Source organism: Halichoerus grypus, chromosome 6 (assembly GCF_964656455.1).
Source record: "Halichoerus grypus chromosome 6, mHalGry1.hap1.1, whole genome shotgun sequence".
Classification (NCBI taxonomy): domain Eukaryota; kingdom Metazoa; phylum Chordata; class Mammalia; order Carnivora; family Phocidae; genus Halichoerus; species Halichoerus grypus.
In genome coordinates, this window is record NC_135717.1 from 26,706,529 (window position 1) to 26,850,707 (window position 144,179).

Here is a 144,179-nt window from a genome sequence, read left to right on the forward strand (position 1 = left end):
ACAGTTGTGGGGGTCTGAAGTCTAAAGTGGGTCTGCAGGGCTGTGTTCCTTCTGGTGGCTCCAAGGGAGAATCCATTTCCTTGCCTTGTCCAGCTTGTAAAGGCTACTCGCATTCCTTGGTTGCTGGCTGTGCATCACTTCAACCTCTGCTTCCTTGTCATGTCTCCTTCTCTGTCCCTGGCTACTCTGCCTCCCTCTAAAAGTACCCTTGTGATGCGATTTGGCTCACGCAGACAATCTCCTCATCTCAAAATCCTTATTTAATCACATCTGCAACATTTGCAACCTCCCTTTTGCTATGAAAGGTAATATATTCACCGGTTCCAGGGATCAGGATGTGGACATCTTTGAAGGAGGGCATTATTCTGTCTACCACAGGGGCTGAAATTTGAGATAAGATGACCAGGGAAGGACTCATTGAGATGACATTTGAGTAAAGGCCTGAGGGAGTAAGGGAGTATACAGATACCTGGTGAAAGAGCCTTCTGGACAGAGGAAAAAGCATGTGCAAAGGTCCTGAGGTGGAAGTATGGCTGGTATGTTTGAAGATGAGCAGAGAAGCCAGCATGTCTGGAGCAGAGAGATCTAGGGGCAGAATGGTAGGAAATGACATCAGAGAGGTAATATGGAGTGGGCATGGGAGGGGAGAGGTAGATCATGAAGGGCCTTGTAGATGATTTTAAGAAATGTATCTTATAGGGTCACCTGGGTGGCTCAGTTGGTTAAGCACCTAACTCTTGATTTCGGCTCAGGTCATGATCTCGGGGTCCTGGGATGGAGCCCCACGGGGGCTCTGCGCTTAGTTGGGAGTCTGCTTGAGATTCTCTCTCTCCCTCCTCTGCCCGCCCCCGCTGTGTGCATGCTCTCTCTCTCAAATAAATAAATAAATAAATCTTTAAAAAAAATGTATCTTATATTCTGAATGAGATGGGAAGACTTTAGAGGCTTCTTCTAAGTATATATTCAATAATTAACTGTGCAAAAAATCTAAAACCGAGTGAAAAGAAAAATGCAAAGTGGGGTATAAACATGTAAAAGGGCATATGGAAATATGGAGGGATATAACTGAGTGCAGGGATCAACATAGGCAAAGAATTAAGCCTTTAATGTATGAGGGGAAACGGGTTAATGTCTATTTTACAGAGAACTCAAACAAATCAATAAGACAAGCCCCGAAAGTGGGTAGAAAGACAAGCAAAGAGGTGTGAACAGACAACTCGAAAAAAGATGAAAAGCAATTAGCTGGGCACATGGGAAAATGATCAGCCTAACCAGTAATCAAAGAAATGCAAATTAGAACCACAAACGGGCTACATTTCCATCTTGTGAGGATTTTAAGGACGATAATGCCGGCTTTGGCCATCCTGGCGTGAGGTAGACTCAGGAATGCTGGCTGCAGGGAGTCTGACCCTTTTGGGCAACCCTTTGACGCTGGCTCTCAAGACCTTAAACATGGGTATTCTGGTTGGCAGAAGGAAACCAAGGCTTGTAATCTAGCCCAAGGACATAATTCTAAATCTGGAGACAACTTTGTTCATGGCAGCCAAACAACAGAGACAACCAAACTGTAAGCAATAGATTAAATAGGCCACGGGGTTCATTCCTTTGATATTTTTGTCAAGTAATATTAATTAAATGCTAGCCATGTGCCAAGCAATTTCTAGGTGCTAGGAATACAGCCACGAAAAAAACACCCCAACTCCCTGGACCCCATGGGACTCATTCTAGCGAAGGAGAAAGAACATTAAAAAGCAAAGATGTGAACGTGTTACATGCCGAGGAAGAACAAAGCAGGGTTATGTGGCAGGGAGTGATGGAGATTTGTAGGGTGAATAACTGTCCCAGTTTGCTGGGGATGGGCCCGGGGTTGGGGGGAGGTTCCCAGCATACGGGATTTTCAGTTTTATTTATTTATTTATTTATTTATTTATTTATTTATTTAATATTTATTAAGTAGGCTCCACGCCCGGCCTGGAGCCCAGTGCAGGGGCTGGAACTCACGACCCTGAGATCAAGACCTGAGCTGAGATCAAGAGTCAGACGCTCAACCAGCTGAGCCATCCAGGTGCCCCAGGATTTTCAGTTTTAAAACTGGGACGGTCCTCGGGCAACTAGGATAAGTTGGTCAACTGAAGAAGGGCAACCTTCTGATGGGCTGGTCAGGGCCTTTCTGAGGAGGTGGCATTTGACTCAGGACCAAATGAAGCAAGGGAGGGAACTATGGGCATGCTAGCAAAGTAGCTTTCTAGGCAGAGAGAACAGTATGTACAAAGGCCCTGAGGCAGGAGTGTTCTTGGGGACGTTTGAAGGACTAAAAGAAGGTCAGGGTGTCTGAAGCATAGCGCCAGGGAAGAGAGTGGTAGGAGATAGGTTGCAGAGGAGGAGGGAGGGGCTGGCTTCTGACCCTTGTAGGAAAGGGAAAGAACTTTGGATTTTATTTTAAGCCCAGTCAGGGAAATGAAATGGTATAATTTATGATTTTAGAAAGATCCCTTTGGCGGTTGTGTGGACAAAGGAATGTTGGTGAGTGCGGGGTGGGGGGCAGGGTGGACTCAGGTAGACCTGATGGGAGGTGGTTATAATCAAGGGCAGTGGTCTTGAACTCAAGCATGCATCAGAATCACCTTCAGGGCTTGTTAAACACAACTCCTGGCCCTGCCCGTGGAGACGGCATTTCTTACAAGACGCTGAGGTTGCTGGCCCGGATCACTCCGAGTAGCTACCACTTCGAGTGGCAAAGAGCCAGGAGAGAGTTGATGGTGACTTGCACTAAGGTGGTATCAGTGCTGAAGTCAAGTCTTGTCTGAGATGTGTTTTTTATTTTTATTTTTTAAAAGATTTTATTTATTTATTTGACAGACAGCAAGAGAGCATGAGAGAGTGAGCACGAGCAGGGCAGGATGCCGCAGAGGGAGAGAGAGAAGCAGACTCCCCACTGAGCCAGGACCCCGATGCGGGGCTCGATCCCAGGACCCCAGGATCATGACCTGGGCTGAAGGCAGACGCTTAATCGACTGAGCCAGCCAGGCGCTCCTGGGATGTGTTTTGGGAAGTGAAACTGTGAGTCCCATTTTGGTTCTCTTGTAACCTGATTCCACTAAGGAGAATGTCTTGGTTTGATACCAGTATGTCTCTCACGCTGTTCTGCCCCCTCCCTTCTATTTTAGGAAAGAGAGAGCAGGCCTCCCGGCACAGAGTTCTCAGTAGAGAACTCTACTTAAAATTTGATTTGGGGGGAGGTCTTTATTGTATTTTTTTATGGTTGCCCACAACTTATGACAAACGATATTGGTTTTCTTTTTACAAGAATGTTACAAAGCTTCCATTTTCAATAAATGTATTCAGTTTTTTTTAGAAGCGAGAGTTGCTTCTTTATAAATCTGTGAAGTAAGTAATAGTGTAGGTAAAACTCAGACATGGTGCTGGTGCAACTATAGTTGGTGGCCCTTGAGGGACTGAAGTTGGGGAAATGCTGTCCTAAGCCTTAATTCCCTTGGGTTGTGCAAGCTCAGCACTTGATGTCATTGCGCCCTTCATAAACCCATGAATTCCCCACTGTCTCTAGGCCACAATCTAGTAGCCCACTGTACCCCACCATCTCCCTTTTTCTGCTGTTAATGCCTTTATTTATTCAACCCACATTTATTGAGTACCTACTAGCTTCTCCGTCCAAGTCTCAACCTCAGTTTGCGACATCCCCTGGGGAAGCATTTTATGAGTGATTTTGGTTCCTGGAAAGAACTTTCCCAACAATTTGTTAAATAAAACTATAAAACAAATGTGTACATATGTCCCTGATAAAGTTTCTCTCTTGTACTTGCGTATGTGCTTCTCTGGAGGGAGAGAAAGTAAGAGATGGGTTTAGCATGCTGGGAATTACACTCCCCCCTCTACTGACACCCAAAGAGGGTGAATGTCACCTGTCATGTGTGTCCTGGGGAAAACAAACTTTGAAAACAGGCATAGGTTATGGCACATCACCAGAAGATTTTATTTTTTTTAGATTTTTAAAAAAAATTTATTTATTTGACAGAGAGACAGCGAGAGAGGGAACACAAGCAGGGGGAGTGGGAGAGGGAGAAGCAAGCTCCCCCTGAGCAGGGAGCCCGATGTGGGGCTCGATCCCAGGACCCTGGGATCATGACCTGAGCCGAAGGCAGATACTTAACAACTGAGCCACCCAGGCACCCCAATTTTATTTTTTTTTTAAGGATTTTATTTATTTATTTGAGAGAGAGAGAGAGAGTTTACGAGCTGGGGGAGGGACAGAGGGAGAGGGACAAGCAGATTCCCTGCCGAACAGGGAGCCCAATGCGGGGCTCCATCCCAGGACCCTGGGATCATGACCTGAGCCAAAGGCAGATGCTTAACCAACTGAGCCACCCAGGCGCCCCCATCAGAAGATTTTAAACCAAAGATTGTAAAATCGGATTTGGGTGTCAGAATGTTTTGGCAGTTGAGGGAATGGAGAGAAGACTCTGGGTAGAGGGTTAGGAGTTCTCTTTGGGCAGGTTGTGTAAACATTCTGGGCCTAAATGTCTCTTGGTTCAAGAAGGTAGATTATATTTTCTCTTGCAACATGCAAGAATTCATAAAATAAAGTGACACCAAATCACAGGAATGTAGGTGGATGGATTCTCACCAAATGGAAAGCGTGTGTCTGAGAGCGGTCTGAGCTAGGACATAGACCCTGAGGCAGGTGTGGAGGACCTTGGGGGACACTCGAGGCTGAAGGCAGTCGCTCTCCCAGGCTGCTGATCTGGAGGAGCGAGGAGAGGACGTGTGACTGCTGGGGAAGATACAGTCTGGCCAGAGCCGTCAAAGAATCACGTTAAGGATGACCCCACAGTTAAGACTGTAAGGACCCTCCCAGCAAACTGATGTAAAATCAAGCTGTGCTGGGTGGAGTGGCTGTAGGGATTTATTTAGTGATGATTAATAAGGTGAATTTCACCTTGGTTCGCAAGGGTGCAATTAAACATGCAAATGCTATAACAAAGTTAAAAGTTCTTACACATGTAACGATTCTATCTAAGGATCAAATATGACGATGGTAGACGTGAAAATACTTCATGGGCTACGGAGCCCTTCGTTACAACCCCTGCTTGCTGGTGCATCTCTGTAGGGTAGCCTGGGTACCCCCCCCTCCAGACTCTCAGTCCAGTGCTCGCTCTTCTACTGCATGGCCTTGTTTCCCACCAGCCCCAGGCAAGGGGCTGACTGTCCTGCAGGGCAGTGCGAAAAGAGCATCATAGACATATGTCCCTTTTCCAGTCACCTGTGCTTCCTTCCTGGGCCTTCCTTTCCTGGTCACCATGGCAACTGTTAGGCATCCAGGTATGAGTATCAGCCTGGCTCTGGGGTCTGAAACTCTCCCACTTGCCCCTAGCTCACTTCTGGGTCCAGATCATGATTTCTGGCTGCTCTGAACCAAGGAGTTTGAGAAAATAAGAGTCCATGGCAAAAAACGGTCTGACGTCATGGTTCAGAACGCTGGCTTGTGTCATTGGGGGGACCTGGTTCAAATCCTGGCTCTGTCACTTGCTAGTTGTGGGATCTTAGGAAAGCCCCTGTGTCAGTCTGGGTTCTCCAAGGGGCAGACATGGCTCTGGGAAGCAACGTGCAAGGACCTGATTAGGCGAAACACTTGGTCGAAGAAGTCCCAAGTCTGACTCTGAGCTAAGGGGAGAAGGTTGGGTGGCGTGTCTGGGCAGTGCAGCTTAAAAAAGGTTAAGGGGTCCCACGTCAGAGGAGTCCTGTGTTTTCTAGGACTGGGCCTGCCTTAGTTTCCCTGCTGCCCTCTATCCCTGATGGATTTCAGTTCCAGCAGGTGCACTGTCATGGTTCCCGTACCCCTAACCTCTCACAAGACTGGCTACCATCAAATGAGACAAAGCATGAGAAGCACCTCCTAGGAGATCCAGCATAGAGTGAGCACTCAACACATTGTAGCTCTTATTATTACAAGTTTCCTTTTTCTTTTGTTACCAAGCGTTCCCTAGATCAGAGGCTGCTAATTCAGATTCCCTGTAAATGAGTAGGCCAGATCTAACACTGTAGGGAGTGGTGGGGACTATGGTAAATTAAGGAGTACATGCCCCACTTAAAACATTTTGAAAAGTGACCTGATCCAGCCAAAGCAGACACATCTGTGGGCTGAATTTGGTCTCTGGCCAATTTAAATTTAAAACCTCTGCCTTATACACACAACGTCGTCTGTAACAATTTCTGAGATTCTGCGTTTGCAAAAGCCAGGATGTCAATTTAATTAAAAGAAAACAAAAATAGTTGGGTTGTTTTTGTTTTTTTCTCCCCCCTGTTACTGACTAATTTACAGTGTATTTGACCAAATGGAGAAATCCGACTGGTTGATTATGGTTTTCTTTTCTTTTCTCTCTTTTTTTTAAAGGTTTTATTTATTTGACAGAGAGAGAGGGAACACAAGGAGGGGGAGTTGGAGAGGGAGAAGCAGGCTTCCCACGGAGCAGGGAGCCTGATGTGGGGCTCAGTCCCAGGGCCCTGGGATCACGACCCAAGCCGAAGGCAGATGCTTAATGACTGAGCCACCCAGGCGCCCCTGATTGTGGTTTTCTACAGAGCATCGGTGTTGGCTTGTCTGAGAGGTTTAGAACATGGATGTGGGATATGAATGGCATGAGTTGGGGTCTTGGCTCTCCCAGTTTCTGGCTATGGGATCTTGGGCAATTTGTGCCATCTCTCTGAAGCTTAGTCTGTCTACCTGTAAAATGGGGATAATTATGATATTCCCCCATGGGGTTTCTATGAGGATTAGTACCTGGAAGCTTAGAACGGTGCCCGGACCAAGTAAGGCTGAAGAAGTGTTGATATTATTCTGGGGTTGGGTGAGGGAAAGAGAACGTGGCTTTTCTTCATCGTTTTATTTCACACAAGACTAAAACTTAATGGTCAGGATAACACCCAAATAGGAATGAGTTTCTCCTACCCTGGTGATGTGATCATATATAATAATGTCACTTACATAAGCTTCTCTACCTCCCTGGTAAAGCCACCCACACTGCTCCGCTGTATGCCATGGAAGAAATTTTCTCCCACAGGGAAAGAGACACCCAACTTCATACTAATTATCCCCGGAAAGCTGGGACCAATAGGGGGTGCTGGAAAAGGTGGATTTGTCGGTGAGCTGAGGGAGAAAGCCTTGAGAAGCAGTGAGTCAGGCCTGGAGACCTCAGAGGGGCCGGTGGGATCATGGAGTCAGAGGTGAACTGTGGCCTTCCCCAGATGAGGCAGGCTCAGCCTAGCCTCAGAGGAAAATCGTGCGTGAGCCAGCAGCCCTCGGCAGATAAACGCTGATCTGCCATTTCCTTTCTTGGTGCTTTCAAATCTGAAACATGTTCTGCATGTGACTCAGGCTCGTTGTGGGAAAATGTAGAAAATAGAGGGGAGCAAAATAGAAGTGTTAAAGTCAGAGCTTGTTCCACCCTAAGTGTGGGAAATCAATCTCAAACTGGTGCAGGTGATTCAAGAGAACGTACTGGTCCCTAGGACAGGGATGTTCCAGGGACGAACCAGGCAGGGCTCTAACCAGGGCTCAAGGACCTCAGAAAGGATGCTGTCTTGCAGAAGAGGTCTAAAAGTAAACACAATTAACCCCAGACTAATTCCTAGCATTTGAACCACCCTACTAGAAAGGAAAAGTCTCAGGGATGGATGCATGGATTTCACATGTGCCAATCTCTGGGGCTACAAATAAATGGTCAGATTGGACGGGTTCATGAGCCAATGGCCTGAGGAGGTGGAACCAAGGCAAGTCTCCCTTGAAATACAGGAAGAGGTTTCCCACAGGAAGGAGGGTTTCTGTTCCAGAAGGAAGAGGAGAAGGGGATGAGTTGATGAAAACAATGGGAGTTATTGTAAGAAGCAAGTACACATTTCTTTCTTTTTTATTTTTTTAAGGTTTTATTTATTTATTTGAGAAAGAGAGAGAGGGAGAGTGCACGCATGAGTGGGGGGGAGGGGCAGAGGGAGAGAGAGAAGCAATCTCCCCACTGAGCAGGGAGCCCAACATGGGGCTCGATCCCAGGATCCCGAGATCATGACTGGAGCCGAAGGCAGACGCTTAACCAACTGAGCTACCCACGTGCCCCAGCAAGTACAAATTTCTAATACTCCCACCAGAAATAAGGGCTGCTAACTTCTTTATGTAGATCCTTCCAGAGTTCCCTACTTACTTTCTTATGTGTCTATACTTAAAAGTATATATTAGACATCTAGAACATTGGAATATCCTATGCAAACTTTTATAAACTGATTTTGACTGCCTCCTTCAAAAATACCAATTACATATCTCAAAATCCAAAGGGTTTATTTCCTTTGTCAGAAAATTAAAGAATATAGACAAGCAAAAATGAAGTATAATTTATGACTGGTTGCAGCTGACAGTAGGACTTTCAAGAAGGCAAGTTAAAGGCAAGGTTGAAATACAGGAACTTGTTACGTCTCATGACAGCCTCTAGTCCTTCTTTGTAGTGCTTTCCACGTTTATAATTATTTATTAATTACTTGTAGTGGCTTATGTAAAATCATTTCATTATGAAATATTTCAAGTACACACATACAAAACTATAGACTGATATAGTGAACAACCATTTACACATCACTCAGCTTGAGAATCATAACCTAACAGGGGCGCCTGGGTGGCTCAGTGGGTTAAGCCTCTGACTCTTGATTTCGGCTCAGGTCATGCTCTCAGGGTCGTGAGACCGAGCTCCATACAGGGCTCCACACTGACACGGAGCCTGCTTGGGATTCTCTCTCTCCCTCTCCATCTGCCCCACCCCCACCCCCTGCAAGCGTGCTCTCTCTCAAAAAACAAAAAGAAACGTAACATAACAAATACAATCTCAGCCTGCTGGACCCATCTCAGTCTTGTGTCCCTTCACCTCTCTCTCTCTTCCCGGTGATGAATTTTATCCTCCAGTTGTGTTTTTTATTCCATGCATGTTTAACAAAACATTTTTTTTTAAGTTTATATATTTATTTTTAGTAACCTCTATACCCAAGGTGGGGCTCAAACTCATGACCTGAGATCATGAATCACATGTTCCACTGACTGAGACAGCCAGGCACCCCTCCATGCAGATTTTTATGCTTTGATTGTGTATATATATTCTGTAACCAACATATAGTATTCTGTTGCATAATTTAAAACTTTAATTTTTTATTTACTTTTTATTTTATTTTCTATTTTTATTTTTTATTATGTTAGTCACCATATAGTACTTCATTAGTTTTTAATATAGTGTTCCACGATTGATTGTTTACATATAAAACCCAGTGCTCCATGCAATATGTGCCCTCCTTAATACCCATCACCAGACTAACCCATCCCTCCACCCCTCAGTTCGTTTCCTGGCGTCCATAGTCTCTCATGGTTCAGTCTCCCCCTCTGATTTCCCCCCCTTTCATGCCACATGTAAGTGAAACCCTATGATAATTGTCTTTCTCTGCTTGACTTATTTCACTTAGCATAATCCCCTCCAGTTCCATCCATGTCGATGCAAATCATGGGTATTCATCCTTTCTGATGGCTGAGTAATATTCCATTGTATATATGGATCACATCTTCTTTATCCATTCATCTGTTCTCTTACACCATACAGAAAGATAAACTCCAAATAGATGAAAGACCTCAATGCGAGACAGGAATCCATCAAAATCCTAGAGGAGAACATAGGCATTAACCTCTTCGACATCGGCCACAGCAACTTCTTTCAAGACACGTCTCCAAAGGCAAGGGAAACAAAAGTGAAAATGAACTTTTGGGACTTCATCAAGATAAAAAGTTTCTGCACAGCAAAGCAAACAGTCAACAAAACAAAGAGGCAACCCACGGAATGGGAGAAGATATTTGCAAATGACACTACAGATAAAGGGCTGGTATCCAAGATCTATAAAGAACTTCTCAAACTCAACACCCAAAAAAACAAATAATCAAGTCAAAAAATGGGCAGAAGACATGAACAGACACTTCTCCAAAGAAGACATACAAATGGCTAACAGACACATGAAAAAATGTTCAACATCATTAGCCATCACGTAAGACTTTAAATAGAATCCCGCTTTACAAATCATTTCATGACAGCCTTTTTTTCACTATTATGATTTTTTTCAATTTATCAAAATTGTGTTTCACTTATTCCACTATTCATTTATTTTGCTACTACTATTAGTGTTAATTTGTTATGATTGCATTCACTGTACAACTATATCACAATTTATTTATCCATTCTCCTGTAAGTGGGCATTCAGGTTGTTTGTTTGTCTCCTTCTTCTTTCTCTTCTTAAATTTTAAGTAGGCTCCACATCTGATGTGGGGTTGAACTCACGACCCTGAGATCAAGAGTCGCTTGCTGTACTGACTGAGCCAGCCAGGCGCCCCTCTGTCCTGAGCATTTCTCCTTGTGAAAACTGATGGAGCTTCTCCAGGTGCACGGTATATACCCAGGAATGGAACTGAGGGGCTGTAAAATCTACACATCTCCAACTTGACTAGATCTCACTAAACTGCTCTGCTGAGCAGTTGTACCAATCTTCGCTCTTACCAGCCTTCTGTGAGACTTCCTGTTTCTCTAGCACTTGCTTTTGTTAGATTCTCACTCTTTGCCAGTGTGATGTGTATGAATTGCAGGTTCAGTCCTGGAGAGCTGGAATCATATTGTCTTGTTTGCCATGGTTTTCCTGGCACTCAGCACAGCTCCCGGCACGTGGTAGGTGCTCAGTATTTGGGGTTGACTGAGCAACAGAGTTTTCTGGTTCCCCCCATTTGCTGGAGAGGATGCCTGTTCTCCAGGGAGCCTGCTTCCTCCTACCCCTCTCACTTGAAGATCAGAGACCTCTCGTGCACGAAACGGAGAGGACAGTCTGGCTACCCTGTTTGCCTTTCATTTGAGCACTGATTCTCAAAACCCTATGCAGGTGCATCAGAATCACCTGGAGGGCTTGTGGAAACACAGATGGTGGGGTACCACCCCCCCAAAACTTCCTGTGCGGGAGGTCCAGGGTGATCCAAGAATTCACGTTTCTAACGAGTGCCTAGGTGGTGTTGATGCTGCTGGTTTGGGAAGCACACCTTGAGAACCATTATATTGGAGAGACATCCAATCCAGACATTTTGGATGTGTTCTGTGTGGAATGTCCTTAAAGAGACCAAACGCAAAACTTCAAATGTCATTCCAAAAGTGGATAGCAGAGGAATAAAACTCACATCTAGCTCCAGTTGGCTGGGATAGGGAAAGGAGGAGCCTGAATTCTGGGTCCATAGGATGTTCAAGACAGGTGGCAGCCCTTACAAAGACTGATGTAATTCAGTAAGAATGTAGAGGGCAACCCCTGGCACGTTTTCCTATCTTCCACAAGATTTCAAGCCAGGATCTTTTTTTTCTACCGATACTCCTGAGATCATCCTGATCTTCTCTTCTTTCCCCTCCTCCTCCTTGGTCTTCTTCAGCTTCGTCAGACATTCATTTTTTTAAAAAAGATTTTATTTATTTATTTGACAGAGAGAGACACAGCGAGAGAGGGAACACAAGCAGGGGGAGTGGGAGAGGGAGAAGCAGGCTTCCCGCGGAGCAGGGAGCCCGATGCGGGGCTCGATCCCAGGACCCTGGGATCATGACCCGAGCTGAAGGCAGACACTTAACGACTGAGCCGTCCAGGAGCCCAACGTCAAACATTCATTTAATTCAAGTGTAGACTTGATCGTCATGATACCACAATAAAGATAGCTGCCCTTTATGGGGGGCTTGGTTATAAGTGCTTTATAATCTCATCTCATCAGCACCATTGCATCTAATCCTTAGGTCTCTCCAACTCCAATGTCGTGTTCTTTATTATTCCTGTACACTGTATTTCTGTGAGCATTGGTCCCTTCATTCATTCCTTCATTCCTTCATTCGTACCTTCACCAAATATTTACTGAGCACCTGCTATTCGAGAGGCACTCTGCGGCCGATGTGGGCAAACAAGACAGACAAAATCCTTATTAGAGTGCTTACAATCTCTTATTATTCCAGTCTGTAAAAAGAGGTGATACTGTTCCTCCCTCAGAGTTTCTGTAGGGATTAGGGAAATGTGTGTCTGGCACATAGTAAGTGCTCAATTAATGTTGGCTCCTGACCTTCTTTACCCCCAAGAGCTGGTAGCTTTCTATTCACATATGTGGGGGAGAATGGTTGGAACCAATTCTAAGAGACTGACTATGTTCTTCTAGAAGGACGCATTTCACATTTCACTGTTGTTTCTTTTTTTGTTTTTTAAAGATTTTATTTATTTAGAGAGAGGGTGAGTGGGGGGAGGGGCAGAGGGAGCGGGAGGAAGAGAATCTCAAGCAGACTCTGTGCTGAGCTGGGAACCCGATCCCCCTGAGATCATAACCTGAGCCAAAATCAACAGTCGGACAACTGACGGAGCCGCCTGCACTGTTTTTAAAATTCATGCAGCCTACACCCTATTAACCCACCTGAGCAAATGCTTATTTTCCTGGTCTCTGTGGGCAAGACTCAGGCTTTTGCTCCTCTCTGCCTCCTTGTTCCCCTCATCTTCCTCCCATTCCAGCCAGGATCTCAGACTATACATGAGTTTCGACAGACCAATGCTTTGGGAAAGCTTTGTGCAATTTTGAGAGACGAAAAATGGAGGAATATGGGCTCCAGGCAACTGGTGTGATGGAGAATAGAGGAAAAAGATAAGAGAAATGTGAAGTTTGGGAGGATGTTTGCACGGGCAACGAGAGAAAAATAAGTAACAAATGTCTACTTAGAGCTATTTTCCTTCAAGCCTCTGGAGCCTTTGAAGAACTGGGATAGGAGAAATCTACATTTTAGGAATCCAGGCTGCTGTTTATGTAATTTCCACCTTCGGGGGCTTCAGCTCCGTCTTCGCTGAGTGCTAGTCATTTCTTTGTCAGGCTCAGTTTTAGTGATTTTCACCCCCTCCCCCCACCCAGGACGAGGGTTTAACTGTACAACATAATCGATGCACTGAAGCCCAAACTGGAGGTCTTTCTCTCACGACAGATGAGATAGTTCAGAAGGGAAATGTCACATGAAAATTGTACATTTCTTTCCACAGGCCTGGCAGAAAGCTACACCTGGATTCTTGCAGCTGAACCCATGTAACTGGCATCTGGACTTCTCTACCCAGTTATCCCCTTGTGGTGAGTGGAACACTCGGGGGTCATTCCTCCTCAACCTTGTGACCTTGGGCAAGGGCCCTGATCTATCAGATCCTCAGTTTTTTTCATCTGCGGAAAGATAACCACGACAAAATACATACCTTGAGGTGGTTTCAGTGGGGATGGTTAAATGAGATACAGTTTAGAAATTCTCATCATAGTATCTGGAGCATGTTTACATTCTATAAATAAGAGCAAAAACTTCTTATTGTTCAAACTTGTCTCGTGGAAAGGTCTGAAGCTTATATAGCAGTGTAGGGAAAGTGGAATTCTATGGACCTGGCTCCATCTGTTTGTCCTGCCACCTCTGGGACTTTGGGAAAGTCATTTCCCTCTCCGAGACTCTGTTTTGTCCCAGTTTGGCTGGGTGGAGAAACTAGGGGGAAGGTTGGGGGCTTTTAAGGCCCAAGGAAACAGTAAAGAATAACCTATATGTAATGTGCTATATGTATAATATATTATGTAATATATACTATTTTATATATTTTATATGCACTGTATAATACGTAAATATATAAGAAACTCTCAACTACACTATATTATGTGTAGCACGTTATATAGAATATACACACTGTTTAGTAGATATAATATATACTACATGGTATATAGCATCTAGTAAATTATATGTATATAAAATATACCATAGCATGCTACATATTATACATTGCATAATGTATATAATATACACTATAGATATAAGCACCAACATGTATGATACATGCTCTATCATGTATACCACATAACATGAATAACACATATATACCATATATTGTTTATATTCTGTGATATATACTACATGTAATGTAGTATATAATATATGTGATATATATACACCATCTAACATACTATAATAAGATACTATATGGTATATTCAGCATAATGTATTATTCGTATAATATATAATATACTATATATTACATGGATTTATATAATATAGATGCCACACTATTATAATATTATATACTATATAATATATATACTTTATATAATACGGTATACTATGTAATATATACTGTATTTAAGCAACGTTAATCTATATAGTATACCATATTCATGATATATGCTATTTACTATGCAATACACCATGTATAATATGGCAAAAGTGAAAGTTTCTTGTGAACTGAAAAGCCTTAATTAATAGGAGATGCTATTAGTCCCACAGAGATGTAAATGACTGCTATAGTTTATTTTATTTTTATTTATTTATATTTTTTCAATGACCGACATAGTTTGAAGTGTGACCGAGACTCGCTCATAATAGTTTACATTTTACCCCTTGCTCCCCACTCCCTCTACCCCAGATATTTCTCTTGTGTCTTTACTGCTCAAAGAATGGCACCAGCCTCCTCCCGGGTACTTGTCAAAGAGCCGGGGGTCACATTGCCCCTCTTCTTTTCCTCCCACTCCCACACCCTGCTGTCTAGTCCTTTGGCTGCCCCGTTGGTTCTGTCTGTTCTACCTCCAAAGCTGGGCCCAGATCTGCCCCACTGTTGCCCAGGCCCAGCCACATCATCACCTGCCGAGACAACTATAGGAGCCCCTTAGCTGTTTTCCCTCCTCCCTCCCTTGCCTCTTTATAAGCCACCCTTCACGCAGTAGCCTCCATCTCTTAAGGGAGTAAATCCGATCACGTTACTTCTCAGTTGAAACGTGATGGGCTTTTCCATCACGTTTAGGATAAAACCCGAACTCCTTGCTTTGGCCTGGGAGGCCCTTTTGGCCCTGGCTCCTGACATCTGATTTTGTCTGGTATTACTGCCCTGACCCACTTGGCTCGGTCCACTCCCACACATTGGTGACGGTTCAACTCTCGGGTATGTTGTATCTGATGCACCGCAGGGCTTTTGCACCTGCTGTTCCCATGACCTGGGATGCCCTTCTCCCCGATATCCACATGGCCCACTCCCTCACTTCACTCAGGACTCTACTCAAATGTCACTTTATCAGGGAGGACTTTCCTGACCACCCTATAGTGTATCATGTCTGTCCCGTCACTGTGTACTGTCTGGCTATATATATATATAGAGAGAGAGAGAGAGAGAGTGCGCAGCTACGTCCACATAGCAGATATACATCAGAAACTCTCAACTATACTGTATTATATGTAGCACATTATGTAGAATATGCACACTATTTAGTATATGCAATATGTGCTACATAATATATAACATCTAGTATATATGGTATGTATACTTTCTAGCATGTGTGTGTATATCTAGTGTATATATCCAGCACATTCTACATCCTCCACATGAAAGAAGAGCTCCATAACACTGCTGTGTGAGTTTTAAGTCTTTCCATAAAAAAAGGGTTTAGATAGTGAGAAATCCCGTAGCTGCAGTTTATGGAGGATTACCATGTGCCAGGCACGTGCCGAGGTTTCTTTCTTTCTTTTTAATTCTATCTCATGTAACCCTCACCATCGTAGCAATGACTTGAAGTGTGTGTTACTTCAGGAGGGGAAGTCAGCTCAGAACCAATGTTGTTGCTGTCAGCAATAATAGGAGTAAGGGTCCTTAAATGAGTGAGTGGATGTACAACAGGTGGCCTGTTCTGAAAGCTATTTCACATTGTATGTGAACACAAAGCACTTGGTTTCAGGAGTGGCTTGAGTGGTGGACAGTAAGACAGTCTGGTCTTACTGTCTCATTCCCACAAGAGTCCTTATCCCGGGTCAACGTGGCAGCCCCAGGATTTATTAGGGAAGGCAACCTTTCCTTACCCCCACTGCCCACAGATCCACGGCCCGAGGCATCTGAGAAATGGCTCCCCTAGTCCTCGGGGACAAGCATTCCTGGCGTCCAGGGGCTGTACCTTTCACTGCGTCGGTGATAAACCTTGAGCCAAATCCGAGTTACTGGCCTTGTGTTCTGTCATCTGGGAGACCTCCTGACTTCGTGTGGTGCACTCACAGCCACATGCACTTTTATTTATGACTTTTATGGAGTCTTCTGTGCAGTCGTAAATTGACCAACCGTCTAGTCGGTTCGAACCCTCATCAGGAAGCTGTCATCAAAGTGAATCACATTCTCAGTGGCTGTTCCTTCCCCAAAGGTTCATTGCAGAGGCTGGGATGTTTCCTGCAACTTGCTTAGAGTATCTGTCAGCTCCTGGCAGCCCAGACCCGCTAAGCCCAGATGATTTTTTTTCCATTGGGAAAAAAAAAAGTGAAGTAAAAAGAGAAGAGGAGATGCGTGTATTTGGTAAGGGGGGACTTCGGTGGCAGTATAGCATTCTGGAACAGGTTCGATTTCTGGAGCTGTGAAGTAGGTGAAGTTGACATACTTTCATTTCTGGCCCAGAAATATTCTGAATAATTCTCATACCAGGGATTTGGGACAAGGCAGAGATCGACCTTTTCCCAGGGGTATCTGAGAACCAGCAACTTAAGTAGAAATGGAGATTGGACCTTGGACTTGGGATGGACTTGAGTGGAAGTGATTTCCCTAAAAGCAGAAGGTACTAGAGAGTTCATAACAGCTGCACAGACATCTGTCAGGCCCTGTGTTGAGAGCACAACATGCAGTATCTCCCTCATCTCTCAACACTCCTCTGTTGAGTCCCCATTTTACAGAGAGGGAGGCTCACAGAGCTTATATGGCTATACAGCTTCTTCCAGGTCACGTGGATACTAAGTGGTAGGGCCAGCACTTGAACCCAGATCATATGGTGATTTTATCAAAATTCATCCATTTTAATGTACAGTCCACTGATTTTTAGTAAACTTTAAAATATGTGCAACCGTCACTTCGATCCAGTTTTAGAAATTTCCATTTGCCCTCCAAAAGATCCCTCGTGTTCATTTGAATTCAATCTGCATTCGCATCTGTAGCTCCAGGCAACCCACTAATCTTCTATACGTCTCTGTGAATTTGCTTTTCTCTGGACATTTTATATAAATGGAATCCTATAATATGTGGTCTTTTCATCTGGCTTCTTTAATTTATCCAGAGGTACATCTGTGTTGTTGCAAGTGACAGTAGTTCATTCATTTTCATACTGTTCTACGGTATGGGTGTACCACATTTCATGTATCCATTGACCAGTTGATAGACACTTGGATTATTCCCATTTCCTAGCTGTTATGAATAATTCTGCTATGACCATTCATGTGCACAGCTTTGTGTAGATGTACGCTTTCATTCTTTTAGGTAGATTCCTAGGAGTAGAATTGCTGGATTTAATGGCAAGTTTGTGTTTAACTTTACAGAAAACTACCAAAGTGTTTTTAAAGTCACTGTTCCATTTTACATTGAACTCAGGTCCTGTGACACTGAAGTTCATATTCTTTTTTTTTTTTTTTAAGATTTTATTTATTTATTTGACAGAGACACAGCGAGAGAGGGAACACAAGCAGGGGGAGTGGCAGAGGGAGAAGCAGGCTCCCCGCGGAGCAGGGAGCCCAATGGGGGGCTCGATCCCAGGACCCTGGGACCATGACCTGAGCCGAAGGCAGACGCTTAACGACTGAGCCACCGAGGCACCCTAAATTTCATATTCTTAATCACTGTGTTATATATATGTCTCATGTTGCTCCATGCCCTAATTATCAATTAATGTTGAGTCATCCTTATATACATGTCTCGCATTACTCCATGCTGTTAATAATTTATTAATTTCAACAATCATTGCATGATGTCTGTTCTGTGCTGGTCCTGGTCCTGGAAGGTAGGAATAGAGAGGTCAAAGATAAGATTTTTTTCTGCCTTCTGCGGTAGATCGGATTATTAATCACAATTCCTCTGCCATATGACCTTGCAGTGCACTAGATGAGTGGAATGGATTTCCCCTCCAAGGACTCGGGCTGTTGGAAAAGGCAGTCTCCTGCGTGCGGTCATTTGACCCCAGCTTGGCCTTATAAGAATGGGTCTGAGCCTGGAATATTTCTTTCCTGGGAGATTCAGTACTCTGTCTGTGCTGGGCTTATGGCCTTGTGAGGGAATATCTTTCTCTGTTCCCAGCTTAATGTGTACTCCTTTGTTCTCCTTGAAGCACATGAGCCAATGACTCTCATGCACACCCCCAGCTTTCTGTATTTCAGAACCCAGTGGGAGGGGTCGGGTTCCTTCAGCAGCATGAAATGGCTGTGGGATGGATCCACTGGCCATGGGGTACTGACGCATCGCACAGGGCTGGCTCTTGTGTACTCTCTCTCTCTTCTTGCTGTATGTAAGTGCTGGACCATACTGAGCCTGGTGTCCATGCGGTCTGTTTTCAGCAAATCATGCGCTGGTCTCTCCCTTGGGTGCACTTATCTGCCTTTGAACTTTGGCTGCGCTCATGTTATCTTCTATCCTGTAGCACAGTCTGACCACCCAGTGAAATGGTGAAATACTGGGCTTGGCTATGTGACTTGTGGGCGGCCAAGGGAGCATTAGTGGGTATGATGCAAACAGGCACCTCAAATGTGCTTGTGTGTTTTTGCTCACCTTCTTGAACTCTTACAACCCACCATAGAAAAGCATACCCTACTTAGCTGCCGCTCCTTCGGCCTGAGGCTGGGAACAAACATGTGGAGCAGCCCTGATCTAACTCACACTTTAAAGCTAAGTGCAGATCACCTGTCTCTCCTTTTACTTGAGAAAGAAGAAAAGTGAGTGGGTCATGTTGATTCCAGTGCTGGCCATTGGGTGGCGCAGTCAACTTGGGACAGCTTGGTTGCTGTGTTGGTTGTAAATACCTGCCCTTCCATAATCTGTACATAATCTGTATTTCTGGGGCCAGGAGTTTGCACACTGTATTTTCTGTGCTCCTCTGACAGCTGGCTTCCTGTTGGGGGAGCACTGGCTGGAAATCAGAAGGTGGGAAAAGGGGAATTTCTGTAGTTGTAATGGCAGCAGACATGGGGTGATTCCAGACTCCATCATCCCAGGCAGAGGCAGCACCCTTTGTGCAGTACCAGCCCCAGAGGAGGTGGCCCCTCTTTGGAAACTCAAGAGACTGTAGCAGGATCTCCAACAGTACACTGGGTGCAGCTCATGGATCCAGCCCAGAAGCATTTGCAGCTTCTGATCTCTGGTTATCACCCTTCTGCTTTCCACTTTTCAGACCCCCCTTTTTATTTTATTTTATTTTAATTTTAGGTAGTTAACATACAGTGCAGTATTGGTTTCTGGAGTAGAACTCAGTAATTCATCACTTACATACAACACTCAGTGCTTATCACAACAAGTGCCCTGCTTAATGCCCATCCCCCATCTAGCCCATCCCCCACCAACCTCCCTCCATCGACCCTCAGTTTGTTCTCTATCATGAAGAGTCTCTTATGGCTTGTTTCCCTCTCTCCTTTTTTTCTTCCCCCTCTTCCCATATGTTCATCTGTTTTCTTTCTTAAATTCCACTTATTTCACTTAGCATGATACACTCTAGCTCCATGCACATTGTTGCAAATGGTAAGATTTCATTTTGTTGATGACTGAGTAATATTCCATTGTATATACATACCACATCTTCTTTATCCATTCATCAGCTGATGGACATTTGGGCTCTCCCTATAGTTTGGCTATTGTTGATAATGCTGCTATAAACATCAGGGTACATGTACCCCTTCGAATCTGTATTTTTGTACTCTTTGGGTACCTAGTAGCACAATTCCTGGATTGTAGGGTAGTTCTGTTTTTTACTTTTTGAGAAACCTCCACATTTTTATCCAGAGTGGCTGTACCAGTTTGCACTCCCACCAACAGTGCATGAGGGTTCTTTTTTCTCCACATCCTCACCAGCATCTGTTGTTTCCTGGTTTGTTAGTTTTAGCCATTCTGACAGGTGTGAGGTGATATCTCATCACGGTTTTGATTTGTATTTCCCTGATGATGAGTGATGTTGAGCATCTTTTCATGTGTCTGTTAGCCATCTGGATCAGAGCCCCCTTAATAATTGTTCTTCCATCCTCCCCCAAATCCTTATAATTGATTCCTTTGGAACACCTAGAGTGGTTTCTGCTTTGCTGATATTGTTTTTTTAAAAAAGATTTTATTAATTTGTTTGTCAGGGAGAGAGAGAGAGACAGAGAGAGCACAAGCAGGGGGAGCGGCAGGCAGAGGGCGAGGGAGAGGCAGACTCCCCGCTAAGCAGGGAACCTGATGATGGACTCGATCCTAGGACCCCGGGACCATGACCTGAGCCGAAGGCAGACGCTTAACCAACTGAGCCACCCAGGCATCCCGGCTTTGCTGATATTATTGCTTTCTGAAGCACGAGCATAGGAAACCACTGATCTTGGGGTGGGTGGGAGGAGGGGAATGATGAGAAATTATCCACTTTTGTGTATGAGAAAAACACTGGCCAACCTTAATTCTAGAGGTTCAGGAGGGCTTCCAAATTATATCTATATCTATACCTATATCATCCATATCATCTATATCTATATAATTATCTATCTATATACATATAGATAGATAACTTTTTTTTTTTTTAAGTAGGCTCAATGCCCATCATGGAGCCCAATGCAGGGCTTGAACTCACAACCCTGAGATCAAGACCTGAGCTGAGATCAAGAGCTAGACATTTAACTGACTGAGCCACCCAGGCGCCCCTTCAAAATTATATTTGTGAATTCTTTTTCTTCTTATTTTTTTTGTATCATGATGCATTGAACATAGATAGTCAATGATTGGATGCTAGCTAATCAATGCTGCGACTTCTCTTGGGACTTTTTTTTTTTAAGATTTTATTTATTTATTTATTTGACAGAGAGAGAGAGAGCACAAGTAGGCAGAATGGCAGGCAGAGGGAGAGGGAGAAGCAGGCTCCCCACTGAGCAGGGAGCCTGATGTGGGGCTTGATCCCAGGACCCTGGGATCATGACCTGAGCTGAAGGCAGTTGCTTAGCTGACTGAGCCACCCAGGCGCCCCTCTCTTGGGACTTTTGATTTCTTGTTTGTCCTGAAGATCAGCTGAACTGAACCAGTGATACACTGAGTTAGTTTAATTGGACATCATTCCTGGAACTCTGATTCTTTCTCTCCTACCTTGGCCTCCCACATGAAGTTAGTGACTCCAGGAGGCAGGCCAGCTAAGCGCTAAGCGACACGGCTCACAAAATGGTGATCTTCCTACTCTTAGCTCTCCAGCCTGCCTCAGCTTACCTCTTTCTCAGAATCCACGTGGCCCCTTTTACCGAAGCCCATCAAGATCCAGTTTTATAGACGACCTCAGGAGGAGTGATTAGGACTGGAGAAACAGGCCCCAGGCACAGTTGCTAAAATGTCTCCTGAGGTCTGCAACAGAACCCAAGGTCTCTGTTGATTACTTTAAGCAAAGCTCTTCAGTTTCTCTGCGGGGAACTTCTCTCTAAGTGACTACAATCAGGTTAGGCAGGTGGCCGAAGAAACAAGGCTGAACAATGGGCTTACCGTTTAAGTTAGTTCATAGCAGCAAAAAGCCCTAAATCTGGGTGTTTTTTTTTTTTTTTTTAGCCTCACTTGGAGATGAAGGAAAGAGTTTGGTCACCCTGCTGTGGGAAAAATAGGCCATTATTGTCAAAAGAAGGCACCTGTCCTAGATTTGAGGGATGCATGGTGTCCTGGATGGTTTCTAGGTCTCAGTGGGCTGGCCTGTTGACATCAGCTCACCCTCGTGTACCTAAGAAGGATATGAACATGAAGGAGAATTCTTTGTGGAGCCAGACACCTGGGATCTGATATCTGAAGCTGCCAGCATCATGTTAGCTTATCTCCTTTTCCTAACTCCCCACTGGAGAAATCCTGTTTCCTTTCAAGCGTACATCACACTGATTTCATTTCAGCCACACAACCAGCCTGATCCTTATCACATGGGCTCAGAAGCCACTGTAGAAGGACTTCTTCCTGGAGCCAGGTGCTCAGCATTCAAGTGCCAGCTGGACCTCACCAGAGTCACGTGCCTTTGGGAAAGTCACCCAACCTCTGAGAACCTCAGTTTCTCCACCTGTAAAATGGGGCTGTCACTAGAACCTGTACTGCTTACCTCACAAGACTGTGGTGACCACCCTCATGGATGATATAAGTGCGGGGCAAAATGTCGTTCTCACCATCAGAAATTGTGGCAGCACACGAGAACAGGTTATATTTTATCTGCCACTGTTCAATTTTATCGATGAACCATTTGGTTGACCCTTGAATGTCAGTTGGCTTGGTTATGCCTTGACCGAAGTCTCATGCATTCAGATGAGGAAGGTCTTCCGTGTTCCAAGCTACTGCTTCTCAAACTTTTCCATACACACGAATCACCAGGGATATTGTTAAAATGCAGTTTCTGATTCGGTAGGCCTGAGATGGGGCTGGAAAGTCTGCATTTCTCACAGACTCCCAGGTCCCACCCTTGCTGGTGGGGTGAAGATCCCATTCTGAGTAGCAAGAATCTGAGAAATATCTTCCCTTGGCGCTCTCTTGATGTCATGCTACACTTGTATTTACTTGCTTCAAGCTCAAATCCACCTTCTACAGTCTTGAATAACCTATTCAGCTCAACAGAAATCATACAGAAATTACTGTAAGTACCCCAGCTGTAGGAAGAAAAACAATAATGTTTGCATAAGGACCAAAACTTGGCAGTCGACTGTGAAGGGTTTGTAGCCCACCATTGGCTGTAAGCTTTGCCCAACACAAAGGGAACCTGTCACACTGGTCAGGGCAGAGATGACCATTTCCCTTGTTCCTTTATCAGCAAAAACTTGAGTGCCTGCTCATTTTTGCCTTCCCGGATAGTGCTGACCCCCAATAAATGTTCCATGAGCTGAAAGTGCTTTAAGTGAGTAGGACATTGAGCAATCTCCCCCTCCCCCTGTTGGAAGCCTGTCTATTGCTCCAAACTTCAGAAAAACTGGTGATACCTTCATCAGAACCTCTGCTCCCCCACACTGTTTCATTTCTTTCCACGTACAGCTGAACCGGCTACCCAGCAGTGAACCCCCACCCCTCTTGTCCTGTAAGTTCAGGTTTGTAAGGGCAGGGCAGGGCAGGGAGAGAAGCCTCAGGCTCTAGCAGTTGGTATTTCCAGTAGCCCTGAAATAACCACTCTTATCCTCATGACTCATATTGAAAAACAAATCTCCAGTTACTCATTTAGAGGAGACAAGTGGCACCCATTAGCTTAGCACCCTTGCAACCTTGCTTCCCCATTGTCCTCCAGAGTAAAGGTCTTGCACGACGGCCAAGTCCTTTTGATATGAAAAGTCCAGTGTCAAAACATGGAGTGACTGACAAAACCCATGCGCCGAAAGATAGCAAATATTTTCTTGTGTTTTTACATTATTTGAAGCCCTGGGGAGTGCAAGGGTTTTCCTTCCTTTGATATTTTTCTCACTTTCCTCTCCTCTTTTCTTCCTCCCCCACTTTCTTCTTTTCACCATTTTGTGTAACACCCATGTGTTTGAGATTAGAAGAGTAACAAGGCAGAGAGAGGGGGAAAAGGATTCAAATAAAGGAAAATGGAAGGTAAATAGATTTCATAATTTTTGAAGGTGTATCAGGATTTCAGGCTTTTCTTTTGCTCCCCACCAAACAAGCAAGCAGGCAAATAAAGAAACCCTGCAGGGACTGACACAAGATGAACAAAGTTTTAGAAGCTTTTCCTCAGAAAAAAAGCCATGCTGATTTACAAGCAGGGTATCTATTGTGAGGATTTGGAAGGGTATGAAAATGTATCACTAGCCATCTAGACATTTGTCAAAACAACTGAATTCTATGAAGTGGAAAGAATGTACGAAAGAACCAATATGAGGGAAAGAAGTTCGAAATGGGCTCTATTGTGTCAGAATTTGTCTGCAAAGACAGGGGCGCTTTCAACTGTGTGGGATAAAGGCTCTCACTAAATGAGAAACCAACAGACCTTGGAGAGGGGCGTTTAATTTCACCTTGGAGGTCATTTGGCTTTGTCAACTCTGGATGTGTGGTCAAACCCTCTTATGCTCATACCTGTCTCAGGATTTTTCTTCAGCGTCTGTCCTGGGTCCAGGGGCACCTGTCTGCTTTAGGGATTTAATGCCACCTCTTGGATATGAGAAGGGGTTCCAAACACCTTGATTTACAGTCCTACCATGATGATTCACAGAGGGGATGGATGATTCCCCCAAAGGACAAAGGGGTGCTGTTACCAGATGAATGTGGACTGGATGCTAGTCAACTGAAAACAATAAATATTTCCTGTACTTAGAAGATGATACTTGGTTCCAATTTTGAATTCAGCCTCTGTTGATGTCATAGCTCCCTGGAGGACTCTGGGCCCAACTTCCCATGTGGTGCATTTGTCCTATGGAAGCATGACGTCCCAGTAGCAATGAGCACTCCTCATGTTCAGATCTTGGTTCCTAAAAAGCATTATCCACTAAAAGTTACCAGAGCTCTTTGAGGAAATGGCTGATTGCAGGGCTGGGGCAAGAAAGGTACAAGGTATACCTGAAGTATCTTTTTTTATCAGAAAATATGGAGTACTAAAAAAAATGATGGAAGCATGGCACAAAGATACAGAAGCCAGCCCCAAACCAGTTCCCACTGCCAGATTATCTGGGATAATCTGAGTATCAAAACCAATAATGATAGGTATGGGGTATAGCACATGGGATTAAAGAAGAATCCATGAGTCTGTGTTGATATTAAGAAGGAAAAAGACAAGAGAGAGAAGGGTAAGTGCTAGAGAATATCAACTAATAAATGTAAAAGAAATGGTGAGCTTAGAAACTCACATTTTGCAACCACCATGGAACTACTCGATTCCTGCAGGAATCAGCCATGTAGGCTGAAACCATTAGGTGAAATATTCTGGGGAAGAGTGTGATACCAGTCTCAAGGTATCTCCCCACAGAATCATTGATCAATTCACAGTAAAGGCACCTTGGGAATGGAGCAGTGTGAGGGCACCACCTTAGCTGAGTAATCAGACTTATCACCACGTGCCTCCTTGTATGAGCACTGAGCATGTCACAGAAATACCTATGCAGCATTCTTGCCAAAAACATAACCATGAGGAGGCAAGCCGATACATCCAAATTGAGGGGCATTATGCAAAACAGCTGGCCTGGACTTTTCAAAAACATCAATGTCCTAAAAACAAGCAAGCAAACAAACATGTTTCAGAGCTGTTCTAGATGAAAGGAGAATAAAGACGAAAGGACAATTAAATGTGATATGTGATTTTTGATTGGGTCCCGCCCCCCCCCCAAAAAAAATCCAGCTCTAAAGGACATTATAGGGACAACTGGGAAAATTTGAATATGGGCTGATTATTAGATAATAGTATTAGATTGATAGTAAATCTCCAGAGTGTGGTAATTAAACTATAATTTTATTGCTCAGCATCCTTATTCTTAGGAAATACATGACAAGCTCTATAGGATTGAAGTATCTGCAACTTACGTTCCGATGGCTCAGCACTATATAAATATGGCAAAATGTTAATGACTAGGCACATCTAAATGTTGGGTGTATGTTTTTTTGTTGCATCGTTCTTACGAGTTCTCCATAAATGTGAAGGTTTTCAAAATTAAAAGTCGGGTAACAGTACATCTGTAGGGTCCCAGTCTGGACAAGGAGGTTGGGTTCACTCTCAGCCTTTCTGGGCCCTCCTCTTCCTCAGCAAAGGGCAGCACTGGTGATGGTCACTTTTTCAGATTTTCATGGTAAAAGGTGTTGGCGTCCTCAGCCATTGACCAAACTGCCTTCAGAGGATGTGTCTCCAAGTCCAACTGGAGAGAGAAATGGACTTATCAGGAAGGTGGGTCCTGAAGTGGCTGGTGGAAAATTTATGGGCTCGTGCCCTAAGGGCTGCCTTCAGGACTTGCCAAGTGAGCTCCCTGAGTGGTGAAGATTCGTCTCAGAATTGCAAGTCAACTTATGTCAGTTAGATGGGGACGCCAGAAACCTCAAAGGAAAAAACTCACAGATCTGACCATATATCAGTTAAAATTGCTGAGGCATAAGATGGGGTGAACTCTAAATAATGAGAACTCACAGCAGACTTACTATCCCTAATAGTTACTACAAGTCGATTTATTTTTATTTTTTTCCCAAAGGTTTTATTTATTTATTTGAGAGAGAGCGAGAGAGTGTGCGTGGGGGTAGGGGCAGAGGGTAGGGCAGAGGAAGAGGGACAAGCAGACTCTGCGATGAACCCAGAGCCCTCCAGGAGCTCCATCTCACAACCCTGAGCTTATGACCTGAGCCGAAATCACTTACCCACAGAGCCACCCAGGCGCCCCTACAAGCTGATTTAAAACAAAAACAACCCAGTAAGAAATGGGAGATCATTAGGCAATTTACAATGCAGGACATGCAAATGACCAATAAAATCTGAAACTATGCAACTTGCCTAGCGTTTGAAGATTTTTAATTTTAATTTGAAATGAAATACAATTATATATTCCTCAGATTGGAAAAAATGATGGAAACAGTTGATGTTATCTAGAGTAGGAAAGGCATTTCCTGTTAAAATTTTAAAAAGGGCACATGCTTTGATACAGAAATTACACTTTGAGGGATCCATACTGGAGGAAGGAAGGCACCAGTAGCCAAGGATATGTTAGTAGCTAAGGATATGTTGTATATAAGAGTGCTCCTAATAGCTCTTGGAGGCAAAAACAAGAGGACCAACCTGAACTGGAGACCATCTGAATGTCTATTAACAAGGGGATGGTTGATGAATGAATGGCTCGTTCATTCACTTGCTGTATATTTTTTGAGCATCTACCATATGCCAGTCATGATTCTAGGTAGTGGGGCTAGGGCAGTGAATAATACAGACTTTGTCCCTTTATCTTGAAGCTTATATTCGTGTGTGTGTGTGTGTGTGTGTGTGTGTGTGTAGCAAGGGAAAGACAATAAATAAGAGAAAAACATAAGGAAGATAATCTCAAGTAGTGACACATGCTACAAAGAAAATAAGAGGATGATAATGGATAATGAACTAGAGAGTGGTTGGATGGGGGGTTGCATTTGAATAAGGTGGTCAGGGATGCCTCTCTGAGGAGGTGACATTGGAACAGAGACCTGAGTGATGACAGGGAGCCAGCTTTGAGAAGATCTTGGTGGAAAGTGTTCCAGGCAGAGGGAATAACAAGTGTAAGTGGGCAGGAGTGAGTGCTTGAGGAGTAAAAAGACGAGTGTGGCTGGAGCCTCCTGGGAGAGGAGGAGAGTGATACAATGTGAGATCAGAGAGGTGGTGGGGGCAAATGACGTAGGGCTTTGAGGCCATGGAAGGAGTTGTTTTATATTTGGTATATGTAGTAATAATTATAAAATATTGACTACGTTTTGAAATAATGTTTTGGATATGTTGACTTACTCCATTCCTTTTTACTGTGGAATAATATTATATTACATACTACAGTTTGTTGATGGACATTTGGTTTGTTTTCACTTTTGGACTCTAGTAAATGATGCTGATAGGAACATTTGTGTACAGGTTTTTGTGTGGACCATGTTTTGATTTCTCTTGGGTGTATATGGAGGAGGGGAATTGCTGAGTCCTGTGGTTTTTGCTTTTTTAAATGTGGCTACTAGAATTTAAAATTATACTTGTGGCTTGCATTGTTTCTTTTGCACAGTGCTGGTCTAACCAAATCACATTTCCTCAGGAGTTCCCATTCTGCTGAGTAAAGGGAAAATACTTAAATTGGCCGATTAGAAGTGTTTTCTCTTCCAGTTTCAAGTAGTCTTTTTTTTTTTTTTTTTTTTTCCCTATGTAAAGCAATCTTTTTCAGGTAAGGTTTCAGCTTGTTTAAAAATCCATTTCCCTTTTGGGACCATTTCTTTTTCTTTTCTTACCTGCTTCCAAAGATGGTGTTCCAGAGAGAGCTTAGGGAGAGGCCAGTGGTTCCCACTTTCTCCGTGGGGTCTTCCTTGGTCCTAGGAAGTGTGGTTGGTTTGGTCTTGGCCCTGGGGATCTGGCGGGCTTGCTCATGAGGAGTGGTGGAAGAAGCCTCCAGGAGGAGAAGTCTCTGGCCACCACTTAACTCAGCATGCCTCTCAGCCATTTATCCTCAGCTCTGGTGCCTCCATGTTGGATCAGGAACCCCAGAGTTTGCCCCAGCCAACTCTCCACCTAGGTGCCTCCCTTACACCTTTCCAAACTCATGCAACTCTAGCACCATGCACAACATGGAGAACTATTCTAGGGGATGAAAATGTTCTCAAAATACTACACCTGAGAGGCGAGGAGCAAGTCGTCCTGCACTGGTGATTCCCCAGAGTTATCTGGACATTTCCATCTCTTCTTGCCTTCCACTCCAAGGATGGAGCCAGGTGATTTCACTGGATTTGGCGAGATTCTTGCAGACCTTGATTTTTAAAATTATAAATGATGTGGGGGTGGTTACCCATGTGTATACATTGTTGCATACGTAATAATTGTACTCACCAAACCGTACACTTAATATGGGTGCATTTTATTCCATATAAATTGTATCTCAGTAAAATTGAGTTAAGGAGAGAACAAGTCAGATTTATATACATTATCCTAGGACGATATTTATGATACAGCTTTAAGATATATTTTGGCATGAAAAAAAGCAAGTTGCAGAGCAATGAGTAAAGATAGTATTTTTGTAGTTAAAAAAGGAAAAAAAAAAGCCACATATATATTTTGTATTTCTAATATAAACACAGAGAGATCATGGAAAAGAACACAAACTGCTTCCTCAGGAAGGGACTGGCTGGAGCGTGGAGGTGGGAGAGAGGATTATATTTTACTTTGTGCTTTTCTCTATTATTTGGCTGGTCCTAATGAGCATATAGGATAAATATTATTTTTATTAAAAAACACAATAGAGAGAAAATAATAATCATAATGACAGCAACAACAAGAAAAGAAGTCAGTTAACCTTGCTAATTGTTGCTTGGTTCTGGAGGCGGATACCATGGGGTTTTTCATTGAAAAAATCCCGTCCAGATTTTTATTCTGCTTTGAAATCTTTGTGTTTTGACTAGTTACTCCTGGCATGTCCTCTCATTGCACCTTGAACATTTTTAAATAGCATTTATCCAACTTTATGTTTTTAAAGGAAACTTCAGACTTTATCCGGATTTCCCCAGTTTTTCCACTAATGTCCACTTTCTGTTCCAGGATCCCATGCGGGATGCCACATTGCATTTATTTTATTTTTTTCCCCAGGTTTATTGAGATATAATTGATATATAATATTATAAAAGTGTAAGGTGTGCAATGGGATGATTTGAAATGCGTGTATATTGTGAAATGTCTGCCACAGTAAGGTTAGTTAACAGCTCCCTCACCTCACGTAATTACCATTTTGTTGTTATGGCGAGAACATTGTACATTATAACTCTCATTATACAATTATACAACACAGTGTTGGCAACTTAGTAACTTAGATCCCCACAACTCATTCCTCTTGTAACTGAAAGTTTATGTCCTTTGACCAATACCTCCCCCGCTCTCCCCTCCCCCAGCTCCGGGCAACTGCCATTCTGCTCTCTGTTTTTATGAGTTCAGTGTTTTCAGATTCCACGTGTAAGTGAGATCATACAGTATTTGTCTTTGTCTGACTTATTTCACTTAGCGTAACACCCTCCAGGTCCTTCCATGTCACAAATGGCAGGATTTCCTCCTTTTTTAATGGCTGAATACTATTCCACTGCATTGCGTTTTCTATATCCACTCATCCATTGATGGGCACTTAGATTATTTCTACAACATTGCATTCAGTCCTCATACGTCCTTGGTTTCCTCTGGCCTGTGACAGTTTCTCCTTCATTCCTTGGTTTTTATGATGGTTTTGAGGAGGACGGATCAGGTGTTTTGTCTAATGTCTTTCAATTTGGGCTTGTCTGAAACTTTTTCACACATTGTAGGCTGGGGAATGGATTTTGGGGAGGAATAGCACGGAGGTACGTGCCACCAACGTGACTTATCGATAGAGATGCCGATCTTGATGGTGAAGTTAAGTGGTGTCAGCCCCGCTTCTCCACTGCGTGGTTACTAGTTTTCCTCTTCATACTCAAGCTATTCCCTATGATTGTGAGAAGTCACTTAACTAAGTCCAGCCCACACCCAAGGGAGGGAAATTGCAATCCTTCTGTACAGAAGATGTGTGGCTTTTCGCTCAATGTGTTTATTTATTCAACCATTTTATTTACACAAGCATGGACTCATATCCATTTCTACTTTGGGTTATAAGCTGATACTACATTATTTATTTTGTTGCTCACATTGTTCCAGCTTTGGCTACTGGGGGCCACTGATCGGCTCCCCTTGAACTGTCCCCCTCCTTTTTTCAAGCACTTCCTTCCTTTTTGTCACTATAAGATGCTCCAGGCTCATCTCCTATTGTCCCTGCCCTAGATCTAGAATCATCCATTTTTCTGAGGAGCCCCGGTTCCTTTATAGGGGTATATGGTATTAAGAAACCAAGCCTGGCAGCTGGGTGACACACTTTATTTTTATTGCTCTACTTGTCCATGTTCCCCATTAGTCTTATAAGCCTCACAATGGGGGGGCAGTTTAGCTGTCTTTCTCACCATATTATCTCCTATACCTAATATCTATTCCTTGTTGAATGAATGAAGTTTATTGGAATACATTTTCACTCCTTTCATTTTTTCAATATTGTCACTAAACTTATTTCCATGGAATGCTGTCATATAGCTAGATCAAGAAAACATGTAATGTCTTCACTTTCTGTCACGGATTGACTGATATCTCATATAATAAAGACATGTGTAATGCATTCATTGGGTATGGACCACCATGCATACATTTCTCCAGCAGTCACCCACCGTCAATGCAGATTTGCAATTCAAGGTCACTTGCTTTTATTCCTGGCCAGGGATTTGAAAAGGAAAGATACATTGTTTCTCCCTTCTGCAGTTCTTTGCCTTCCACTCATTTCCATATGTCAAAATTGGATCCAGTGCCTCACATTGCCTTTCTGTCTTCCTGTCTAAACCAAGCTCTCCCTGTCTCTGAGCCCCATGAGTGCTGCATTTATACTTATGTCGTGCCTACACCGTGCTATTAACATTTTATTAATTGTACTTATCTGTATATGTCATGATGCTCCTGTAAGACTAGAAGTCGATTGCAGGCAAGGTCCATATCATATTCAACTTCTTGCCTGCAAATAACAACAAGCAATCAGCTATTCAGAGGGAATTGGAAATTAAAAAAAAAAAAAATCAATGTACTTTTTAATCTGTGTTATCTATCATAATGTGTAATCAGAGCTAAATTCCAGGAAGAAGAAAAAAAGCAAATAAGTCAGTTGATTAAAAAGAATAGGAAACTGTAAAAATTAAATTCTAGCTATAAAATTACAAGTGATCTGTATGTGGAAGGTAGGTAAAAAAAAAAAAATCTAACGTTACAATGAAATTCCCTTTTCATTCTTAACCCCTCAGATTTTGTCACCCCAAAAAAACAGCAACGGCCATAATCAATAACCTCTGGCACTGAAGAGGGTATGGTGAAAAAGTCAAAAGATATATGTCTATAAAATCTGACCTAGAATTACAGAAGCTATACGTACAAGAAAATTTATGACCGTGTTGTTTGTAACAAGGAAAAATAAAACAAGTTGGAAATAACCTGAATGTCCACCAACAGCAAATGACCGGGTAGAGTTTGGTCTGTCTGTACTATGGAATGTTGTATAGCCGTTAAAAACAGATGAACTCTCTAGCTGTTTTCCTGGAGAGATGTCTGTGGTGGGCTGTAAAGTGAGAACAGGAAGGCATGGCGTGCTGATGGGTCGAGCTCTTGGAAGAACACCACCCCCTGCGAGTCAGGACGGTCAAGGAGAGAAGGGTGCTGGAAGGGACCTGCCAGCTGGGTGGGGGCAGAGGTTCCAGCTGCCCCACAGGGAGGCCAGGTCAGCCTCTCATTCAGGAAAGGACACATTCACCTTGCATCTTAGTCTATGCAGGCTGCAAGGAGAGAATGCTGTAAACTCGGTAGCTTATAGACCACAGAAATTTATTTCTCGCAGTTCTGGAGGCTGGGCAGTCCAAGCTCAAAGTGCTGGCAGATTTGGGGTCTGGTGAGCCTGCTTCCTGGTTCATGTGTGGTCTTCCTTTTGCTCTGTCCTCCCAGTGGTAGGAGGGGGAAAGGAGCTCCCTGGGGGCTCTTTTATAAGGGCACTAATCCTATTTATGAGGGCTCCACTTTCATTTCCAGTCCCACTTCCAAATACCATCACCCTTGGGGATTATGATCTCAACATATGAATTTTGGGGGGATGTCATCATTCAGTCCTTTGCACCTTGCTTTGGCCATGATCTGCTAGTCTCATCAGTTCCCACAGGAAGGTAACATTTCTGCCTGGTGTTTCAGGGGTCTTGGGTGTCATGTGGGGATTTCCCTGGGGGTTGCTCATGTCATCATGGCGTCTGGAATTTTGATGAGAAAGAACCAATTTATGTTGATTAATTTTTTGTTCCTGGTATTTGAAAATTCTGAGCTTTATCTTTTAGAGAGGGGAGATTAAGAGGGCTGAGCATCAGCCTTCCCCTTTTTACTTAATGAGAAAGGGTTTTTAGACCATTTAAAATGCCATTTCTATCCATTCAAATGGAGGACTCACGTCAGAAAAGGTGCTCAAACTCACCAGTGTCAAAGAAATGTAAATTAAAGTCACAATGAGATGAATCTCTCTCACTCAAAGGGTTGCTGTCTTATATCCTTGATAAAGACAAGAATTCCTTCCGCTGTTTTGGCCACATTTGCTCAAATTAAAATATGCAGATTATTTAAACACATTATATAATATTTGATACACCTAAAATAGTAAAGATAATAACACACATGCAAATTATGAAAAAAAGATAAAACAAGCATTTGTGAACCTAAGAATCAGATCATCACCAACACCACCGAAGCCCCCCGCAAGCTCCTCCCCCATATAACCACAATCTTATTCTCTTGCTTTGTTCTATTAAAAGCAGTTAAAAAGAAATACATAGACTCTTTGATCCAGCAATCTCTCTCCTGGGACTTCACCTCATAGAAATAAAAAGCCCTGGTGCATAAGGACATTTGTAGAGAGGATATTTATTGCAGCATTGTTTGTAGTTGGAAAAGAGAGGACACATGCGAATGCTCGTTAATGATTGAATAAATTACAGGACATCCACACCATAGAATTTTGTGCAGCCATTAAAAAGCGATGAATTAGGGTAATACCAGATGCCTTGGAGGGATTTCCACGGCATATTGTAGAATGAGAAAACAGGAACCAGGAAAGTGTGTATAAAATGACAAATGCCTGTGAATTGTATAGAGTGTGTAAATAGACGTATTTGCATGCGACTCTATGAAAATAGAGACAAATTTGGAAGAATATGCTAGGTTGTCAAAAGGGATTACCAGAGAGAGGGAGAACAGACTGGGCAGGGGAGCAAAAGGGAAAGAAAGAAAGGAAGGAAGGAAGGAAGGAAGGAAGGGAGGGAGGAAGGAAGGAAGAAAAAAGAAAGAAAGAAAGAAAAAGAAAGAAAGAAAGAGAGAGAAAGAAAGAAAGAAAGAAAGAAAGAAAGAAAGAAAGAAAGAAAGAAAGAAAGAAAAACTTCTCTGGTGGCCTTCAGTTGCTTTATCAGAGAAACAGGGATAAAAAGTCCCATCTTATTTTTGTTCCAGAGTTTACGTGAGGGTTTCCTGGGATGATGCAGAAGTTTTGTCTTGGAAAATGTTCAAGGCTCTGCTTAAATGTGTGATGGTGGGGTTTATTAGAAAGAGCAGATGATACTGGTGATGGGATTTTGAAGTTTTCTTGTTCTAGGCTTAGTCTGGTTTCATCTAGCAGACAGGGGTAATAATAACCAACCTAACTAATGGCTGGTGTCCTTCCATGTGAACTGTTAAAATCACGCCGCTTGGATGCCTTTACTTGTGTATATTCGTGCATTCACAGTCATCAACCACGATTAAGTTTGCAGTATGATTGCTAAATCATTCCCCTCTTTTGCATTTCACCCACACCATCTTCAAAACAGTGTTGTTGGGTCTGCCAACATTGGAGATGTATACTCTCTTAGGGCCACGCCACCCTTGGATTCTTTCCATCCCAATGAAATGGAGGTCCCCAGGCTGCATGGGATAGACACACTGATTTGTTTGCTAGGGCTGCGGTCACAAACTACTATGGACTGCTGGCCTAAAACAAGAGAAACTTACTCTCTCCTAGTTCTGGAGGCCAGTAGTCTAAAATCAAGGTGTTGTCAGGGCCATGCTCCCTCTGAAGGTTTTAGGGGAGGATCCTACCTCTTAGCTTCTGGTGGTTTCTGACAACCCTTGGCTTGTATGCATCACTCCAATCTCTACCTCCACTGTCACATGGACTTTCCCCCCTGTGTCTCTGTGTCCAAATCTCTTATTTATTTATTTATATTTTTTTATTTTTATTTTTATTTATTTATTTTTTTTAAAGATTTATTTGACAGAGACACAGTGAGAGAGGGAACACAAGCAGGGGGAGCGGGAGAGGGAGAAGCAGGCTTTCCGTGGAGCAGGGAGCCCAATGCGGGGCTCGATCCCAGGACCCTGGGACCATGACCTGAGCCGAAGGCAGACGCTTAACGACTGAGCCACCAGGCGCCCCTATTTATTTATTTTTAAAGATTTTATTTTATTTTATTTTACAGAGAGAGATAGCGAGAGCAGGAACACAAGCAGGGGGAGCGGGAGAGGGAGAAGCAGGCTTCCGCTGAGCAGGGAGCCCAATGCGGGGCTCGATCCCAGGACCCTGGGATCATGATGTGAGCCGAAGGCAGACGCTTAACAACTGAGCCACTCAGGCACCCCCCAAATCTCTTTTTTATAAAAGGACACCAACCACTGGAGTTAGGGCCTACCCTCCTCCAAAATGACCTCATCTTAATTTAACTAATCACATCTGCAAAGACCCTAGTTCCAAACAGGGTCACGTTGTCAGTTTCTGGGTGGAGATGAATTTTGGGGGACCCTACTCAACCCAGTACAGACACAGATGGGGTTTCATTCTCTCTTTATTCCCTGCTTCCAGTCTTCTGCCTGAAGGTGAGCTTCTCGAAGAGCCCTACAGATGTCATGGCCTACTCTGAGACGTATCTCAGTGGGTTCTACCAGAGATCTGTAGCTGAGCCCTTCGGACATGACCAAACCCCCATTGTCAGGAGGGATGCGGGGTGAGGGGGGAATGCTCTGGGAACCTTTATGTTGCCTTTGGGTGGAAATTATAAACCTTTGGCAACCTCCAGTCACCCTTTTTCTTGACCTTATTTGGTATCTGATGAGTAAGATTTTCACTTTTTACAGAAATGTGAAAGAAACAGGCATGAATTTCAAAACTATGAGAGACGTTGGGCACAAAGAACCTTTAGGTATAGCATAGTCATTAAGCATATTCAACTTTTCAGCCAATGACCTACAGACAGTGCATGTCCCTTGCTCACGACAGATGAGCCAATCGTTCCATCAAGTGGTTCACACACTGCTGTCCTGGCCCAGAGCCAGTGTCTGTGAGGCTCGCTTCCTTCCCACCAGACAGAGGACAGCCACCTGTTGCTACCTTTGGAGATGTGCTCAAGGCTCTCCTCTGACAAAAGTGAGGCTTCACAATGAAAAGCTCAATGAAAGGTCTTTAAAATTGTGCCAATCATGTCAATAATCATGACTGGTCTATTTTTTATTTATTTTTGTGGTAGAATGCACGTAACATAAAATTTACCACTTGAACAGTTTTTTTTTTTTTAATTTTTTTTATTGTTATGTTAATCCCCATACATTACATCATTAGTTTTAGATATAGTGTTCCATGATTCATTGTTACCACTTGAACAGTTTTAAAGTGTGTTATTCAGTGACATTAATACCTTCACAATGTTGTGTGACGATCACCTCTATCTTGTTCCAAAAGGTTCTCATCACCCCAAAAAGAAACCCAGTGCCCATCAAGCAGTCCTTCCCCATTTTCCTCTCCCCCTGCCCCTGGCGACCACTGACCTTCTCTGTGTCTCTATGGCTTTGTTTATTGTGGGTATTTCATATAAATGGAATTGTGCAATATGTGGCCTTTTGTGTCTGGCTTCTTTTTCTTAGCATAATGTTTTCAAGGTTCATCCACATTGTAGTATGTGTCAGCACATCATTCCTTTTTATGGCTGAATAATATTCCATTGTATGAGTATACTACATTGTATTTATCCATTCAGTTGGACAAACCTGTTTTTGAGCTTCTCTTATCCAATAGGTAAGCAGTATTTAGCACAGTTTTATTTTGGAATAATTTTCGATTGACAGAAACTTACAAAGATAGTACAGTGAGTTCCCATATACTGTTCACCCCATACCCTGCCCTGGGTCCTCTGTTGCTGATACCTGACATCACCAGAATATATTTGTTAAAACTCAGAAACAGACACCGGCACATTGCTGTTAACTAAACTCCAGACTTGATTTGGATTTCACCAATTTTTCCATTAACGCTCTCTTTCTGTCCAGGATCTGATCCAGGGGACCACGTTGCATTTAACTGTCATGAATCTTGTCACCAATGGTCTGGGACAGGTTTTCACTCTTTCTTTATTTTTTTGACCTTGACAGTCTTGGGTCTGCAGGCCAGGTATCCTGTAGAAAGTTCCCCAACCTGAGTTTGCCAGATGCTTTCTTCATGATTACACTGGAGGGGATTGTTTTTTGTGCACGTTATCCAGACATCCCTGGGAATACTTTTGCCTCTAAAGATGTCATCCCATAGGACTTGAAAGAGAGCATTCACTTGTCTTTTTCTTCTTTATTTAAATAATTGCAAATGCTATCCAATCTACTCCCATAGACTCTGCAGGGAGTTAGGTTCCCATTTTATAGGTGAGGCAGTAGGAGTCTTGTGAGTGGCAGAGAAGAGATTCCAATCCAGATGCCAATGTCATGATCTGTCCAGAACTCCATGTTGCACATTGCTGATGGGCTGCTAACTAATTGGTTTGTTCAAGGGCATGTTCAACTGTGCCCTCAGTTCCCCTTTGGAAGAATTTCAATATCACCTAATTAGGTAACATGGTAACTGGGCAACCATTACTTATAGTAGACACGGAGTTGTAAATTATTCTATTTAATTAAGAACTGCACGTTTCCTATTAAAGAAAAGCTTATCATAGGTTAGTAAATTTATTGGAAACACTTAACTTTAGCTAATTAAGCTGTTTGAACTCAAGGCAAGGGCATTCATTAATAATCAAGCCCAAGCAGTTAAGGGCAATTAGTGAAACAGCTGGTCTTTATCTCACTGATAAAGGATGGTTAATAGAGATCTTTACAGCTGTTATAAACTTCCCCAAAGCAATATCCTCTTCAAAAGTTTGCATTAGTAAAGAATACAGAAGAGAAAACTCAATTTAAAAGAACTGAGTTGGTAGCAATCTCGATCTCTAGCCCCACGCTGAGGGCTGAGGGAAAGTGAAATCTACCAACCCTGGCCTCATTCCCAGCCTCTCCATTTTCAGGGGATAGTCTGACCCCTAAGTCAGCATCAGTGTTCTAGTTCCCACTGAAATTGTGGCTGCTGAGGAGCAAAGAGCACGGATTGGTCACCTATAGATGCAGGGATTATATTTTCTGACAGAAAATGGAGGAATGTTGTCTGACAAAGTGTTTTTTTCTGATCCGTGGTGTCTTTATATAGAAGGTCTCGCAGAGTTCCCTCTTTACAATGATATTGGCTTAAAATTCTTTTGAAATTGAAGTATAAAGCATCGACTTTTTGAAAAATCTTGGCCAGGTGTCTTGTAGAATGTTCCACATCAGGATTTCTCTGACATTTCCTCTTGGTGTTGTTTGACTTGTTCCTCTGCCCCTGTATCTCCCCGGACACTGGAAATTCACTTCAGAGCCTTGATTAGATTGAGGTGACACATTTTGGAAAGAATCCTTCAAGGTGATGCCATGTATTTCACATGGCATTATGCCAGGAGGCACATAAACATCTTTGACCTCCTCTTGGTGATGCCAAGCTTGAGCCCTGGGTTAAAGAGGTAACACTGGTTCTCCCCACGGTAAAGGTCCATTTCCCCGCTCTAGAATTGGTACATGATGTGTGGGCTGCTCCATTTATCTGCAGTGAAGCCTTCCTGTACTTGGCTCTTTCTCATTATTCTGGCCCATACTTAAGTGTCACCTTCTCTCGTTAGACATGAGGCACCTGCTCTAAGGTGGCCTGTAAGGTCCTATGTGCTCTGGCCTTGACTGGCTCCTGGAATCACCTTGAACAATGTCCCCTTTCCCATTGCAGCCCAGTCACATGGGCCATTTCAATGCCTGGAGTGCACTATGCTCCCTTCTGTCAAAGCCGTGCCTGGAACACACCACTGTCCTCCTCATCCACTTATCCCTACTCAGCCTTCTGCGGTGAACCAGGGTCAGTTCCCGAGGGACGTCTCCCTGGCCTGCACACCCCACCCCAGTCTGGGTAAAATCCCACTGTTGAATGTTCTCAAAGCACCATGGAAGTAAGTCTCCATTGTAGTGCTCACCACACTTGGAATTTTCCGTTTTATTTATGTGATTATTGTACTAATTTCTGTCTTCCCCCAGAAACTAAGCTCCAAAGGGGCAGGGGGACCTGCCTAATTTTGTTTATCCTTGTAAACCCAAAACACCTAGCACAGAGCCTGGCACACAGTAGGTGCTCAATAAGTATTTGTTGAATGAATGAATTCATGGTCACCAGTAGTTGAATGGCCCTAAGGGGACCCTATGTGAATGACTTCTTGAAGGATCCTGGTCCCGTTTGGTACTGCGAAGTTTCTAGGCTAAGGGTTGGCAGACCTCTTCTGGAAAGGACAAGATAGTATTTTCAGCTCTGTGGGCCAGACGGCTGACCGGGTTGGAGGCTGGGGGCTTACTTTCCCCTTCTGTGAAAAGGGATAATAATAGTGGGGTGCCTGGGTGGCTCAGCTGGGCGACTGCCTTCGGCTCAGGTCATGATCCTGGAGTCCCGGGATCGAGTCCCGCATCGGGCTCCCTGCTTAGCAGGGAGTCTGCTTCTCCCTCTGACCCTCCCCCTCTTGTGCTCTCTCTCTCATTCTCTGTCTCAAATAAATAAATAAAATCTTTAAAAAAAAGGGATAATAATAGCTTCTAATTCATAGGATTATCGAGAAGGTTCAGTAAGCTGATATATATGAAGTGCTAAACGTCCTAAGTCTTGCTTGGGTTTTAGCTATTATTGCTGGGCTTGTGTAGGGTGGGGACTCAGGCAACACACGTTAGTATCAGCTAGAAGGAAGCATGGCAAATAAAAACCCTACTGGATTTCCACGTGTGTGTCAGTGACAGGCAGCCTGGATTAAAGAGCCGAGATGTCACAGCGGGGAGAGATGCCTTGTTCCCAGAGGGAAACAACAACCTACAGAAAGAAGGAGCACAAACTTTGGGGGGGATGGGGGACAGACAGTGGCTTGAGGAACGAGAGGAGCAGCAGAGGAGGCTGTGAATCACTGTAATGTTTTCCCTCGGAAAGTCCCAGGGGTTCTGGCAGGGGCCTTAATCGCCTATTCTAGGCGTCAGAAGCCTAGCTCCTTGCTCTTTGAGAGCTGTGCTCCCTCTTGCCTCTCCCTGTCTCCGTTAGAGTCTAATCATATTTGAAAGTAGTTTTTATCTGTGGTTATTCATCCGGATGTGAGGAGCTTACGGGTCTAAGCCGCCACTTCCAGCAGATCCAGGCACGTGGCCCCGTTAATACACACAGTCCTAGAGCTGGCAAGGAGATTGAGCCCCAGCCCCATGCATCCACGCTGGGAGATTTTAGGAAATTAGAGGGAAGCTGCTTTGAGGGTGGGGTGGGCGAGGCAGACGGTGCTGGCACCGAGACTGGGAGTGAAACAAACATGAGAACTAATAGCAGGACGTCCAGCCAGGGCCCTAAATCCATGAGATGGGCTCATCCTAAAGGCACAGCTCCTCAAACTGTAATAAGATGGTGTCTGTGAGGATTACACATTAGTTTAGAGAACAATATTTCATTCTCGCAGGCTGTTCCTTTTTTTTTTTTTTTTTGTAAGATTTTATTTATTTATTTGACAGAGAGAGAGACAGCGAGAGAGGGAACACAAGCAGGGGGAGTGGGAGAGGGAGAAGCAGGCTTCCCACGGAGCAGGGAGCCCGACGCGGGGCTCGATCCCAGGACCCTGGGATCACGACCTGAGCCAAAGGCAGACGCCTAACGACTGAGCCACCCAGGCGCCCCTCGCAGGCTGTTCCTAATCTGCAGGAGATGATGTGCAGGGCTAGGTTTAATGCCCACACACACAGGTCAGGTTAATCCTCCATTAAATTGTGGTGAGGGTCAGAGGGAGATTTTACCACTCTTTCTAGAGTGGTGGGGTGCAGACATGAAGGTGGGGAGCCAGCCATGGGGCAGGCCAGGGACAAAGTTGGAGGGCACTCGGCAGGTTATAACAAAGACAAAGCCGTTGGATTGCCCTTGTTTCTCATCCTGATGTTTCTCTTTTTGTGTTGCTTTACAGTGTTGTGATATAGTTCACATACCATATGTGTACAATCCAGTGGCTTTAGTATATTCACAGAGTTGTGCAACCATCACTACAGTCAGTTTTAGAACAGTTTCATCCCCCAAAAGAAACCCCATACCTATTAGCAGGTACTCCCCATTTCTCACCAATCTCCCAGCCCTGGGCAACCAACCACTAATCTGATTTCTGTCTCTGTAGATTCTGTCTCTATAGATTCAATTACATGTAATTGAAATTGTACAATATATGGTCTTTTGTGACTGGTTTCTTTCACTTAGCATAATATTTCCAAGATTCATCCATGTTGGAACATGCATCAATACTTCATTCCTTTTTATTGCCAAATAATATTCCACTGTATGGACATACCACATTTTATTCATCCATTCATCTATTGATGGACACTTGGTTTTTTTTTTTTTTTTAAAGAGTTTATTTATTTATTCATGAGAGACAGAGAGAGAGAGAGAGAGAGAAGCAGAGGGAGAAGCAGGCTCCCAAGGAGCAGGGAGCCCGATGCGGGAGTCGATCCCAGGACCCTGGGATCATGACCTGAGCCGAAGGCAGACGCTCAACCGTCTGAGCCACCCAGGTGCCCGGACACTTGGTTTTTTAAAATTTAAACATTTATTTCTTTATTTTAGAGAGACAGTGTGCACGAGCGGGGGAAGGGCAGAGAGAAAGAGAGACAAGCATACTCCCTGCTGAGCAGGGAGCCCAATATGGGGCTTGATCTCAGGACCCTGAGACCAAGAGTCAGCCGCTCAACTGACTGAGCCACCCAGGTGCCCTTGTTGATGGACATTTGAATTGTTTTCTTTTTCTTTTTTTTTTTTTTTTTTTTTAAAGATTTTATTTATTTTTGACAGAGAGAGAGAGCACAAGCAGGGGGAACAGCAGAGAAAGAGGGAGAAGCAGACTCCCTGCTGAGCAAGGAGCCCGATGCGGGGCTCGATCCCAGGACCCTGAGATCATGAAGGCAGACGCTTAACCATCTGAGCCACCCAGGCGCCCCTGAATTGTTTTCACTTTTTGGTTGCTATGAACATTCATGTACAAGGTTTTGTGTGGACATATGTTTTAATTTCTCTTGGGTATGTGCCTAGGAGCAGAATTGCTGGGTCATATGATATCTCTCTGTTTAACTTTTTGAGGAACCACCAGACTGTTTTTCAAGGAGGCTGCACCATTTTACATTCCCACCAGCACTGTATTTCTCTACATTCTCACCAACATTTAATATTATCTCTCTCTCTCTTTTAGTATGGCCATCCTAGTGGGTGTGAAGTGGTATCTCATTGTGGTTTTGACTGGCATTTCCTTAATGGCTGTTGATGTTGAGCATCTTTTCATGTGCTTTTTGGCCATTTTGTGTCTTCTATGGAGAAATGTCTGTTAATATTCTTAGCTCATTTTGTAATTAAGCTGTCTTTTTATTATTGAGTTATAAGAATTCTTTGTTCTGGATGCACATCTCTTATAAGGTACAAGAGGTTTGTGAATATTTTTTCCCATTCTGTGGGTGATCTTCACTTTCTTGATGGTATCATTTGCAGCACAGAGGTTTTCCATTTTGATGAAGTCCAGCACATCTGTTTTTTTCTTTTGTGCTTCTGGGGTCATATCTAGTAAGATGTTGCCTAACAAAGATGTACTCCTATACTTTTTTCTAAGAGTTTTCATAGGTTAGCTCATTTATGTCTATGGCCCTTTTGAGTTAATTTAAAAAATATGTATTTTAGAGAGAAAGGGGAGGGGAGAGGCGGAGGAAGATAGAGTCCAAAGCAGACTCCATGCTGAGTACAGAGCCAGATGTGGGGCTCGATCCTATGACCCTGAGATCATCACCTGAGTCGAAACCAAGAGTCGAATGCTTAACCAACTGTGCCACCCAGGTGCCCCCTTTTGAGTTAATTTTTACGGATAGTTTGAGATAGGGGTCAAAGTTTACTCTTCTGCCTGTAGAATTCCACTTAGTGCATCATTTGTTGGAAGTGATATGTCAGTCTTTTGTGACTATCTCAGTGAATGGCCAGTCCATCGTCCAATTGTTCAGGCCCAAATCCATTCTTGATTCTTTCCTCTCCTATTCCAAGATCTCATAGAATCCATCTTCAAAACAGATGCGGAATCTGACTGCTTCCTACTACCCCCACTGCTACCCTCTGGCTTTAGTAATCATCAGCTTTGTCTGGATGATTGTAGAGATCTCCTCATTGGTCTGTCTGCCTCTGCCCTGATGTCCCTACAGTCTCTTCACACACATCAGCTAGAGAGTAGTGTGCTTACAGTTTTAAAGCTGGTCATGCCATTGCTGTGCTCAAACCTTTCAGTGGCTTCCCCTCCCACTCAGAGTAAATCCAAAGTCCTTTCTATGACCTTTAGACCCCATGGAATACACCGTCTCTCCCTGCCAGTCTCCCTCTTTGGTCTCATCACCTCCCATTCTTCCCTCATGGACACTGCTTCAGCCACACTGGACTCCTTGCTGTTTCTCAAACATATCAGGCACACTCGCACCCCAGGGCCTTTGCATTTGCTCTTCTCTCTGCCTTGGCATCTCATTCTCCCCCAGATATCCTCGTGGCTCCCTTCCTCATTTCCTTCTAGTCTTTACTGCAAAGTCATCTTATCCATGTGGAAATCTTTGCACATCTCATCTGAAATTTTACCTCACCAATTCTTCCTCTACCCTTTCCTTGCTTTGTTTTTCTCCTAAACCCTTTTCATTATCCAACAAAATGTGTACTTTCCTTATTTATCTTGGGTTGTTTTTTTTTTTTTCTGCCTTCCCAACTCACATACCTTCCATGAGGGCCAAAGTTGCATTTACTTCACTGTTGTATTCCCCAGAATCTAAATCAGTGCCTGGCACATAGTAAATGGTCAATAAACAGATGTCACGGAAAATAAGAAGGCTGGTTCTTGGCTTCCCACTGCTTCCTATAATAGCTTTTTATCATAGTCTTTTTTTTTTTAAAGATTTATTTATTTATTTGAGAGAGAGAGAGAGCAGGGGGAGGAGCAGAGGGAGAAGGACAAGCACTCCGCGCTAGCTCGATGCGGGACTCGATCCCACCACCCTGAGATCATGACCTAAGCCGAAATCAAGAGTCAGACACTTAACCCCCTGGGCCACCCAGGCACCCCTTTTTATCATAGTCTTAATGACCATTCCATTAACATATTACCTAAAAGGAGCACTTTTGGCAAATGTGCTCAGAGATGCAACGGCTGCTTGGTCTCTCCCAGCTATGCTGCAGATCCAGATTTGTAGGCCCTCACCGACTATTTGCAGGGTCTAGGTTAAGAGTACAAATAGAGGCTGTATGTACTGTGTGTCTACATATTTAAATATAAATCAGTATATGTCCTCTTCTCCTAGCTTGGTAAATAAACCTTTATAATGACAAAATTTAAAAATTCAAATAAAGTTAAGGTTTTTATAAGAGCGAAAGTTGGCAAAATATCAAACTATCAAAAGTTGGAAAAATATCTCTTTAAAAAAAGGGGGGGGTGCCTGGGTGGCTCAGTTGGTTAAGCGACTGCCTTCGGCTCAGGTCATGATCCCAGGGTCCTGGGATCGAGCCCCGCATCGGGCTCCCTGCTTGGCAGCAAGCCTGCTTCTCCCTCTCCCACTCCCCCTGCTTGTGTTCCCTCTCTTGCTGTCTCTCTCTCTCTGTCAATTAAATAAATAAATAAAATCTTTAAAAAAAAAAGTTGACAAAATGTCAAAATAGACTCAATCAAATTATTGGGTACTTTCTAGATATTCTGTTGGTAGGCTAGCTGGCAATGTTTGGATGAGTATAAAGAGATACATATAATTCCTAAAATATGTATTCCATAAATTTTCTTTTTCTTGCCTTAATTTTAGCAAAATCACTTGTTTTTATAATCAAGATAGTCACTGATTGATATCTTTTGACAGTAATGATTTAGTGATTAAAATAAAATATAATCAGACTCAAGATGTTCAACATTTGGGTATAATTTCACCAAGAAAGTATATTATAGTAAAGGTGAAAATTGAAAAACTAAAGTGATTTTTCATATGTTTTCAAGAAAAGTTTCTTCTTCCTAAGGTATTCAAAATTATTTATTAAAAATAAAGAGTAAAATACAAATTATGAGTAAATGTGAATACTTTAAATATGCAAATATTTTTAAAATTTAGATAAAGTTGAAATAGAATTTTTGAAATTTGAATTAGATTTTACTGTGTATTTTTATTTTTTATTTATTTTATTTTACTTTTCTTTTTTTTTTTTTTTAAAGATTTTTTTATTTATTTGACAGCGAGAAAGACAGCCAGAGAGGGAACACAAGCAGGGGGAGTGGGAGAGGGAGAAGCAGGCTTCCTGAGGAGCAGGGAGCCTGATGCGGGGCTCGATCCCGGGACCCTGGGATCATGACCTGAGCCGAAGGCAGACGCTTAACGACTGAGCCACCCAGGCGCCCCAACTTACTTTTCTTTTTAAAGATTTTATTTATTTATTTGAGAGAGAGAGAGAGGGCTCCATCCCAGGACCCTGAGATCACGACCCGAGCCAAAGGAAGCTGCTTAACCAACTGAGCCATCCAGGTGCCCCATGTATTTTTATTTAAAAACTATTCATAATTCTAATTTTCTATGTCCATTCAGTTGTCAACGTCAAGAATCAGTATTATGGGTCCTATATTATGCCCAGACTTCTGCCTACACAAAATTAAGAGTAACATGAATTGTTTAATACTGCATTTTCCTCAGCCACTATATGCAACGTCGGCAAATGCCATCCTGATTCCCGCAAAGGTCCAGAGCCACAGATTGGGACACAAAGAGAAGCAAAAAGAGGCAGTCAGCACTATGGGGAAATGGTACCATGCTGTGCAAGAATCTCTTGTGTTCACTCCATCTGAGAGGGAGTCTTTGACAAGTTCATTAACTTGCCCTTTCTCTTCCTAAGCGCTCCTGCCACTCAGATCCTGTTGGCACTCCACAGCTGTGCACATCTCTGTCTTTGGCCTTGGTACCACAGACAAGCCTTCAAGCCCTTTGGACACAGTTGCCTTCTGTTTTGGGGATAGAGATCAAGATCTGGGAGAAGTGTCTCTCCAGTGCCTGAATGGTGTCACTCATGAGAGTGGATGTTTTGGGTGATGGGTCAGGCTTTGACAATGCTGGTGCAGAGCCCAAGTGACAGAGGGACCCAGGACAGGGCCCCTGGTTGCTCAGGTCTGAGGGTGGTCCTACAGGTGGGTGTGGGTGAAGAGGAGTTTGAGGAGGGGCTTCAGGGCCTAACCACCAGGATGGCATCTTGGAGTGCAGAAACCATCTTCTTTTGGTGCTCGTGAGAACTTCTCTGCACATTCCTTGTCTGGGAGGTATTTTCTCACTTCTGATGTGACTGTTCTGTGAATAATCGTAAGAGCTAAGACACTTATGGGTCAAAGAGTGGTGGGCCTTTCCATTTTACTTAAGGATGCAAGTATTACTTTCCTAATACTAGTGATTTTTGATTTCGTGGACCAAAAGCATTGCCGTAGATACATATTCCCAGACATTCTTATCTACAGATAAGAACTAGGCAAATGCTGTGGTATTTGGATAAAAAAAAGTCAACAACCACCCAACCCCACTTGATCAATTTTATTTGAGCTATTAGCTGAGAATATTTTGCACTAGAGACTTCTTACATCAAGTAATAACTGAACGTTAAGCAAACAGATCATCAATTATTAACACGTAGCTGCTATTAATGTAATCCTTTACGTATCAGTAACACCAGCATTTGGAAGAGGGATAGAAAGCTAGTTGAAAGCATCTGGTGTACAAAATAAGAATATAACCAAATTCCCTTTGCTAAAATTTTTTTAGATGATCGATCTCTAAATTTTCCATTTAGGAATGGGTGTTATAATTGGGAGAGAGAGATGTAAATTCCAGTCTGACATCGAAATATCTGATCAAGATGCCAGCAAAAGCAGTATTTGGAAGGTTCAGGACTCTTGCAAACCCAAAATCTACCTTTAATATTGGATCTAGATACTTTATTGGCCAAACTCAGGCAATGTCTTTTTGTGAACACATTTTCTTTTACTTATTTTTTGGAGTACAAATTATACATTTGCATGGTTAAAAAACTAAAAAGTAAAAAAAAAAAAAATCACCATGAAAATTCTTCTTCCTACACTGCCCTCCCGCGAGAAATCGGTTCTTTCGTATTTTTGTATCTGTCCAGAGCTCCTTTGCATATATCAGCAAATACTAATTTTGACTCTTATTTCACACAGTTTTGCATCTTGAGTCTTTTGTTTTTATTCCTTATTTACTTATATACCCTGGAGATCCTTCCATATCAGCACATAGAGAGCTTCCTTATTTTTATTTCTAGCCCCAGAGTACCCTATTAGAGGTTGCTCATACTTTATTTAACCAGTCTATTCTAGATGGGCATTGGGTTGTCTCCAACTATTACTTAGGCTAAACACACTACAATGGATAATCTTATACATGCATGATTTCACATGTATTTGGGATAAATTTCCAGATGTGGAATTGCTGGGTCAAATTGTACATGCATTTGTGATTCTGCATAGATATTGCCCCATTGTCTCTCCATGAGGGTGGTAGCCATTTGTGCTCCCACACTAGCCATGAATGAGAGTGTCTGTCTCCCCAGGGCTTATTCATGTTTTGAAGAACTGCTTGATGGGAGACTAGCCCACTCAGCATCAACTTTGTAGGAGAGACTGGCACCATTTTGCCCCCTATTTCCCTATCATTCTGTAACCTTTCACTCTTTGCCGCTTGCTTGCTGCAGGACTGTGGCCAAGTTACTTAAGCACTTGGGCCTCAGTTTCTTCATCTGTAAAATGGGGCTGTAAGAGTACCCACAGCCTATGGTAGCCAGGAGCATTCCATGAGCTGATGCACACAAAGCGCTAAGCAGAGTTCAAACATTGTAAGGGCTTAAAAATGCTATCTGTTGTTATGTGGGTCAAAGAAATAATGCCACTTAGGGATTGTTCCATCTCTGCCTCTTTGTGGCCACAGTGTGTTGATATCTATGTCATAAAACTAGAAATGCACTGAACACTTTCTTGGAGGAAAAGGAATATTGGTAAACAAACATGAGCTCCTTCTTTGGGTTTAACTGGAAGAGAGGAAGCTGGAAGTTGCTAGTGGAAAAGGGAGATGATGAGGATGGTAGAGCAGGAGCAGATATTCTGCAGGGAGCCTTGGAGAAGGAAAGCCAACCTGTGCTTACTAGAGCTTTGGCCCCCAAATCCCTGTCTCCAGGAGGAGGTTCTGAACCCCATGTAGCAGGTTCTGAGAGCCCCAGGGTACTTTCTGGCCTGGAGTTTTGCCAGGACAGGCAAGGTTCTAGAATCCTGAGTACTGGAAAGGGTTGGAGATGGAGCCACTCCCTGGGGCCAAGCAGAGGTTGAAGGTTCTTTCTCTGGAGTCAGACAATCCTGAGTTCAAATCCTGGCTCCACTACTTGCTAGCCGGGTCACCTCGGGTGCATTCATATTTCTGATCCTCTCTTTCTTCATCTGTCATTTGAGGATAAATGCCACAGGAGAGGTATTCTCAGACTGCTTCTATATTTACAGGGAGGCTGTGAGGACTACATGATGTAATAGTTCTTAGGCATGGAGCACCTTGCCTGGCATATATTAAGCCCTTGATAAATGTCAGCAGCTCTTAAGGACATAAATGAATAGGGCTTTACAAACTCTGTGTCTCTGGGACACAAGAGGGTACCCCCCCCCCCGCTGGGTTGGGGGAGATCTACATTAACAAATTCAAGTCATAAAATCAGAAAAGACCCATTTGGATAGATGTACAGTTATAGAGGAAATGTGCCTCTCAGCATACATGTTATTTGCAACAAAGCAAAACGAATTTGTAAGCATCTGATTGCAGATGCAGGGGAAGGAGATCCTGAAAAATTTCCTGCGGTCTTGAGGCAGCAAATGGAAAATGAGTTGTATAGTACTGATTGCTGCTAATTTAAGACTTATAAAAATCGCTGATAATCTCTTCAGTGTTCTCAGCTTTTTTTATGTTATTTACTAAAGGTAAAATCATCATACTTTTCCATACCTTATCTTTATCCCTTGATCTCATTTCCATGTTAAGGACATATGTTCCTTAAACACTTGTACTGCTTCTACTTATTTATTTATTTTTTAAACCATCACTCTCTGTAAGATCTTAATCCTTGTGCTTGGGAATCATCAAGTGTGCTTGATCATCGAGCAGCACATCAACAGTGCTGCCCTCCTTGCCTGGAATGCCCTGATCTGTCTGCTGTGCTCGGCAAGCTCTTACTCTTTTACCAGCCATTGCCTTCCTCGTGAAGTATTTCCCAGCATCACTCTCAGCCATCAATGGCTCTTTCTTTGATTCCATGAGACTCTATTTAATGTTTCTTTTATAACATTTTTCATACTGGGCTCAAGTTCTTTATGTACACATCTTTGAGTCAAGGATTGCATCCCACCTTCCCTTTCTTCCTTCCAAGTTCATCAAACATGTATTAAGTGTCAGGTCCTATGATAGGGCTTGTGACCACAGGAATGAATTAGACACACTCCATGGTCTGCAGGGGAGATCTCAACATGATTTGGGAGCAATTAAAGAATGAGGCACTGAGCTAATCATCTTTTCTTGTTCTCTAACTGACCCTCCATGTGCCCATTATTATTTCCATTTTATTGTTGAAAAGCCTGAGCCAGAGAGGAAATATAATTTGCCAAAGAACATAGGGCTTGCAAGAGGCTGCAAGTTGGTGTCAAGGTGAGGGTCAAGAGACCCCTCGGAGGAGGTGGAGCCCAGCAACATCATGGCTGTGAGGATTTGGCCAGGTGAAGAAGGGCAGGAAAGGAGGAGGAGGGGCAGGCTGTACAAAGGCTTGGGGGTACTTGGAAACTGCCTCTTACAGAAGGGAGACCACACTCAGGAAACATGAATCTCCAGGAGGAGGCTTGGGGCCTGACCATACTTCCTTCCTCTCTGATTTATTTCTTATCATCTCTCTTCCCCATAGCCCTACGGAGTATCTTCTAGTATCTAAATGGGGGTGATACAGAAGGAGAATCTCTTCTCTTCTCATTGCTTTTACTCAAGCCACTCTGTTGAGGACAGGAATGTTCTTTCTTTTATTGCATGGCAGTTCATAGGGAGGGCTCTGGAGCCAGGCTGCCTGGGGCTTGTGTCCTGGCTCTGCTTGCTACTTACTGGCTTTGTGACTTTGGGCAAGGTGTTAGTGTCTGTACCTCAGTTTCCTTACCTGTAAAATGTGGTTAATAACAATACCTATTTCATAGGATTTTTGCAAGAATTTAAAGGAATTAAAGCATTTAAAGCACTTAGGACAGTACCTGGGACATCGTAGGTGCAAGGTATATGATGATGATGCTCATGATGACAACAATGGTGATTAAAATTACTCTACATGGGGGCGCCTGGATGGCTCAGTCGGTTAAGTGTCTGCCTTTGACTTAGGTCATGGTCCTGGGGTCCTGGGATCAGTCCCCCTGTCGGGCTCCCTACTCAGCAGAGAGTCTGCTTCTCCCTCCGCCCCTCCTCCTACCTGTACTATCTCTCTTTCAAATAAATAAATACAATCTTTAAAACAAATAAATAAAATTACTCTACACAAACCTCCTCTCTTCTGGCTCTTTTGTACTAAATGTTAATGGCCTAAAGCCGTAACCAAATGGAAATTAGTTCTTTTCCTCGGAGACAGGGCAAACCTAGACTCAAGTTTTAATTTGCTGTCTAATGCAATAAACAAAGGGAAGGAAAAAAAAAGTTGCATATTACATTAAAATAATAGGACTGCTCACGTGAAAGTTATACCCAAAGTTGTTTGAGTTGATATGTTACTCAAAACTGGAAGAAATCTAATCCAATCCATTTACTGAAATTATGATGAATAAACTGAGCGTCAGAGAAAGGAACTGACAAATGCATAGTCATACAGATAGGAGGCTGGAACTAGAATGCATGTCTCCTGCTTCCTGTTTATGTTCCTTGGGGTGCCCCACAGCAAAGTGAACAAATATAGCCATTCTCTATTCTATGACAGTGATCAAAAACCTTTTTTTTTGTGAAGAGCCTGATGGTAAATACTTTAGGCTTTTGGGGCCATATGTCTCTGTCACAACAATTCAACTCTGCTATTGTAGTGCAAAAGCAGCTGTAGATGGTATGCAAATGCATGGACATGGCTGTGTTTCAATAAAACTTTATAAAAAAGGTGATAGACCATGTTTGACCTATGGGCCATGGTTTGCAGATCCTTGCTCTCTGGCATCCCCAGCTGGAGTATTAGAGGTGACTACCAGGGCAATAAATGCTTCTCTATATGAAACAGAAGCTGATAGTCAAATGCTAAACATGAAAAAGTGGGAAGCGTTTGTGAAGTATTAAGGATAATTAGGCAAAAACCAATTTTACTTTTCCAACCCAGCTACCCTTGTTTCTTTTTATTTCTAAATTTTCTTTCTTTTTCTTTTTTCTTTTTTTACGAAAGATTTTATCTGTTTATTTTAGAGAGAGCGAGCACGTGCACATAAGCAGGGGTTGGGGGGGAAGGGCAGAGGGAGAAACAGAATCATGAGCAGATGCCATCTCAGCACAGAGCCCATCGGGGGACTTGATCTTACGACCCTGAGATCATGACCTGAGCCGAAATCAAGAGTTGGATGCTTAACTGACTGAGCCACCCTGGAGCCCCTAAATTTTCTCTTTTTAAAGAGAGAAAATGGAGATGGCAATTTTTCTACATTAATGAATGAGATTAAGGGAGAGATTTAGTAAAATGGTGTCAGTTACCATGGCATTCCCGGTACAACGTGCCAGAAACTCCAACTAAAAGGGCAAATTTTATCTATGTGACTCAGGTAATTTTAATTTATAGCATGAAAATTATCTACTTAGTTCCCAAAGATTAGTTTGCTTTATTAGGATATCATAAAAATAAACAGAAAGAAGAGAGAATGTGTTGAGAGATGATTTGCTTTAGTTTGAGGAAATCAGTCCACAGTTAATTAGGGCAAACCTTAGAGGCCACAGGCAGGTTAGCAGAATGAGGTTTAATTGTTATCAGATAAATACACAGTTAAGGAAATACCATGGAGCATTCTTTCTGTGAGGTGCATAGTTACATGCGTCTTTTGAAATTGTTCGTAATGGGGAAGTATATTAATTATCTCTAGTATATATTTGAAATTGTTCGTAATGGGGAAGTATATTAATTAAACACCCAAATTTAGCAGCTTAAAACAACACACACTTATCATCGCACAGTTTCCATGATCAGGAACCCAGATGCAGCTTAGCTGCTTCCCCTGCTTCCCCTCACATCCTGCCATTAAAGTGTCAGACAGGCTGGGGTTTCATCTCAGGGCTCAACTGGGGAAGGATCCACTTCCCAGCTCTTGTGGTTGTTGGCAGGATTCAGTTCCTCGAGGGTCATTGGACTGAGGGCTTCAGTTCTTTGCTGGCTGTTGGCTAGAGGCCACACCCTCAGTTCCTTGCCATGTGGGCATCTCCAATATGGCAGCATACTTCTTCAAAGCCCAAAAACCAAGAAGGCAATAGAGTCAGCTAGCAAGATGTAAGTCACAGTCTCATGTAACTAAGGACAGAAGTGACATCCCATCACTGTTGCCATATTCTGTTCACTAGAAGTAAGTCACAGGTCTTGCCCACACCAAGAGAGGAGATTATGTAAGGACATGAAAACCAAGAGGTGGGGATGACTGGGGGGCATTTTAGAGTCTACCTGCTAGAGGGAGGGAGTTAACAGTGATGTCATCCTGTAATGAGAGCAAGACCTTCCATGTTGGGAAGGTCTCTGAAGTTGTATTTAAAGATTTTATCTATCTATCTATCTATCTATCTATCTATCTATCTATCTATCTATCATCTATCTATCTATCTATTTATCTATTATCTACCTATCATTATCTATCTATCTGAGAGAGAGCGCCTGTACGAGTGCGGGGAGGGGCAACCAGCGAGGGAGAGAGAGAATCCCAAGAAGACTCGTGCTGAATGCAGAGCCTGACACAGGGCTCGATCTCATGACCCTGAGATCCTGACCTGAGCCAAAATCAAGAGTCAGCCGCTTAACTGACTGGGCCACCCAGGCATCCTTCTGAAGTTGTATTTAAAGGATGAGTGATTATTGATCACTCTCATGGGCAGAGATGGGATGTATGCACTTCCTGAGTGTTTTCCATCTGGAACTTGAAGCTCTATCTGGTTTCTGGGGAATTTGAATGGTGTAGAGACCATTCAGCTTCATTAAATCTAAGTGCTAGGTAAGACAGGGCCCATTTAACCTTTAGGATTCTTTTAGTGACAAGCAACAGAAAATCTAACCCAGGTGGCTTAAGATAAGAGAAAATTTATTGGCTTACATATTTGGAATATCCAAGAATAAATCTCAGTTCAGGGCTTACAACAATATATTTTATATGTTTATTTTTTTTATTAGAGTTATTGAGGTATAATTATGTATGGCAAAATCTACCCCTTTTGGAGTACAATTCAGGGAGTTTTTTTTTAAATTTTATTTTATTATGTTATATTAATCACCATACATTACATCATTAGTTTTTGATGTAGTGTTCCATGATTCGTTGTTTGCATATAACACCCAGTGCTCCATTCAATACGTGCCCTCTTTAATACCCATCACCAGGCTAAACCCTCCCCCCACCCCCTCCCCTCTAGAACCCTCAGTTTGTTTCTCAGAATCCATAGTCTCTCATGGTTTGTCTCCCCCTCCTATTTCCCCCCCTTCATTTTTCCCTTCCTACTATCTTCTTTTTTTTTTTAAACATATAATGTATTATTTGTTTCAGAGGTACAGGTCTGTGATTCAACAGTCTTACACAATTCACAGCGCTCACCACAGCACATACCCTCCCCAATTTCTATCACCTAACCACCCCATTCCTCCCACCCCCCACCACTCCAGCAACCCTCAGTTTGTTTCCTGAGATTGAGTCCTCATATCAGTGAGATCATATGATACATGTCTTTCTCTGATTGACTTATTTTGCTTAGCATAATACCCTCTAGTTCCATCCACGTTGTTGCAAATGGCAAGATGGCAGTTTTTTTGATGGCTGCATAATATTCCATTGTATATATATACCACATCTTCTTTATCCATTCATCTGTTGATGGACATCTTGGCTCTTTCCATAGTTTGGCTATTGTGGACATTGCTGCTATAAACATTGGGATGCACCTACCCCTTCGGATCACTACATTTGCATCTTTGGGGTAAATACCCAGTAGTGCAATTGCTGGGTCGTAGGGTAGCTCTATTTTCAACTTTTTGAGGAACCTCTATACTGTTTTCCAGAGTGGCTGCACCAGCTTGCATTCCCACCAACAGTGTAGGAGGGTTCCCCTTTCTCCGCATCCTCGCCAACATCTGTCATTTCCCGACTTGTTAATTTTAGCCGTTCTGACTGGTGTGAGGTGGTATTTCATTGAAGTTTTCATTTGGATTTCCCTGATGCCAAGCGATGTTGAGCACTTTTTCATGTGTCTGTTGGCCATTTGGATGTCTTCTTTGGAAAAATGACTGTTCATGTCCTCTGCCCATTTCTTGATTGGATTATTTGTTCTTTGGGTGTTGAGTTTGATAAGTTCTTTATAGATTTTGGATACTAGCCTTTATCTGATATGTCATTTGCAAGTATCTTCTCCCATTCTGTTGGTTGTCTTTTGGTTTTGTTGACTGTTTCCTTTGCTGTGCAAAAGCTTTTTATCTTGATGAAGTCCCAATAGTTCCATTTTTGCCCTTGCTTCCTTTGCCTTTGGTGATGTTTCTCAGAAGAAGTTGCTGCGGCTGAAGTAGAAAAGGTTGCTGCCTGTGTTCTCCTTGAGGATTTTGATGGACTCCTGTCTCACATTTAGGTCTTTCAACCATTGAGTCTATTTTTGTATGTGGTGTAAGGCAATGGTCCGGTTTTATTCTTCTGCATGTGGTTGTCCAATTTTCCCAACACCATTTGTTGAAGAGACTGTCTTTTTTCCATTGGACATTCTTTCCTGCTTTGTTGAAGATTAGTTGACCATAGAGTTGAGGGTCCATTTCTGGGCTCTCTATTCTGTCCCATTGATCTATGTGTCTGTTTTTGTGCCGGTACCATACTGTCTTGATGATGACAGCTTTGTAATAGAGCTTGAAATCCAGAATTGTGATGCCGCCAGCTTTGCTTTTCTTTTTTCAACATTCCTCTGGCTATTCGGGGTCTTTTCTGGTTCCATACAAATTTTAGGATTATTTGTTCCATTTCTTTGAAAAAAGTTGATGGTATTTTGATAGGGATTACATTAAATGTGTAGATTGCTCTAGGTAGTATTGATATCTTCACAATATTTGTTCTTCCAATCCATAGCATGGAACGTTTTTCCATTTCTTTGTGTCTTCCTTAATTTCTTTCATGAGTATTTTATAGTTTTCTGAGTACAGATTCTTTGCTCTTTGGTTAGATTTATTCCTAGGTATCTTATGGTTTTGGGTGCAATTGTAAAAGGGATTGACTCCTTAATTTCTCTTTCTTCTGTCTTGTTGATATATAGAAATGCCACTGATTTCTGTGCATTGATTTTATATCCTGCCACTTTACTGAATTCCTGTATGAGTTCTAGCAGTTTTGGGGTGGAGTCTTTTGGGTTCTCCACATAAAGTATCATATCATCTGCGAAGAGTGAGAGTTTGACTTCTTCTTTGCCAATTCGGTTGCCTTTTATTTCTTTTTTGTTGTCTGATTGCTGTGGCTAGGACTTCTAGTACTATGTTGAATAGCAGTGGTGATAGTGGACATCCCTGCTGTGTTCCTGACCTTAGGGGGAAAGCTCTCAGTTTTTCCCCATTGAGAATGATATTCGCTGTGGGTTTTTCATAGATGGCTTTTATGATATTGAGGTATGTACCCTCTATCCCTATACTCTGAAGAGTTTTGATCAAGAAAAGATGCTGTACTTTGTCAAATGCTTTTTCTGCATCTATTGAGAGGATCATATGGTTCTTGTTCTTTCTTTTGTTAATGCATTGTATCACATTGATTGATTTATGGATGTTGAACCAACCTTGTAGCCCAGGAATAATTCCCACTTGGTCGTGGTGAATAATCCTTTTAATGTACTGTTGTATCCTATTGGTTAGTATTTTGGTGAGAATTTTTGCATCCATGTTCATCAGGGATATTGGTCTGTAATTCTCCTTTTTGATGGGGTCTTTGTCTGATTTTGGGATCAAGGTAATGCTGGCCTCATAAAACGAGTTTGGAAGTTTTCCTTCCATTTCTACTTTTTTGGAACAGTTTCAGAAGAATAGGTATTAATTCTTCTTTAAATGTTTGGTAGAATTCCCCTGGGAAGCCATCTGGCCCTGGGCTTTTGTTTGTTTGAAGATTTTTGATGACTGCTTCAATTTCCTTAGTGGTTATAAGTCTGTTCAGGTTTTCTATTTCTTCCTGGTTCAGTTTTGGTAGTTGATACATCTCTAGGAATGCATCCATTTCTTCCAGATTATCTAATTTGCTGGCATATAATTGCTCATAATATGTTCTTATAATTGTTTGTATTTCTTTGGTGTTGGTTGTGATCTCGCCTCTGATTCATGATTTTTTTTATTTGGGTCATTTCTCTTTTCTTTTTGATATGTCTGGCCAGGGGTTTATCAATTTTATTAATTCTTTCAAAGAACCAGCTCCTAGTTTCGTTGATCTGTTCTACTGTTCTTGTGGTTTCTATTTCATTGATTTCTGCTCTGATCTTTATTCTTTCTCTTCTCCTGCTGGGTTTAGGCTTTATTTGCTGTTCTTTCTTCAGCTCCTTTAGGTGTAGGGTTAGGTTGTGTATTTGAGACCTTTCTTGTTTCTTGAGAAAGGCTTGTATTGCTGTATACTTTCCTTTTAGGACTGCCTTTGCTGCATCCCAGAGATTTTGAACAGTTGTGTTTTCATTTTCATTTGTTTCCATGAATTTTTAAAATTCTTTAATTTCCTGGTTGACCCATTCATTCTTTAGTAGGATGCTCTTTCGCCTCCATGTATTTGAGTTCTTTCCGATTTTCCTTTTGTGATTGAGTTCTAGTTTCAAAGCATTGTGGTCTGAAAATATGCAGGGAGTGATTCCAATCTTTTGGTACTGGTTGAGACCTGATTTGTGACCTAGGATGTGATCTATTCTGGAGAATGTTCCATGGGCACTAGAGAAGAATGTGTATTCTGTTGCTTTGGGATGGAATGTTCTGAATATATCTGTGAAGTCCATTTGGTCCAGTGTGTCATTTAAAGTCTTTATTTCCGGGGCGCCTGGGTGGCTCAGTCGTTAAGCGTCTGCCTTCGGCTCAGGTCGTGATCCCAGGGTCCTGGGATCGGGCCCCGCATCGGGCTCCCTGCTCAGTGGGAAGCCTGCTTCTCCTTCTCCCACTCCCCCTGCTTGTGTTCCCACTCTCACTGTGTCTCTCTCTGTCAAATAAATAAATAAAATCTAAAAAATAAAAAAAATAAAAAAAATAAAGTCTTTATTTCCTTGTTGATCTTTTGCTTAGATGATCTGTCCATTTCGGTGAGGGGGGTGTTAAAGTCCCCTACTATTATTGTATTGTTGTCAATGTGTTTCTTTGATTTTGTTATTAATTGGCTTATATAATTGGCTGCTCCCATGTTAGGGGCATAGATATTTACAATTGCTAGATCTTCTTGTTGGATAGACCCTTTAAGTAGGATAGTGTCCTTCCTCATCTCTTATTATAGTCTTTGGTTTAAAATCTAATTTGTCTGATAAAAGGATTGCCACCCCAGCTTTCTTTTGGTGTCCATTAGCATGGTAAATGGTTTTCCACCCCCTCACTTTCAATCTGGAGGTGTCTTTGGGTCTAAAATGAGTCTCTTGCAGACAGCATACCGATGGGTCTTGTTTTTTTATCCAATCTGATAGCCTGTGTCTTTTGATTGGGGTATTTAGCCCATTTACATTCAGGGTAACTATTGAAAGATATGAATTTAGTGCCATTGTATTGCTTGTAAGGTGACTGTTACTGTATATTGTCTCTCTTCCTTTCTGGTCTATGTTACTTTCAGGCCCTCTCTTTGCTTAGAGGACCCTTTCAATATTTCTTGTAGGGCTGGTTTCATGTTTGCAAATTCCTTTAGTTTTTGTTTGTCCTGGAAGCTTTTTTATCTCTCCTTCTATTTTCAATGACAGCCTAGCTGGATATAGTATTCTTAGCTGCATATTTTTCTCATTTAGTGCTCTGAATATATCATGCCAGTCCTTTCTGGCCTGCCAGGTCTCTGTGGATAGGTCTGTTGCCAATCTAATGTTTCTACCACTGTAGGGTACAGACCTCTTGTCCCGAGCTGCTTTCAGGATTTTCTCTTTGTCTCTGAGACTCGTAAGTTTTACTATTAGATGTCGGGGTGTTGACCTATTTTTATTGATTTTGAGGGGGGTTCTCTGTGCCTCCTGGATTTTGATGCCTGTTTCCTTCCCCAAATTAGGGAAGTTCTCGCTATAATTTGCTCCAATATACCTTCTGCCCCCCTCTCTCTTTCTTCTTCTTCTGGGATCCCAATTATTCTAATATTGTTTTGTCTTATGGTATCACTTATCTCTCGAATTCTGCCCTCGTGATCCAGTAGTTGTTTATCTCTCTTTTTCTCTTTCTCTCAGCTTCTTTATTTTCCATCATTTGGTCTTCTATATCACTAATTCTCTCTTCTGCCTCACTTATCCTAGCAGTTAGAGCCTCCATTTTTTATTGCACCTCGTTAATAGCCTTTTTGATTTCGACTTGGTTAGATTTTAGTTTTTTTATTTCTCCAGAAAGCATTTCTCTAGTATCTTCCATGCTTTTTTCAAGCCCAGCTAATATCTTTATAATCATCATTCTGAACTCTAGTTCCGACATCTTACTGATGTCCGTATTGATTAGGTCCCTGGCAGTCAGTACTGCCTCTTGTTCTTTTTTTCGAGGTGATTTTTTCCATCTTGTCATTTTGTCCAAAGGAGAATAGATGAATGAGAGAACAAAATGCTAACTGGGTAACAACGACCCCCCCAAAAATAGACACTAAACAAATCAGAAGAGACCTGAAACCAGGGGAAAAGAAAGGGAAAGAAAGAAAAAAGAAAAAAAAAAAGAAAACGAAAAAGATTTTTTAAAAAAGAATACGATCAAATATGATCAGTCTGGTGAATAGATCAGTGCCACACACTGGATTTTGGGCATATTTTGGTCTTTTAGAAGAAACTGTCTCCCAAAATTTTAAAGAAAGGAAAACTTATATATGTACAAAAATAAGGGTAAATACGATGAAGGGATGGAAGATTACTGTAAAGATGCAAATTATAAAAGATTTTATAAAAGGAATTGGTAAGATAAGAACTTGGTTGAAAAAAGAAAGAAGAGAAATTTAAAAAAAAAAGAAAGGGAGAGAATGTGATCAGGCAGGAGACTAGAACAAAGCCATACACTAGAGATTTAGGGTATATTTTGATCTGTTAGAAGAAACTGTATCCCAAATTTTTTTTTTAATTTTTTTATTGTTATGTTAATCCCCATACATTACATCATTAGTTTTAGATATGTATCCCAAAATTTTAAAGAGAGAACAACTTATATATATACCAAAAATAAGGTTAACTACTGTGAAGGGATAGAATATGACTCTAAAAATGAAAAATAAGATTTTTTCCAAAAAAGGGATTGATAAGATGTTGGTTGAAAAAGGGAAAAAGAAAAATTCAAAAGATAAATAGAAAAAGAAAAAAAAAGAAAATTAAAAAAATTAACTTTGAAAGCCTAAAGAATCAGGGGGGAAAAAGCCATGAATTCTATGTGCAGTATTCCCCTAGCGCTGGAGTTCTGCCGTTCTCATTGATCGGTATACTTGGTCTTGGCTGGCTGTTCTGGCTGATCTTCTGGGGGAGGGGCCTGTTGCCGTGGTTCCCAAATGTCTTTGCCGGAGGCAGAATTGCCCCGCCCTTGCCCGTCCGGGCTAAGTAATCTGCTTGGGTTTGCTCTCTGGAGCTTTTGTTCCCCGCAAGCTTTCCCTACAGCTTTGGAGGACGAGAGTGAAAATGGCAGCCTCCCAATCTCCGCGCCGGAGGAGCTGAGAACTCGGGGCCCTGCTCCTCAGTGCGCCCCCAGAGAAAAGCAGTCAGTCACTCCCGTCTCCCCGGTCTCCGGCCGCACTCCGTGCTCACCCGGCCTGTGACCGAGCGTTTCTATCTCTGGGACCTGACCCCGTGTGGAGTCTCCAAACCCAGCAGATCCCTGCAGTGCAATCCCGCGCCGCTCCTCCCGGGGGAGGAAGGGGAGTCTCCCCGGATCTGCCGCTTGTTGGGTCCCTGCTGGAGGAGCAGTGGCCTGACTGTGCCACGGATCACGGTTTATGGCAACCCTGAGCTGCGAGCCCACTCCTCGGCTCCATCTCTGCAGCCGGCTTCCCCGCTCCGATACCTGGGAGCTCTGCTGCACTCAGGCACCCCTGGTCTTTCTGTGACCCCAAGGGTCCTGAGACCACACTGTCCCACGAGGGTTCCACCCCCCGCTTAGCCACTGGAGCGACGTCCTTCAGTGGACCCGACTTCTAAAAGTTCTGATTTTGTGCTCCCCGGCTCTATCACTTGCCAGAAGCGGCCGACAGAGGCCCCCTCCCCCGCCATCTATCTTCCCGAATATTGCCTCGGATTCACTTCTCCGCATGTCCTACCTTCCAGAAAGTGGTCGCTTCTCTGTTCAGAGAGTTGTTGCTAGTCTTTTCTTCGACCTCCTGTTGAGTTCGTAGGTGTTCAGAATGGTTTGATCCCTGTCTAGCTGAATTCCTGGGACCAGACGAAATCCAGGTCTCCTACTCCTCCGCCATCTTGCTCCTCACCCCCAATTCAGGGAGTTTTGACAAATGTGTCCAGTCTTGTAACCACCACCACAGTCAGGAAGGATATAGAACATTTCCATCATCCCCCCAAATTCCCTTATTCCTTTGTAGTCAGTCAACTCTTCTTGCTACCCTCAGCCCCTGCCAAGCTCCTTTTCAGCACTTACAGTTTTGCCGCCTTTCTCAGAATATTTTTAAAATGGAATCATACAGTATGTCACCTTTTGAATTTGGCCTTCTTTCTCTCAGCATAATGCCTTTGTGATGCACCTGTGTATCAGTAGATCATTCCTTTTTTATTATGGACTGGTAGTCCATTATATAGATGTATAATAATTTATGTACCCATTAATCAATTGAAGGAAATTTGGCCTGTTACAATTTTTTGGCAACTATGAATAAAACTGCTATAAACATTTGTGCATAGTTTTTTTGTGTGTGTGAATATAAGTTTTAATTTTTCTGGTATATACCTAGCAGTGGGATTGCTGGGTCATATGGTACATCTGGGTTTAACTTCATAAGAAACTGCCAAGTTATTTTCCAAAATGGCTGTACCATTTTGCATTCCAATCAGCATGAATGAGAGTCCCAACTGTTCCTTATACTTGCCAATACTTGCTATCATCATTAAAAAATTTTATCCATTCCGACAGGTGTGCAATGGTATCTCAAGGTGTGTTTAATTTGCATTTTCCTAATAATTGATGCTGATCACCATTGCATGCATTTATTTGTCATCTGCATAACCTCTTTTGTGAAGTGTCTGTGCATATATTTTGCCCATTTAAAAAATTGTATTCTTACCTATTTTGAGGATAAACACGATTCTTCTATAGAATTCTTACAGGTCAAGTTTGAGTGAATAGTAACCACAGCAGAGGGTTACTGGGTAGTTGGCAGAGCACCTGGGTAGCTAAGATGGTTGAACATCTGCCTTTGGCTCAGGTCATGATCCCAGGGTCCTGGGATCGAGCCATACATCAGGCTCCCTGCTTGGCAGGGAGCCTACTTCTCCCTCTCCCTCTACTGTTCCCCTTGCTTGTGCTCTCTCTGTCAAATAAATAAATAAAATCTTAAAAAAAAAAGAAACCACAACAATAATTATATAATGGGGCCTATTTTTTTTAAAAAAAATCTAAAATATGTAAAACAATGTAGAACTCCTGAGACATTAAAGTAACACAACATCATATAAAAATTATACCGTTGTTTTATTATTATTAAATTTTCAGAGTTCTTTATATATTCTGGATGTGAACCCTTTACCAGAAATGTGTTTTGCAAATACTTTATCCCAGTCTGTGGCTTGCATTTTCATTGTCCTAATAGAGCCTTTCGAAGTTTAAAATGTTAATGAAGTCCAGTTTATCAAAATCTTTTTTTATGGATCATGCTTTTGGTGTCATTTCTAAGAAATCTTTGCTTATCTCATGATCACACAATTTTATTCTGTGTTTTATTCTATGGGTTTTATAGTTTTACATCTTACTTTTAGATCTGTGATCTATTTCGAATTAGTTTTTATATAAAGTATGTGTCAAAGTTTATTTATTTATTTATTTATTTATTTATTTATTTATTTATTTGCAATGGCAAACCAATGATTTCAGCACCATTTTTTGAGACTATCCTTTTTGAAAAAAAAATTTTTTTTGAGAGAGAGAGAGAGAAAGCATGAGCAGTAGGAGGGTCAGAGGGAGAGAGAGAGAATATCAAGCAGGCTCCATGCTCAGCACAGAGCCCGACTCAGGGCCACAAGATCATGACCTGAGCCAAAATCAAGAGTTGGATGCCTAACTGACTGAGTCACCCAGGTGCCCCTTCCTTATTCATTTTTAAAACCCCTTTCAGAGACCTATCTTCAAAGTCCACCTGGAACACCCAGATATATTTAATTATTCCCTCACCTGTATCTCGGACACATTTCAGTTGTTATACTCTCATAATCTATTACAGTTTGTTTTCTTCCATGTTTGTGTCCCTGTTACACTATAAAATCCTTGGCAAACCAAGAAACAGACTCTTAACTATAGAGAACAAATTGATGGTTACCAGAGGGGAAGTCGGTGGAGGGGATGGGTGAAACAGGTGAAGGGGACTAAGGAGTGCACTTGTTGTGATGAGCACCAGGTGATGTATGGAATTGTGAATCACTGTATTGTACTCCTGAAACTAATATTACACTGTATGTTAACTAGCTGGACTTTAAATAAAAACTTAAAAAAGAAAGGCATTAGTCTCCATAAGCAAGTGCAAAAAAATATTTTTAAAACACTCAAGTGAAATATAACATATTGAAAGAAAAGTACACAAGCCATAAGTATTTAGCTCAATATATTTTCACAATATGAACACCCTTGAATAACCAGCACCCCCCAAACACCATTGCATCCCCTTCTCTCCAAACGTAATTTCCATACTGAGTTCTAACACCATAGATTAGTTTTTGCCACTTAAAAATATATAAATGGAATCAAGCAATGTGAGATTCATCCATATAATTACATGTAACTATAGTTAGTTGATTTTTATTGCTGAATAGGATTCCCTCATGTGAATATAGCACCATTTTATTTATCCATTTTGTTATTGTTGGACATCTGTGGTTATTTCTGTTTTTTTACATCAAGAACCATGTTGCTATGAACATTTTTGAGTTTGATTTTTGTTTCATGTGTGTAGCCAGTTCTGTTGGGTATTATACCTAAGAGTAAAATTGCTGGGTCATAAAATAAGCATTGTTCAAATTTAATAGATTCTATTAAACAGTTTTCTAAAGTGCTTATATGAATGTAAACTCCCACTAGCAGTGTATGGGAGTTCCAGTTGCTCTAAGTTGTCAACAACACTTGATATTGTTAGTCTTTTTAGTGTTAGCCATTCTAGTGGATATGTAGTAGCATCTCATAATGATTTTATTTTGCATTTACCTAATGACTAATAATGTTAAACATCTTTTCTTTTGTCTATTGGCCATTTAGATATCTTTTCTTGGTGAAGTGACTGTTCACGTCTTTTGTCCATTTTTTCTGTAGAGTTATTATTATTATTATTGATAATGATTTTTAGAAATTCTTTTATACTCTGGGTATGAGTCCCTTTTTAATGATATGTGTTGCAACTAGCTTCTGCCACTGTGAGGCTTGCCTTTCCCTTTCCTAATGATATCTTTTTTTCCCCTAATGGTAGCCTTTTATGCACACATGTTCTTAATTTTAATAAATCCAATTTATTAATCTTTTCCTTTTCCTTTATGGTTAGTGCTTTCTATGGTCTGTCCAAGAAATCATTTCCTACCTGAAAATAATGAAGATACACTCCTATGTTACCTTCTAAAAGCTTATTATTCTACCTTTTACATTTAGAGCTTTAAACCATTTGGGATTTATTTTTATGTATGGTGTGAGGCAGGGGTTAAGTTTTATTTTATTTTCCCATGTGGATATCCAATTGACCCAGCACTATTTTTGAAAAGACTAATTTCCTCATGTCCTTTCATATTATTATAAATTAAGTGTTTGTAGATGCATGGGTCTGTTTCTGGACTCCTGCATTTGTTTGTCTGTTTTCATGCCAGCATTACTGTCTTAATTTCTACCATTATAATAAGTCTTAATTCCTAATATAGCATGTGCTTCTACTTGGTTGTTCTTTAAGATTGTTTTGGCTGGTCTTGACCCTTTACATTTACATATTGGCTTCTCAATTTCCATAAAAACAGCAACTGGGAATTCAATGGGAATTGTGTTAAAGATCTATAGATCAGTGTGCAGAGAATTGACATAACTATAGCATGGAGTCCTCCAATCCATGACCATGGTTTATCCTTCTATGTATTTAGGTATTTTAAAATTCTTATCAGTGATATTTTAGAGCCTTTCATGTATCAATCTTACATATCTTTTGCTAGACTTATTCCTAGGTATTTGATATTTTAAAATATTGTTGTAAACAGACTTTTTTATTGTCTATTTTCTAATTATCTTGATGGACTAGTTTTTTTTTTAAAGATTTTATTTATTCATTTGTCAAATAGAGAGAGAGAGCACACAAGCAGGGGGAGCGGCAGGCAGAGGGAGAAGCAGGCCCCCCACTGAGCAGGGAGCCTGATGCGGGACTTGAGCCCAGGACCCTGGGATCATGACCTGAGCTGAAAGCAGACACTTAACTGACTGAGCCACCCAAGCATTTCTTGATGGACTAGGTTTTGAAAGCTTGTTTTTCTCTTGGGAGGTAGGTTGAGGTATGTACCCCAGTGTGCTCTCTGAGCCTCCCAGATCACTGCACATGGGATGCAGGGTTGCCATATTGTGCAACTTCAGGGAGCGGTATCCACACTGTAGCCCAGGAAGGCAACATTTACATAGAGCAGCATATAATTGTTGCCCTATGCATTGTCCAACCTTGACTACCCTGTCTGAAGTTTATGAAAGGTGGCAGACATTGATAGAATTACCCTTCTCTGAACTGGAAAATGCCTCTCTTAAATGACTCGTCTATCATTGTTTTCCTCACTAAAAGGAAAGACTTTCCCTCCTTTGAGAAATGAAACAGCATCACCGTATGAGTGTGCTCCCCTCCCCCCTTCTCTGTAGTCTAACTCTTCATATTAAGTTTTATAGCCAATTACACTTCTCTCACCTCTGGAATCTAAAGTTAACAAGTTGATTCTTGACTTAGCAAGGAAGAATGGGAAAACAATATTATGAAGGATGGGGAAGCGGGACATGATCTGGATAGGGCTGCCACCTGCAGCTCTACGGTTTGTGCACTGCACAAATGCCCCTGGCCACAGGGATGAGTTTGGAGGAAGAGGGCTGAAATCCAGTTCTCCTCTGATCGTCAAGCCGTGTGCTCTGGCATGGGGCTGCATCCATCCACAGAGGACGTTTTCTCCTGATTCGCCTGCTCAGATGGGGCACCTTTTTCCATTTATACAAAGCCATCTTGTAGGCTAGTGGATGCCTTGGTCTAGGCCTTGAAGGTTGGCCCATCTCTAAGTTGACCATCAATGGCTGCATTTATCAGCTTCTCTTGGCACAGATTAGTGGTATTGTCGGCATGCTGACAAAATGTTTCTGGAGAACTCCATGCCCTCTTCTACCCTTTCGGTTCACCTTTTATTGATTCTTCTCTCCTGCCTTTCTAAGCCCGAGCCAGGAACCCTCCTGTTATTAAAAGCAGTCCCAGTTGCCCATACCTTTCATTTCCTTTGAATTACATTAATTGCCTGACAGCTAAAAAGTGAGCTGGTATTTTCAGATTTCAGCTGCTGGCCGGCAAGAAATATTTACCAGCTCCTGCAGATTTATAAAGATGCCACAGAGATGCCTGGAGACTAACAATCAGAAAATACAGCAGCAAAACAACACTATTTTTCAAGGTTAAATGCTCAGAGTGCTAAAAAGAAATTGTCCATAAAGCAAAATAGGGATTCGGAAGCAGGCAGCCTGTACCCTGGACAAAAGAAAGGAGCCGGAGGTTTAAAATAAGATTTCACAGCTTCACAATAATTATGAATTTAATAAGGGGAGCTTTATTTTTAATTTAGTTCCAGTCTGGCAGCCCATCTCCTCCCTCCCTCCCCCTCTCTGCGGCATGGTAATGCTCTTTAATGTGGCCCTAAGGCTGAGGTCACAGTGAGAGCAAGGAAAGGCCTCCAGCTGTAAGACTTTCTGACGAAGAAGTATTTAGACAGATAATGTTCCTGCCCCTCTGCAGGCAGTTGGGGCTAACTCCCACTGGCTTTACTCCCTCCTGGCAGTCAGAAATGTCTCTTGCTATGTAGGAAGACAGTAGGTTCTGAAAATTCCAACACAGGAAGATTTTTTTCCCCTGATAAGACCCCAGGCTTTGTCTCCTGTTCTCCAGGAGCAGAGTAATAAAACTCAGCTGAGGCCACCAAAAATGGACATAGACCCTCAGGCCAACACCGCTCCAGTGCTTACCTACCTCCCCCAAATAAGATGATTCAAATGTGGCTGGTGAAGGGCCACAGATTTTCAAGAAATGCTTTTTCACAGACTACCTTTTAGTGTGATCTGTTTTCAGGGCCAAACATATTTATGTGTTTGTTGTTCATTTGTTCATTCATTTATTCAGCAAATATTTAACGAGGTCCTTTCTTTCGAGGTGCTCTTTTTTATAGAGGTTAAATGAAATGAATTTAACACAATGTGAATCAATCTAAAGTGAACAGATCAGTGGCATTTAGTTCATTCACAATATTGTGCAACCATCACCTCCATCTATTTCCAAGACATTTCATTACCCCTAAATAAAAATCCATATCCACTAAACAGTTACTATCTCCAGCCTCTGGTAACTACCAATTTGCTTTCTGTCTCTATGGGTATATCTATTCTGGATATTTCATATAAATGAAATCATACAATATGAGACCTCTTATGTCTGGCTTCTTACATTTGCATGAATTTTTTGAGGTTCATCTACAGTATAACATGTATCAATACTTCATTCTTTTTTTCATGGTCAAATAGTATTCCATTTTATGTATAGAGCACAATTTGTTTACTCCCTCATCCATTGATGGACATTGAGTTGTTTCTACCTGTTGGGCTATTCTGAATAGTGCTACTATGAACATTCATGTACCATTTGTTCAGCTGTCCATTTTCAGTTCTTTGGGGAGTGGAATTGCTGGGTCATTGGGTAATTCTATGTTTAGTTTGTTGAGAAACTGCCAAAGAGCTTTCCACAGGGCTGCACATTTTACATTCCTATTTCAAATGCTCTTTTACATGCTTAGATATATCAGTGAATAGAACTGGCCCTTACATTCTTGCTGGGAGAGGTAGACAATAAAGACAGAATAAATATGTACAATATAGAAGGTGATCTCTTCTAGGCAAAAAAAAAAAGAAAAAGCAAAGCCGGGTGAGGGGGATTGGGAGTGTGGTGGAGCAGTGGACAGCAGGTTATAATTTTTAATAGGATGCTCATGACAACATTCACTGAGAAGGGGAGATTGGAACAAAGACTTGAAGGAGGTGAAAGAATGAGTCAAGTGGATATCTGGGGGAAGAGTATCGTAGGCAGAGGGAACAGTTAATGCAAAGGCCCTGGAGTACCTGGCTTGTTTGTGGAACAAGAAGGAGGCCAATGTGGCTGGAACAGAGTAGGCAGGGGCTGGGGAGAGGGGTAAGAAAAGAGATCAGAAAGGTAATAGGTGGCAAGATCGTGTGCAGCCTCACAGGCCATTTTAAGGACTTTGATTTTGAACTGAGTGATATGAGAAGCCATGGGAAGGTTTTGACCATAGTACTAATGTTTAAAGAGGAGGCATTGGAATTGTCTGGGTGAGAGATGATGGTGGGATCATACCAGAGTGAAAACAGTGGAGATGGAGAGAAGTGGTTAAATCTTGGATATAGTTTGAAGATAGAACCAATGAAATTTCTTTATGGATTGGATGAGGGTTGTGTGTGGGAGTGACAGGAGTCATCAATAACCAAAGTCTTTGGCGTCATCAATGGAAAGGAAGGGATTGTTGTCATCTGGTATGGGACAGGCTATGGAGAGAATGGAGTTTTGGGGGGAGAAAATCAGTTTTGGACATACTGTGTTTGAGATGCTTCATCAACACTAGATGTCTACTAAAGTTTAGTCTTTGGGGTTTGTATTGGAGGACAGAGCTGAAAGAGAGGGGTTGGAATGGCTGATATTTAGCAAGGCAGCACCTCTAGATAGAGGTAGTAGCTTGCTCCACTGTAAGTTCAGGGAGAGCCCTTTATAAGGGGTCCAGAGAAATTTCTGCAACAGCTAGTTTTGCTTGGTGAAAATAGTGAGTGGTAGAGACGGTGGCAAAATGAAGAACAGGTCCTATCTAAAGGGGACTCAGTTCCAGCTAATTTTTTCCCTTTGAGAATCTGGGCTTAGTGTTGTTAGATCTTCAGCTTTTTCAAGGAAAACCAAAAGTTTGGATTCTTATGTGAAGTCTCCAAATTAAAAAAAATCAACTAGCCAACAGCTATATAAGACATTGTTTTTTTTTCAGTTAAAGATATTTGAATATGAACTATATATGTCATATGATATTATGGAATTATTGTTTATTTGCTTGAGTGTGATAATGGTATTGTGGATATATTGGAGAATGTACTTATTACTAAGAAATCCACACTGAAGTATTCCAGAGTGAAGTATTCTGTTGTCTGCAATTTATTTCCAAATAGTTCAGAAAAGAAATGTGTGTGTATGTGTCAGGTATATCTGAATAGTAATTGTACTATTATTTGAACTTTTCTTTAGACTTGAGAATTTTCAAAATAAGAAGTTAGGTGAGGTGTGGAGGGAGGAAACATAGCCAAATAAAAATGTTTACAGGCAGGGACTGACCTATAGGGGTTGCCAGTTTTCAACCTCTGCCCTAATGAAATATTTTCTTATTGTATTATTTTTGTTATGGAACAAAATAACCTTATTTATTCCATATATTTATATGGAATAAAAATAACCTTATTATACATCTGCATTTTATACATCCTCAGGACTGTTAGTGTCCCCAAGATAGAGAACGTATCTTTTTCCTTGAATAACTTTGGCCTCAATTTCAATTAGATAGGAGGAGTTCAAAAGCCAAGTAGTTGTTCCTTGTGATAATTATACAAATTATGCTCCACCAGAAGAAGAGGAGCTTAATCACTGTGGATTCCTACAAAGTGGTTGGAATGAGATTCATAATACTGGCTCACAGGAAAGACACCATCTTGAAAGTTTCCTGTGAAAATTTTATTAAATGACACACAACAGAAATACAAGACACATGCCTTCCTCTATCTCCTTTATCGTCCTTTGTCTGCATAAATGACTCCTGAAGTCGCCTGTAGATCTATGATTTAATTACTCAGAGTTTAGGACCCACCTGATGGGTAAGCCCTCCTTGAGTATTTCTTTTCAGGACCCGGGACAGCGCTCAGCGTATGGTAAGTCACTCTGTAGGTAACTGTTGAAAGAATGAACTGCACATCTACTTATATCCATCGCTAGAAAAGGGAATCTGCATTTTACATCACATCTATTACTTATTCGGGAGGTGCTTGTGTGAGATTTCCTGTATGAGTTTGGGATATGCTGAGAGATTTTATTTTGGGTGTTCAATCTTAGGCACTTATTCCCACATGGGCCACAGGACTGGTCCATCTTCAGGAATATAAAAAAGCAATGTTCAGATTTCAAGTTGCTCATAAATCTGCTTCCAGCATTATCATTTTTTATCTGCCTACTTTTGTTTCCCCTGAGTTCAAAGGAAGTGCTTTACCTTAGAAATGATTCACTACTTCTGGGCCACTGAGGGCTTTGAAAGCCACACAATAGAAGTTCCATTTCAAATCCCCCCATTTATAATCATGGGGGAAAGCTGGGTGTTGTCTTGGGGGTTATCAATGATTTCACAAAACTCCACCTTTGTTCCTCATGTGTCCATTTTTCAAAAACTTACTACTCAAATCTCTGAGAGTTGTTGCTTCTGAGGAAACATTTATCTTTGCTTTGACATCTTTTGCACTGTATCCCTTTTCAGTTCTCCTTTCTAACATGGGATAAATGGCTCTGTGGGGTTTGGAATGAAGAGTTACATCTTGCAGTATGTTTGGGAGTGTGTAGAAACCCTGTTTCCCTCCCCCATACCTTGGGTCAGAAGATGGGGGAATAACCAGTTAAGACAGAGGGATTTGGGTGACGTTATGTGTTGAATTGTGACCCCTTATTCATATGTTGAACCTCTAACCCCCCAGTATTTCAGAACATGATCTTATTTGGAGATAGGGTCTTTTTTTTTTTTTTTTTAATTTTTTTTAATTGTTATGTTAATCCCCATACATTACATCATTAGTTTTAGATATAGTGTTCCATGATTCATTGTTTGTGCATAACACCCAGTGCTCCATGCAGAACGTGCCCTCCTCAATACCCATCACCAGGCTAACCCATCCTCCCAACCCCCTCCCCTCTAGAACCCCCAGTTTGTTTTTCAGAGTCCATCGAGATAGGGTCTTTGTACCTGTAATTAGTTAAGATGAGATCATACTGGAGTAGAGTGGAATAATCCAATATAACTGGTGTCCTTGTAAAAAGGGGAAATTTGGAGAAAGACATGCACACAGGGAGAATGCTGTGTCAAGTTGAAGGCAGAGATCCACTATCTAGAAATGCCAAAGATGGCCAGCAAACCATCAGAAGCGAGGAGAGAGGCATGGAACAGATTCCAGCCTCAGAAGGAGCCAGTCCTGCCAACATCTGGATCGCAGGCTTCCAGCCTCCGAACTGTGAGACAACACATTTCTGTTGCCTATGTCACCCAGTTAGTGGTCTCTTGTTAAGGCAACCACAGGAAACTAAAGCAGGTGATATGCATATGACATTTGTCTAAGGGTCTGTATTTGCTTGGAAGACAATATAGTATAGTGATTAAATAATTGCGTTTTTAGGACCAGACCCCTGAAGTTTCAATTCCTAGCTGGGTAATCTGGGAGAATTACTTACCATTTCTGGGCTTCCAGTTTCCTCAGAATAAAATGGAGACTAATAGAGATTTAGACCTGATTGGACCATCTCATGGAATAAATGAGATAATGTATGTGGGGCAGTAGGCCAAATATCTGTCACATAGTAAGCACTTGCTGGGGAAAAGTTATTATTATGGTTATTATTAGTGATAATTGGCAACATTTACTGAGTCCAAAAGAGACCTCTGCTACCTGGATTTTTAAAATGTCTCCTCGGATCACACTTAGCCAATGGCTGCAACTTCCCCTCTTTGATCCCTGCTCTAAAGGCTAACGGTTTGGGGCCCTATGCCCATCTCTCTTCCCTTTCAGGGATTTAATCTCCCCCTGTCAAGGGCTTGTTCTAATTGACGCACAAGAAGACCCACTTGCCATTTAAACAAGTGAAAGTAAGATGGTTCTAGAAACTGGGTGAGAATTCAGAGTGGCTAGTTACCAGGATCATGTATTCATTCACATTCAAACCAGGCATATATTTTGAAAGCCAGTGGCCTTGATGCAGAATCTGACTCAGAATGGGTTGTTTTGTCTGTCCCCTGTGAGCAGGGGAAGGGATGCAGTGTAATAATCATCCCAGAACAACTCCCACTTATTGAAACACATGCCAGGTGCTGGACATTGCCGTAGGACCATTACCCTTTAAAATTCTTTGAGGTTAGATAATATTACTATCCTTGTTTTACAGATAAGGAAACTGAGGCACAGAGAAATTAAGAAACTTGATCAAGGCCACATGTAATTAATGACAGAATCAGGATTTGAACCCATATCTCTCACAGTGCAAAGCCCATGTTCTTATGAACCACTGCCTCAGCAGTACCAGGAATCCAGAGCCTTCAGGTGTATATCTGAAATGGATTGTGAACGAGGCATAGAGGAAACCCGATTATTGAATTGAATGCTGGCGCATTAAAAAAAAAGACAAACCCAAACAAAAACCTGCCATGAATTGATGGCTGGAGCAAAATGAACCTCTTGCCAATGTCCAAATTCAGTGATTGCACCTGAGATTTGTTTTAATTTTACAATCGTCTTGAAGCCATTAATCTTGCCAAACATTATGGTGCAGGTGCGTTTTGCCAAGTGGTTCCTCAGGAGCATTTTATTATGATAAAAATCACAAGTGTGACCTCAGTCTTTTTATTTGGTGTATTCTCCATCGTTTTCTATGATAAGCGATATTTCTGTAGTTCGCCAACCTCCTCAATCCTGGTTTGTTTAGGGAAAGAATATTAATTAGTGATGCTAAGGAGACCATGAGCTGCAAATGAAATTTTGATAATGGAATTCCTTCAACTGTCTTTGCTCCCCAAGGCATTCTCTGTAGTCCAATTGAATGTAATTATTAACATAAGAATAATAATAATAATTAGTGTTTTTTCCTACTTCAATCGTTACTCATGGAAAACTGCAAGCTTCTGTCCATTTATTGGCCTCAGTTCAAAGTGGAAAATAGAGTCTCATTTTATATCTAATTTTTCTCTATCATTTTTGCTTTGCTCAACTCGTTCTAAGCCTGGTGGCTGGACCCTTATAATGGTCCCTATTGGACTTTTGGGGAAAATTAAAAAGATTCTTGTTCCTGTTTGAAAGGGAAGTCTGTCCCAAGTGGAAATCCTCAAATAGGCTAACTTCCCTTTTCCACTAGAGGTTGTCTTGAAGCTCTATTTGTGCACTGTAAACCATTCAAGATTTTTACAAAACCTCTCCTGGTTTCCAGTATCCCTCTCTCAGTCCATTATCTGGACACACTGAGCTGCACGTTTCCAAAAAAGCAAGTCTGGTTTTCTAACTTCTTTGCTGAAAAACCTTGATAAGCTTCCCCCTGCCCTTAGGATAAAATTCAAATTTCTTCTCATGCCCTAATGTTGTGACTTGTCTGCTCACCCAGGCTTACCCCTCCTCACTCCATCCGCCTCTCTACTTCAATCATTTAGGCATCTTTTGTTTTTTGCAGAGAGACTAAGCCATCTCATCTCTGGCCTCAGCATGTGCTGTGAACGGAACACCCTAATTCAGGACTTGATTTAGGCACAGGTTCTCCTAGAATCTTTTCGGTCTTTACAGGTCAAGTGAGATGCCTGATGTTAATTTTAGGGAAGTGTAAGACTGCACATTCACAGATAGACCTTGATGGGACATTGCCTAAACCTCATGGAAACCCAGGAACTTGGTAACATTGCTTAAGATTCTCCAGGCCAACCATCCTCCTTAGTTTCCATTATCCTAGAATCATAGCGTCCACTAATATAAGGGGTGTTGTACCCCTTATGGAAGGCCCCCCCCCTTGATGCCCACTGTGCCCCCATCATAACACTTCATGTTGAACTGTCATTATGTCACATGTGTGGCCCCTTCACTACACACAACATGACTGGGGTCTGTTTTGTGCAGTGTTATATTCTCAACACTTAGTCCAGTGTTTGGTGCACTGTAGGCACTTAAGATTTGTCTACTTGAGTGAAGCCTATTTGTTAGAATATTGGATATGATGCAGTTTTATTTAGTACTTAAACAACACACAGTGGATGGGGTAGCATATAGGAAAAAAATCACATCAAGTAACTGTGTGGATAGTATAGCTGAATTCGGAATCTTGATCTAGAAGAAGGGTTTGCAAATTACAGCCCGTGGGCTGAATCAAGCCCACTGCCTGATTTTGTAAATGAAGTTTTATTGGGATAATGCCATGCCCACTGAATTGCATATTGTCATTGGCTCTTTTGTGCTGCAATGGCAGAATTGAATAGTCGTGACCAAGACCATATGGCCCGCAAAGCCTCAAATACTTACTCTCTGGATCTTTTACAGAAAAAGTTTGCTGACTCCTGGCCTTGAATCCCACTCCCAACACATTCATTCCTTTAATGAAGACTTATTGAGCACCTACTATGTTTCAGGGATTCTTCTAGGGATATACAGTGAGCTGTACAGGCAGAGTTCTTTCACACGGGAACTTACGGTTCAGGGGAGGGTGGGGAGAGTAGGAAATAAGCAAATAAACAAGCCGACATAACTGTAGATTGCCCAGGTGCCCAAGTGCTACAGTTATATTGAGACAGGCTGAGGTGATGGAGGGTCCAGGTAGCTCGGCTACTTTAGAAGAGCACACCGGGGCTAAGATCTGGATGAGGAGAAGGAACCAGTGCAGGCAGGAGAGGCAAAAGGACTAAGACCCTGCGGGACAACATATTTGTCCTGTTGTAGGAACACAGACAGGATGTGTGCGGCCGGAGTGCAGTGACTGAGGAGGAGGATGGGCCAAGATGATGTTGGGGAGACAAGTGGGCAGGGCCGGACCATGCTGGACCTGGTGTGGTCCTGGGAGAGAAGTTTGGACTTTATTCCTAGTGCGATGGAAACCCAGTGGAGGGTTTTCAGCAGAGGAGTGACAAGATCAGCCTAACTGGTTGCTATTGGGAAGATGGTTCTGTTATTTGGCCACAGCCTTTGTAAAGTGGCTTTCGAGACTCAGCCACTGCTTGTATTGTTGTATTAAGGCAGATCTGACAGCAGCCAGCCTGGTAACAGATGTTCTGTTTCAGGTGCCATACATCAAACCCGTTGACTTCCTACTTCTGAGACCCCCCAAAGCAGCCCAGACCTCACCCTCAGTGGCCCCACATTAGGTTGGCCAGACACTGTTTATTGGGTTTACAGACAATGGAGCGGCTGTCGAAATTCTGCCTGAATTCTTTTCTGCAAGCAGCGAGCTGCAGGAACTCCTTGCAGGAAGGACTCACTGGGGATGTGGGATGCACCAGACTTGTTGGCACCTGCAGCCTGGTTCTTGTTTTGATGTTTGAATGATGGTTGGTGGAGATGGGGGAAGGAGGTAGGTCTGTGGGCATTCCTCTTTCACTTCCTCCCCCAGCACCAAGAGGATATCTAAAGCTCTTCATTTTTCTGGCCTTGGGAGGAGGGAAGGAAACTAATATTCATTGAGCAGCAACTTGAGGCTGGCTAGTTATTGTTGGTAGTTACCAATTTCCTTCCTTCCTTCCTTCCTTCCTTCCTTCCTTCCTTCCTTCCATTCTTTCATTCTTCCATCCATCCATTTTCTAAGAAATTTATTGAATGCTTTCACATACCAGACACTGTTCTGGGCCCTGGGGAGAAGCAGTGAACACAACAGACAAAGTCCCTAACTCCCTTGGCACTGATCTCTGGCAGAGAAGATAGACCCTACACAAATGACTATAAATTGGGTGGATAGCTCCTAGGATGAAAAATGAATTGTGATGGGACAGAGAGAGAGTGTGGGCAATTTTCTATAGGAAAGGGATGGGCCAGGGAAGGCTTCTTTGAAAAGGGGATATTTGAGCAGGAAACTGAAGGAAATAAGGGAGGGAGGCACCAAACTTTCTGTGGATGTAGGTCATTGTTATTCCTTCTTAGAGAAGAGACTGCCAAGGGTTGGAGGAATTCAGTGGCTCTCTTGAGGTCAGAAGACAGTGGCCACTGTAGCAGCTGCATTAACAGAGAAAATCTACTAGGTGTTCCATGTCGGGCACTGGATTAAACATTTTATTTATATCATCTCATTTAATCCTCACAACAAACCTGCGAGGTAAAGTTAATTATTATTGGGGCGCCTGGGTGGCTTAGTTGTTAAACGTCTGCCTTCGGCTCAGGTCATGGTCCCAGGGTCCTGGGATCGAGCCCTACATCGGGCTCCCTGCTCAGCGGGGAGTTTGCTTCTCCCTCTCCCTCTGCCTGCCGTTCCCCCTGCTTGTACTCTCTCTCTGTCAAATAAATAAATTAAAAATCTTAAAAAAAGACAATTATTTTTAGTCTCATTTTAGAGATGATACTGAGGGTCAGAGAGGTTATGTAACTCAGCCAAGGCCACAAAGCTAATAAGTGAGAAACTGAGATTCTAACCCAGGTTCACTGGTCTCCAGGACCCTATACCCCTTCTCAGACCACAGCTGATGAAGCTAGAATTTGGAATGAAGTCTCTTTCTGAAAACTCCTCTTTTCCAGTAGGCCAGGGCTACTCCAGACTTTCAGTGGAAAGCTCAGTCCTTTGATTAATGCCCTGGCATGTGGCTAGTTAGATGGGTATTGAAAGCGTCCAAGGTGATGGGGAATTGATGACCACAGGCATCACGTGTCCCATCATCTCTGATTTGCAGAGACCTCCCTGTGACCAAGTGTGAGCCAAGAGCTTGGGTGTCCAATGAAAGTTGATAGAGACCTAGATTTCTCTTTGAAAGGAATGAGCAAGGCAGCTCCATTGGCTTGAAAAAACATTTACTCACTACTTACTACAAACATGGAATAGAGTTGTATGTATAAGGCTGTTAGCAAGAATGCATTTGCTCTGCTGAGTTATAGGCTCCATGGAGCTATTCAATATACTTACAGCATTCCTCCCTCCCTCCCTCCCCCTTAGTTCCTCCCCCCCTCCTTCCTTCCTTCCTCCCACACTGTGCCTGGTAATGGACAGGGAGTCAAGGCTCCTGTCCACATGAAGAATGTATTTCAGAAGGGAGGGTGAAATGAGGTGGTGCATGATGAAGGATGACATGAAGTAAATGAGTAGAGGAACTGGATGATCTCAGATAGTGAGAGGGTTGAGGGCTGCCACAGTGCCGTGTGGTGGAGAGACACTAGGATGTCTGCTTACACTGGGTGGTGAGTTGAAGCCCCATAGAGCAGGAACAGGTGAACAGAATGCTGGTGAGGATCCACAGAAGAGCATTTCAGGTGGAGGGAACATCTCCACAGATGGAAAACTGGGCCTGGAGGTACATGCATGGCCTCAGCTATGGTGATAATTATCTGGTTACACAAGTATTTTGTTGAGATTTGCAAAAAAGAAACAAGGGAGAAGGCAAGCATGGAAAAAAAGCCATGAAATTTCAAGTCTGTGAACTCTTGAAAGTGGTCGGTTCTTTGTAACTTTTAAGTTGTGGGAGAGCCTGCCCTGAGAGTCTTTTCTAGAACATCAGAAGAGTATGGTCCTAGAGAAGGGGGCACTAAAAGAGAAGATTTAAAAAAATGTGTACTTAAAAATAATTTTATTAGGGGAAATTCCAAATGTATGTGAAAGTAGAGAGAATAACATAATGAATCCCAAGCTACCCTTCACCTAGTTTCAGCAATGATCAACTCATGGTCAGTCTTGTTTTGCTCATGCCCCTATACACCCCCATCCACATTATTTTGTTCATTTGTTCATTGTTTTTTAGATTCCATATGTAAGTGAAATTATATGGTGTTTGTCTTTCTCTGTCTGACTTATTTCATTTAGCATAGTGCCCTCTAGGACCATCCACGTTGTCACAAATGGCAAGATTACATTTTTTTTTTTTTTTTTTTGTGGATGAGTAATATTCCATTGTGTCTTTGTCCATTCGTTTACTGATGGACACAGGCTGCTTCTATATCTTGGCTCTTGTAAATAATGGTGCAATAAACATAGGGGTGACCCTTCCACATTATTTTATTTATTTTTTAGAAGTCAATTAAATAAGTCAATTTCATGCTTGGAGTATACTTTTCTCTAGAACTGAAATTGAAAACAAATTTTTTCAGCAGAAGCTATAATCACTAAATAGATATAAACACGTGAAGAAAATTATTTTATAGATACAATAATCAAAACCATTTTAACTTTGTGGTGATGTAATTTGGGTTTATAGTCTGTGGTTTTCTTTTTTTTTAATTCTATTTTTGTTATGTTAGTCATTATACATTACATCATTAGTTTTTGATATAGTGTTCCATGATTCATTGTTTGCATATAACACCCAGTGCTCCATTCAATACGTGCCCTCCTTAATACCCATCACAGGGCTAACCCAACTCCCCACCCCCTTCCCCTCTAAGACCCTCAGTTTGTTTCTCAGAGTCCATAGTCTCTCATGGTTCATCTCCCCCTCCGGTTTCCCCCCCTTCATTTTTCCCTTCCTACTATCTTTTTTTAACATATAATGTATTAGTTGTTTCAGAGATACAGGTCTGTGATTCATCAGTCTTACACAATTCAAGCGCTCACCATAGCACATACCCTCCCCAGTGTCCATCACCCAGCCACCCCATCCCCCCACCCCCTACCACTCCAGCAACCCTCAGTTTGTTTCCTGAGATTAAGAATTCCTCATATCAGTGAGGTCATATGATACATGTCTTTCTCTGATTGACTTATTTCACTTAGCCTAATACCCTCTAGTTCCATCCATGTCGTTGCAAATGGCAAGAGTTCGTTTTTTTTGATGGCTGCATAATATTCCATTGTGTGTGTGTGTGTGTGTGTGTGTGTGTGTGTGTGTGTGTACCACATCTTTTTTTTTTTTAAGGTAGATCACATTTAGTGGAAATATATCATGGCAGAATGATCCCTTACTTACAGCTAGTACAGATTTGTAAAGTCATAAATTTGAGTCATTTTTCAAATTAAGGAACATAAAAGCATAAAAGCTCTAGAATTTTGTTTTTCTTTTTTTTTTTTAAGATTTTATTTATTTATTTGAGAGAGAGTGAGGGAGAGAGCACAGAGGGAGAGGGAGAAGCACACTCCCCTCTGAGCAGAGAGCCCAATGTGGGGCTCGATCCCAGGACCCTGAGATCACAACCTGAGCCGAAGGCAGACGCTTAACCAACTGAGCCACTCAGGCGCCCCTAGAATTTTGTTTTCCCCCTGTAACACAAACATTTTATTTGTAAAGATTTATTTATTTATTTTGAGAGAGAGAGAGAAAGGGGAGGGGCAGAGGGAGAGGGATAGAGAGCATTTCAAGCAGACTCCCTGCTGAGCATGGAGCCTGACATGAGGCTCCATATCACAACCCTGAGATCATGACCTGAGCTGAAACCAAGAATTGGTCACTTAACTGACTGAGCCATCCAGGTGCCCCAACACAGACATTTTAAGTGCACCAATTCAAAACTAAAATAATTAACTTCCATCAAATTCTTTCCTCTGCTGCATTCCCTATCTTTGTTAATAACCCTGTCCCTCTACCAGTTTATCCAAATGTGAAACTATGTAATAGTTGGCGTATCTTTCAATCTGTAGGTTTCCCCTTCAGTTCTTTTATTACTAGAAAAATGGGTTATTTATCCCTCAGAGCCTTGAAACTCGAAATATAGTCCATGGATCAGAAGCATCAGCATCACGTGAGAGCTTGTTAGAAATGCAGTCTCAGGCCCTCCCCTAGCCCTGCTGGCTTAGAATCTGCATTTTTAAAAAAAGATTTTATTTATTTATTTGAGAGAGAGAGAGTGCACAGCATGGGGGAGAGGGGCAGAGGGAGAGGGAGAAGCAGACTCCCTGCTGAGCAGGGAGCCCGACACGGGGCTTGATCCTAGGACCCCGAGATCATGACCTGAGCTGAAGGCAGAGGCTTAACTGACTGAGCGCCCCATGTGCCCCTAGAATCTGCATTTTAACAAGATCCCCAGGTGTTTTATGTGCACATTACAGTGTGGGAAGCACTGCTGCAGAGTTTCCCACGGTCTAGATATTGCTGATTACTCTGTGGTATCATTTGGCATGTTCCTCTATCTTCCATGTTTCCTGTACATTGGTAGTTGGATCTATAAGTTTCATCAGGTTTAGGCCTGATATTGTGGTTTTTTTGTTTTTTGTTTTTTTGGCAAGACTACTTCATAGGTGACCATGTGTTTATCCATCAGGAGCACCTAAAATCTGGTCATCTCTTGTTTTGTGCTGTTAGCTGCTGCATGATTCATGCCTGGGTCCATGAGTTCATTAGGGGATTATAAAACAGAGCAAGGGGTTGACCTGAACAGACCTGGTTTGTTCTGATAATGGTTCATTTCTTTCCCTTTTAGTTGTCATTTCTCTAACACTAATAATGTATAGCACCAAGTGTGGTTTAGGCACTGTTTTAAGGGCTTTACATAAACACTAACTCATTTGTTAATCCTCACAAACCGCTCTGGAATACTGTATTAGTTTCCTCTTGCTGCCGTAACAATTTGCCACAAGCTTCCTGGCTTAAAACAACACATATTTATTATCTGACGGTTCTGCGGGCCAGAAGTCTGAAGTTGGTCTTGGTTCACATCAAGGTGTTGGCAAGAGCGCACTTTTTCTGGAGCCTCTGAAGGAGAATCTTGCCTTTTCCAAATTTTAGAAACCACTTGCATTCCTCCCCTTCTATCTTCACAGCCAGCAGTATCACATCGTCACATCTCTGACTTTCTTTTTCCTCCTGCTTCCACACTTAATGATATATTGTGGTTATATTGGTCCACCCGGATAATCCAGAATAATCTCCCTATTTTAAGGTCAGCTGACCTTAAATGCATCTGTGACCCTATTTGCTCTGTGCCATAGAACCTAACATATTCACAGGGTCCAGGACTTAGAACCTGGACATCTTTGAAGGGTCATTTTTCTGCCAACCACAATCAGACTCTGTGGTTCCTGTTTTCAGACGGGGAAAATGAAATCCATCCAGGTGCCGTAGTTTCCCCGAGCTCACACACATCCTAACTGTTGGAGTTGGGATACAAACATGGGGAGTCCAGCTCCAGAGTCCATGTTTTGAACCCTGTAGATGTAAGGTCACTTTAATTGTTTTTGCTTAACACTAAATTTTCTGAGTCCTTGACCTTGCCAACCAGCCTACATTTTAGGGACATTGAACCTGATGGTTATCAGAGGGGTTCCTGTACACAACCCGTTAATTGGTGAATTCACTGCCTTCTGGTATGGTGAGTTGGCATTTGCCTCCAAAAATGTGGCAAAATGGGTTTCTTCTATGTTCAGTTTGTTTCTCTTTAGACCCAGTCAGTTGTCAACTACATTGGGGAAACTGAGTCAATCAAACAGCAATTCTTAACCTTGTGTGTGTATGTGTGTGTGTGCCGCAGACACCTTTGGCATCTGGTGAAGTCTATGGATGCCTTATCCGAACAAAATGGAAAATAAATGCAGAAAGTAAGATGTGTAGAATTATAAAGGAATTCCTTTGTAATTATCCTAAAATATGATGATCAAAATTTTAAAAACCACCAAATTTGTGTCATAGTAATATATGCTTCTTTACTAATGCATAAAATAACAAGATTTAGTGGCGGGTCTAATAACTATTTAATTTCAATTAGTGATGCATGTAGGCAATATATCGAGATGTCTACAATGACTGTAATGAGATATGAAAATATTCGTGATTTATATTGGTGACAAAGTCACAGATACTGTGAATATTACTGTGGTTTGTTGCCTACATTTATAATGGAAGCAAATGCTAAAAATCAGAGGTTACAGAAAATGGGGATTTTTCCGTTCAAGTTCACAGACCCACTGAAGTCCATCTACAAACCTCAGGTTAGGAACCCTGCCTAGTATCTCACTGATGTGTGCTACTCAGTCCCTATTTCTCTTAATTTAACAGAACCCAACAAGTATCAGTTGAGACTCCACTCTGGGCAAGACATGTGCCAGCTACTTGGTATAGAACACCGAACCAAACAGATCTCTTCTTGCCCTGAATCTTTAGATGGCTCTGGGCACTGTGGTCTTTTATTATTGAAAGATTTATTATTTATTATTAAATTTATTAGATTTATTATTTATTATTAAAAGATTTCTTTTAAGCTCCACCCCCCTCCCAGGGTTTTATATTTTAACTATTCGATCTGACCACAAGCTCTTGGAAAGCACAAGTGATCCTGAACCTTTCCTCTTGCTCGGCCTCAGATGGTAGGCACTGCAGCAATAGGAGGTTCAAAGGTCAGCATTTCCCAAAGTGTGGTATGTGCTCCTCTGGTGGTGTACAGAATGATTTTCAATGGTACATGGAAAACACATTTTTCCATTCTATCAACAATGAATTTATTTTATTTTTTAAGATTTTTATTATTTTGTCAGAGAGAGGGAGAGAGAGAGAGAGAGGCAGGCAGAGGGAGAAGCAGGCTCCCCACTGAGCAAGGAGCCCAATGCAGGACTCAATCCCAGGACCCTGGGATCATGACCTGAGCTGAAGGCAGACGCTTAACTGACTGAGCCACTCAGGTGTCCTGACAATGAATTTATTTTAATATATATAAAAAGAAACATAAAACAGGCCCACCTCAACACATGATATGGGTTGCTATTGTTTGGGATGAAGGATTTTTTTTTTTTAAATTATGGTGAAAAACCCATAACATTAAATTTACCATCTTCACCATTTTTTTAATTTTTAATTTTTTAATTTAAATTCAATTAGCCAACACATAGTACATCATTAGTTTCAGATGTAGAGTTCAGTAATTTATCAGTTGCATATAACACCCAGTGTGCATCACATCATGTGCCTTCTTTCATGCCCATCACTCAGTTACCCCATCCCCCCACCCACTCCCCTCCAGCAACCCTCAGTTCCTTTCCCATAGTTAAGAGTCTCTCATGGTTTGTCTCCCTTTCTGAGTTCTTCCCATTCCGATTTCCCCCCCTTCCCCTATGGTCCTCTGTGCTGTTTCTTATATTCCTCATATGAGTGAAACCATATGATAATTGTCTTTCTCTGATTGACTTATTTCACTTAGCATAATACCCTCCACTTCCATCCATGTCAATGTGAAAGGTAAGATTGCATCCTTTCTGATGGCTGAGTAATATTCCATTGTGTGTGTATGTGTGTGTGTGTGTGTGTGTGTGTGTATCTTTAACCATCCATCTGTTGGACATCTGGGCTCTTTCCAATGTTAGGCTATTGTGGACATTGCTGCTATAAACATTGGGGTACAGGTGCCCCTTTGGATCACTACATTTGTATCTTTGGGTAGATACCTAGTCATGCAATTGCTGTGTCATGGGGTAGGTCTATTTTTGACTTCTTGAAGAACCTCCATACTGTTTTCCAGAGTGGCTGTACCAGCTTGCATTCCCACCAGCAGTGTAAGAGGGTTCCCCTTTCTCCACATCCTTGTCAACATTTGTTGTTTCCTGACTTGTTAATTTTAGCCATTCTGACTGGTATGAGGTGGTATCTCATTGTAGTTTTGATTTGTATTTCCCTGATGGCAAGTGATGTGGAGGATTTTTTCGTGTGTCTGTTGGCCATTTGTATGTCTTCTTTGGAGAAATGTCTGTTCATGTCTTCTGCCCATTTATTGACTGGATTATTTGTTTTTGGTTGTTGAGTTTGAGAAGTTCTTTGTAGTTCTTGGATATTCGTCTTTTATCTGTCATTTGCAGATATCTTCTCTCATTCCATAGGTTGCCTTTTAGTTTTGTTGACTGTTTCCTTTGCTGTACAAAAGCTTTTTATCTTGATGAAGTTCCAATAGTACATTTTTGCTTTTGTTTCCCTTGCCTTTGGAGATATGTCTAAGAAGTTGCTGCCTATGTTCTCCTCTAGGATTTTGATGGATCCCTGTCTCACATTGAGGTCTTTCTTACATCCATTTTGAGTCTATTTTTATGTATGGTGTAAGAAAATGGTCCAATTTCATTCTTCTGCATGTGGCTGTCCAATTTTCCCAACACCATTTGTTGAAGAGACTGTCTTTTTTCCATTGGATATTCTTTCCTGCTTTGTCAAAGTTTAGTTGACCATAGAGTTGAGGGTCCATTTCTGGGCTCTCTATTCTGTTCCATTGACCTATGTGTCTGTTTTTCTGCCAGTACCATACCATCTTGATGATTACTGCTTTGTAATATAGCTTAAAGTCTGGCACTGTGATGTCACCAGCTTTGGTTTTCTTTTTCAACATTCCGCTGGTGATTCAGGGTCTTTTCTGGTTCCATGCAAATTTTAGGATTATTTGTTCTAGCTCTGTGAAAAATGTCAGTAGTATTTTGATAGGGATTGCATTGAATGTGTAGGTTGCTCTGGGTAACATAGACATTTTAACAATATTTATTCTTCCAATCCATGAACATGGAACATTTTTCCATTTCTTTGTGTCTTCCTCAATTTCTTTCATCAGTGTTCTATAGTTTTTAGAGTACAGATCCTTCACCTCTTTGGTCAGGTTTATTCCTAGGTATCTTGTGTTTTTTGGTGCAATTGTAAATGGGATCAATTCCTTAATTTTTCTTTCTTCTGTCTCATTGTTAGTGTATAGAAATGCACCTGATTTCTGTGCATTGATTTTATATCCTGCCATGTTGCTGAATTCCTGTATGAATTCTAGCAATTTTGGGAGTTTTCCACAAAAAGTATCGTCATCTGTGAAGAGTGCGAGTTTGACTTCTTCTTTGCCAATCTGAATAGCTTTTATTTCTTTTTGTTGTCTGATTGCTGAGGCTAGGACTTCTAGTACTGTGTTGAACAACCCATCTTTGCCATTTTCAAGTATACTGTTTAGTACTATTAATTATTATTATTTTAAAAAAGATTTTATTTATTTGAGAGAGCGAGCAAGCGCAAGCTGGGGGAGAAGCAGAGGGAGAGGGGGAAGCAGACCCCCCACTGAGAAGGGAGCCCAACGTGGGGCTCGATCCCAGGACTCTGGGATCATGACCTGAGCCAAAGGCAGGTGCTTAACTGACTACACCACCCAGGCGCCCCTAGTACTGTTAATTATATTAACATTATTATGTAACAGATTTTTAGAACTTTTTCATCTTGTGAAACTGAAACTCTATACCCACCAAACACTAATTCCCCCTCTCCACAGCCCTTGGAAACTACCTTTCTTCTTTCCGTTTCTATGATTTTCACTACTTTAGATACTTCAGATGAGTGGAATCATACAGTATTTATCCTTTTGTGATTAGCTTATTTCATTTGGCGTAATGTTCTTAAGGCTCAACTATGTTGTATCATGTGACAAAGTCCCCCCCCACCTTAAAGTCTGCATAATATTCCATTGTATGTATATACCATACTTTATCCATTCATCTGTTGATGGACATTTGGGTTGTTTCTATCTCTTAGCTATCGTGAATAATGCTGCAGTGAACATGAGTGTGCAAATATCTTTTAGACTTCCTACCTTGTGTTCTTTTGAGTTTATACCCAGAAGCAGGATTGCTGAATCGCATAGTATCTGTTAACTTTTCAAGATACATTTGTACTAAATGGTTGCCTCATTTTATTTCCTATGACCAGGGTGCCTGGTTTCCAATTTTTCTGCAATTTTGCCACCACTGTTCTGTTCTTTTGATAGTGGCTGTCCTAATTAGGTGTAGGGTGATATAGGATGAGGATATTTAAAGATAACATTAAGTAAATAATAGTGAAGGTACTACACAGACAGGGCAAAACTGAAGGTGCACCAATGCATGGAGTTTGAGAAACCCTCAATCAGACAGCCTCTACAGGTGCTCAAAGTATGCTCCATAGGCAGTACTCGTCTGAGAACCAGTTTTATTTTTCTCTGACCAGATAATACATAAATTGAGAGTACATGTTAAAAACTTTTCTAGCAATTTGACTTTGATGCAACATCTAAGTGCATGATCATTATTCTCATAATTCATTTATATTGTATGGTATGAAAGTATTGGCTCACAATGGATTGGGAAACAAACAAAACTGGCTCTCAACTACCGATAGTTTAAGAAGCTCTGCTCTAAAGTTTTTTCAACCTTGATATTGTAATCACTTCACTTATTTTGAGCTCAGTTTTTCCATCTGTAAAATGGGGATGAAAAAGGAAGACGGCTGTCCTGACGGTGATCAGCGGGTAGCTGCCTGGGTGCTAGCAGCCAGGCGGTGGTGTGCCCCACTTGGGCAATTTCACAGGACCACAGATGGGAGGACTTCCTGTTCTCAGTAATGAAATGAAACAGAAATAAGAACATCCTGTAATCACATCTGAGCACAAAAGTGAGAGCACCGTGCAAACCAGGGCAACAGCAAACAATCTGTCCTTCCACGTAACATGAGTGCTGCCGCGTCTTTACCACTGAGAGCTGTAGCCCCCCTCTGTTTCCTGACTCCTAGATGAAAGTGGTTAAGATACCCAATCATGGATATTCTGCTGCTTTCTGACAGCATGAAGTCCAGAGCCAACCCAAATCCTACAACAGGCTCCCCCAACACTCTCTGAGACACACCACCGTTCCCCGTGCCGTGTGGTCTTCCTTGTTGCAACATGTCACTACACCCAACTTTACAGACATGTTCCCGATGGCTGGAGCATGTGGACAGGGATGATAGTAACAATAACAGGTGGCTAAAGATTAAATGAGTTAATGCACGCAGAGTGCTTAGAACAGTACCTGGCTCCAAGTGAGGCTTATATCACCGTTTGCTGCCATTAGTATGATTATGATTACCATTACTGTCTCTGTGTTTCTTGTAGTGATTGGTACTGCCTCCTGCCATAGAAGGACCCCCACTGTATTCATGGTTTGGTTTGGTATGAATGGTGTATTAGTTATCTATTGCTGTGTAACAAACTGACCCAACTTTAACAAACATTGATGATCTCACAAGTGCTGTGTGTCAGGAATCCAGGAGCAGGTTAGCTGGGTGTCTCTGGCTCATAAGGTGGCAGCCAAGCTGTTATCCCAGGCTGCAGCCTGATCACGGCTTCCTTAGGGTGGAATCTGCTTTGAAGCTCATTCACCTGGAGGCCTCAGTTCCTCTTCAGGCGGACCTCTCCATTGGCTGCCTGAATGTCCTCAAAACATGGCAAGTGAGTGAGCGATTGCACTGAGGGAGTGATTGAGGAGAGGGAGTATGCACCTAAATTATGTTTATTACAAGGACCGACTCTGGTACCATGGGGAGGGAGAGACTCTACACTGGGGTGTGAATATCAGGAGGTGGGGATAATTGGGGGCCATCTTCAAGGCTGACCACCACAGATGGCCTCACTGTTCTTCCAAATGCCCCCCCAACTTTTTCCTCTGGGTTTCAACTGTAATTCAGCACTAGAAGGCATCTCCATCCTCTTTGAATGGCACTTGAGAGACAAACAAGAAATGGGTGTGAGGCCGCAGTGGGGCAGGGCTTACAGGTGTTTGAGAAGGGGGGGGTTTCATTCTGTCACTTGACATCTGTCACGGCCTCTCCAGGGACAGGCTTCTGGAGAGTTGGCAGTCAGTTGCACTTCCAGAGAGGGAGGAAGTTCTCTCCCCCTTCTTCCCCTCCCTGCAGCAAGAACCCTGCCTCTCTGACTGGCAGTGACAGATTATCTGATTAAAACATGGGCCCAGGACCACACTGTGATTGGCCGGGCAGAACCATCTTGGGGTTGGAGAATTCTTCTCTGAGAGAAACAATTATAAGGCGTTTCAAGAGAAGCGAGCGGATGCTACTCACAACTGGCAGTTCTTGTTTATGAGAAGTAATAATTTGCCTCAGGTGCAGAGGAAAGGCAGGGAAGGCTCAGTGAGTTTATTTTGAGGGGACGCTCTGTGCACAGGGTCGGGCTGTGGACAAAAAGGGGGTGAGTGTAAGCAATTGTCCTAGGGGGTCTCTGATTCCATTTGGAGCTGGGGGAGCATCATGGGTGGCCCCAGCCACAGTTTGTCTCCTTCTGTGCCCCTGGGAGTGCCTTCTGCTACCCAAATGGTCAGAAGTGGGGTAACTTGTGATTGTGGAAAGGCCCAGGTGTTCTGAGCAGATTAATCCAAAGCAACAGGTGTCCTGCATTTGAGCTAGCCCCTGTGAGGGGCCAGGGGGCCCCGTACGAGGTGTTTGTGCAATGGCGTGCAGCACCCACAGCATTCAGGTAGACTCTTGCTACTCAGTGTGTGGTCCTTGGGCTTACAGCATCAGCATCACCTGGGAGCGTGTGAGAAATGCAGAGTCTCGGCCCTGCCCAGGACCTACTGAACCAGAATCTGCATTTTGACAAGATGATTCATGAGCACAACAAAGTCCAAGAGCCCTTCTCTGAACAAGGTGAAAACCAGAGGAGTGACCCTTTGACTCCCTCCTCCTAGATGGAGGTTCCCAACCTTGGCAGCACCTTTGAATTCCCGGGGGAGCTTTTTTTTAAAATTTTTTTTATTATGTTCAGTTAGCCACTGTGTAGTACATCATTAGTTTTTGATACAGTGCTCAATGATTCATTAGTTGCGAATAACACCCAGTGCTCATGACAACATGTGCCCTCCTTAATACCCATCACCCAGCTACCCCATCCCCCCACCCCCATCCCCTCTGAAACCCTGGGTTTGTTTCTCCCTGGGGAGCTTTTAAAAATCCCTCTGCCATGGACATCCCCCTAAACTTTTGAAGTCAGGATCTGAAGTCAAGGCTGGATGCAGGCACCAGAATGCCCCACAGCTGCCCAGATGATTCCAGGGGGCAGCCGGGCTGGTAGCACTGCCCTAGACTGGGCATGTCCTCGGGAGCCCAGGCACATGATGGTCCAGTGAGCCTTCTGGTCCAGGAGAGGATGGAGAGTGTCTCACCTGTCCTTGTGGGAGCCATGGGAGTGTGTCTGGATCTCCCTCCTGTCCCCCTTCTCACTCCTTCTAATGTCTGTGGGAACCTCCTCTGTCTGGAGAAATCTACCTCCCCCCAGGATGTCATTCTTGCTTAGCTAACCACACTCCCTCTGCTCAAAGGAAAGAGGCAGGGGTATCAACAGGGTGTTTCAGCTTCAAGCAGAAGAAACCTACGCTGGTAAACTTAAAGAGGGAATGATCTGGAAGCAACGAGAGGAATAATAATGACAACCACCTACTTTTATTGAGGGTTTACTATGCACCCGGCAAAAAAAAAAATCCTCATATCAGTGGGATCATATGATAATTATCTTTCCCTGATTGACCTATTTTGCTTAGCATAATGCCCCCTAGTTCCATCCATGTTGTTGCAAGTGGCAAGATTTCATTTTTTGGAAGGCTGCATAATATTCCATTGTATATATATACCACATCTTCTTTATCCATTCATCTGCTGATGGACATCTAGGCTCTTTTCATAGTTTGGCTATTGTGGACATGGCTGCTATAAACATCGGGGTGTACGTACCCCTTCGGATCCCTACATTTGTATCTTTGGGAATACCCCGTAGTGCAATTGCTGGGTCGTAGGGTAGCTCTATTTTCAACTTTTTGAGGAGCCTCCATACTGTTTTCCAGAGTGGCTGCACCAGCTTGCATTCCCACCAACAGTGTAGGAGGGTTCCCCTTTTTTGTCAGGGTGTTTTGGCTTGTGAGGGCAGGCACACATCCTGGGAAGACAGTTGTGGTGGGCCTTCTAGAACATTCCTGTGGCTGAACGGATCAAGGATTCTGTCCCAGTCCTGGACTGGACACATCAGAGTGACATGATGTGATGGTGAGTCATGGACTTTTGAGGCACACCTAGCTGGGCTGAAAACCAGGCCCTCCCACTCACCAGCTGTGCGACACTGGGCAAGACACCATTCCCCCTGAGAACAGCAACATCTGCCTGGCCTGCCCCGGAGAGCTGTTGCAAGGGGGCGAGAGGATTGAGACAGGTAATGTGCTCAGCACGGGGCTTGCCACATTACAGTAAGTGCTGAGCAAAAGCTAGTTATATCATTCTTATGTTGACCAATTATTTTATTTTATAAGATTTGAAAGATATGCTTTGTGACATCAGGAGGGAGTGAGGATGGGAAATTTGATGATTTTAGGAGTTTAAGGAAGAAATTCCTGGAAGAGGTTGGTGATGATGTCAGCAAATCTGCAGATCTGTATGAGGTTTCCATGTGTTTCTTCACTCAGTTCCAGGCTTCCCTGGTGGGCAGTAAATCTGGAAGACAGTAATCCCCAGAGCTAAGTTGAGGGTACCACAGGACGTTTGCAAAACGGTTGAATATTTCAGGGGAACACTGTCGACACTGCCTTAAAAAACCAATCAACTGATCTATCAACCACATGACCTCAGGTAAATAATGTTTCCTAAAATGAGAGAATGGGTCCTTTTTCCCCTCTAAGCCAAGAACTAATTGAAAAATAGATATAGGCACTTGATAGTCATCAAAATAAGACACTTGATAGTAATTAAAGTAAGAGCTTTGTTCTGGTGCGTCAACTTTGGAGAACACATAAAAAAACCCCTATAGTAACAAATTGTGATGTGCTATGAAGAAAAAGTATGGTGACAATCCAGAACAAATCTGGATTAGACATGGGAGCCAGGGAAATAACATTTAAGGTCTGATCTAAAAGAGTACCTGAAGGTGAGATCATTCCAGCTGAGGGATCGGCATATACAAAGGTCCTGTGGCAAGAGGGAGAGCAGCATGTTTGAGAAACCAAAAGGATATCAGTGTAGCTGGAAGGTAGTGAGTGAGGGAAAGCAGGTAAGGCCCACATTATATTGGGCCTATGGGACCCAATAACAATTGTTCATTTTGTCCCAAGATCAAAAGGTTTTAAGCAGGAGAGTGATATCAGTAGTTCTGCAGAAGCTTGGTCTGGCCACAGTGTGGAGAATCAATCAGATCTCTCCTCTTTGGAAAGGACTGTATCATGACCCTCCCTCTGCAAGTCTGCCTTCCTGCTTATAGGCGCTTTGGTTTGTGAGATGACAAAGAGGAACAGCCTGGTGGCAGGAGGGGGTTGGTTAGTAGCTCCAAGTACTAGGAAGACTGGGCATTTGCGAGCCAAGTGGAGAATAGGTGTAATTAAGAGGAAAAAGTACAAAGACATGTCTTGGTTCCTTTTGCCAGTAATGATTATACCACACATTCTTGCTTTAATATCAACTTGAAAAGGTATATTGGTCCCCAGTTTGAGTTCTTAGCCCAGGGGTGGTGTAAGAATGTGAGAAGCAAATACCCTCTCTGGGAGATAAAAATCCAGTGGACTTTTTATGTTATGTTTCTGGTCCCTTGACATGAATTGGCTTTATCTAGCTGTCAGATGAAACCCCAGTGCGGCCATTAATTTGGAGTGGGCTTGGCTGATGGGTGAAGGTATTATTTTGTAGCTTAAAACCTCAACAGTTATGTCCTTGCTCCTCCAAAGTGGTGATTAGACCCAGTTAGATATGACCCTTGCCAGCTGAGTTGTGCTCAATACTGTTGAGTTGTGCTGGGGAAGGCTCCTCAATTAGAGACAAAATGATGATGAAATTTTTGTAGGATGAAAGTCCTACCTTGTGTATAGAAAAAGCATATGGAGAGGGTAGAACTGTGTTCTACTTATGAGTCATTCATCCAACAAGTATTTATTGAGCACTGTCCTGGACATTATTGGTTGCTCTTCCTCCAGGGAATTGTGCTCAGCTGATGGTGCTCAGAAATGCCTGGGAGATTATGCTTGCACCCCCTCTGAGGACGGCCCACTGCCAGTAGAGAGGGCATCCAAAATGGTGGCCCCATGCTGCAAGTTGGATAACTCTGTGATGTCATTCAGGTGCCAGAACTCTCTGTGGGATCAGAATGAAGCTAGGCTTCTGATGAATCCATATCCATTCACCCTCTTCTGCTCTCCGATCTCCCTTCCCTCACTCCCTTTCTCCTGAGAATAACCCCATTAATAAAATCAGGGTATAAGAATCCCTGTTTGAGGCTTTGCTTCTTGGGGACCTGATCTAGGACAAGCCCCCACTGTGTGCCGGGCACTGTGTCTATGATGGTCAAAGCCTCTGCCTGATGGCAGCTCAGTAACTTCTAGGGAGTCTGATTTTCCATACCTTAGTCTCTGTAATTTTGAGAGGTCTCTTAAGCTCTGCCAACTCCAAATTTTTCATCTGTCAGATGGTGGTAACAGCACTTGCCTTGCCCGAAAGGACCAAGTAACAGCAGCTCAAGGATGGTTTTAGTTCTCTCTAGAGTCCGTCAGCTTCCCTTCCCCGTAACTGCTTCTAGATAGGAATCCTGCCTTCTACTTTCAGCTAGGTTGCTGCTCCTATATATAGAAATTCTGGATCCTTCACTGGGTTTTTAGAACCATAGATGGATGGAATATTGGATTTCTTTTTGCTGTATTCTACCTACATGTTTGTTGAATGAATGAGTGATAGTATAATTAATAGCAGCACTATCATTAAAGCCCCACATATCTAGCCCATACTATGTACCAGATACTGAGATAAGCACTTCATTGCTTCTTCTTATAGTGAAGGAAATAGAAGCATTGAAATACCAAGAAATACTGAATATGAGAGCAATTTGAAAAACTACATAAGGGGGGGCGCCTGGGTGGCTCAGTAGGTTAAGCGTCTGCCTTTGGCTCAGGTCAGGATCCCAGGGTCCTGGGATCGAGCCCCACACTCAGAGGGGAGTCTGCTTCTCCCTCTCCCTTTGCCCCTCCCCCCTGCTTATGCACACACACACTCTCTCTCTCTCAAGTAAATAAAATCTTAAAAAAAAACTATGTAAAACACATATGTATAGAGGTAAAATGTTAAAGGAGTAGGCTTTGGATGGACAGATTAAGCCACATCACTGACTTTTCTCAAGAAAATTGCTGGAAGGAATTTTTGTTTAAATGTTTTTCTATAATTTGTTCCTTTGTTCATTTCACCTGTGGACAACTCCTTTAACCCATGTTCAAAGTCACGGATGTTGTTTTTGAAACTTTACACCAAACACTTGCAGATGATTCCCCTCAGGATGGAAAGAAAGGAAGCAAGCAATAAAAAAGAAAATCATGACCACCTGCTGGTAGAGTTTTTTTTTTTTAAGATTTTATTTATTTATTTGAGACAGAGAGAGAGAAAGAGAGAGCAGGGTGAGGGGCAGAGGGAGAGGGAGAGAGATAATCCCAAGAGACTCTCCACTGAGCGCAGAGCCAGGTGTGGGGCTTGATCTCACGACCTTGAGATCATGACCTGAGCCAAAATCAAGAGTCGGGCCCTCAACTGGCTGCGCCACCCAGGTGCCCCCTACTGGCAGAGTTTTATCATGGATCTGTCCTATTGCTTGGGTTTTAGTGGAGGGAAAATACTGCCAATAAGTTGATCATTTGTTTGGTCATGAAACTTTGATGGAACTTCAGTATAAGGAACTATATAGATGTAGATACACCAGAGTCCCTGACTGTATGATCTACGGTTTTACTTATCATTACTCCAGGACAGGAGAATGTTAGTTTGGTTTAGTGATTTTTCATGCTGGTTCTGGAATCAAAGACACTTGGTGGGATTCTTGGCTCTACCATTTACTGTGTGAATTTGGACAAGCTATGAATTTTTTTGAGATCAGCATCCTCATCTCTAAAATGGAGACAATACTTATCAGCCACAATTGCTGTGAAGATTGAGATAATGCACGTAAAGCACTTAAAACATTAGATCCAATATAGTAAGTGCTCAATAAAAGGTAGCTTCTCATATTCATACCATCTTCTGAAAAGGGTTTGAGGCTTGTCAAAATGGAGTACTTTTGGGTGAAATGGGGCTCTATCATGAGCCCAGCATCTCTGTGTGGGTGATTACTAGTTTCTTTCTTTTCTTTCTTTCTTTCTTCTTTCTTTTTTAAGATTCATCCATTCATTTGAGAGAGAGAGCATGCAAGCTGGGGGAGGGGCAGAGGGAGAGAGAGAATCTTAAGCAGGCTCCATGTGCAGCACGGAACCTGAGTCAGGGCTCAGTCTCACGACCCTGAGATCATGACCTGAGCTGAAATTAAAAGTCTGATGCTCAACCGACTGAGCTATCCAGGCATCCCGAGTAGTCAGTTGTTTTTTTTTTTTAAGTTTTTTTTTTTTTTTTTTTTTTGGCAGAGAGAGAGAGACAACGAGAGAGGGAACACAAGCAGGGGGAGTGGGAGAGGGAGAAGCAGGTCTCCTGTGGAGCAGGGAACCCGATGCAGGGCTCGATTCCAGGACCCTGGGATCATGACCTGAGCTAAAGGCAGACGCTTAACGACTGAACCACCCAGGCACCCTGTGAGTTATCAGTTTCTTAAGTGGCCATTTGTATTGCCTGGTCTCTGTTATATAGTGATGGAATTTCTCCCTGTGAGCCTTAATTTCCCCTCTTTGAATGGACAAGGAGGAAGGCTTACTTTTGGTGAAAAGGTGAATCTAATTTCTGAAAGAAGTGCAGTTTGGCTGTATTCCCAATCTCAGATGCCACCAGGCAGAGCTCGGTAACTCTTTTGTAGCCAGAAACCTAGAATGAGATGATGTTTGCTTAAGTTAGAATGAGGTCAAAACAAGTTTGCTTAAGTTAGAATGAGGTCAAAACAAAAGAAGTGATTTCACATGTGAGGCAGGACCCGCATGGGATTTTTACTCAAACCAACGGTATAAGCTGAAAATGTAAATATAAGTAAAACTACCTAGGTAAGCTAAAAATGATATATTTTTCAAAAGAATTATTTACAAATTTGGGATTTGAGTGGGAACATGACCATTTTGTTTTCCCCAATGAAACCATGCATTCTGTGATTATGGGAGTACTTTCTATATTCACAGTCCAGTTCGAAGTGACCCCATATGGCCACTGAGCACTTTGAATGTGGCTGGTACAACTGGGAATTTTGAGTTTTATGTCATTTCAATTTAAGAGCTACACATGCCTTGTGGCTGTCGTCCTGGACATCACAGTTCTAGATCTCTGGTCTACTCTTCTTTTTTTGAAATTAATTATTTTTTTAATTAGCTTCAGAGGTAGAATATAGTGATTCATCAGTTGCATATAACATCCATTGCTCATTCCATCAGGTGCCCTCCTTAATGCCCATCAACCATTTATCTCATCCCCCCACCCACCTCCCCTCCAGCAACCCTCAGTTTGTTTCCTAGAGTTCACCATCTCTTATGGCTTGCCTCCCTCTCAATTTTCAGCTTATTTTATGTTTCCTCCCATTCCCCTATGTTCATCTGTTTTGTTTCTTAAATTCCACATGAGTGAAATCATATGGTATTTGTTTTTCTCTGACTGACTAATTTCGCTCAGCATAATACCCTCTAGTTCCATCCATGTTGTTGTAAATGGCAGGATTTCATTCATTTTGGTGGCTGAGTAAAATTCCATTATATCTATATATATATATAAAACACATCTTCTTTATCCACTCATCTGTCGATGGACATCTGGGCTCTTTCCATAGTTTGTCTATTGTGGACATTGCTGCTATAAACATTGGGGTGCAGGTGCCTCTTTGAATCACTATGTTTGTATCCTTTGGGTAAACACCTAGTAGTGCAATTGCTGGGTCGTAGGGTAGCTCTATTTTTAATTTTTTGAGGAACCTCCATACTGTTTTCCAGAGTGGCTGCACCAGCTTGCATTCCCACCAACAGTGTAGGAGGATTCCCCTTTCTCCACATCCTCACCAACATCTGTCGTTTCCTGACTTGTTCATTTTAACCATCTGTCTGGTCTACTCTTCTATAGCTTTTCTGACATTTGAAGTTTGGACATTACAACTACTCAGTGAATCCCAAGATATTTTTAAAAGAATAGGGTTAGTCATACTAAAGTAGTGACAATAGCCATATTTTGCATAGTGCTTTACAGTGTACAGGACACTTCCGAATACGGGATCTTACTGGGTGGTCATCATCATGGCAACCCTGATCTGCAGGTGCAAATACATTAACTGTTTGTATTGTTGTCTTATCAGGGCTCTTTTGGTTGCAAGTCACAGAAACCCATCAAAATAGCTTAAGAACCAAAGGTGGATTTATTTTAAGAAAATGTGGATATCTGGGGCACCTGGGTGGCTCAGTCAGTTGAGCGTCCAGCTCTTGATTTTGGCTCAGGTCATGATCTCAAGGTTGTGGGACTGAGCCCCGAGTTGGGCTCCATGCTCAGTGAGGTATCTGCTTGAAGATTCTCCCTCTCCCTTTGCCCCTCCGCCCACTCATGCTCTCTCTCTCTCAGATAAATAAATCTTGAAGAAGAAGAAGAAGGAGAAGGAGAAGGAGAAGAAGGAAGAGGAAAAGGAAGAGGAAGAGGAAGAAAAGAGGAAGAAAAGAAGAAGAAGAAGAGGAAGAAGAGGAGGAAGAGGAAGAGGAAGAAGAGGAAGAAGAAGAGGAAGAAGAAGAAGAGGAAGAAGAAGAAGGGGAAGGAGAAGTAGAAGGAGAAGGAGAAGAAGAAGAAAATACAGATGTCTAATGGGACTCTTTTCTGAATTTCATTTCCCCAATCCTGGGAATTGGCTCAGTTTAGATCAGGTGTCCATACGTGGTCTGCCTGGTGGATTGGGCTCACTTTAGTTCTGGAAAGCTTTCCTGAGAGCAGAGGCATGGGAGATGGGAAGGCCTTTCCTGATAAAGGAAACTTAGTGAGGCCGAGTGGCATCACTTCTCCTTGGGGCTCTGGGCTTGCCCAACTGACTGCCTGCTTGGCACCTCCGCTTGGATGTCTCCAGGCACCTCCAGCTAAGGTGTTAAGGAGAGAACTCTTTTCTCTCCTTCAAACCTGTTCATCTTCCATTCCTTTCCATCTTAGCAAAGGGTACTGCCATCTGCACACTTTCTGGAGGCAGAATCCTAGTGTTTGTACCAATTCCTCACCATTCAGCTCCTCTGTAAGACCCATCATTTCAACCTCCAAAATATACTTGAAATTTGCCCATTTCTCTGCATCTTTACCACCCCTTTCCTGGGTCTATGTTGCTGTATTCGTTTTCTATTACTGCCAACGAATTAACCCAAACTTAGCAGCTTGAAACAACAGAGTTTCCATGGGTCTAGAGTGTGGGTGCAGCTTAGCTGGGTCCTCTGATCAGGGTCTCATACAGGCTATGATAGAGGTGTCTGCTGGGGCTACAGTCATCTCAAGGAAGGACGTGGGGAGGATCCCCTTCCAAGCTCACGTGATTGTTGGCAGGATTCAGTTCCTTCGGAGTTGTTGGGGTGAGGGCCTCAGTTCCTAGCTGGCTATTGGCCAGAGGCTGCCCTCCGCTCCTTGCTTAGATGGCTCTCTCCATAGGACAGTGGGCAATATGGCAGCCTGTTTCATCAAAGCAAACATGTGAGGGGCGAGAGAGAGAATGAATAATGTTGAACCTTAGGTTAGCCCATCTACAGATTGAGAAGGGCCAATAATTTCTCAGTCTTGCTTGAGCTGGGTTTATGTGGCTTACAACCAAATGCCCCTCTCCCACAGCTCCCTATTTTTTTAGAGTAAAATCTAAAATCCTGACACTGGCATACAAGAACCCACAAGATCTGGCCTCTTTATTCAGGGACCGCATCTCCTGTCTCTCTTGCCATGACTCACTCTGCTCCCGCCATGCTGTTAGTCCTTATTCCCTACCTGATCCAGTCAGACTTTTTGGGTGGGGTCTGGCTGCTGATATTTTTTAAAAGGTAGCCATTGATTCTCCTGTGCATCCAGGGCTGAGAATCACCCTCTCGGATTAATAAAGAAGACTACTGAATATTAGGATAGGTACTATGAAGAATTTAGTAAAGTTTATATATAATTTTGTCACTTATCAGCACAGAATTCACTTTCTTTCCAATTTTATTTATAAAATAGGAAGTCACTTCCCTATACAATTTAAAAGTTTGTTTTAAGAGTCCCCAGGACTGTTAACTTATTATAACCCTGAGATTTTTAAGAAAAATGTGTCATAGGAAGCTACATTTGTTTAAGTGTTTGTTGTAGAAAAGACTATTTGTCTTCCTAAGGTCATAAACTAGATTTGTCACAGGAGAGCTTGATTTTTGTGCTCTAAGCTTGTGATCATTAAACTACCTTTCAACTCTACCAGCTAGGATACTGAGCCTTTTCTATTTGGTATTGAAATTAATTCTCCTTTACAGAAATGTTATTTTGCAAATAACTAAGTGACTCTAATGGATTACCTCTAAAATATGATACAAAATTTTGATTTCCTATAAATCAGTAGTTTTAAAGAACCTCCCCCCCATTCATTACACTTTTGCCAGAAAGAATCTCAGTCTTGATTTTTTTTTTTTTTTTTTTTAGGGAGAGAGAGAGAGCATGCACATATGCATGAGTGGGGTGGGGGTGTGGGAGAGAGGCAGAGGTCTCCCTCTAGGGAGAGAGAATCCTAAACAGGCTCCATGGCCAGCACAGAGCCTCAGGCGGGGCTTGATTTCATGACCCTGAGATCATGACCTCAGCCGAAGTCAAGAGTCAGATGCTTAACCGACTGAGCCACCCAGGTGCCTCAACTTTTTTTAAAAAGATTTTATTTTTAAGTAATTTCTACACCCAACATGGGGCTCAAACTCACAACCCCAATACCAAGAGTCATGTGCTCTACCAACCGAACCAGCTAGCGGCCCTAAGTCTTGATTTTTTTTTTTTCTTTAAGTAGGCCCCACGCTCAGCGTGGAGCCCAGTGTGGGGCTTGAACTCATGACCCTGAGATCAAGACCTGAACTGAGATCAAGAGTCAGATGCTTAACCGACTGAGCCATCTAGGCACCCTTCAGTCTTGATTTTTGATGGCTTTTTAGTTCCTGGTTCAAGTTTTTTAGGAAGTCAAGTTCTTCTTAGTGACCTGGGTTTCTGTGGGGTGTCCCCAATTCCTTTTATAAAATCCTTAGTTTAGTTTATGCCACTTGAGTGCATTTCTGTACCAATCTCTGACAAAGGCAGTCATTAATCCTGACAGCAGCCCTACAAAATAAGACTTCTTATTCCCATTTTACAGATGTGTAATCTGAGACCCAAAAGGATCAAGGAACTTTCCCAAATCTGCACAGTTAGGAATTGGTAATCCCTGGTTGACCACCCGGATCTACTTGATGCCAATGCTTATGAATTTACACTCTCTCAGAAGCCCCTAATATGGCATGTTCCTTTTTAAAAAGATATTCACAAGATTTTTAAACTCCCCCCACTTTTCATCACCCCAAAAGAAACCTTCTACCCATTAAGCTATCACTCCTCATTTCCTCCTGCTCCCACTCTCTGTTGACCACTAATCTACTTCCTATCTCTATGGATTTTCCCATTCTGGATGTTTCATATAATTGAAATGTGTGGCCCTTTGTGACCAGGTTCTTTCATCAAACATAATATTTTCCAAGTTCATCCATGTCGTAGCGTGTATTAGTCCTTTGTTCCTTTTTATGGCTGAATAATATTCTACTGTATGGCTACACCACATCTTGGTTTTCTGTTCATCAGTTGATGGACATTTGGATTATTTCCACCTTTTGGCTGTTGTGAAGCATGTTGTCTTTTGATTAAAATTCTGTCACAGGAGTCTTGTTTTTCAAATGAGACAGAAGGGCACATCCTGTTTCATACACTTTATTTTTAAATATTTTTAAAGATTTATTTATTTGAGAGAGAGAGAGAGCATGAGCAAGTAGGAGGGGCAAAGGAGAGGGAGAAGCAGACTCCTCACTGAGCAGGGAGCCTGACATGGGGCTCGGTTCCAGCATCCTGAGATCATGACCTGAGCCAAAGACAGATGCTTAACTGACTGAGCCACCCAGATGCCCCTCATACACTTTAAAAAATTATTCTGTGGGGACTCTTCCAGTTATTATTTCTGTGTAACAAATTACACCAATTTAGTGGCATAAATAACAATTTTACTATTCTCATGGATCTTATGGGTCAAGAATTCAGACTGGGTGCAGAGAGGATGACTTATTTCCGCTTCATGATGCCTGGGAACTCAGCTGGAAAAACTCAGAAGTTGAGGTTGACTTGATAGCTTAGGGGTTGGAATCATCTGGAGGCATCTTTTGTCACATGTCTATGTTTCATGCTGACTGTTAGCTGGGACCTCAGATAGCCAGTTCTCTAAAACATCTACATGTGACCTCTCCACATGGTCTCTCCACACGGGCTAGTTGGACTTCCTCACAACATGGCGGCTGGGGTCCAAGCGTGAGCATCCCAAGAGAGCAAGGAGGAAGTGCATATAGATTGTATGCTCTATCCCTGTGAGTCAAATAGTATCTTTTATGCTATGGTCTGTTGATTGAGGCAGGTCCGAGGGAGTGTGATCATAGACTCCATCATTCAACATGGAGAATATCAAGGTCACATTAGAAGAACATGTGGTGTGGGAGCTATTGTCACGGCCATCTTTGGAAAAAAGTCTACAACAGGGACCTTGCACTGGGTTGGGCCCATGATGGGTATTCAGTAGATCTTTATTGAATTGACTGGAATTTATGCTCATCAACAAATTATACCTAGGTCTATCCCTCTGACCTGTTCTTTAATCTACTTCCTTCCTCAGAAGTGACTCTTTTCCAGGTGCGATTCTAAAGCCTTGTTTTCTTAACCCTAGCTTAGAACTGCATTCTGCAACTTCTTAGCTATGTGGTCTTGTACAAGTCACTTTGCTTCCCAGAGCCTCAGTTGTCTTACTCATAAAATAAGGGAATGTGTTCATTCATGCTCCACAAAATTATTGGGGGAATTCAATAGGCTGAGGCATAAAGAGTGCTCATGACAGAGGCTGGCTGGGTAAAAGTTCAATAAATGATAGATATTTTTATTGCTAGTATGCTTATCCAAATATAATCCCCATTTTCTTGTGCTTTCCGGGATCCAGTCTGAACCTCAAGGATTAGGGCCAAATCCTACTTGAGAAGAAATGGCAGAAATCACAACTCCTCTGCTTTCCTTCCATTTCTATTATTAAGATTTCCTGTCCTGCCGATAACTTCCTGTTTACCTGCAGAGAACTCGGACAAGCCACGGTGGATGCTGCCGACCTAAAATAATAAAAAATAATAAAGCCCCAATCTTGGGGAAGTTTCCATAGTTCTAAAGTCAGAACTTGCGATCTTGCCTGGCGCGGGAATTATCCTCCATTAGAACCCCCAGCCTCCCTGCTGCTGTGGCTTGTTGATGTAATTATTGTGTCATCATTAATTCAATGAAGCCTATTAATCCACCCGAGATAGTGTATTTATTGACAACGCATGTTACCTGCTCCTCCAGACAAGACAGCTGTCATACTTAAAGCCTGCTGTCTCTTTGTCTTTCTGTTGAGGTCCAGTATTGTGAGCTTGCCAGTGTTCCATAGATATTTTAGAATCCTCATGAATGTTCTTGTAGCTTCCCAAAGACCAGGCAGCTGGCGGGCCTGGCGAGGCTCCACACTTAAGGGGGCAGTAAGATGCTCCCTCCTGAGGCCCTGGGGAAACCTTTTCCCTTCTGCTTTCTCTCCTTCTTCTCCATCCTTTCTTCTTCCTAGAGGCTGAGAGCTTGGGCTGTGGAACCAGACTGCCTGTGTTTGAGTCCTGGCTCTGCTTGCTGACTGTGGGGGAGGTGGCTTAGTCTCCCCCAGCCTCTGCTTCCTCATCTGTAAAATGCTGGTCATAATGGTACCCATTGATTGAGAGGATTGCACGTACTTAGACCTCTGTCTGGCTCACAGTCGGCGCACAGTAATTGTTGCTGTTGTTATTATTCTTTCTTTGTTCTTCCCTCCTGTCTCAGCTCAAGCTGCTATTAAAAAATGTGACAGACTGAGTGGTTTAAACAACAGATCTTTATTTCTCACAGTCTTGGAGGCTGGACGTCCAAGGTCAGGGTGCCAGCATGGTCAAGGTTCTTGTGAGGGCCCTCCTTAGGGTTGCAGACTGCTGTTTTTAATCGTGTGTCCTTGCATGGTGGAAAGAGAGCTAGCTAGCCCTCTGGGGTCTCTTTTATAAGTCTCTAATCCCAGTCATGACGGCTCCATCCTCATGACCTAATCACCCCAAAGACCCTTCTTCCTAATACCATCGCATGGGGGTTAGGATTTCAACCTAGGAATTTTGAGGGGACACAAACATTCAGTTCATAACACCTTCCTTCCAAAGGAAGAAAGCCCTTCTTAAGCCTGTCTTATGTGGCAGGTGCTCACTTCAGTGCTGGGGTGAACTAGTCCCTGTGGCACCTCCACTGAGGGAGACAGGTATTAAATAATTGCTAACAGACACAACTTGTGATAAATGTCACAGGGTAATATGAATGAGTATAACACACAGCGCACTTTCTGTGGAGGAGGTGGGGCTGGTCAGGGAAGAATTTCTGAAGGAAGTGACATCTGAACAGAGTTCTTAAAACAAAATAAAATATTTCCAGGAGGACAGTTGTAGGATTGTGTGTATGTGTGTATGTGTGTGTAGAAGTTAAAAACAGCACCTCTGACTGTGGGAACACAATATAGAAAGCTCTGAAGGAGCCTTTATTAATTTTTTGAGTAGATAATACTTTTACATGGTTTGAACTTCAAAAATTGCAAAAGGATAAACAGTGAAAGACCTCTTGCTTTCCCATTTACCATTCGTGCCCCGAGGCAACAAATGAACCATTCTAAAAAATATGTATACATAAGCAAAATGTTCATATACTGTTCTTCCTTTTTTAAAAAAAACATAAAAAGTGCCAATTTTTAAAATTTGCTTTTCTCTCCCTTTCTCTGTAATATGTATCTGAGAGATCCTTCCATAGGAGTACACGGAGAACTTTCTTATTTTTTCTCAGAGCCTGCAGAGGATACTATGTAGTAGACTATAGTTTATTTAAACAGTCTCCTGCTGTTGAATGTTTGGGCTGTTTCCATCTTTTTATTATAAACAAGCTGTGGATGATAATCTGATACCTATGTGCTATGCTCATGTGCAAATAAATCTGTGGGATAAATTCCTAGAAGTGGAAGAGTTGGGCCAAATAATATCCTTTTTTATAGATATTGTTAAAATGTTCTCCATGGAGGCTGTACCAATTTACACCCCATCTCCAGCAATGTCTGAGAGTGTCTATTTCCCTGTAGTTGCATGGACAGCTGTGGATTATCAGGTTCTTTTTAATTTTGCCCATCTGATAGGTGAAAATTGATATCTCAGCATAGTTTTAATTTGCATTTCTCTTATTATGAATAAGATAGAGCATTTTTTCATTGTTTTGAGAAGCTCTTGTATTTATTTTCTTACAAACTGCCCTTATCTTTTGCCCATTTTTTCTATTGGTCTGCTCTTTTTCTTATTGATTTTATATATTAGAGAAATTAGCCCTTTTCCCTGCTAAGCTTCACAAACATTATTTCCAGGTTTGTCATTTATATTTCGACTTTGCTTATGGTTGTTTTGAGTCTGCGGACTTTTTTTTTTTAAGTTTTATGTAATCAAATGGATATATTTTTTTATGGCTCCTGGATTTATGACATACTTATGAAAGGATAATCTTCCTCATTCCAAGATCATAAGATGATCCATTCTTTTTTTTTTATTATTATGTTATGTTAATCACCATACGTTACATCATTAGTTTTTGATGTAGTTTTCCATGATTCATTGTTTGCATATAACACCCAGTGCTCCATTCAGTACGTGCCCTCTTTAATACCCATCACCAGGCTAACCCCTCCTTCTACCCCCCTCCCCTCTAGAACCCTCAGTTTGTTTCTCAGAGTCCGTAGTCTCTCATGGTTCGAAGGTGACTCCATTCTTTAAAAAATATCTTCATGAAAGTTTATTTCAGTTGGTGTTTTAATTATGTTTCCCAGTGTTTACCACCCACCATGGTGGAAATGCTTCCCTTATATCCCAATGAAACCCCTGATGCTGTAGCTTGTACACACTGGTGGTAGATTCTTTCACCTCATCAGCAAATATTTCCTGAGCACCTACTACATGCCAGTGTGGGACTGGGAAGCTCTGGAGCTACAGGGATTGATAAAGAAGCCAATAAAAATAGCTAAAATCCTACCACCCAGAAATAACCACCATAAACATTCGGTATTTATCATTAAAGATTTTTTTTTAAGTCTATTAGGGTTCTCCAGAGAAACAGAACCAATGGGATTATATAAGAGGAGATTTATTATAGCAGTTGGAGCCCACAGTTTTGGAGGTTGAGAAGTCCTGGGATCTGCTGTCTGTAAGCTGGAGAACCCAGAAAGCCAGTGGTGGGATTCAGTTTGAAGCTGAAGGCCTGAGAATCAGGGAGCCAATGGTTCTGAGTTCTGGTCTGAGTCTTAATGCCCAAGAACCAAAGGCACTGATGTTCAAAGGCAGGAGAAGCTAGGTGTCCCAGCTCAAGCAGAGAGAGTGAATTTGCCTTTCCTCCATTTTTTTGTTTTATTCAGGCCTTCAAAAGATGGGATGATGCCAACCTGCATCAGGGAGGGCATCTTCAACTCAGTCTACTGATTCAAATACTAATCTCTTCTGGAAACACCTTCATAGACACACCCAAGAAATGACATTTTACCAGCTCTCTGAGCATCCCTTAGCCCAGTCAGGTTGACACATACAATTAGCCATCACATCTATGTACACATATTTTTCAATAAAAATAAGATTTTCATATATGTAATATTTTATGACCTGATTTTCAAAGATATCTTGGATTTCTTTCTCTGTTGCTAACTGTACATCTACATTGTAACATTTATTATTTATTAATTTTTAAAAAAGACTTTTATTTATTTATTTGAGAGAGAAAGAGAGCACAAGCTGGGGGAGGGGCAGAGGGAGAGAGAGAAGCAGACTCCTCGCTGAGTGGGGAGCCTGACATGGGGCTCGATCTCAGGACTCTGAGATCATGATCCGAGCTGAAGTCAGATGCTTAACCAACTGAACCACCCAGGCACCGCTACATTGTAACATTTAATGGCCATGGCCATGATTTGCACGCAGCAGGGTTTGTTGGCCCGCTCTTTATCGATGGACAATGACACCATTTTCCCTATTTCACCATTATAAACAATGCTGCAAGGAACACTGCGACAGTTCATGGACATAGAGTGGCTGGGTCATATTGCTGAACTGCTTTCCAGAAAGACTGTACTGATTTGTACTCTCACCAGTAGTGCAAGGGTATTGGGGGCTGGGGTACCTACTCTGGCTCCAGGGCCAAATCTGGTCATTGCCTGTTTCTGTAAAGAATGTTTTATTGGAGCACAGCTACACCCATTCGCTTATGTATTGTCTATAGCTGCTTTTGCCCTAGAACATCAGAGTTGAGCAGTTGCAACAGAGACCGCATGGCTCACGAAGCCTGAAATCTTTACTAACGGACGCTTTCTAGACAAAGTTTGCCGACCCCTGCCTTATTTCATTAGAGAAGTTGTGTTACTTTTTGGGTGTTCTCGTTCACTTTCCTAAGGTTGTACAAGATGATTTTGATGTGGATTGTGGAAGGAATATCAAACATCTCATTCCAAAATCTCTATAGGCTTTGAAGCAATGCGGATCCGAGTTTCAATCCATCATTTAATGGCTTTGTAACCCCAGTCAAAATTTTAATTTGGCTCAGTCTGTTCATGTTAAAATGCGAATGATGACGGCAACCCAGCAAGGTAATAAGATGTAAGCTGCACGGCCCAGTTGGTACATGTAGAACCAACATTAAAAACAAACAAACAAAAAAACAAAAAAAACCCCCAACATTAATTCACTTCCCCTTCCCAAAGATGTCTGCTTCTAGAGAGTAGAAAAAAGAAATTACCAGGGGAGGAGGGATTAGGGTGGTAATAGCTGGTTTCTGCTGTTGCTTCTCATTTTCAGTCCCAAAGATGGAGAGTTCATTTTTTTTTTTTGCCCTTGAGTAACTTCCAGGCATTTAAAGCCCCCAAATCTCTAAGTCATAGGAGTACTGTCAAGACTAAGAAAGGACTGTCTTTTTCTGTTGCTTTTAAACTTTTTAGGGGAGCACCTGGGTGGCTCAGTCGGTTGGGCAGTTGGGCGTTGGATTCTTGATTTCAGCTCAGGTCATAATCTCAGGGTCGTGAGATGGAGCCCTGTGCCAGGCTCTGTGCTCAGCAGGGAGTCTGCTTGGGATTCTCTCTCTCTCTCCCTCTCCCTCTGCCCCTCTTCCACCATGTGCACACAGACTCTCTCTCTCTAAATAAATAAATCTTTAAAAAAATAAACATTTAGGGAAACAGAATTTCCATGGCTTACTTGGGCTGAACAACCTTCACAACTATTTTAAAATTTAGGGGGTGTCTTAGATTGATGGGATCAAGGAATAGTGGGTCTGTAGCTGTCATTCACATTAAGAAGTGGTTTTAGGTGAAGGCATGTGGGAGGCCCAGTACCAGCACTGTTTTCAGAGCATGTAGGTTTTATCACTTCTGCACTATAGACGTTTAAACCAGATGATTCTTTGCTGTGGGGGCTGTAGGATGTCTAGCAGCATCCTTGGTGTGGGAGATAGAATAATGCTAGCCCCACAAAGATGTCCATATCCTAATTCCTATCATCTGTGAATACCTTATATGGCAGAAACCCAGAACATGACAAAAAACCCCAAAAAACCCAAAAAACCTGGCAGATGTGATTTAAATGAAGGATCTTGAGAGATGGGGAGATTATCCTGGATGATCTGGGTTGACCCAACATTATCACAAGGGTCCTGATAAGAGAGAAGGTGATATGATGATGGAAACAGAGAGAGAAAAGAAGGTGCTATAGCTGGTGGCTTTGAACATGGAGGAAGGGGCTGTGAGCCAAGGAATGTTGGCAGCCTCTAGAAGCTGGAAAATGCAAGGAAACCCATTCTTCCCTGGAGCCTCCAGATGGAAAGCAGCCTTACAGAGTCATGTTAGTCTTCTGACCCCTGGAACTACAAGACAGTAAATTTATGTTATTTTAAACCACTAAGTTTGTGGTTATTTGTTACAGCAGCAATAGGAAATAGATACTTCTGGTATCTACCCACCAGCTGCCAGTAATATCCAGCTGCAAATTGTGATAATCAAAAATGTCCACAGACATTCCTGCTATATGTCCCATGGGGAGCACAATTGTTTCCAGTTGAGAACTACTGCGTTAGGGAGATTCCAACAGCGGCTGCAAGAATTCACAGTGGCGATGACCTGGGTATGGCTGGTACCTGGTCAACCAGGAGTGGCTTCAGGTGAGCTCATAGTCAGATAGGTACAGGAAGCCAGGAGATGTCGACTGCTCAGAATGTCCATTGTCACTCCTTTCTGTTCTCTCACCCCAGGGCATTCCTGCCTGGATACTCAGAGAGCATGGCTGGGCTGACTGAGAATCTTTATTGAATGTGACAGCTTGCCCTGCTGGGTCCCTGCCTCTTAGCACAAGGATGACAGATGCTCTCTGTGGCAGCCTTTCGCTGTGCATCAGACTCCTTTGCCTGACTGACCAGTTCCCTTCACGCTGGGCAGGAAGGACTTCCTTCCATGTGAGCCACGGTAGTGAAGTTGGGGCTGGTTCTAAGCAACAGAAAGGGGCGCTTATTAATATAAGGAAAATCAGTCATTGATTGTCAGGAGAGTAGAGGATATTGTGGAACAAAGGAAGTTTGCATAGGAAGGAGAATACCAGTGCTGGGGAGCTCAGCAGCAGTTGGAATTCATGGCCTACCTCTCGAGTTCTGCCATTAATGTGTCTCACTTCCCAGTCTTGATTTCCAAGTTGCAAATTCCTGGAGGAGAGAATCTTATTGTGTGGGTCCAATAGGTCAACCAGCTGAGACCACAGGGAAGGACTTGCCCAAGGTCACACAGTCCTGATAGCAGAGCTGGGCCACCTCTCCTGACTTGCAGACCTGTTTCTTTTCCATAACCAAGTACTAGAGTCTTTGGGGGAGATCACATTGTCCAGTTAGAGAGCTAGCCAAGAGCTGGTACACTAAGGAAAGTTCTTTGTGGCCTGCTGAGATGGAACCTGAACTGGAAAATATGGACCAACACTGGCTGTTTCTTCTACTGTATATCAGGTGTCTAGATGTTTGTAGGTATCTAGAAGTGACGTATGTTCCATGGACATATTTAAAATTAGTTATAGTAGAGTTTGGGGGGAATTACTGTGAATCACAGTAGAATGGAGTTTTGAAAACTCGTCCACCATTTTCAACAATTTCTGATCCCTGATGAAGCAGTCTCAGATCTTTTGGCAATTGCCACAGCCTGCTTGAGCATTCCATGTCAGATGCCCTTTCCTGGGCCTGCTTTGGGCTATGACTGGATTCTTCTCTCTAGTCCTCTATTTAAATAAACGCCACCACAACAGGTTTAATTTTTTTTTTTTTTTTTTTTTTTTAGTTTTTAGTTAAATTCCAGTTAGGTAACATACAGTATAATATTCATTTCAGAATATTTACAATACAATATAGTGATTTAACACTTGCATACAACACCCGGTGCTCATCACAGTAAGTGCACTCTTAATCCCCATCAACTATTTCACCCATCCCCCCATTACCCTCCCCTCTGGTAACCATCAGTTTGTTCTCTCTAATCTGTTTCTTGGTTTGCTTCCCACTCTCTTTTTTTTTTAAAGATTTTTAAATTTATTTATTTATTTGAGACAGAATGAGAGAGAGAGAGAGAGCACATGAGATGGGGGAGGGTCAGAGGGAGAAGCAGGCTCCCTGCCGAGCAGGGAGCCCGATGCGGGACTCGATCCAGGGACTCCAGGATCATGACCTGAGCCGAAGGCAGTCGCTTAACCAACTGAGCCACCCAGGCGCCCTCCCACTCTCTTTTTTTCCTCCCCTGTGCTTGTTTGTTTTGTTCTTGAATTCCACATATGAGTGAAATCATATGGTATTTGTCTTTCTCTGACTGACTTATTTTGCTTAGCAAAATACTCTATAGCTCCATCCATGTTGCAAATGGCAAAATCTCATTCTTTTTTATAACTGAGCAATATTCCAGTGTGTGTGTGTGTGTATGTATCACATCTTCTTTATCGATTCATTAGTCGATGGACACTTGGGGTGTTTCCATATAATTTGGTTTTAATCCAACAATGAATACTTACGTATTATATAAAAAAATGTAAAAGCACAGGTATGTGAAATAAAACTTATAAAATCACTCATAAGCATATTGTGTATAAAAACCTGTTCACATTTTGCTCTCTTTGATGTCCTTCTGGGTTCTTTTTCTTATTATTTGATACTTAATGAAAAAATGGGATTATACTACATCTTCTGTTTTATTATCAACTTTATTAATTTAATTATCATAACATCTTTCAACAGGCTTCAATATATGTTGATTACACTTTTTAATAGCTTCAAAGTATTCCGTTTCATGATTATGCCATGATTGATTTAACTTATCCGTTGAGAGAATTCTTATTTCTAAGTTGTTGAAAAGTCTGTGATGTTTATGTAGCTGCAGAATTAATCAAACCATGACTTAGGTTTCAAAATTTCATGAATTATTATGTTTTTTAAAATTTCATTTTGGATAGTTACATTTTTTGTTGTTGTTGTTGTTCTTTCTGATTGGAGGATATTTTGTTGTGGTATCCCTCTGTGATGCTGGGGAAAGAACATGGTATATCTTAGGTCCTCCCTACACATTGAAACTTCTATCAGCCTTCTCTGAAAGGATTGGCCTGGGAAGAAAGGCAGATCAGCTTATGCACACATGCATTCCTCATGCTGACTCATTTGACTACCCATGGAGTAGAAAACAAGTCAGCTACTTCAACCAAATCACAATGCTTTGTCTATTGGTCATTTTCTGTAACCCACAAACAATTCATAAGGTATCCCAGTTTTCTTCATTCATGTGACAAAATTTTATGGGCACCAACTATGTGCTAAGCAGTGGGCTTGACCATAGGGACATATATAGATAATCTTAGGGCAACTCAGTAGTGAAGTCTTTATTATCATTTTGTCTTTCTGGTTGTCAGGTCAATTTCATCTCCCTCCAAACCTGGGGCTTTGGAGCAGACAGACCCTTGCACACCCATGCTAGCTGCCTGACATTGGGCAACTAGTTTACATTCTTTGTGCCAGTTTTCAAATTATATTAATACAATTCAATGGGATCATCCATGTAAAATACATAGCATAAAGTAAATGGTTGAATATGAGATGGCCATTATTATTACCATCATATTCTACAGAAAAGCTTTTTTTTTTGAGAGAGAGAGGGCTCATGTGAGTGGGGGTAGGGAGGGGCAGAGGGAGAGGGAGGGAGAGAACCTCAAGTGGACTCCATGCTGGGCGTGGAGCCCAACATGGGGCTTGAACTCCTGACCCTGAGATCATGACCTGAGCTGAAATCAAGAGTCGACGCTTAACTGACTGAGCCACGCAGGCGCCCCATTGTCTACCGAAAAGCTTATAATCAAGTAGAAGAAAATATATGGCCCGGTCATTTATTTATCTTAAGCAGCTGATGAAGAAAGAACTAATTAGTCCAAAGAATGAGCAGGGCGATAGGAGGAGGCCATTGGCTAACTCTCTGGGGTTAATTTAGCCATCACTTCCGCGTGGAGCTGGTACATTTAGAGTGCAAAAGGAACCTGCTGCTTGTGGATAATTAGTCTGGTTTTAATGAGTTATCATCAGGTGTTAATAACAGCTCAAGTGCAATATATCTTTTCACAACTTTCAGAGGATGTTCAAGATGTTTGCTGGATTCTCACTTCTCGGGCTTCTGTGTGGGTGTTAGGTATTGATCCGAGGAGGGCCAGATAGGTTGCTTCTATCTCCACAAATCCTAGGAATGGAGGTTTAATGGTGGCTACAATACTGTCACACCCAAGATGAGTAATATGGATATTACATGAATTGGGACAGATGCCTTTCCTAATGGGAAATGTCATTTCTTTGCCAGTGGGAGACATTTCTTCTTGTCCCCAATAATCCTGACAATAGAACTGTTTAAAAGAAACAAAACAAAACAAAACAAAACAAAACAAAAGCAAAAACAAACTGGAAACTATAAATTTCTACCAATAGAGTACTGCCTAAATGCATATTAGGACATCCATACAACAGAACACAATGTAGCCATTAAAAAGAATAAGGTGGATCTATATAGAATGGTGTCCAAGAGATACAAATTGGGAGAAAAGCTGCAGAAGAGTAACTAGGGTCTGATTTGATGTAAGAGGAAGGAAGGGAGGAAGTGGGGGAGGATCAATAAGGGAAGACAGACAGACAGAAAGGAAGAGAAAGAAAGAAAGAAAGGAAGAGAAAGAAAGAAAGAAGAAAGAAAAAAAGAAGAAAGAAAGAAAGAAAGAAAGAAAGAAAGAAAGAAAGAAAGAAAGAAAGAAAGAAAAGAAAGAAAAGAAGGAAATAGAAAAAGAAAGAAAAAAAGAAAATGAAAGAAGAAAAGTATTTCTTTGTAAAACCAGGCTTTCCTTTGCAGATCATAGATTACTCCAGAAATTGAGGACTAAGGTAGATTTTTATTGCAGGTAAAAGGGTGTGTGTGTGTACAGGGGTTTTGAACAGCATCACATAGACTACTCCAAATCTTTCCCCATACTTTATTTGGAGTTCGAGTGCCCAGAACTGGATTAATTATATTCTATGGTTTGACATACATTATCATCACTGATCTATCCCCAGCCCTCTCATTTGTTATAATAGCATAGACACACATCCTTATTGTTCCTCTTGTACCGACCAGGAGAGCAAACAGAACTTGGGGGGCGGGAAAGAACTGTAAGGTGACTAGAGACAGTGCGGAAAGGAGCTGGAGTTTGAATCCAGGCAGCGACGACTCTAGTGTTCTAGGTTGTGACCATAACACATCCTGCAGCCATTCACAAGTGATTCTGTCACCACCCTTCTCCTCACTCCACTCTTGCCCCTCCTTCCCTGGCTTCTCCCCTGCCAACCCTGTCCCACCTCCTGCTTCGACCCCTGTTAGCTTCAGACTTGCCTTTGAATTCTAGCTCTGCTGCTCCCTGGCCGTGAGATCTTGGCCCTGTGACTTAATTTCTCTGCGCCTCTGTTTTCTCATCTCTAAAATGGGAGCAACAATTTTTACGGCTGAGGATTAAGCGAGATAATCCATATACTAGCATGGTGGCTGGCACAATATAATTACTCAATTAGTATTGTTGTTGTTGCTGAGATCTTATTTGTAGATGTTCAGGTGTCCTTCCCCCAAGTTCAAGAGCTCTTCAATGAAAAAGACTGTCTCCACCAGCAGTCTCTTCTCCTGGGTCATTTTGGAGATAGGTAATTCTATGGCAGCATCTGACACATTTCCTCTTCCACTCCGTCATGGTATAAAAAGGCAGGATGGGGCAGAGGTCCAAGAGCATGGCCTTTGCAGCCAGGGAAATTGGTATCGACCTGTAGCTCTTCCACTTATGAACCAAATGACCTTGGGCAAATTATGAGTGCCACCAGGCCTGCCATTAATAATAGCTCCAGCCTGAGGGCATCGTGGTGAAGGTTGGTGGAGATCATTAGTGCATGGAAGACACCTATTGTGGTATTGGCACACAGTGGTAACCCAACAAGTGCAAGCTCTTATTAGCATTCTTGCAGGAGCTGGTGGAGGATGCTGAGGCCTGAGGCTGCCCCTCCTCCAGCTTCTAAAGCCCAGGTATTTACTCTAAAGCATTCTGCAGGCACCTGCAGGGATTTCTGCTGTGCGTTGGGCAGCCGTGGCCCATTGGGATCGGTGGAAGGCACTCTTCCTCTTGTCTGTCCGGCCCAGGGGTTTTCTTTTTGTGTGACAGATTTCTATTCAGGGATCATCTGCCAGAGACTTGGACCACGAATTTTTACTCTGCTTTTCAGATTTTCTTCCCTTAATGGTCCTGTTCTGTGCTGTTGCCCTGGTGCCCTCCCTCCTCTCTAACCCTCAGCAGCTGTCAGGAAATGTTTATAGAAGAAGCTTTTCTTTCTCTTTTTAATAGTCTCCTAGGCTGCAACCTCCCAAATGAGAACCTTGTTAACCAGAAGGACTCTAGGCGACTGATTTACATTCCAGGCATAAAGGGAGGGAAAAAAATAACAAAGGGAGAAAGAAAATGCCAATATATCCATGGACTAGTTCCAACACCCTCTCTGATGAGGAGTGTATATATCTCTTTATGCTCTGGATGGTAAGGGATTCCTTCTAGATTCTAGTATTTAACCTGTTATTCTTGGGTCACGTGGATTCTTTGTTCCTCTTGTGGGTGTGCTGAAAACAAGAGTAACAATTTTATACACCTGCCATTTAAACAAAAGATTTATTGCTTTCAAATAATAAAGGTACTTGTTTCAACAGAAATGTTAATATCTCAGCAAAGATGGTGTCCAAGCTCATGGTGGTGGCTTCAGATGATGGCTAAGGGCTTACCTGCTATCACCCTGCACAGACACTGATGAGCCAACGTCTCTCCGTGGGTAGTTGTGAAGGGGTCATAAAACATACAGGTGAAAGTCTTTGGTGGCCAGAATTCTAGCTCAGTGGTTCAAGGAAAGCTTCCAGAAGGAGGGAGTGCATTTGGAACTGGGCTTTAAAAGTGGGTGTCGTAGACAATGCAGGCTCTTCCCCATTCCCCACTACTTCCAGAACTTCCATAACAATAGAATCCCTAAATTTTTAGCTGGGTCATCCCCCCTAACTCCAAGTAAAGACTGCAGTTCTTTGGAATATTGCTTGCAAAAATCTCTACAAATATTCCCTTTCCTGTGTGCACATCCTTTTGCAATGTGACTTTGCAGTCCCTCCTATTTAACTGTGGAGTCTATTTCCACACCCTTGAAGCCAGGCTAGACTTGTGATTTGCTTTGGCCAATACAATGCAATGGAAGTGACATTGTGTCATTTCCAAGCCTAGGCCTCCAGAGGCCTTGCATACCTCCACTCAACCTTCTGGGATTCTGCCCAACCATCATATGTGAGCCAGAGTTAGCCTTCTGGAGGGTAGGAGCCCTTTTGGAGCAGAGACAAACTTTCTTAGCTGAGGTCATCTTAGATCAGCCAACTTCCAGCCAACCAAATAGTTAACTACAGGTACATGGGTAGACTCACCCGAGGCCACAAAAACTGCGTAGCTGAACTCAGCCCAAATTACCAACCCATGGAATCAAGTACTGGATAAATGCTTATTGTTTGAAGATGCTATATTATGAGGCAGTGGTTTGTGATATATCAAAACTAACTAATACAATTTCCCATGCAGCTAGATGTATCTATGTAACTAAGTTTTGTTGGAAGACATGTAAGCGAAAATGCTGTGCATGATTCGGGGACAGGGGGCACGTGGATTTCTTTACAGGGAGGAGGCCTTCTCTTCTTCCATCTTTCTTCCTTCCTAATGACTGGAATGAGAATGTAATAGTTGGAGCTCCAGCAGCCATTCTGGGTCAGAAAGAGGGTTTGGGAAGGAACCCATGACAGAACAAAACACTAGGAGGATCTTGTTCCTCTGAAACCGTAGATTACCTTTCCAATCTTATTCTGACTACTTCTAAATTTATTAAGCAAAAGAAATAAATAAACTTTTATATTGTTTAGGCCCTGGTGTTTTGAGTTTTACAGTTAATCATAGCTGAATCTAATCCACAAAAATACAAATGGTCAGGATTTAGATAAGCAGGGGGGTAAAGAAGAGTACTCAGGTTAGAGGGAACTTGTCGAGGGAATATCACGGATAATGTTGCAGAAAAAGACAAAGTGTGGGTGGTGGGTGGGAAACAGTGAAAAGTGGCATGGTATTACCTAAGGGGAGCAATGAATGATAGAACTAGGAACCATTTGGGGCCAGCTTTTTCAAGGCCATGAAGAAATTTGGAGAATATGATAAAACAGATGTCTGAAGGCTTATAAAGATCAGAGTAAGGAAGTCTTTTTTCTGCATTCATTGATTCATTTCCTCTGGGGAGTTTATGTTCCAGTGAGGGAGACAAGTTAACAAAATAATAGGATAATTACAAATTGTGATTAATGGACTGTGTGATATGGTGGAGACTGTGGGATAGAGGCAAATACTTTAGATAGGGTGGTCAGAGAAAGATTGTTTTGATTTTTAAAATTTGGTGCCAGGCACTGTGCTGAAGTCTAGGGACACAGGGAGAAATAACACACAGTTCCTGTCATTGAAAAGATCATAGTCTAGAGTAGGGGTAGGGTTAACTGGGAACAATTTCCTAGAGGAGGTGGGAGAGAGCAAAGGAAGTAATTTAGTCTTCCCATCTGTATCAGTCAGATATGGCTGCGATAAAGCTGTGGAACATGCACGTCCCCAGTCCTTGCTTACAGCAAGAATGATTTTTGTCACACAGGTCTGCAAGTAGGCTGTGATTCTGTTGGACTCTGTTGGATTAGTTTGCTTGATTCCAGGCTATGGGTTGGCCCAGGTCTGCTGTATATATCTCCTCAACTTGGGACCACTGGCTACCCGGGATTTGATCTTCTCAGGGTGGATGTCAGAAGTGTAATAGATCAAGCGGAATCACAGAGGTGTATGTAAAGCCTCTACTTCTGTTACATCCGCTCACACTGCTGACCCTAGCAAGTCACATGATCAAGACTGACATCCATGGGTCAGAAAGAACACTCCCCCCACAGTGAGAAAATTTCAAAGGTACAACGGTGTTTAATGCTGTAGTGGAGGGAATGAAGATTTGGGAACACTCATTCAATCTTTCATACCATTGAAGGAAATGAGGTACTTCTCCATTTCTTGAGAACTCTCATGTATGTCTTAATAGTTTTCCTACTTTTTCCAAGAAATATTTTCTATTTCTCGTGAGATTTATGGCAACGCACCATATTTCTTTTTTAAAATTTTACTTAAAGGGGCACCTGCGTGACTCAGGCAGTTAAGCATCTGACTCTTGGTTTTGGCTCAGGTCATGATCTCATGGTCATGAGATCAAGCCCCATGTTGAGCTCCATGCTCAGCGCAGAATCTGCTTGAGATTCTCTCTCTCTTCCCATGCCCCTCCCCCTAAGCTCATGCATGCTCTCTCTCTCTCAAAAAAATAATATTTTACTTAAAAAATCACATTGGTAATTTTGTGGTAAAAGCTTCAAAAAGTAATACTGACAGATATAACAGTGAACATAAAGTTGGCCCTTCCAAAGAGGAAAATCCTGGGTTTCTTTTTGGAGGTATTCTGTGTGTGCACAGCCAAATTCTTTAAAATTAACTTTTTATTTTAATTCCAGTAGAGTTAAAACACAGAACCAAATATTTTCTGACATTAAAAAAATACAAAATGGCATCCTCCTACACTTGTTCTGCTGCATCTCCCCTCCCCTTTTTTCCTACTTCACCATGTATCTTAGAGGTAGTGCTATTTCAGTTCTGCTAGTCCCATTTCATTGTCTTTAATGGCTGCATTGTTTTCTACTGTGAGGCTGTGCTGTAATTTATTTAATCAGAGCCTTATTGAAAGACATTTGGATTGTGTCCAATCTTTTGCCACTATAACCAAGGCTGAATTAAGTATCCTGGAACATCTATCTTTATGCACACGTATGAGTGTATCAGTAGGTTAAATCTCTAAACAGAAATTGCTAGGTGAAGGGATATGCATCTTCACGTTTGATAGATATTGACTCCCTGTTTCTCAAAAGAAAGAATGATTCCTTCCAGCATGTCTACAAATCTTTCTCTGTTCCTTTTGTCTTCTTCTCATTCTTGTCCCATGGTATTGTTCGGGGCTGAACCAATGGAATAAAGTAGCTCAAAACATATTCCTGTAGGAACTCTGGGGAAACTTTGAGTGGTATCCTTTAAATCTTGGCAAATTTTGAAGATGGGAAGAAACTGGCACTACTGTTGTTACCCAGATCATCCTTTTAATGAGAGCACTGGAGGAGCATCGAATGTTGTATTCACAAACATGTTTACTGAAGAACTCCATGCTGCAAGTGGAATGATTTATATCCCTGGGAGATCCCAGTAAAAAATGTGCACAGTACCCTTTAATTTGATCTGCTTTCCCTCTTGCACCTAAATATTTAGGGCAAATAGAAAATAGTTCTGATTTACAATCTCTATAAAATTTTTAAACAACCTAATAGGACATTTGATCATGAAATTGCCTGAAATAATGTTGGTAGTAGTCGGCCATATTTCTCTGAAATGGCCCGTAACTTCAGTGCAAACCCCCAAACATGGATTTTTTCCCCCTGCTAATAACAGTCTTATTAATAAAAGAGTGATTTTCTTTACAGATCCTCGGCAGCTGTGTTCCGGTGCCTTTGTTCAATAAAGGTAGAGATAATAACTGTCTCTAAAAAGAAAATGTGCCAAGGTCCTCAGGAGAAGTGGTGAAAACAAGTCTCTTATTAAATCATATCAAATTGTGTTTCTTGTTTACTTTTTTCACTTTGTAAGTCAGAGTCATATCTGCTAGTTTTGGTAAACCCTGCCTCACATTTGTCAAAAGAAAACCACTTGGAGGCTTGGTATTCTTGAAGTTAAATGCTGCGTGATCAATCATTGTGATAAATTTCCCACAATTAACTGTCATGATGACATTTCTGAGTCTGTTTCTCTATTTACCCCTGCTGATATCTTTTGAGATTGGTTAACTTCTGAATATGTTCTCAGATGTTCAATGGATGCCTAGAAAAAAAGAGCAGCAGGAAAGTGTAGTCAATAGGTCGATAGGTGGGGTTTTTACCTGTGCACAGCTTCATGACCCCTCTTAGAGTAAAAGCATCTCTATTTTCCTTGAGGGCAGGTGGCTCACATGGGCTAACTCTCTTCCTAGTCTAGGGGTGGGCCTGGCCAATCAAAACATCCTTGCTCAAGGTGGACTAATCAGAGCCAGGGAGAATCGTGGGACTAGTGGAAATGAGAACTTTCTTGATTGGCATTCTTTTTTTTTTTTTTAAGATTTTATTTATTTATTTGACAAAGAGAGAGAGACAGCGAGAGAGGGAACACAAGCAGGGGGAGTGGGAGAGGGAGAAGCTGGGCTCATGAGCCGATGCTGGGCTCATGACCTGAGCTGAAGGCAGATGCTTAACGACTGAGCCATCCACGCACCCCTTGATTGGCATTCTTGAAAGAACAAGATATAAACCTGCTTATGGTTCTCTTTCTTCTCCATGGGAAGAGTACTCTTGAAGGAAGACGAAACAGAAAATGGAGGAAGAAAGATTCCTGATGAGACCACTTGAATTCTTGAATCTAATCATACCTGAAGTCTTACCCATCAAATAGGCAAGGAAATCAATTTCAATTTTTTGCTTAAGTCCATTTCTGTTGGGTTTCTGCCACTTGCCTCCAAAAGAGTCCTAAACACTTGTGTTTTATAACTTTCAGTAAAATCTCGTGTGTAGGAGAGCATGTCCAACACCAGCATTACTGATGTGTATAATAATATATCCTCTCTCTTTTCTCTCGTGTTCTCAGTGGTCACCATTGTACAACGGACTGTCTTCAGACTGGAGCACCTGCTCATCAGATGGTCTTGGCCCAGCATATCTCCTGTCTTCTCAAGAATTCTCATTGTTAGAATTACTCATGATTGCGGTGCCTGGGTGGCTCAGTCGGTTAAGCATCTGCCTTCAGCTTAGGTCATGATCCCAGGGTCCTGGGATTGAGCCCTGCATTGTGCTCCCTGCTCAGTGGGGAGCCTACTTCTCCCTCTCCCTCTGCCCCTCTACCCCGCTCATGCTCTCTCTATCTCACACTCACTCTCAAATAATAAATAAAATCTTTAAAAAAAGGAATTACTTATGGTTGTCCCATATTCATACTCTATGGATATGGGATTTACCTGTGTTATGCCCAGTCCTTCCCCTGCCCTCCCCCAATAGCTCAGTAGTCCCTTGTGAATGTAGTTGTACTCATCTGCGCCCCAGAGAGTTTGGAATGCGATTTCCAGGCAGCCAGCCACTGGTATCTTCTCCCAGCCTTGCATCTCTAAGATCTTGGGTCCATTTCTAGCTCTTCCTTGCTCAAATTAAGCAATGACTTGATTTATGGGAGAAGAGTTGATGTAGACAGGGGTGTGGACTAACATTTACAGTGTGCCCTCTGCCTGTCAGACACTGTGCTGGGCGCATTCATGTGTGCTCATACCATCTTGTGTTTACCATAACACGTAATGTCATTGTCTATTTAATACTTTTTATGGTCTTGACACTGCGCTAAGTGTCTCATCAAGTAATATCTAATTGAATCCTTACAGAACCAGGAGAGAGGTATTATTATCTCCAGGGTTAAGCTGAGGCTGAGAAAGGTTAAGTTATTTCCCAGTGTCATGCAATGAGGAAGTGGTGGGCGCAAGATTTCCACTCAGGCCTGAATGACCCAGAGTCCAGTTTTCTTATTTCTTACACCAGCACTGACTGGCCTATGCCTCTTGCTCACCTATGAACTTCCGACCTCACAGCACTCGTGTGTTATCTTTGGTCCCCAATTCTCCCTCCTTCTAGATCCTTGCATAGAGGAGTAGGTTCTCAAAAATTACATACTGGATGAAGAAATCTTTACAACAACTCTGGAGGGTGAGTGTTTTTCTTTCTGTTTTACACATGAGCAAATTTCGGCTTAGGATGGGTAAGGAACTGACCCAAGGCCAGGAACTAGCATTCATAAAATCTAATCCTATAATCCGGAAATTTCATCCTCTGACTGAGAATTGAGAAAGATATTATAGAAGCTAAAGAGAGGGGTCTTTGGGATGTTCATGCATTCCACCATAGATAGGTTAATGAAGGCTCTATTAGGCTGGATTACTGTGCAGAAAGTGGTGCAGACATTTTATGAAAAGAAAGCTGCATCCATGTTACTGAGTCTGTATTTGAGCTCCTTATAACTTGTAAGCAGGCAGAACACTGCTTCATGGCGCTGGACAAAACTCAAGTGAAAATGACTTCAGTGGGGAAATCTTTTTTGGAAACCGAAATGATTGTTTTAGGAATCCGTATTGTAATTTTTCACTTCTTAATCTCTGGTCTCTTGAGTCCCAGTCTGTATCCTGGGCGCAGTGGATATGGGATTCCGGTGACTTTGCCCAGTGTAAGGAGCACTGCAATGGAAGGCAAACAGGCTCAGAGTGTGGAGAGGGGAAGCACGATAGGTATTTAGCAGCAGAAGCTGGGACTCTGGTAGATGGAACCAACAGCTCTAAAGGGCACCTCAAGGAAACACATTTCTTGGGGCTTCTAAGAACACAAGAGCCCATGGTCTGATGTGGCTCTCTCTGTTTGAAAGTGCTGACATTCTGTTCAGCTAATGATGAGTTTTCTTCTCTTTCTTCCCAACACCACGACGAGGCAAAAATGCAAGGGAAGAAAGAACAAGAAGCAATTTCCAAAGTCTTCAGGGTCCCTAGGATGGCTTTTGAACTAAGTCACATTCTGTCATCCTGCAGGCTGCTTGTGCTTTTGGAGTAGTCATTGGCAGATTAATGAGTTTCATGAAAGTTAAGAGAAAATAGCAGCTTAAAATAGCAGTGAAATTTTCAAGGGTATTTTTGGGGAGAGGGTGAAATACTGTAGTCACCCTGATGTACTCATGGAAGCATCTAGGGTATGTCGTTAGTTAAAAATCACAGCCACGGAGCCAAGAAGGCATATAATTTACCTACTCACCTCCCATCCTTCCACCCACCTATCCATCCATCTATCCACTCACTCATCCATCCATCCATCCATCCATCCATCCATTCATCCATCCATCCATCCATCTACCCACTCATCCATCCGTCCATCTATCCACCTATCCATCCCTCTACCCACTCATCCATCCATCCATCCATCCATCCATCCATCCATCCATCCACCTCTCCATCCATCTGTCCACTCATCCATCCACCCATCCATCCATCCATCCATCCACCCATCCATCCATCTATCCATCCTCCACCCAACATCCATCCATCTATCCACTCGTCCATCCATCCATCTATCCATCCATCCACCCAACATCCATCCATCTATCCACTCGTCCATCCATCCGTCTATCCATCCATCTGTCTTCCACCCACCTAGCCATCCATTTTATCCATTCACTTAACATTTAACAAGCACAGACAACATTCCAGGCATTACCTAAGGCTACCAATACTTGGTTCTCAGGAAGTCCCAAGACTGCGTTTTTTGCTATAATATAATTTCAGAAAGCAAATTTGCTGTTGGGAGTTTCTGCTAAGGTGAAGCAAAGTGTTGTATTGAGTTTATATAGATTTGACTCTTATATAACTGTACACTTGGCACTGAAAATCTTATGCAACTTATTTCGGAAAAGATGGTCTATGGTACAAGTTGCTGCTTCATGCAGAAAGATGGGCTGCAAGAAACAGTTTTTGTTTAGGGTTTGTTTTGCATTAGAAGCCATGAAATGTGGAGCTGAAGTTGTTGTTTTGCTGGGTCAGGTGTTGCTAGTCCACTAAAAATAAGCCCGTATCAGTGGACATCTTAGAAACTAAGAAAACTCAGATGCAAGTGAAATAATTTAGCGGACTTGTACTTCGTTACGCTCCACCGCATTGAACTTCAGTAGAGTTCTGCTTTAAACATAGGAGGTAGGGTGTGGTGCTAAGTGTCAGGATCTGGAGGCACACAGCCTATTTCAGATCCCTGACCTACCACTTGCTTACTCCATGGCCTTGGGGAAGTTGCCTACCCTCTCTGTTTTCAAAACCAAAAATAGGACAAACAATGATACTTGCCTCTTAGTGGGTTTTTTTGTTTGTTTGTTTTTGAGGATTAAATGGGACAATGCCCCGAGAGCTGTGTCCCCACCATTTTGGTGAGCAAGTTTGGTCCTCCAGGGACACAGAGTAGATTCATTGAGATTCACTGGTCAGAGCAAGTTCTCCATGATTTTTTCCCTCTCTTACATGATCTCCTCCATCTTTGGTTCTTCCTTTAACTCCTCCCACACCACAGGTGTTCCTCTAGTATAGGAATAGAGATTTCCCCAGTTCTCCCTTCATACGTTAATTTAGATATAACTACATAATTGATAAAATACAGAGTTGACTCTGATTACATAAATGGTTTGGGACCCCAAACTTTACTTTTTTCCAGTCAACATTATATTTTTGATATCTCCTCATGTTGTTGTATGTAAATCCAATTCATTACATTTTGACTGTGGCCTGGGAGACAACATATGCATAGACTACAGTTCACTTATCCATTCCCCTAGTGATAAATGAACAGGGACATCAGAGTCTCTGCTGTCACAAAGAAAACTATGGTGAACAGCCTCATGCATGCGTCCTTATGGTTTTGTGGGAGAGTTTCTTTGGGGCATGTATCCAGGTGTGGAGACTGTTGGGTGGATGAGCAGTTAATTGCCCCCAGTATTGAGAGATTTCTATTTGGGATGGCTGCTTAGTTTGCACTTCTCCATAGCACTTGAAGTTCTCTGACTTTGTGATTTTTGCCAGTATGATGGGTATAAAGTGTTATATCATTGTTGGTTTAATTTGCTTCTCTCTGATTACTAATGAAGTTGAGTATCTCTTCATATACTTGTTAGCCATTAGTGTTTCCTCTTCTATTAATTTTCTTTTCATAGACTTTACCCATTTTTCTACTGGGTTTCCTGATTTTTTTCTTGCTGTGTTGTAAGGGTTTCTCTAGATTTCAACATGAGTCCAGTTTTAGACATTGCACACATCTTCTCATGGTCTACAAGAGTGTTCAGTGTGTAGATTATGTCCCTTCCTGTGCAGAAATCATAGTTTTAATGCAGTCAAACACTTCATGTCTCCCCCTGATGCTGATCTTTTTAGATCTTGCTCTCAAATCTGCACAATTCTAAAGTCATGAAGATATTTCCTCCATTTTCTTTGATTACTTTTATAATTTGTCTTTTGCTTTCAGGTGTGAAGGAAGGAATCCAATTTTATTTTTCCCATACAGGGAACCAATTTTTCCAATAAAATTTACCAAATAATTCAATCTTTCCCAATTGACATATAATGCCAAGTCTCCTATACATGTAGGAGTATTTCTGAATCCCTATGTTCCTTCATGGATTTATTTATCTGTTCCCAAGACTACACCACACTTAAAAAAGAATTACTGTCACTTAGCAATATGTTTTAATATTCAGTAAAGTGAGTCCCTCCTCTAGTCCCATTTTTTTTTCAAAATTACCTTAGGTATTCATGCCTTTTAAATTTCTGTATACATTTTAGAATCCATTTTTCAAATTTTTGAAAAATTTTGCTGGAACTTTGATTAGAACTGCATTACATCCATGCATTAATGTTGGGGGAAAATTAATATCCTTATAATGTTAAGTTATTCTATTTGTGAACCTGGTGTTTGTCTTAATCTATTCAGGTCTTTTATAATGGCCTTTATAAGAGCTTTTCTCCATGAAGCTCTAGTGCATTCATTTTTGCAGGGAGGTGTGTTTAATTCCTACATATGTTATGTTTTTTTGTTGCTCTAATGTTTTAAATATTCTGTACAATCCCTGACACATAGTGAGCACTCAGTAAATGGTACTCATTATTGTTGTAGCTATTATAAAAGGAGGAAATCATGGAGGGAGAGTCTCCAACTGTCTTTAAGAATCATCATGGTGCTCTGCAAATAATATGGATGTGGAGCTAGACACACCTGGGTACTGGTTCTGATTCCATCATTAGCTGTGTGACCTTGAACACACTTCTTGAATTTCTGGGCCTCTGTTTCTTCTTTAGGGAAATAATGTTCATGCTACCAGTATTCTAGGTATGGTATGAGCATGCAATGAGATCACAGACTAGTAACACACACAGTGACTGGCACATAGGTGCTCAGAAAGGAGTTCCTCTCTCTCCGTTGTGAAGAGGTGAAAAGTTTGTCACACAGCTGCCCCTTTTCCCCATGAAACAATTTCTACACTTGAAATCCACTTCCAAACTTTGTCTTTTCTGACCAGATGGATACAGAGAGTGGGCATACACACCCCCTTAGCCTTACATCTTTGGAATATAAAGATCTTTAGACGACACCTTAGCCTTTTCATCTTTAGAATATAAACTTGAGGAAAAGAAGCACAGTTGACTCCACAATCTGTCTGGCTTCAGGTGGTCTATCCAAGCCAGTCATGCTAATGCCATTTCCCTATTCAGTGACTGGTTCAGGGATGGGCAGGCCCATGCTAGTCTGGACCAATAAGATGCTAGGAGGGCCTTGCTGAGGGCTTCTGCGAAAGGAAATCCAGTTTTTCTCCTTCACTATGCTGGAATTAGAGAGGCTCCCTGCCCTGGTTTCTCCTGGCAGTCATGTCAGTGAGGCGAGCCAGGCTGGGGAAGAAGCCCACACTGTGGAGTGGGGCAGGGGCGTGGGGTGCAGAGAAATTCTGAGTTCCTTTTTAAAAAAAAACTTATTTTATTTAAATTCAATTGGTTAACATATAGTATATCATTAGTCTCAGATGTAGAGTTCAGTAATTCATCAGTTGCATATAATACCCAGTGCTCATTATATCACATGCCCTCACTGCCCATCACGATTGTGATCTGAAGAGGCACCTGCACCCCAATGTTTATAGCAGCAATGTCCACAATAGGCAAACTATGGAAAGAGTCCAGATGTCCATCAACAGATGAATGGATAAAGAAGATGTGGTGTATATATATATGTAGATATAGATATATAGATATAGATATGTATAATGGAAAATTCTGAGTTCCTGATGTCAATGTTGAACTGCTGTGTTGACAGAACCTGAAGCCTCCTTCCCCCTCAACTTCCTGTTATGTCACAAGACTTAATTTAGTCAGTTTGAATAGTGTTGTGAATTGAATTGTGTCCTCTCAAAATTTATAGGTTGAAACCCTAACCCCAAAATGACTGTAGTTGGAGATGAGGCCTTTGAAGACGTAAAATTGAATGAGATCATAAAGGCAGGGTCCTAATCCAATAGGCTGGTGTCCTTGTAATAAGGGGAAGAGACACTGAGAGTCTATGTGCACAGAAGAGAGACCATGCGAGGACACAGCAAGAAGGTGCCTTCTGCAAGCCAAGAAGAGAGGGCCCACTAGAAACCCACACTGCCAGCACCTTGATCTTGGACTTCCAGCCTCCAGAACTGTGAGAAAGCCACCCAGTCTGCAATGTTTTGTTAAACAGCTCTAGCTAACAAAAATAGGAATAGACTTATTGGAAGTCTAACGCACTACAGTGGATTCAAGTCTCAAGTCTTTGGCATGAGTCTGCACATAATTGGTGCTCAAGAAATGTGTGATAATGAACCTGAGAATCACTGTGAATTTATAGAGTGCAGTGAATCACACAATTCTGTGTGCTCTCAATTGTTTGAGCGTCTGAATGGCCTTTTGGTACAAATACAGACTTCCTAGTAGTGGCATCTTTTAGACGAGAAAAGTGGGGGTTAACAAGTCTAAGTGATATGCTTGAGTCCGAGTAGCTAGATAAGTGGTCCACATGGGATAAGAACCGAGGTCTTTTCACTCCTCTTTTAGTACATTTTCTAATATGCTCAGTCTCCACTAGGCTGTGAGAAACCTGAGGGTGGGAGCTACCTCTTACATACTTTTCTAGCCACAACTCTCTAGCAGACAGTCTGTTTCTTAATGGTCATCACTATGTTTTGGAAGAATAAACACAAATAAATGTTATACGCTTGTTGCATCTTGAAAGCAGCTCTCATGGAAAAGCAGGGGAAGCGCTACCTCATTCTAGAGTATTTTTAACAATGTCCAGCATCCCATTTCAAAGGCAGTCATCATGGGTGTGGTCTATATCTCCATGTGCAGCTCCAGGCACAGATGTAACAAGCAATGATGACATTGCAAAGGTCACACCACCTGGTGAATCCTTTCAGACACAGAGGAAGGAGTCAAGAAGCAAAGATGGAAGAGGCAGTTTAGAGCTGTCATACTGGGTACCCCTGGGCGCAATTTGCACTCAACACACAAATCAGGCTCAGGGTCTATCTAGTTACTACAGAGCCATAGTGCCATTTGCTTGTCCATCAGCATGCTGAATTTGGCACATGGTCATTGGGTTTACCAATAACGTGCCCCATAAATCCAGTTAGCATTTTCTTCTGGGTCCTGCAGAAGGTCCTTACCCAGCACTGGCCTTGATTCTCAAGGCAGGCCGGAGACACTTCAGACTCTTGACGGTGGGTAACAGGGCTGTGACTTGAGACCTTTCTGACTGTCTGGAAGCTCTTCCAATGATAGATCTTAAAGTTTAGATGAGGACCTCCCCTCCCATGAGGTCCTGTCATTCATAGAAGGAGTCCTGGTGTTACAAGAGTGGTTGTATTTGTCATTGTTTTTTTCTCTTTGCTCTGTGTCACTTCCCTTGGGGCACTATCCCTTGCCTGTGTTGCATGGCTCGGAACCTCACCCCTGCCTACAGGGCTGAGTCAGTGACCACACTGGGCAATCTGAGCTCGCTCTTGACAATCTGAATCTTGAGCCAAGACACACGGGGTGGGAGGTGATCGAAGCAAAGTCATTTACTTTTGAGACTGTTGATGAGTTTCTGCTTCTATCTCTCTGACAAATAAAATTATAAGATCTTTAAAGCACACATGATGGTGAATGTCGTAAGTACATTGATATACATATACATTATGAAAGGAGTTATCCCGTCTTAATCCCATTTTGATTAACATATCCATCTATATCTATATATTACTATATAGATATGTATCTCTCCCCTTCATTTCTGTGACCTTCCAAGTATCCTTTCAAGAAATAATTAGTTCTTTCTTGGGTATGTTAGGGTAGATTTCTATTGCTTGCTCTAAATACCTCTAAGTGATACAGATGTAGATAGCACATTATAGTTTGTTTTATTATTATTTTTTAAAAGGTTTTATTTATTTGAGAGAGAGAGAAAGCATGAGCAGCGGGGAGGAGCAGAAGGAGAGGGAGAAGCAGGCTCCCCGCTGAGCAGGGAGCCCAATGAAGGGCTCCATCCCAGGACCGCAGGATCATGACCTGAGCTGAAGGCAGATGCTTAACCGACTGAGCCATCCAGGTGCCCTGTTTTTTTATTTTTATTTTCCCAAATAAAATACCTTTGAAAATACCTTTGTTGAAACTTTTAACAATGATAATGTTGATGAAAAACAGTCCTCCATTATTTTTTTTAAGATTTTATTTATTTTTTTAAAATTTTATTTTATTATGTTATGTTAGTCACCATACAATACATCATTAGTTTTTGATGTAGTGATCCATGATTCATTCCTCCATTATTAACACCTTCCTGTTAGCATAGAGAAACAGCAATAACAGTTTATGTTACTGAACGTTCACTGTTTGATGAGCTCAGTGTTAGGAGGCAATATAGAGACCCAGAGCTTGGACTTCATCTGTGTTCAAATCTAGGCTCAGTCACTTCCTAGCCATGTGACCTTGGGCAAATTACTTAACCTGTCAGAACCTTAGCAGTCTCATTTGTAAAATAGAAAGAATAGCAATACTTACAGGGATGTTATAAAGCTTAAATTAGTTAATACATGTAAAAACATGCCTGGTATATAGTAAATACATATTTGCCCCTTATTGTTGGATATTTTAGCTAAGAAGAAAGAAAGAAAGAAAGAAAGAAAGAAAGAAAGAAAGAAAGAAAGAAAAGAAAGAAAAAGAAAGAAAGAAGAAAGGAAAGAAAGAAAAAGAAAAAGAAAGAAGAAAGAAAGAAAGAGAAAGAAAGGTCTCCTTGAGCTGCTGTAACTTGCCCAAGGCCACACAGGTAGGGCATGTGGGAGCTGGGATTAAATAAAATCATGCTCCTGAGTGCCCCGCCTAGAGCCTAGCACATAGAGAATGCTCTCTAGACTGCAGCTGTATTATTCTTCTAAGTGTCTCGTGAGCCCAGACTTGAGACGGAAGTGTGTGAAAGCTGCCCCCGGAAAAAGTAAAAGCACAAATTAGGCACCCTCTCCTCTCTCTGCTATCACCTTATACACCTTCCTTTCCCTGCTCCCTCCAGAGTGGCTATCAAGTCCTTTCAAATAATCCACGCTGCTATGCTGCTTATAACGGACATATCTGCTGGCATTGAAGATAAAGTCCTTCCTTCGCCTCCTTGCATTTCACTGGGAAATTCCACCGAAGACCCTGGTAGCTTCCTCAGCCAAAGCATTTAGGGGGCATTGGTCTCTCCCTCTGGGGAGACTCTGGAGATGTCCCTTTGGGAGAGTTATTCATCCTTGCTGAGGTCTCAATAATTAACATTTGGCCTCAGGAGGGTCATTGTCCCTGAGCAGCACTTCCTACTGTGGCTTACAGGAGATGTACTTTTGCTATGGTAGGGGAAAGCGTGGATGTCAAGGGCACGTCCTTACGGAATTAGAACATCGGAATACAGGCACGTGTGTGCACGTGTGTACACAATAAATAAGTTATTTAGTCCCAGCTGGTGCTGGTGGTGCCTGCATTATTTCCTTAACACGTATTATTTAATTATGCTCTCATAGACGTCTTGAAAGTTTGGCACCATTTTCACGGTTTATGGACTAAGAAATTGGGGCTCTAGAGTGGGCATCTGCTGTCTTCTCTTATTCAGCATTTCCCCCTTTGTCATGAGCATGTGGCTCGAGGAGAATTGACTCGTGGCTTTTTATGCCCGAGAACTGGCCAGTCCGAATATCCTACGCTCCTACCCTTTTACTGGTTTAGAGATGGGCCTGTGAGGCCAATGAGAGCCAGATGGGCAACTTCTGTTGGAGATGTAGGGACCATGCTGTCTTCTTCTCTTGGCTTGAGTGGCTCCGGCTGTAGAAAGCCAGCCTGCAGGAGATAGGGACATCCTAGCCTAACTGAGAATAAAGCCAACACCGAGGAAAGAGAACTGGAAGACGAGAGAAGGCTTCTCCTTGTTATCCTTTGTGCCTCTAGATCCAGACATGCCTCCAGCTTGAATATTCCCAGACTTTTCAGGTGAATCAGCAAAGTCATTTTTGTGCTCAATCCAGGTTTGACCCGGGTTTTCTGTCACTTGCCATGGAAAGAATCCTGATGAATGTAGGCTCAGAGAGTGAATGGACTGAGTGTTTGTGTCCGCGCCTCCCAGCACACATACACAAGTTCATACATATATTGAAGCCCTAACCTCCCGTGTGATGGTATTTGGAAGTGGGGCCTTTGGGAGGTGATCAGGTTGGGATGAGATCATGTGAATGGTGTGCCCGTGATGGGATTAGTGGCTTTAGAAGAAAAGAAGCCAGAGCTCCTTCTCCCTCTACCATGGGAGGATACAGAGAAGGGGAGACTTCTTACTAGGAACCGAAATTTTACTGCACTTTGATCTTGGACTTCTTGCCTCCAGAACTATGAGGAAGAAAAGGAATTTCTGTTGTTTAAGCCATGCAGGTAGAGGAATTCTGTTGGGGCAGCTGGAGTTGACTAATACAGACCCCAAGACTGCCTGGGTCCAAATCTCATCTTTTTACCTCCCACGCCAACTGGCTCTAGGGCTACACTCCCCACCCACCAATGCACACAAATCAAACATCTGGAAAAAGGACCTTTACAGAAAGTGGCCTGAGGGCGGGGCCTGCCTCCTCAGTAGGGCTAGAATTAGTCTGGAGACATAAAGCAGAAAGGGTCGTATGAGGTCATGTCTACTTGGCAGATGGGTCCAAACACTTCTAGCAGGTGCAAGCTAATGTTTCCGACCCTGTCATCCTTTCTGTCCCACGGGCTAGTATCCAACATAGCTCTGTCTCATCAAGAGAATATAATAAAACTCTTTGCTGGGAAAGGGACAGCTTTATTTCTGTCTAAAAGGCCACATTGAGAAGCTCACGAGCAACTCTCCTCGCAGGAAAAGAGAAGAATAATGGGGTAATGAATTAGTTCCTTACAACCCACTGACAGACTGATGGATCAATGCAATGACAGACCCCAAATTGTGTCTTCTGCAAGTCTCCCCCAAAGAAAAAGTCTTTGTACTTTTAGACACTCCTTGAAAATGGAATGGAAATAGGCAGAAAGCCCCACTGTCTGGGGGACGTACGTTGTTATTATTATAGGTATCACATAAGAGCCAGGATTCAGGTGTTAAAACCCAAACGGGGAGTGATTACGGTACCAACGAGGCTCAGATAATATTCTTCCTGCGTCTTTCCTGCTTTGATAGCTGGCTGTACTGGAAAAAGCCATGCATCACTGGGGCCTTAATACGATTTAGGGTTACTATTCTGACTACCTTTCTTTGTGGTCCAAATAAACAATACTATAAAAAATATATATATATATAAAATATATATTTTTTATATATTAATATATATATATATAAATCCCTGCATGGAAGCCTTATTTTCTGCCTTCAAAATGTTTTTAACCAAGATCCCCAATTTAATTCTGGAAATTCCAATTTAATCCTGGATCCCAATTTAATTCTGTGGAGGATCAAGCACATTTCCGTACTCTCTGTTACGGAGCAGGGAGGAGGATGCAGTGTTTTCCGTGGTCAAGACAAATCCTAACCTTTGAGTAGGGGGCTTTTTTTTATTATATGTTATGTTAGTCACCATACAGTACATCATTGGTTTTTGATGTAGTTTTCAATGATTCATTGTTTGTGTATAACACCCAGTGCTCCATGCAATATGTACCCTCCTGAATACCCATCACCAGGCTCACCCATCCCCTCCACCCCACTCCCCTCTAAAACCCTCAGTTTGTTTCCTGAGTCCATAGTCTCTCATGGTTCGTCTCCCCCTCTGAAGCCCCCCCCCTTCATTTTTCCCTTCCTGCTATCTTCTTCTTTTCTTTTTTAATTTAATTTTATTATGTTATGTTAGTCACCATACATCATGAGTTTTTCATGTAATGTTCCATGATTCATTGTTTTTGTATAACACCCAGTGCTCCATGCAATATGTGCCCTCCTTAATACCCATCACTGGGCCAACCCATCCCCCCACCCCCCTCCCCTCTGAAACCCTCAGTTTGTTTCCCGGAGTCCAGAGTCTCTCATGGTTTGTCTCCCTCTCTGATTTCTTCCCATTCAGTTTTCCCTCCCTTCCCCTGTGGTCCTCCACGCTATTCCTTATGTTCCACACATGAGTGAAACCATATGATAATTGTCTTTCTCTGCTTGACTTATTTCACTTAGCATAATCCCCTCCAGTTCCATCCAGGTCGATGCAAATGCTGGGTATTCATCCTTTCTGATGGCTGAGTAACATTCCATTGTATTTATGGACCACATCTTCTTTATCCATTCATCTGTTGAAGAGCATCTCTGGCTCCTTCTACAGTTTGGCTATTGTGGACATTGCTGCTATGAACATTGGGGTGCATGTGCCTCTTCTTTTCACTACATCTGTATCTTTGGGGTAAATACCTAGTAGTGCAATTGCTGGGTCATAGGGTAGCTCTATTTTTAACTTTTTGAGGAACCTCCGTACCATTTTCCAAAGTGGCTGTACCAGCTTGCATTCCCACCAACAGTATAAGAGGGTTCCCCTTTCTCCACATCCTTGCCAACATTAGTTGTTTCCTGCCTTGTTAATTTTTGCCATCCTAACTGGTGTAAGATGGTATCTCACTGTGGTTTTGATTTGAATTTCCCTGATAGCTAGTGATGTTGAGCATTTTTTCATGTGTCCATTAGCCATTTGTATGTCTTCTTTGGAGAAATGTCTGTTCATGTCTTCTGCCCATTTTTTGACTGGATTATTTGTTTTTTGGGTGTTGAGTTTGAGAAGTTCTTTATAGATCTTGGATACCAGCCCTTTATCTGTAGGGTCATTTGCAAATATCTTCTCCCATTCTGTGGGTTGCCTCTTTGTTTTGTTGACACTTTCCTTTGCTGTGCAGAAGCTTTTTATCTTGATGAAGTCCCAAAAGTTCATTTTCACTTTTGTTTCCCTTGCCTTTGGAGATGTGTCTTGAAAGAAGTTGCTGTGGCCGATGTCGAAGAGGTTACTGCCTATGTTCTCCTCTAGGATTTTGATGGATTCCTGTCTCACATTGAGGTCTTTCATCCATTCTGAGTTTATCTTAAGTAGGGGGCTCTTGACCAGGACCACACACTGGGAATCAACAGGGAGCTTTAAAAAAAAAAAAAAAAACCACCAATGCTCGGATCCTAACCTGGAAATTTTGATTTGCTTGGTCACGGGGTGCGGCCTGACTGATGGGATTGCCTTTTAAGTGTCCCAGGTGGTTCTAAGGTACAGCCACAGCTGAGAACCACTGTTGCAAACCAATTTTAAGTTCGAAGCTTTCCCCTCCACGGCTTAAAGTATTGGAGATAAATGGTGTCTATACCACCCTGGATACTAACTTCACCAACTGTACCGATTTTGAGACCTTGACAAATTGCTTGACCTCTATGAGGGTGCCACTGATAAAATATGGGTGAAAGAAGCACCTAACTCCCAGGGCTATGGTCAGGCCTGACTTGGCCTGGCAGAGAGCAAGTCATAAAGGCTGGCTCTTAGAGTCACTGTTAATGTTATTACTGGTTTTCAAAATCTTTGGTAGCAGATGATAGAAACCAGTTTTATTTAAAAAGGTGGGGATGGGGCGCCTGGGTGGCTCAGTCGTTAAGCATCTGCCTTCGGCTCAGGTCCTGATCCCAGGGTCCTGGGATCGAACCCCACATCAGGTTCCCTGCTCGGGGGGAGCCTGCTTCTCCCTCTCCCACTCCCCCTGCTTGTGTTCCCTCTTTCGCTGTGTCTCTGTCAAATAAAATCTTTAAAAAATAAAATAAAATAAAATAAAATAAAATAAAATAAAATAAAAAGGTGGGGATATTTGCTGACTCATGACACCCAACCTAGGAAAGCCCAGGGCTGGATGTGGCCTCAGAACAACCAGGTCCAAGAAGTCAACACTGTGGATTCTTTCCTGCTCTCTTTTCTGCATCTCCTCTTCATGGCAGCCTCAGGCCCCAGAACGACTGGCACATGTTCTAGGACCAGAAAGGAAAAAAGTACCTTTATCACTAGCTTCAGTTGGGAAAAATCCTGAGGAAAGACTGTCCAAATGTGCATCGTGTGCTCGGGGCTGGCTAGATGATCAGAATTACCAGAAGGAGAGTGGGGTGTGAGGTGCTGAGCAGACTAAAACAGTAGCCCCTACAATGAGGAGAAGTCAGTTTTTATAATAATGACTGTATCTATCCATTCAACAAATATTTATCAAGTGTCTAATATGGGCCAGAGATGGTTCTAGATACTACTTTGTACAATGGGAAATAGACATCATGTTTAAAAAAATACTAAGATATAGTTTACATATGGTAAAATTCAGGCTTTTGGTTGAGATAAAATTCATGTACAACTCTGAGAAACAAACTGAGGGTTCTAGAGGGGAGGGCGGTGGGAGGATGGGTTAGCCTGGTGATGGGTATTGAGGAGGGCACATTCTGCATGGAGCACTGGGTGTTATGCACAAACAATGAATCATGGAACACTATATCTAAAACTAATGATGTAATGTATGGGGATTAACATAACAATAAAAAAATTAAAAAAAATTCATGTACAGTAAAATTCAACCTTTTTAAGATATATCACATTTTATGTCTTTTGGTGCTACTGCAAATGGTATTAAGTTTTTTCTTTTTTTTTTTTTTAAGATTTTATTTATTTGAGAGAGAGTGAGAGTGTGCGAGCAAGGGGGGAAGGTGCAGAGGGAGAAGCTGACTCCCCGCTGAGCAGGGAGCCCGATGTGGGGCTCGATCCCAGGACCCTGAGATCATGACCTGAGCCAAAGGCAGACTCTTAACCGTCTGAGCCACCCAGGCGCCCCTGATACTAAGTTTTGAAATCAGGAAGTGTTGGCCATCAGGATACAGAACATTTCAAACATTCCCCCGAGTTGTCTCTTCCGTCTTTGTAGTCAGTCCCTCCCTCTAGCCCCTGCTTCTGGCTGTTTTCTGTCTGTATAGTTTTGCTGTTTCCAGAATATCACTTAAATGGAATTATACAGCACATGGCATTCTTTTACTTAGCATTTGAGATTTGGAAAGTCGTTGCATGTATAAATAGTTCTTTTATTTCATTGCTGAGACTTAGGCCATTATGTATAGGCACAGCACTGTTTGCTCACCCGTTCGTCAGCCAAAGCATATTTAGGTTGTTTCCAAGTTTGGTTGACAATGAAAAAGTTGCCAGAATATTTGCGGACAGCGTTTTGTGTAAACATGCATTTGTACTTCATTTGGTAAACGCCTAGGAGCCGGGTCACTAAATCATATGATACGTGTCTACTGAACTTTATAAGAAACTTCTATAATGCTTTCCAAAGTGGCTGTACCGTTTTGCATTCCCACTTGAAATGTCTGAGTGTTCCGGTTGCTTCACATCCTTGCCAACGTCAAGTATTGTCAGTTTTTTTTTAAAGATTTTTTTATTTATTCATTTGAAAGAGAGAAAGAACGTGAGCGAGAGCATGAGCAGGGGGAGGGGTATAGGGAGAGGGAGAAGCAGACTCCCTGCTGAGCAGGGTGCCCAATGCAGGGCTCAATCCCGGGACCCAGGGATTATGACCTGAGCCCAAGGCAGATGCTTAACTAACTCAGCCACCCAGGCGCCCCAAAGTATCCTCAGTTTAAAAAAAAAATCCTTTCGGGGCGCCTGGGTGGCTCAGTTGGTTAAGCGACTGCCTTCGGCTCAGGTCATGATCCTGGAGTCCCGGGATCGAGTCCCGCATCGGGCTCCCTGCTCAGCAGGGAGTCTGCTTCTCCCTCTGACCCTCCCCCCTCTCATGCTCTCTGTCTCTCATTCTCTCTCTCTCTCAAATAAATAAATAAAATCTTTAAAAAAAAATAAATAAATAAAAAATAAAAAAAAATCCTTTCTAATAGGTGGGTAATGATGTCTCATTGTGGTTTAGTTAAAGGCTAATGGTGCTGAGCTTCTTTTGGGGGTGCTAATTTGCCATTCACTTCTTTTTTTTTTTTGGTAAAGTGCCTGTTCAAATCTTATACCTGTTTTTACTGAGTTGCTTAAGTGTTGCCTATATATTCTGGATATATGTCCAGATATCAGATATGTTTTTGCATATGTTTGTCTCCCATTCTGTGGCTTGTCTTTTCATTTTCTTAGCACTGTCTTTTGAAAAGAATTCTTTAAATTTTGGTCAAGTCAGGTTTGTCAATGTTTTTCACTCCTGGATTATGCTTTGGGTATCATATCTAAAATATTTTCACTTAACCCAAGATTACAGATTTTTCTGCCATGCTTTCTTATAGGAGTTTTGTAATTTTAGGTTTTATATTTAGGTCTACGATCCCTTTTGAACTAATTATTGTAGATGATGTAGCATATGGAATGAGATTCATTATTTTGTATGTGGATGTCCAATAATTATTCCAGTACCATTGAATTGCTTTTGCACCTTTGTGAAAAAGGAGTTGACCATATTGTGTGGTTCTATTTCTGGATTCCCTATTCCACTCTTTGATCTCTATGTTTATCTCTTCACCGATACCACACAGTCTTAATTACTGTGGCTTTAATAGTAAGTCTTGAAATCAGGTAGCTTGAGTTCTTCAACTTTGTTCATCTTTTTAAAAATTGCTTTTGCTGTTCTTGTTCATCTTTTTGAAATTTGCTTTTGCTGTTCTAGTTCTTATGCCTTTCTATATACATTTTATTTATTTATTTACTTATTTGAGAGGGAGATAGAGGGGGGTGGTAGGGAGGGGCAGAGGGAGAATCTTAAGCAGGCTCCATGCCCAGCGCAGAGCCCAATGCAGGGCTCGATTTCACAACCCTGAGATCATGACCTGAGCCGAAATCAAGAGTCCGACGCTTAACCGACTGAGCCAACCAGGTGCCCCTTTCTATATACATTTTAGAACCATATTGTTGATTTCTACAAAAAAAATCCTACTGGGAGTTTGATTCGAATTGCATTGAATTAGCAACTTAACAACGCTGAGTCTTTCAGTCCATGAACAGGGTATATGTTTCCATTTATTCAGGTTATCTTTGATTTCTTTCATCAGCGTTTATAATTTCAGCATACAGATCTTGCACATATTTTTTTTCTAAGTGTTTCATGTCTTCTGGTGCTATCATAAATGCTCATAAGTTTTGAAATTGGGAGGTTCAAGTCTTCCATCTTTGTTCTCTTTTTCCAAAGTTGTTTTCGCTGGGTTTTTTGCTTTTTCATATACATTTTAGTATCAGGTTTCTGAAAAAAAAAAAAAAAAAAAAGTCTCCTGGGATTTGATAGGAATGGTGTTGAATCTATAGACCAATTTGGAGAAAATTGCCATCATATTATTGGGTCTTCCAATCCAGGAACATGGAATTTCTATCCATTTATTTAGATACTTACAAGTATTATACTTCTTTTCTTAAATTTATTCTTAGGTCTTTTATTCTTTCTGATGCTATTGTAATAGAATTGTCTTAATTTCACTTTCAGATTGTTCATTGCTGGAATATAGAATACAATTGATTTTTGTGTATTGATCTTCTATTTCTTTTTTTAAATTTAATTTTATTATATTATGTTATGTTAGTCACCATACAGTACATCATTAGTTTTTGATGTTCCATGATTCATTGTTTGCCTATAACACCCAGTGCTCCATGCAATACGTGCCCTCCTTAATACCCATCACCAGGCAAACCCATCTCTCCACCCCCCCCCAAAACCCTCAGTTTCTCGGAGTCCATAGTCTCTCATGGTTCGTCTCCCGCTCCAATTTCCCCCCTTCATTTTTCCCTTCCTTCTCCTAATGTCCTCCATGCTATTCAGATCTTCTGTTTCTTTTTGAGTGAGCTTTGGAGCTTGTGTTGTTCAAGGAATTTGTCCAATTCATCTAAGTGGTTGAATATTTTGGCATAAAGTTGTTCATAATATTCACTTGTTATCACCTTAACATCTACAGTATCTGTAGTGCTGGCACCGCTTTAATTCCTGATATCAATAAGTTATGTCTTCTCTCTCTCATTTTTTTCTTGATCAGTCTGACTAAGGGTTTATTAGATTTATTGATCTTTTTAAAGAACCAAGTTTGGGTTTATTGACTTTTCCTTCTTACATTTCTGTTTTCAATTTTATTGATCTGCATTTATCTTTAGTATCTCCTTCCTTCTGTTTGCCTTGGATCTAATTTTTTTTCTTTTTTTCTAGTTTCTTAAGGTGCAAACTTAAACCATGATTTGGGACTTTTCTTATTTTCTGTCATAAGCATTTAATGATGTAGGTTTCCCTCTAAACACTGTTTTATCTATGTCACACAAATTTTGATACATCAACTTTTATTTTTATTAAACTCAAAGTAATCCCTAATTTTTAAGTATACCTTCCTTTTTGATTCATAGGTTATTTAGGATGGTGTTTAATTTCCAAGTACTTGGAAAATTTTCAGATGTCTTTATGTTATTGATTTCTAGTTTAATTCTGTCATGCTCACAGAACATATTTTGTATAATTTTAATTTGATAAAGTTTGTTTTGTAGTCTAGAATATCTTGTTGAATGGTCCATGTGAACATGAAAAGAATGTGTATTCTGTTGTTGTTGGAATGTTCTATGTCATTAGATTAACTTGGTTAATAGTTTTGTATATTCTTACTGATTATCTATGTGTTCTATCAACTACTGAGAGAGAAATTGTAGTTTCCAAATGTGCTTGGGGATTTGTCTATTTCTCCTTTCAGTTACATCAGGTTTTGCCTCATGTGTTTTGAAGCTCCTCTGTTAAGTACACACATAATCAATATATAGTTTTGAATAGTGCTGGCGTAGTATATAATTTGTCTTTCTTTTACCTTTAACCTATCTGAGCCTTTATATGTTCCTTGTAGGCAGCATATATTTGAGCCTTCTTTTTTAAAATCCAGTCTGTGAATCTCTGTCTCTTCATGTGTTTATTTAGACTGTTTACATCTAATGTCATTACTGATATGGTTGAATTACAATACAGCCTCTGACTAGTTGAAAGTTATTCTTGGTGTTGTGCTTTCTTTTCATTACACTGAAATCTGTAAATTCTCAAAGTGGACTCTGCTGAGCTCTGGTGAGCAAAGGGGAAGGGCTTATTCTGTTTCCAGAGAGTAATAGTGCTAGTGGGGTTTCCAGTAGAGGCCAGCTATACCCAGCTTGGTCCACTTTCATCTGGGTCTCAAGCAGCAGAAACAGCAATATGGCAGAATGAGATGGTGACCGGTTATTCCACAAGACCTCTCATGAGTATTATCTCATTAATGTGGTGAATACAATTATCACACCTCCGGTGTACAGATGAGAAAATTGAAGCTCGGAGAGGCCTATAAGTGACCTGACCAAGCGTATGCAGTGGTAGAGGGAAGATCTGAACCCAGGTTTGTCTGAAACTGGAATGCAAAAATCTTAATCACCATGTGAATAGGTTATAAATAAATAATTTGAAAGTATTCACTATTGGATCTCAATCCAAATCGTTATCCACATACAGATTGAAGAATGTAATGAGATTTTCAATTTGGTGAGAGTCTGTCCTTTCAAGGTAAGACAATAAGAATTTGATATTATTATTTTGTATGCCTTCATTAGAAATCCAGTCATTTATAGGAGACAAACACAATAGAGTTAAAGACTATCAACTTGTACTGATACGGAATTGGCCAAGGGACGCACCTGCTAATTTGCCCATTTCTTGGGTTTGCAGAGAAACAGGGTACAGATGAGTGCTCTGGTGGAGAAGGGAGCTCTTTAAATGAAGATGGCTAGTGGTGAAGCAGAGTGATTCTGACATCTGCTAAGTGGGTAAGTACACCAGCTCCACCAGCTCATGGCTTTGTTCTCATTCCACCCTGTGGAATCCCCTTTCAGCCAATCCTTGATCAAATAATGAATCCATTGCAGAAATAAATTATGGGGAAACACATCCATTGCTACCTCCCAAACTCAGAAAAATCAGACTTTTTTTCCTGTTCTATGCTGTTTCCTGTCATGCATAATATAGCAAATTAATTAGTGAATCTGGCGGCATTTTGCTAATCCAATTTCTCTCCCTTGCTTGAGGTGAATTATGTTCATGCTTCAGTCACTTGAATATTACTCTTCCATGTTTGACGGAATTATGTTATCAGGTGATGATTATATTGCACACTATCTGATTCTAATTAAGCAAGAAAAGAGCAACATTGTAGAAGAGGAGAGAATGTTCCACGGTCTACACTCCCCACCCACTTGCTGCTACATCCCATTTTTAAAGCTTTCCGAGCTGTGCTTGGGTTGTTTTGTGACACTTACATCGTCTTCGTCTCCTCCAGACACAATGCCTTCTTGGGCCTGCTTCATCTAATATGTAATTTGTGTAAATTGAGTCTTGGAAAGACATTATGTTTACACTTGCTTTTTTCTTTTATCGGAAGCACGATGCATAGTAGTGACTGTGATTATTTCAGATGATATCAAAGAAGAAAATGTGTTGTTTTGTCAAAACCGTCCATATAACTTGGGAGAAAAAAAAAATCCGAGAGAAGAGAAACTCAAATTTCGGAGGGGAAGGAAGAACCAGCTTGTTGAGATGAACACAGGAAGCGACGTAATGTAGGGGTTAAGATCACAGGCTTCCGGGCCTCAAGAGCTGAGTTTGAATTCTTGCTCTGCCTTCTATGGATAACCACTTCTCTCTCCTTACCACAGTAATAAGTGCTTGGTGAAACCGGGGTCCCTCAAGGTTAGTTGACTTGCAAAGATCTGATGATGAAGTATAAAGGCCGGGGCTGAGCCTCCCACTCTAGTTCTTGCACACCATTTTAAATGCCATGTCCTTATTCCACCAGGGCAGAGAGTAAAGGGGGGTCTGTAGAGACTCCAATTAGAGTAGGTCAGTGGATACCAGAGTCTCTTTTCTCATCAGGGTAAAGATGTCCTTTTGTGTTAGACTATACTCACCCTCCATGAACCTTGGGGACATTGATGTCTAAAGCCTTAGACAGCCGTTCAGTGAGGTAGGCACCATGCTGCTAATGAAAGACACTTTTGTGGTTGGCTGAAAAAAAAAATGCGGCACACGACTTTCAACTTAGAGAGCCCAAGTGCAAGGTACGTCCCGTGTGGTCTACAGACTTTGGTCTTTTGTCCTGTTCAACAGGTGGTTCAAAAGCGGGGAGAGCTCATTGCTGAATGGGACTTGCTCCTGTTGAGATAATACTCCTTAGTCCACGGGTCTGCTCATTTTTCAGACTGTCTTCGTTTTGGAGAAACAGACTCACACTTTGCAGTAACCAATTGTGTCATTCAGTTTGAGCCCCGTTGGTTTTCCTACTGATTTTTGTCTCACTCAGTGAAGGCCACTTGGTCTCAACTACCTTGTTAGACGTCATTCCTGGGCTGTATGCACAGTTGAAAGCCTGACTCTACGTGATGGGGAAGATGGTCTTCTCAGTAGCTTTTGGATCTGCTGGCACAAAAGGGCTGTTTCTTCAGGCTGCTTATAGGACCCTGAACGTGGAAGAGAAAGTTGTGTTTTTCTTTGCAGAATTTCTGCTGTGGGAGGAGGCCAGGCTAAGCAGGGGACAGACATACTTAACCTATGTTTATTGAACACCTATTCTGTTCCAGGCCATATTCTGGGTGCAAGGGAGAGAGCAGTAAACAAAATGGGCAAAGTCTCTGCCCTGGGGGGAGTCAGGAATAGGCATTTCACATGGTAGTGTAGAAAGAGCCCTGGACTTGGGGTCCCAGTGCTGGCTGCTTTTGTATTCTAGTGGGGAGATTTAGACATTAAGCAAAGTAAAAAAGGAAAGCAATTTAGAAGGTGATAAGTTCAAGGGAGATAATTAAGCAAGGGAGGGAGATAAGGAAAGCGAGAGGGAGTGGAGGAGGTTACACTTTGATTTCTAAATTTTTTCGCTGAAGTGTAATTGGCAAATAAAATTGTAAAATATTTAAAGTGTACATTGGGATGATTTGATACTTGTATACATCGTGAAGGGATTCTCCCATCACGTCAGTTAACACCCCCATCATCTCATAGAGCTAGCTTTTGTTGTGGAGAGCATTTAAGTTCTACCCTCTCAGCAAATACCAGTTATATGCTACCTTGTTACCAACTATAACCACCATATTTTACATTAGGTCCTCAGACCTTATTCATCTTACAGCTGCAATTTTCTATCCTTTTATCTCCTTTTTCCTATTTCTCCCATATCCCAGCCCCTGGCAACCACTTTTCTACTCTCTGTTGCTGAGTCTGACTTTTTTTTTTTTTTTTTTAAGTTCCATATAGAAGTGAGACTATGAGGTATTTGTCTTTGGCTTATTTCACTTAGCATAATGCCTTCCAGCTACTTCCATGTTGTTGCAAATGGCGGATTTCCTTATTTTTTAAGGCTGACTAATATTCCATTGTATATATAATACTACATTTTCTTTTTCCATCCTTCCATCCGCTGACACCTAGGTATTGGGAGGGTTCTGGGAGCACAGGTGTGTTCCCTTTATGACACCTCATTGAGCTGGACTCTTAAGATTCATGCACTTTCCTGCATGCATGTTATACTTCAATAAAAAGTCCCAAATGTACACAGATACAATAGAATATTATTCAGTCATGAGAAAGAAGGAAATCTTGACATTTGCAACAACATGGATGACCCTTGAGGGCATTATGCTAAGTGAGGTAAGTCAGACAGAGAAAGACAAGTACTGTATGATCTTATGTGTATGTGGAATCTAAAAAAGGCCAACTCATAAGAACAGAGAGTAGAATGGTGGTTCCCAGGGGCTGGGGGGTATGGGAAGTGGGGAGATGTTTAAAGGTACAAACTTGCAACTAGTGGATAAATAGGTCCTGGAAATCGAATGCATCGCCTAGCGATTAGAGCCAACAATACCGTATTACAGACTTCAAAGTTGCTAAGAGACTAGCTCTTAATTGTTCTCACCATAAAAAAGAACTAAATCTGTGAGATGGTGTTACAATATATAAATGTATCAGATTAACATGTTGTGCGCCTTAAACCTATAGAATATTATATGTCAATTATGTCTTAATTTTTTGAAATGCTGGAAGGAAAACAAATTGGAAAGAAACAAGTTAACTTATTGAGTTTAGGATACAGCAGGGACAAAAGACTTCTTTGTCTTTAAAATAGTGGTTCTCAACCAAGGGAGATTTTGTCTTCCTTCCTCCCTCCTCCCTTCCCACCCCCAACCAGAACAATGGGCAATGTCCTCAGACATTTTGGCTTGTCACATCTTGGGGGATGCTGCTGACATCGGTGGGGGTGGGAGTGGAGGCCAGGGACGCCGCTAAGCATCTTCTAGAGCCCAAACAGCCCCCACAACAAAATTATCCAGCCCCGAATGTCAGTAGTTCTGAGGTTGAAAAACCTGCTTTAAAAGAACCTATGCGAGAAACTTCAGGATCATTTGAACATTAATTTCACCCACCACAGCCTTTGCTGACACTGAGGGCCTTATTTACTTGATCCGGACAATGTTTCCTTTCCCAGGAGGGGCGTCTGAGAGCAGGAGCGAATTTCATTTGCTCCCTGTAAGTCTCTGAAATGAAAAACAGGTCTCAATATTCCCTTCTCTCTCTCCCTCTCTCTCTCCTGGTCTTTGAAGCCCTCCAAAGAGGGCTGTGGCAGTTATTGCACAACAAATTCCCCAGACACAATTTAAATGTCATTTCAGGGCTGGAACGAGGGCATGAATATTTAAGATGCAAATTGTTTGGGTCATGCCTAAATCTTTTATGGATTTTACTGGATAAGAAAAATGAGTCACTACTTTTTGATAAAGTTCGCTTTCCCTCCATATTATTAACAAACCCAGCCAAGTGAACCAGACTGCAACTGCCGGGGAGAATAGGGATGCTTGTTTGGGGGACAATATTTGATTCTGTTTCCATCCCCAGCATGCCATATTTATGATTCAAAAACCAAAGAACAGGTAGGAGATTTGTCGGAGGTTGGTGTGTCCTTGCTCGCAAAAGCATTGTTGCATACCGAATACATCCCGGGGTGGGGGAGGGTAGGTGGGGGGGGTGAAACTGAAAAACCTAACCCTAGGTGGAGAATTAGTTGACTATGTAGCAATATTGAAATGATCAGACCCTAACTCCAAAGATTAATCCTTGCCCATCCACCCATTTGAATTCCGGGGGTTGGGTATGTATCACAGGCAAAGGAAAAGGTACAAATGAGGGGGTGGGAATGACCGAGAGAGTGGGAGGGATTGTGGGGGGACAGGGAGAGAGCGAGGGAAGGATTTGGGGGGAGGGAGAGACAGAGAGAGAGGGAGAGAAGGAGAAATATTTAATAATTTTAAATTCTATAGACCCAGAAAGAATATCTATTTTAGTCTTTTTGGAAGAAATTATGCCTCCTACATCTCACTCTCAGCCCCTACCCAGAAATTAATTTTGAATGTTAATATGAAAGCAACCTCTCTCTTCTTTGAATGCCGCTTTTGATTTTGACAGGGTATCTAAAAGGCTGCTATTAGACAAATTTTCATTAACTAATAAGCGAGTTCTTGGGCAAAACATGAATTTTTTGTCATCTCATGTGAAAACTGAAAAAAGCCATAATTAGGAAGAAAATCACTAATTGTACGGCACAAAATTTGTTTGCTAAGAATAGTCATTAAGGGGCAATGAAAGCATTAGCAACTTCAGTATCAGAAAACAACTATTAAAATGCAAGTGGAATTGAGGTATTTGCCCAGAGACATAATAATGGCTTTGCATTTACAGGTCTGTAATTGTGCTTTGATTTGAGGTATTGTTGATTCTTTCTAAGGAACAATATACAGTGGGCCTAAATACGTAAAGCACCATAGCTTTGGGCTTCCAAATTACAGACTCAAGTTTTAATTTCTAGAGAACATTACCATCGGGAGAGTTACTCAACTATACTGTCAATGCTGTTATTGCTTTAGGATTGTGATGAATTGGGAAAAACCAGGACAAAGAGTAATGTTTCTGTGGCTCAGACAGCTCAGGAAACCAGTTTTGCATGCAAAGTGCCCAGTGGCTGACATGAGTGCCAAGTGAGCACATCACCACATGATATATTTGCCTTTTAAAGAATAACTTTTAGGGGTGCCTGGGGTTGGAGGGTAGGTTAAGCGTCCGACCCTTGATTTCGGCTCAGGTCATGATCTCAGGGTCGTGAGATCGAGCCCTGCAGTGGGCTCCATGCTCACCGTGTTCAAGATTCTCTTTCTCCCTCTCCCTCCCCCCCCACACCTCTCCCCACCACCGCTTGGTCTCTCTCTAAAATAAATAAATAAATCTTTACTTAAAAAAAGAATAACTTTTATTATTTTTGCTTTCTGACAAATACACTTTGGGGGGGCAAATTTAGAAAATGCAGAAACTTGTAATGAAGGGATTTAAAATTCTCCCTAATTCCCTTGACCAAAGAGCCCGTGTGAACATTGTGGTATGTTTGCTTTCTCTCCTTTTTCTTGCATTTTAAACTTTTTATTGAAGCATAACAACTATATGATAAAGTACATAAATTGTAAGCATCCAGCATATAGTGAATTTTTACTTATCTGCCCGCATAGCTACCACCTAGATCAAGATAAACCACATTTCCAGAAGCCCCCTTGCCCCTTTGTGCCCTTTTCCAGGCAATGCTCATCTCTCCCTACCTCTTCCCCAGTCCCAGGGTACCATTATTCTGTTTGTCTCATAGTAGATGCCATGATTTTGAACTTAATATAAATGGACTCCATGGAGTATCTCTAAGGGTCCAGCTTCTTTTAATCAGCATTGTATTTGTGGGATCCATCTATTTTGTTACCGTGTGTAGCTAGCTATATTCTTTGTTATTGCTGTGTTATTTTCCACTGTATCTTATACCACAACT

The 144,179-nt window shown here is 42.0% G+C and overlaps 1 long non-coding RNA gene across 2 annotated transcripts; it reads left to right on the top strand.

Moving 5' to 3' along the window:
- The first annotated feature begins 2,873 nt into the window (after positions 1-2,873).
- LOC118539971 (uncharacterized) lies at positions 2,874-118,145 on the top strand. 2 transcript variants are annotated; one of them, XR_013448470.1, is made up of 3 exons: positions 2,874-3,060; positions 13,111-13,195; positions 117,847-118,145. It is a non-coding gene; the product is annotated as an uncharacterized LOC118539971 (long non-coding RNA). The 2 variants fall into 2 exon arrangements; XR_013448471.1 differs by lacking the exon at positions 2,874-3,060 and adding an exon at positions 9,648-10,077.
- The last annotated feature ends 26,034 nt before the right edge of the window (positions 118,146-144,179 follow it).